The following is a 144,179-nucleotide window of genomic DNA, read 5'->3' on the forward strand; positions in this document are numbered from 1 at the left end:
GCATTTTTTCCTAGAATGCTGCCCAGGTCCTCTGGCAGAGCCCAACTCCAGACCTCAGCTGGTCTGATGGAGAGAATCAGATAATAATGGCATACCTGTGTTCACTCCTCTGGTCCCCCTACGCCCCAAAGAAGCTACTTTCAGGAGAGGAGTTAGCCTGGCATCTGTGTTTTAAATAAGTCTCCAGGGTTCTGGTATGTAGATGAGATGGAGGTCACTTCACAAGGAAACTGAGGAGCTTCTCTCCCTTCTAATTCCTCACTGGAGCTGAAATCAAAGCACTGCCCTGCCGTTAATTCCAGGAGCCCCCCAATTAGAGAGTTTTCAGAGACAGCTAAATAAGGAAATGTAGTCAAGAGGGTTTGAATGTCTAGAAGGCCTCTCTTTAATTTTAAATGAAAGGGGAAAACCCACAAAAATCCACAAATGGTATATCTGGTCAAGCTGTAAGCTGAATGCTGTGTGCACTTGTCCACGAAATAAAATCCTTTTGTCTCCTTCCCCTCCACTTTTTATAGCTGGCTTTTGAGTTACAATGTAGGTGGACTAAATTCTGGGTTATTTGTGAGTTAGCTCTTATTCCCCCTTTAGCTTTAGGGTAAACTCCTTGTTTCTTTTTTTCTTGCACAGTAGAAGATCTACACCAGTTATGTTTAGGCAGGTGGAGACTGGAGGTCGGCTCCAGCCCTGGTTAGGTTTTGTTTCTTGATCAGAGGGTTTTGTTTCTTGATCAGAGTGCTGGTTACAAAGATGTGGTCAGTCAGTGAAAATTCCCCAAGCCCTATATAGGTAATGTCCATGCGTTATAACCCAGTAAAAACTTGAAAGAATGAAAGGAAAAAGATCTGTGTTGGAAATCAACAAAAGAAAACCACAAAATATAAAGAAGTCATCAAAACAAAATGAAAGAGAAGTCATCTATAAGGATGAAATGCTTAAAATAACTCTTTTCTTTTTTATTCAAGCCAGTTTCAGTCACTTGGCTCTGAAAGAAAATAAGAGTGGCGGTGTTGTAGGCGAATACAATCACCACTGCTGCCTTTGTTAGTCCTTCAAGATAGCCCCGTACATACAGACACCCTGCCCCAAGCGCAGCTCACAGACCTTCCTTGTTCCCCAACTGCTTCTGCCTCCCAGTCTCATTTTCATTCTGCTCTGGCTCGGTGCTGCCGACCACTGCCTCTCTGGGCTCTTGCGTGTGTTTGTAGTCCATGGGCCTTGGCTCCCAGGACCCTCTGCTGCCCAGAGGGTCTTACCTCTGCCCCGGGCACCTTACTAACTACAAGATGTGGGTTGCAGTAGTGCTTTCTAAAAGTTCTGCACATGCTTGTCCTCCTCTACCTTTTTTTTCCTTTTTGTAAATTGAATTCTTTAGGGCTATACTAAGTATCTTTGCTACTTCAGGGAACATTTGTGATGAACCTTTTAAAAGTGCAGATCATTTTATCCTACCTTTAGATTTTTCTTAAAACTGAGCTTAGGGGCTATAAACTCCAATACTTTGGCCACCTGATGTGAAAAACTGACTCATTTGAAAAGCCCCCGATGCTTGGAAAGATTGAAGGTGGGAGGAGAAGGGCACAACAGAGGATGAGATGGTTGGATGGCATCACTGACTCGATGGACAGGAGTTTGAGTAAGCTCTGGGAGTTGGTGATGAACAGGGAAGCCTGGCGTGCTGCAGTCCATGGGGTCACAAAGAGTCAAACATGATTGAGCAACTGAACTGAACTCAACTGGGGGTTATGGGGGTCAGGCAATTTATGTACTGTACCGATACTGGAATTTAACATTTCAAAATTTGTTTGCTACCTGAAAGTTCAATCACAGGTAATGATTGTAATTCTGCTGAGGTGCAAACTTGAATCTTGAGCCTTTGACAGTGAAATAGAGGGGGAAATCTTGGATGGAAGCCTGGAGTTCAAGCCTCTAGGGAGGGAACCAAGAGATTAGGATGATTCCCTAATTGAGCTAGCACTGGCTCAGGGCAGGCTGAGGAATCTCAGAAGATGAAACGCCAGGAGTGGGCAGACAAGCCTAGACTCAGAGGTGAAGCAGCAGATTTATGGTTCAGAGAAACTAGTCAGTCAGAGTAGTAAGCTAAAGGGCTGAGATGGGATAGTGAGGGCCTCTGTTCTCTCTATATTCTTCCTTCCTCAAAGTCCTCATTTATCTACAGGGCTTCAATTTGCCCAACTCTACCCTCCCCTCTTGAGCTAATATTTTCAACCATGGGTCATTTCTATTTGGATGTTTCACTATACAGGCTACATATCCAAATTCCAGCTTTTGGCATTTATGAAGAATAAGTCCACTGACTTGAGTAATTCTGAAATACGAGGATAGCATAATATTGTCCCCATAAGATACATAAACAAAAACAGTAGAGAATATCAAGGTCATATTGAACAGAAACTCATAGGGGTTGGCTGGGCTTATATTCAAGCTGGATGACATTCTCTTGCACACTAGCCTCTAAGGTGGGAGTTTTAAAGTTCTGCCTCATCAAAATTAGAAATATGTACATGGATCTTTGCAGCTGCTGATAAAGAGTCAAACCCATCAACCACCTATGCCATCTAGGTACCTAGGATTTTAAACAAGCTACCTTGGAGATTCTCATCTCCAGGATCTTCCTCCTGTAATTCATCCTACGTTTCTTGGACAAACCAATGTCTGTTAAAAAAAATTTTTTTTTTTCCCATCAGTATACTTTCCTGGATTTAGAGAATTATACTTAGCTATAGCAAAACAGAAGCATGGCTATGACATTCCAGAAACTGAACTTGTGTGCAAATGTAAGAATACATTCAGCTAGATCCTTGCTAAAGATTTTCAGGTGCTAACTCCAGACTCTAATGGCGTGATTGTGAGGTGGCAGGAAATGTGTGTGCATGTGTGTGTGTGTTTATGCATGTGCTTATAATACAAGGCATGGAGTATGGATTGTATCTTCCCAGATTCAAAAGGGAGAAACAAATATGGATAATCCTTTAACAGTAAGAACTAACAGAGTAGTAGTTTCAGAAGCAAATTGTATAGGTTACATTGAAAATATAAAAGTTAGCTATTATACTGTAGAGTACATACATATAAGAAATACACTTATAGATAAAGTGAACTGAATTGACCTCAGGAGATAAATAACTGAAGGTTAGTTTCATTTGCTCATTCATTTATTCATTCAACAAATATTTGTGGAAAGTCATTGTGTGACAAACACTGTACCAATCATGTTTATTTACTTTTCCTACTAGTGTATTGCTACAGTATCCCTAATTGCTTTTCCTGCTTCCATGCCTCACCTGCACCCATTCCAGTGTATTATCTACACAATGGCCAGAGTGATGCTTTAAAAACCCTGCTTAAGATCTTGACACACTGAAAACTTTCTAATATATTTTCAAAAATTCAGAGTAAAATCCAAATCCTATAGCCCATAATGTAGCCTCAAAAGCCCTGTTTCCATTCTGTATCTAGCTGCAATGAATGAATAAATATAAATCCTCTATTTCTCTGGGGCATTTATTTTTAAAATGCTGAAATAAAAATATTATTCAACAGTTTCAAAGAAATAGTGTGGTTTTATGTTTTCCATATATTTTTGTACTTTCTTTTTCACCATACCCAAAAGAACATGATGTGCCTGTAGGTGAATAAGGTTAATACAAGCTTTGGGGGAAGATTTCCTAATAGAACAGTGACAGTATAGACCAATAAGCATGGAAATCAAGTCACTGATATGACAATTCTAAGAACCTTGGCAAATAGTGTTGATGGGCTAAATGCCAACAAATACAACTGAAGATAGCTGCCGTACAATCCGAAAGGCTCAAGTTGAATGTAAGCACTGACTTGGGTTTCAACAGAGGAGTTCTTTTGAAATGACCCATCCAGCTGGCTGGGAGAACTTTCAGGCAGCAGCAGGCCTGCATGTAGCAGTCAGGAATTCCTGGGGCATTACTGAGAAACACAGCCTCCAAACCCACAAAATACCTGAGGCCTATGTTGCTTTTGCTCAACAGCTTGGAACTTCTTAATGTCAGTGACAAGTCAGGTGTGAAGTCAGCATATGATCTGAATGGCTTACAAAGAGCTGGGGCAAGAAAATTCTCAGCAGGGGAATGGTGCAGAGACTATGAGGTTTGAATGGAAAGAGGACTGTGCCTGGAACATAGTCAGAAAGGTAGAAAGCAATTTAGGGCAGAGAGAGGGTGAGAAATCTCCCAGTTGATGATGCTGAGAGACTGTAGATAATCAGTCTTTATGTAGTTTGAATTTAAACTACATTTACAAAGACTGTGGACTTTTATATATTTACAAAGACTGTGGCCTTATACATAGATCATCGGGAGATATATCTTTCCAGAAAAAGGAACTGTCTTGTCTTTTGCTCATGATGGACTCTTGGGAAAATGCTCAAGAAGCAGGGCATGATGTTTTTTTTATCAGATCCCAAGTCCACCTCTATGACAAGTGACGACAGTTTCCAGATGGACAAGACCCTGAAATCCTTTTTCCCTTCTGTCTCTTGTGCCCCATTGGTGTCCCTTCTACGAAGGCTTCGGAAGCGGACCTAGTGGTTAATAATTCTCCTGCTAATGCAGGTAGTTGTAAGAAATGTGGGTTCAATCCCTGGGTTGGGAAGATCCCCTGGAGCATGGCATGGCAACCCACTCCAGTATTCTTGCCTGGAGAAACCCATGGGCAGAAGAGCCTGGTGAGCTTCCGTCCTTAGGGTCACAAAGAGTGGGACACTACTGAAGCGACTTAGCACGCTCTACGGAGTTTAGAAGTCAAAAAAACCCCACAAAGTTCTAATAAGATTGGAAGTAAAAAAGTATCTTTATTGCTTTTTTTTTTCTGATTACAAAAGTAATAAATATGTACTATTTTAGGAATTTTGGGGGTTTTCTAAAATGCAGCTGCTGCTGCTACTGCTGCTAAGTCGCTTCAGTCGTGTCCGATTCTGTGCGACCCCATAGGCGGCAGCCCACGAGGCTCCCCCGTCCCTGGGATTCTCCAGGCAAGAACACTGGAGTGGGTTGCCATTTCCTTCTCCAATGCATGAAAATGAAAAATGAAAGTGAAGTCGCTCAGTCGTGTCCGACTCTTAGCGACCCCATGGACTGCAGCCTATCAGGCTCCTCCCTCCATCCATGGTATTTTCCAGGCAAGAGTACTGGAATGGGGTGCCATTGCCTTCTCCGAAAATGCAGCTAATACATATCTAATTCAGGAAATGGAAGAAGGGTATTAATAGAGCATGGGCATCTGATCCCTGCCTTGTCTCTTTCTCATTATATCTTATCCAGAATGATCGCTGAGGGGACCAGATTTGAACTTTGAATTCGACTGGTAGGTAGAGAATGACCTCAATTGTCCTTTGAACAGTTGCAAATCAGATCATGAAGTCCTAGGGGGAAAATCCTGAGAAACAAAAAACACCTCACAGCCCTGCGGCACAGGACTGAAAATTTCGGTTAGACTCAAAAAAAAAAAAAAAAACACCAAAGAACTCAAGTTCCTGGGAAAGAGTACGCTACCAAAAGAACAACAAAGGAAGCTGAATGGGGCTCTTCTTCAGCTCTTTATTGTTCTTTCACGCTGTCGACACTCCCGGTGGCCAAGTGCTCTTATCTAGTTTTCACACGTCCCTCCACTTGAAGAGGCTGTCCACTCGCTCCCTTTCACTACCCACTTCTCCCAATCTTAGCCGCAACCTCTAGATTCAACCGCGCACTTGAAAGGGTGTACACGGATTTGTCTATCCAGCCCGGCCGGGTTTCGGTCTCTGAAATACACAAGTTCAGAGCGACCCCTCTGTGGAGACACCTTGCGTGCGCGCAGGCTGGGCAGGCGTGGGCACCGACTCGAACAGAGTTGGTTTCAAGCTTGTGGTTCGCTCCTCCGCCGGAGGTTCGGAAGGAGCCGCCCACCGCCCCCTCCCTGGGGCTCCGACAGCCCCGCCCCGCAGTTCCCGTCACGTGCCGCCGCGCCGCCCAATCAGCGCCTGCAGCGCGTGGGCTCGGGATTCAAACTGCGGCGCTTGGGACTCGGGGATCGGCGCTGGTCGCCGCCGTGGCGTGCGGGCCCATGGAGCACCGCATCGTGGGGCCCGGGCCATACCGGGCCACCAGGCTGGTGAGTGTGTGTGCGGGGGTCTGGGCGAAGCGAGTCCCCGGCCTGCGGGCCGACCGCTGACTCTTCAGTGCTCGCTTCTCCAGAGCTAGTCCGGCCGAGTTCTGGAGGCGGGGCGTGTTTCAGCCTGTGAGGCCAAATTCTAGATGCTTAAAGGCTAGCCCGGTCGCGGGCCCAGCCTGTCGAGGGTGGGCGCAGCTTGGATCCCGTGACGGTGGCTGGGTTCTCGCCAGTGAACGGCGACTCCGGGTTTAAAGCGCCCGGAAGAGCACGACGGCACCCTCCTCCCCTTTCCTGGTCCTCCGGAACCCTACGTCCCCCGCCGGGAAAGGAAAGACCGTCAGTCCGTCATTTTCGGGCCACCCGCCGCCCGTTACGGGCAGGGCGTGTCATCCTGAGTGTCACTTGTGGTTGACACTTGAGGCTCTTTGCAACGGTACCCTAAACCGAGATGGATCTCTCTGGCCACGTTTCCGGCTCCTGATGTTTCTTTTTCTATCAGCACCCACCTAAATGAAGGGGAAGGGTGGGCCCGGACGGATGATTTGAAAGAGCCTTTACAGTTTCCCTGATGGCTCAGACGGTAAAGCGTCTGCCTGCAATGCGGGAGGCCCAGGTTCGATCCCTGGGTTGGAAAGATCCCCTGGCGAAGGAAATGGCAACCCACTCCAGTACTCTTGCCTGGAACATCCCATGGACAGAGGAGCCTGATGGGCTACAGTCCATGGGGTCTCAAAGAGTCCGACACGACTGAGCGACTTCACTTTCTTTCAGACCCCAGTGGTCCAGGGTGCTGCCTTTTTTTCCTGGGAGAAGAGCGTTGTTAATCAGAGTTCTGAGGCATACTTGATTTCTTTGTGACCTGAAGCAAGTGATTATAGCAATTTCATAATGGAATAAGTGGAGATAATTTGGTCATGTCCAGGGTCGGTTTTAGACGACTTTTTATGAAAGCTTAAAGGTGATTTCGGAGGAAGAGACTGCACTCCTTGGTCTGTCACCACTTCTGGCCACAGCTAACTTGAGAATTAGGCTCATTGTTCCTTGCACCCCTAAGCAATATCCAGGAAAAGATAACAGGATGGAAGATGTTATTGCCCTCATTTATGCAAATAATCCACTTCAGACACCCATAATGATGTTTTAAAAATTTGTTAATTTTTAAATTGATGGATAATTGCTTTACAGGATTTTATTGTTTTCTGTCAAACATCGACATGAATCAGCCATAGGTATACATATGACCCATACTGATTTATTCATTTAAAAAATTCATATAAATTTAGGTTTTCCTTTGGGCTAGTCTCTAAGAGGTATGGATGCTGGTGACAGGGGACAAGTAGTGTTTTTTAAAATAGTGTTTTCTTATCAAGTTCCATTTCACAGTGCCTCTACCACTTGGACGGAGAAGGCAATGGCACCCCACTCCAGTACTCTTGCCTGGAAAATACCATGGACGGAGGACCCTGGTGGGCCGCTGTCCATGGGGTCGCTAAGAATTGGACACGAATGAGTGACTTCACTTTCACTTTTCACTTTCATGCACTGGAGAAGGAAATGGCAACCCACTCCAGTGTTCTTGCCTGGAGAATCCCAGGGACGGGGGAGCCTGGTGGGCTGCCGTCTATGGGGTCGCACAGAGTCGGACTTGACTGAAGCGACTTAGCAGCAGCAGCAGCAGCAGCTACCACTTGGAACCATCTGGGGTCAAGGCTATTGGTCGGTCCATCTTTAGGGATGAGATACAGATTGTGCTTTATCAGGGACATTCAAAAACTTGACTCTCTTTGGGACTGCCCTGGCTGTCCCGTGGTTAAGATGTTTCCGTCCAATGCAGGGGCTGTGGGTTTGATCCCTGGTCAGGGAGCTAAGAGCGCACATGCCTTAGGTGCCCCCCCATCCCCGCCCCCGCAAAAAGGAAAAAGAACAACACCCTACACCCTCCAAACAAAAAAACGTAAAGCAGAATCAACGTTGTGACAAATTCAATAAAGACTTTAAAAATGGCTCACATCAAAAAAGATCTTAAAAAACAAAAAAAGCAAAAAAGCTTACTCTCCTTTGTGGAGGGAAAGTAATATTCTCCTACTGCAGAAAGAGAAGAGGACAACAGTGGATGAGATGGTTGAATGGCATCACGGATTCAATGGACATGAACTTGGGCAAACTCCCAGAGATGGTGAGGGACAGGGAAGCCTGGTGCGCTGCAGTCCATGTGAGTTGGCGACTGAACAACTGCCAATTTATTCACTGCACAGGGGAAACAGACGCTGGATCTTGGGGTGACTTGTTCCCCTTCTTCCAGCTTTAGACTAAAAAAATAAATTACATGATAATTGAAACTTTTAAAATCTCATATTCACAGAATTGTATGAAGTAACTCTGTAGATGGAGCCTGCCTATGTGAAAGACACTCCTGATTCTGAGTCACATTAAAGTATTATCAAAAGAATTTATGAAGAAAAGTACTCTGTTCTTCAGAAGTTTCAGTTCCCAAGAAGCGATTTTCAAGTCACATTTAGCCAAGACTGATCAAGTTAAACAGGAAACTAAATTATGTGAATAATTGATGAAAACACCTCAGTTTCACCAGAATTTGCTAAGTATCAATTAGTTCTCGACTTTATTCTGTTTGAGAATCTTGAACTTAAACTCAGATTTTTGAAAACACAGAAAGTGATAGGCTTTTTTTTTTTAAGTGAGAATTCCTGATTTATTGGTGATCTCTGTAGTCATTACAGGTACCCCCCCCCCCCCCCCCCCGCCATTGTAAAGTCTCTAAGTGTTATCAGCTTTTATCAGTTGAATCAGCTAGCCCCCTTTCTCTGCCTCGGCTCTGCTTACCTCCCTGGTTCCCAGTTTACCATTTCCATCTTCTCCCACCATCACACTCAACCCAATCTTCAGAAAAGCTTGGGAAAAACCTCGTGGTACTCAGTGAGTGGGCCTTTGCTTCCTCCTTTCATGGCTCACTATACTTTCTCAAACCATGTACAGCTCCATTTTCTAAGGTACCAAAGTCTTATCTGAAAATAACATTTTATGGACTAGGTAAATGTCTATGCCCAAAATCAAATGACAGACTCTGTAAGTCAATTCATGGTGAATATGGATGCTAATTAGCAATTTACTCATCTTCACTGAAATAACTTTCATTTTTGTAATCCATGTATTAAATAGTTCTGTAAACCTTAGTTAACAAGAAATGATGAGAAAGAAAATTGATTTTTCTGAAAACAGCATAAATCTACCAATCTACTCTTTGAACTTAATTCTGAGTTGTATCTTCTGATATAACAGGTAAACTTTAAAAGACTTATAGGCGTCATTGACTCTGAGAGTTTGAATGGGCTCTAAAGATCCCAGTTCTCTCATTTTGTTGTTTTTGTTTAGTCGCCAAGTTGTGTCCAGCTCTTTTCGACCCCATAGACTGCAACACACTGGGCTCCCTTGTCCTTCACTGTCTCCTGGAGTTTGATGCAATATTGTTCTTTACAGCGTTGGACTTTACTTTCGCCATCAGACACATCCACAACTGAGCATCATTTCTGCTTTGGCCCAGCACTTTCATTCTTTCTGGAGCTATTAGTAATTGCTCCCTGCTCTTCCCCAGGGGGACACCTTCTGACCTGGGAGAGCTCCTCTTCTGGTGTCATATATTTTGTCTTTTTTTGTATTGTTCATGGGGTTTTTGGGGCAAGAATACTGGAGTGATTTGCCATCCCTTCCTCCAGGGGACCACGTTTTGTCAGAACTCTTCACTTTGACCTGTCTGTCTTGGATGGCCTTGCACAGCATAGCTTGTAGCTTCATTAAGTAATGCAAGCCCCCTCGCCACAACAAGGCTGTGATCTGTGAAGGGGACTCTCATTTTATTTAGGCCTAAAGTGGTGAACTGACATGGTCAAGTTCACACTGCCAGTGTGTGGCAAGTACACCTATATCTAGCACTTGTTTATCTCTGAAGTCCCTGGCCAGTGCTGTATTATAACTCCACTATCATAATATTTTTGATTCTAAGAAGTAAAGAAATGGAATAATGTTCAAGAGAAAAAAATAGGAAGCACATTTCAATATTCAGAAAACTAAGATCATGGCATCCGGTCGCATCACTTCATGGCAAATAGATGGGGAAACAATGAAAACAGTGAGAGACTTTATTTTCTTGGGCTCCAAAATCACTGCAGATGGTGACTGCAGCCATGAAATTAAAAGACGCTTGCTCCTTGGAAGAGAAGCTATGACCAACTTGGACAGCATATTAAAAAGCAGAGACATTACTTTGCCAACAAAGGTCTGTCTAGTCAAAGCTATGGTTTTTCTAGTAGTCATGTATGAATGTGAGAGTTGGATATAAAGAAAGCTGAGCACCGAAGAATTGATGCTTTTGAGCTGTGGTGTTGGAGAAGACTCTTGAGAGTCCCTTGGACTGCAAGGAGATCAAACCAGTCCATCCTAAAGAAAATCAGTCCTGAATATTCATTGGAAGGACTGATACTGAAACTGAAACTCCAATACTTTGACCACCTGATGCAAAGAACTGACTTATTGGAAAAGACCCTGTTGCCGGGAAGGATTGGAGAAGGCAATGGCACCCCACTCCAGTACTCTTGCTTGGAAAATCCCATGGAGGGAGGAGCCTGGTGGGCTGCAGTCCATGGGGTCGCTAAGAGTCGGACACGACTGAGCGACTTCACTTTCACTTTTCACTTTCATGCATTGGAGAAGGAAATGGCAACCCACTTCAGTATTCTTGCCTGGAGAATCCCAGGGACAGCGGTGCCTGGTTGGCTGCCGTCTATGGGGTCGCACAGAGTCAGACACTACTGAAGTGACTTAGCAGCAGCAGCAGCAGCAGCAGCTGGGAAAGATTGAAGGTGGGAGGAGAAGGGGACGACAGAGGATGAGATTGTTGGATGGCATCACTGAATTGATGGACAGGAGTTTGAGTAAGCTCTGGGAGTTGGTGATGGAGAGGGGAGCCTGGCGTGCTGCAGTCCATGGAGTCACAAAGAGCTGGACACGACTGAGTGACTGAACTGATTGACTTCAACACTCAGTGTTGTGTTTTGTAATTTGACTCGTGTTGAGAAGCAAAAAACAGTTATCAATTACATTTTATCTGTGTTATTCATCTATGTTACTGCTTGAAGCAATAGTTTGTTTATTCTCATTACAGTATTCTGTTGCATGAATTTGTTTATTCTTATGTTGATGGACATTTGGGTTTTTAATTAATTAAGTAAGAATGTAATTAAGTAAGAATAGTGCTATTTTGAACAGTGTGGCTTTTGGTTAACATACTTCTGCGGAATATATATACACACTTAAGAATGGAATTTCTGGGTTATACAGTGTGCACATAATTTCTGGTTGCTTCATGTTCTGATTAGCACTTAGTATTGCCCGTCTTTTTCATTTTAGTCATTCTGTAGGCATGTATATTATTGCATTGGGGATTTATTGCATTTCACTGCTAATTCATGAGATTGAACATCTCTGCATATACTATGGTAAATTTGGAGATTCTTTTATGTGAAGTGCCTGTTTAAGTGTTTTTTTCATTTTTCTATTGAATGCCCTTTCTTGAGTTGAATTTTTCATTTTGTCTTAGAAATTCTGGTTATATGTTATCTTACTCTACAGATTGCATTTGTTTTGTGTGTGGTTTTAAGAGTTTAAAAAAGTTTAAATCTGGACCAACTTAATTTGAAGCATGGCTTATAGTGTCAAATGAAGTAGAAAAATTGATATGCAGAGGGCATAAAGATGTTTGAATTTGGCCAGGAGGAAGACATGATTGAGAATCAGAGTAGAATTAAATTGCATGAAGTTAGGAGGTGGTTTAATAAAAATAGGAAAAGGGAAAGACCAGTTAGGCGTTTGCGTGTTGAGTACCTGCCTGTGTCCTGTGCTGCACGTCCAGGGAGCATGCGTGAATAGACCCGACCTGGGCCCTTGACGCACGTGGTGCTGTGTACTCAGGGACGGTTACTGTGCTTGAGAGAGGCTAGCGATCAAAGGGAGAAGAGGAATGGACCACAGGTGCAGAGGTGACTGGGCAGCGGAGAGTATAAAGAGAAACTCGGAAGACGAGGAAAACGAGGTTACGGTGTTGGGCGAAATAAAAAGAATATGTTGAGCTCAGAGCTATCGTTGAAAGAAAAAGGAAGGACTGATTTCAGTAGGAAGGTAGGTAAAAAATAAGATGCAGAGTCTGTAAATTAATAGACTTGAAAGAGGAGCATGAAAGAAGAGAGAATGGTCCTAAGAGTAAGACTGAATTTTCGGAACTTGTAGGACTGGTGGGATGACGGGTCCTAAGGAAATGGAGTAATTATGTAGGAAGAACATCACATGTGAACATTTCATTTAATTTTGGGATGGCTGATAATGGCGTGGATATCTAGATTAAAATTTTTTTTTTTTCTTTTTTAAATTTGGCTGCATCATGTGGCTTGTGGAATCTTAGTTCCCTGACCAGGATCAAACCCTTGGCCCCTGTATGGGAAGCTTGCTTGTATTGGAATAGGAAAGTATTGTGCAGAATTTTTAAACATGCTTTGACACCAGGTACTATATAAAGTTACCTTAACATTTAAAGGTCGTAAATAGAAAAAAAAAAAAAAAAAAACTTCGACTGCTTCTCTTATTAAGGCAGTCTTTTAAATGGAAAAACACCATTTGTTGTCCTAAATATTTGGGATGCAGTAACCTTTTAAAAAATTCACTAAATGCTTTCCTCTGTTTTTGCCCCAAGTGGAATGAAACAGTTGAACTTTTTCGCGCCAAGATGCCATTACGGAAACATCGCTGTCGTTTCAAAAGTTATGAGCATTGCTTCACAGCGACTGAAGCTGTGGATTGGCTACACGAGCTGCTGAGGCGCAGCCAAAACTTTGGCCCCGAAGTGACCCGCAAACAAACGGTCCAACTGCTAAAAAAATTCCTGAAGAACCATGTTATTGAAGACATCAAGGGAAAATGGGGCCAGGAAGACTTTGAGGACAACCGTCACTTGTACAGGTAACGGCATGTCAGCTCTGATGGGGAGGAGCATGGGGAGCACGCATAGATCTGGTCAGTCTGATGAAATTCCTCCTGTGAGAGAACTTGCCTTGTCCCCGGGAGGGATGCTTGTATTTGTGATTTGCAGGGTGGAGAACTGCATCTGTTGCTATGAGAAAACTGACTGTGCTTGTTCTTGGCTTCATAGAGCACCCGTTAAGTAGTCTTTTGTTGCAGTGGCTTTCAGTAATGGAACCTTTTCGTGCCTTCCGTAACCTGGAAGGATGGCTATAGTAGCAGAGTGTCTCTCCTGGGGAATCTGAAAGGGTGAAACAGTAGCTCTGGCTTGCACCTTTCTGAGCAGCGTGAGGGTGTGTGTTCAGGGGGTTAGTGGCAGAGGTGTCTCAGGCTTATCATGAAGAATTGTGCTGGAATTTCCCCATGTCTCAGATTAACTCTGCAGTGCATGGCTGCTCCCCGCCACGTTTCAGTGCTCTTCTGTGATTGCTTACTTACTATGCAATAATCTGAGGGCAAGGATGTCCCTCTGTTGACACTGCCCTTCTCATTGCACGCTAGGCTGGTTTATTCCTGGAGGTGGAAAGGGCCTGCTTGAGACTCAGGAAATGGGGGAATACTTAAAGAAGAATGAAAAGAGGAATCATTGAGTTATCTACAGAGAGGGCTACCAGAACACCAAGAACCTGTGAGGGATTAAAGGAAGAAATGAAGATGACAAGCCCTTAATATTTGCTGTTGTTTATTCCAATAGAAGAATAAGGAATGCTCTTACAGCACTTCAGCGAGGCATTTTGGGGCCACTGGGACACCTGGCCTTGAGCAGAGAAAATGTGACTGTTCCCTACCTAAGTCATGTCTTTGGTTCCTTTGGGACTAGCTGCTGAGGAAGGCTGTGGAGCAAGTGGAGGGTGGTCAGCTGCACTCAGGCTAACACCAGACAGTGGTGTATGTTTAGGATCTAACTTCCTCATGGAGTTTCATCAACAGTCTCCTCCTCTAGGCATCAGGATTGTCAGCTGGGCAATTAGTTGTCTCTCTACTTGGCAGTTATTTCTGGCTTGCTGATCCAACTTTTAATTAGAATCTTGGGTGATATTAGCCTGTTCTGAGACCATAGTGCTTATTAGTATCAGGCAGTGGAGACTCTAGCCCTGGTTCCACATGACACACTTCATTGGGAATGCTTAAGTGGTTGTTTCTCTTGGGAAGCTATAATTGCTTGTACCCCATCAAGAGGTAGCTCACACTTCTAGGAGGTTGTCTGGAGGAGTAACTTAGAGTGTTTTATTGTGACCTTAGATTGGGTACCATCCATTGAGTCCCATGAGGCTTTCAGAGATGCCAGGCGAGTAAAACAGGAGCCTGTTCCAGGAGCCAGCCCCCGAGTAGTGACTGTCAGAGCGTGTCTCACCTCAGTATGAAGACTTAATCGTTTGTCCTTTAAAAAATAAAGTGCACAGATAGATTACATTCACCCATGAAATAATGGGTTTTTTTACCCAGTTTCTCTTATACAATACTTGTGAGTTGTAAAGGGAGTAGTACCTCTTTCATTATCTACCACTTGAAGATGCATAGCTTTCTGTTTTTCTAGTGTTAAGTCCTGTATGTTAACAACTGGTGTTTGATGTTCTCAGATTAATTGGGGATGAAGTCTATTTAGACATTCAACGGTTTGTTAAGGGGCCCGTGCCCTGAGTTGAGAGTCAGCTCACTCAGGAGTGCAGAGGTGCCTGTTGGCATGAGGCAGCTTCCAAGACTGAGCATACAGCTCGGGATGACATACTGGCTCGCCAGCGCCCTGGGGAGGACTGGGGACAGGCTGCCCTCCCTGCTCAGTGCCCACCTGCTCCTTGAGGTCGAATAGTACCACTGCCAAACCACAATGAGTGCCCTTGAGTGACATCAGGAGCTCGAGGCATATTAGATTTGAAAAATAGGTGAAGAATCTATAAGGTAAATGCCTACAATGCTTTGTGGAGGAGGAGCCTCTGTAAATAGTGTCGAAGTCGGAGTGGGCAGCTCAGAGTTCTTACTGGAAAGAAAGGAGCTAGCATTGTGGAGTGCCTGTGACGGACCAGAGCCACTGCATAGTCATCCTTTACCTCAGCACCTGCAGATGTCTCTTATCTAATCTTAAAAAGAAGGAAATTAATGAGACCAAAGGTACCAGCTTGTCCACAGTCACTCAGGTGGTAGGAAAAGAGAATTTGGACTGAGGGCTCTGCGTCTGAGGCCTGTGTTCTTGCGGTGTGCCCGACTGCCTCCATTTCCACAGCATGAGGTTGACTAGCTTGTTAACTAATTTAAGGACTGAATGAGAAAACAGAATAGTAAACAAGAAATAGTCGGTGTAGTCAACATGTGTTCATATAGTCACAGAATTCCAGGAATGTGTTAAGTACTATGTAATACATACTGAATGATCAACTGTCTGCTCAAATAGACGAGGTAGGGTGAACATAATCAGCTGAAATACTTATGTAAATGTAGGGGTGGGTGGTTGCCTGGGCCTCGGTTACAGAAAGGCATAGGCAGACAAAGCAACATGAAATATAAAGACTCTTATTTTTTGAAGACAGAAATTACACACACACACAGAATTTTATAACAAATGATGAGTTATGTTTTTATTTTCTACTGTATTAAATCTTATTTCTAGTTTAAAAAATGTATTTATTGTGTGATTGCATTCACATGTGTTAACTATATTTTATTTTTCAAGAATCTAAGAATAATAGGAAATAGTGAATTAATATGAGAATGTTCCTAACAATCAGAGATATTGCAGAGAAAGGTCCAGAGCTATTTACTGAACCACTTCTTTGCTGTTGGTAACACGGATGACTAGAAAGAGTGGCTAGATTTGCTACCAGTGAAGACAATTACATCATAGTCATCGGGGTCATCATAGGGTCATCATCGTCCAGCCAGACGGATGCTATCATCTGTGTCTAACCAAGTTTGTGGCCCTCAACTTCAGATTAAAAGAACCTGCACTACCTTGTATTTTTACGAGAAATTTCAGTTTATGTAGCAGTTTCTCTTTATGATCTCATTTGATCTTTGTGACAACCCTGTGAAGTAGACAGAGTGGATATTTCATCTTCAGAGAACCAGACACTTGTCTCTCTGAAGCATCTAAATAGAACACCAGGAAATTCCATGCTGATCCCTGAATCACCCATTTATGTATGTGAACAGATAGTCACGTGGGATTATTTGAACCTAATGCCAACAGCAACGCCAAAGCCAACAAAGGTGCGTCTAGTCAAAGCTATGATTTTTCCAGCAGTCATGTATGGATGTGAGAGTTGGACCATAAACAGGGCTGAGCACCGAAGAATTGATGCTTTTGAACTGTGGTGTTGGAGAAGACTCTTGAGAGTCCCTCTGACTGCAGGGAGATCCAAGCTGTCAATCCTAAAGGATATCAGTCCTGAATATTCATCGGAAGGACTGATACTGAAGCTCCAATACTTTGGCCACCTGATGTAAAGAACTGACTCCTTAGAAAAGACCCTGATGCTGGGAAAGATTGAAGGCAGGAGGAGAAGGGGACGACAGAGAATGAGATGATTGGATGGCATCACCGACTCGATGCACGTGAGTTTGAGCAAGCTCCAGGAGATGGTGATGGACAGGGAAGTCTGGCATGCTGTAGTCCATGGGGTCGAAAAGAATCGGACACGACTGAGTGACTGAACTGAATGTAGTGGATTATATAAAAATAGAAGTGTATACTGTTTGGTTGTTTGGACTATTTAATAAGAAGAGCTATTGGTCTATTTGGTTGGTCTATTTCAGATTTTTAGCGGGATAGGTCCTTGATCTGGAGCCTCTACCTGGCCCTTGCCCTGCTCTCGTTACCAGTGCTAGCTCTGGAATGCAGTTGTAACTGGATGCTCATGGTTTACAGAGAGGAATTCACTAGTTCCAGTGTAGTGTGTGCAAGCTAATGTGTTGTTTAGTTGCTAAGTTGTGTCTAACTCTTTGCGACCCCATGGTCTATAGCCCAGCAGGCTTCTCTGTCAATGGGATTTCCCAGGCAGAAATACTGGAGTGGGTTGCCATTTCCTTCAGGGGATCTGCCTGACGCAGGGATTGAACCCTCGTCTCCTGCATTGGCAGGTAGTTCTTTACCACAGAGCCACCAGAGAAGCTCTGATCTAACGTGTAGGGAACCATTTTCTTCTTCTACGTATTCCTGTTCCTTTTTTCTTCGTCCTTCTTCTTCTGTCTCTTTATATGTATCATCTCATGTTCCCAATTCTTTCCCCTTTTCTTTTTCTTCTACTTAGTTTCTCCTTTTCTTTCTGTCTTTTCTCTTATATTAGCTTTTTTATTTTTTCTGGCTTATTTCCAACATGTTTATTTTAATTTGAACCTAAAATTTGTCATGTAGATTTTGTCAGGTTTCTTGAATATAAGTTTCACAGTTCTTAATGTAAAAAACAGGAATCGTGCTCCATAGTTTGAAAACTTACCCTATAAACCCCAGTAATGAAGACTGGTATTGGTGAAGGGGTAGATGGATGCTTGGATCAGTGGAACAGAATCGAGTCCAGAAACACACTTAAGAATATGGCCAATTGACTTTTGATGAAAATATAAAAGCTCCTTTAAAGGAAGAGATCAGTCTTTTTGGCGAATGATATTCGAAGTATTGGAAGGCAACTGTGCTCGCCACTATACCACCGGCAGTCACAACATTGGAACAATTAAACATCTGTTCATCTACATGCAAAAAAATGAAGCTCCACCTAAACCTCATTTTTTTATACAAAAATTTATTCAAAGTGAATTATAGATTTCAGTGTAAAACTATGAAAATTTTAAAAAAACAGGAGAAAATCTTTATACCCAAGAGTCAGACAAGGAGCTTTTAGACATGACATCAAACGTATGATTTATAAAAGCAAAAACATGATAAATTGGACTTCGTCAAAATTAAAAACTTTTGCTGTGTGAAAGGCGCTAGTGAGACGATGAGAAGACTAGCGACTGTTGGGGAGAAAATATTTGTAAACCACAAGTAAGTGGACTAATATCAAGAATATATAAAAAATTTGCAAAACTCAACTGTGAAAAAACAACTCAAAAAATAGATTTGAAAGGACACTTCATCATTAGAGCACTAGGGAAATGCAAATTAAAACCCTGGTGAGATACCTCTATATACCTAGTAGAATGGCTAAAATAAGAATACTGATGATGCCAGAATCTAGTGAGGGTGCAGAGCAATTGGAAATCTCATCCAGTGATGGTGGGAAGTCTAGGTTGGTTAACACTTTGAAAAACAAAGTCACTTTGGAAAACAATTTTTCAGTCTCTTTTCAAATTAAACATGTATTACTTACATATGACTCCATATTCTGCTCCAGAGCATTTACCCTAGAGAAATGAAAACTTATGTTCACACAAAAACTTGCATGTGAATGTTTATAGCTGCTCCACTGACTCAACTGTCCCTCCGTGGGTGAAGGGATAAACACTGAACATCTGTATGGAATGCTGCTGCGTATATGGGGTGCAGTGAGGGGTGTGACTATACAGTCAGAGCAGGAGAGAGGTTTTTGGTGAATAATGGAAATGTTTCCTAATTGGGATGGTGGTTACACAAGTGTCTGTTGATAGAGCAGTATACACATACACACACACAATGGAAAAAGTGATCAATTTTGCTATATGCCAATAACACGTTTAAAATACTGGAGATTTGAAAAGTTTCTATTTGTACCTCTAGTGAAAGAAATCCAAATGCTCCTGTGGTCCTGGAAAAAAGTCTTCATTGTTGCCATATGGACAGAGGAGCCTGGCGGGCTACATTCCTTGGGGTCACTAAAGAGTCCGACTTGACACGACTTAATGACTAAACAACAGCATCTTTTGAAGTGGGGGATAAGAACTTCAAGTTAATGGACTATTGGCTCCCTCTAGTGGACACCTTTTGTTCTTATAGTAAATTTCAAAATTGTGATTGTGGTTTTGTTTTTCTTTTCTTTTTATTCATTTCCTCAAGTCTTGTGTTCTTATCATGTGATGGCTAGATAAATTTTGTACCCTTCTTATGCATCAGTTTTTTCATCTATAAAATGACAGGACTGGGACTAGTTCTTAAAACATTTATTTATTTTGGCTGTACTGGTCGCTGTTGCTGTGCACAGGCTTTCTTTGGTCGCAGTGAGTGGAGGCTACTCCAGTTTTGGTGCGTGGGATTCTCACTGCTGTGGCTTCTCTTGTTGCAGAGTGTGGACTCTCGGGTGCACAGGCTTCAGTAGTTGGCACACGGACTCCGTTGGCACACGGACTCAGTTGCCCCACAGCGTGTGGGATCTTCCCAGTGTGTGTGTGTGTGTGCTCAGTTGTGTCCAACTCTTTGCAGCCCCATGGACTGTAGCATGCCAGGCTCCTCTGTCCATTGGATTTCCCTCAAGAATACTAGAGTGGGTTGCCATTTCTTACTCCAGGGGATCTTCCTGATCCAGGGATTGAACCCGCATCTCCTGCATTGGCAGGCAGATTCTTTATCAACTGTGCCACCAGGGAAGGTGATCTTCCCAGACCAGGGATCAAACTGGTGTTCCTTGCATTGCAAAGCAGATTCTTAATCACGGGATCATCAGGGAAGCCCCTGAACTAGATCTCTAAGGTCTTTTTCCATTCTAAACTTTCATCATTCCAAATATTGAGTACTTATCACAGGGGTTTTCCAAGGCTTAGGTGATGAAGAAGATAAGAAATAAATACAACATTCTTTTCCTCCTCAGTTTTGCAGTCTCTCTTAAGAGAGAGTATACATGTATGAAAAAGATAAGTGTTAGAACCAAGGCAGTATTGAGTTTAACCAAAAAATAAGAGGCACTGCACTTACAGTCCTTGGGTTAACATAGCTATTTTGTTTGACTAGCATTACTCCAGTACTTTTGCCTGGAAAATCCCATGGACAGAGGAGCCTTGTAGGCTGAAGTCCATGGGGTCGCTAGAGTCGGACACAACTGAGCGACTTCACTTTGACTTTTCACTTTCATGCATTGGAGAAGGAAAGGGCAACCCACTCCAGTGTTCTTGCCTGGAGAATCCCAGGGACGGGAGAGCCGGGTGGGCTGCCATCTATGGGGTCACACAGAGTCAGACACGACTGAAGCGACTTAGCAGCAGCAGCAGCAGCATTATGTTTTCAGTCATTGAAAAATTTTTTCTCATTTTTATTTTTCAATTTTGTGAAGGTAATGCATTCCTTTGTATCAAAATTTACAAAGTACAGAAGAGTATATTCGAGGAGGGCATGGTAACCCACTCCAGTATTATTGCCTGGAGAATCCCATGGACAGAATCCCATGGACAGTGGAACCTGGTGGGCTATAGTCCATGGGATCACAGAGAGTCGGATACAACTGAAGTAATTGAACACAGCACAAAGAGTATATTCAATGAAAATCTCCCTTCTACTTTGCTTCCCCAAGGTGGGGTTCAAGTCTTGAACTTGCACTGAATCTTTCTTATTTTTATTATTTATTCTAAAGTTGTGTTGGTTTTTATACTCTAAATTACAGTTTGACCTGGATGTTCAGTTCAGTTGCTCAGTTTTATCGACTCTTTGTGGTCTCATGGACTGCAGTATGCCATGGACAGGCTTCCCTGTCCATCACCAACTCCCAGAGCTTGCTCAAACTCATGTCCATCGAGTCTGTGATGTCATCTAACCATCTCATCCTCTGTCATCTCCTTCTCCTCCTGCCTTCAATCTTTCCCAGCATCAGGGTCTTTTCCAATGAATCATTTCTTTTGCATCAGGTGGCCAAGGTATTGGAGCTTTAATATCAGTCCTTCCAGTGAATATTCAGGACTGATTTCCTTTAGGATTGACTGGTTTGATCTCCTTGCAGTCCAAGGGACTCTCAAGAGTCTTCTCCAACACCACAGTTCAAAAGCATCAGTTCTTCAGCACTCAGCTTTCTTTATAGTCCAACTCTCACATCCATACATGACTGCTGGAAAAACCATAGGTTTGACTAGATGGACCTTTGTTGGCAAAGTAATGTCTCCACTTTTTAATATGCTGTTTAGGTTAGTCATAGCTTTTCTTCCAAGGAGCAAGCGTCTTTTAATTTCATGGCTGTGATTTTGGAGCCCAAGAAAATAAAGTCTGTCACTGTTTCCATTGTTTCTCCATCTTTTGCCATGAAGTGATGGGACCAGAAGCCATGATCTTAATTTTTTGAATGTTGAGTTTTAAGCCAGGTTTTTAACTTTCCTCTTTGACTTTCATCAAGAGGCTCTTTATTTTCTTTTCACTTTCTGCTAAAAGGGTGGTTCATCTGTGTATCTGAGGTTATTGATATTTCTCCTGGCAATCTTGATCCCAGCTTGTGGTTCATCCAGTCCAGCATTTTGCATGTTGTACTCTGCCTATAAGTTAAATAAGCAGGGTGACAATATACAGCCTTGACGTACTCCTTTCCCAATTTGGAACCAGTCCGTTGTTCCATGTCCAGTTCTAACTGTTGCTTCTTGACCTGTATACAGATTTCTCAGGAGGTAGGTAAGGTGGTCTGTTATTCCTATCTCTTAAAGAATTTTCCACACTCTGTTGTGATCAACACAGTCAAAGGCTTCGACGTAATCAATAAAGCAGAAGTAGATGTTTTTCTGGAACTCTCTTGCTTTTTCCATGATCCAGCGGATGTTGGCAATTTAATCTCTGGTTCCTCTGCCTTTTCTAAAACCAGCTTGAACATCTGAAAGTTCACAGTTCACATACTGTTGCAGCCTGGCTTGGAGAATTTTGAGCATAACTTTGCTGGCGTGTGAGATGAGTACAATCGTGTGGTAGTTTGAACATTCTTTGGCATTGCCTTTCTTTGGGGTTGGAATGAAAACTGATATTTTCCAGTCCTGTGTCCACTGCTGAGTTTTTCAGATTTTTTGGTGTATTGAGTGCAGCACTTTCACAGCATCATCTTTTAGGACTTGAAATAACTCAACTGGAATTCTATCACCTCCACTAGCTTTGTTTGTAGTGATGTTTCCTAAAGCGCACTTGACTTCCCATTCCAGGATGTCTGGCTGTAGGTGAGTGATCACACCATCATGGTTATCTGGGTCATGAAGATCTTTTATGTATAGTTCTTTCTGTGTATTGTTGCCACCTTTTTTAAATATCTTCTGCTTCTTTTAGGTCCATACCATTTCTGTCCTTTATTGTGCCCATCTTTGCATGAAATGTTCCTTTGGTGTCTCTAATTTTCTTGAGATCTTTAGTCTTTCTCATTTTGTTGTTTCCATTTCTTTGCACTGATCATTGAGGAAGGCTTTCTTATCTCTCCTTGCTATTCTCTGCAACTCTGCATTCAAATGAGTGTATCTTTCCTTTTCTCCTTTGCCTTTAGCGTCTCTTCTTTTCTTTGTAAAGCCTCCTCAGACAACCATTTTGGCTTTTTGCATTTCTTTTTCTTGGGGATGGTCTTGATCCCTGCCTCCTGTACAGTGTCATAAACCTCTGTCCATAGTTCTTCAGGCACTCTGTATATTAGATCTAATCTCTTGAATCTATTTGTCACTTCCACTGTATAATTGTAAGGGATTTGATTTAGGTCATACGTGAATGGTCTAGTGGTTTTCTCTACTTTCTTCAAGTCTGAATTTGGCATTAAGGAGTTCATGATCTGAGCCACAGTCAGCTCCCAGTCTTGTTTTTGCTGACTGTATAGACGTTCTCCATCTTTGGTTGCAAAGAATGTAATCAACCTGACCATCTGGTGATGTCCATGTGTAGAGTCTTCTCTTGTGTTGTTGGAAGAGGGTGTTTGCTGTGCCCAGCATATTCTCTTGGCAAAAATCCTTTGCCCTGCTTCATTTTGTACTTCAAGGCCAAATTTGCCTGTTACTCCATGTATCTCTTGACTTCCTACTTTTGCATTCCATTCCCCTGTGATGTAAAGGACATCTTTTTTGGGTGTTAGTTCTAGAAGGTCTTGTTGGTCCTCTTAGAACCATTCAGTTTCAGCTTCTTCGGCATTACTGGTCAGGGCATAGACTTGGATTCCCGTGATATTGAAAGATTTGCCTTAGAAACGAACAGAGATCATTTTGTTGTTTTTGATATTGCACCCAAGTACTGTATTTCGGACTCTTTTGTTGACTATGAGGGCTACTCCATTTCTTCTAAGGCATTCTTGCCCACAGTAGTAGATATAATGGTCATCTGAATTAAATTCGCCCATTCCAGTCCAGTTTAGTTCACTGATTCCTAAACTGTCAGTGTTCACTCTTGCCATCTCCTGTTTGACTAGTTCTAATTTACTTTGTTTCATGGACCTAACATTCCAGGCTCCTATGCAGTATTGCTCTTTGCGTTGGACTTTGCCTCCATCACCAGTCACGTCCGCAACTGGGTGTTGTTTTTGCTCTGGCTCTGCCTCTTCATTCCTTCTGGAGTCATTTCTCCACTCTTCTCCAGTAGCATGTTGGGCACCTACCTGTGATCTGTCAGTATCATGTCTTTAGCCTTTTCATACTGTTCATGGGGTTCTCAAGGCAAGAATACTAAAGTGGTTTGCCATTCCCTTCTCCAGTGGACCACATTCTGTCAGATCTCTCCACTATGACCTGTCCGTCTTGGGTCGCCCTACATGGCATGGCTCATAGTTTCATTGAGTTAGACAAGGCATATTCAGTGAAAATCTCCCTTCTACTTTGCATCCCCAAGGTGGGGTTCAAGCCTTGAACTTGCATTGAATCTTTCTTATTTTTATTATTCTGAAGTTGTGTTGGCTTTTTCTACCCTAAATTCCAGTTTGACTTGGATGAGAAGAAGTTAAATAACTTTCAAATGCACAACAGCAGTAGAGGAGGAATAGCAGATTAGAAAATACTTTATTGTTTCTTTTTTCCATATAAAAGCTTTAGCAAAAAAAATATAGAAAAGTCACAATGTTAACAGTAGCTATTTCTGGATAGAGGGTTTAAAGACAGCACAAATTATTTTCTTTCTTCTTTATATTACTCATAGAATGTATATTGCTTTTATTTTCAGTTTTTTAAATCATAGCAGTAAAACAGGGATAAATCCTATTGTGTGAAAGTTTACAATGACAGTTGTTGAGTCGCTAAGTCATGCCAGAGTTTTCAACCCCATGGACCCCAGAATGCCAGGCCTCCCTGTCCTTCATCTCCTGGAGCTTGCTCAATCTCATGTCCATTGAGTTGATGATGTCATTCACCCATCTCTTCCTCTATCACCACCTTCTCCTCCTGCCCTCAGTCTTTCCCAGCATCAGGGACAGAATGAGTTCTTTTAGGCACCCCTGCTCCACACCATTATCCCACTTGCTTCTGTGGACTAAGAAAGCCTCCTGCCATTGTCAGTAAACAGAGGATGTTGCAGCCATTGAGACTCAGGATGAGAAAGCAGAGGATGCTGGTCCCAGGTAGCCGAGGTGCATATCAGAGGAGTGAGTTCCATAAGCCCAGTTCTTGCATCTTCCCGTATACATAAAAGTGCTAAGTTCATTAACTTGAGATATGTGATTCTCTTTAATTAACAGTAATCTTTCATTATTCCCACTATCTGGACTTTGTCACAAAACTCCTATATCTTGGCTCTCCCCTAACCTCTTTGGAGCAGTCTCTCAGAGTAGTCTCTGAGAGTTATGGTTTCAGTTGACAAGAGTAAAAATTCATCCAGAAGAGAAAAGGCACAAAAGTAGGCAAAAAATCTTGGGCGGGACTTTTTGCTTTATCAGAAACTAAAATGCCATGGGGCTAAACAGTGTGATAATAGACCTGGAATAAATAAATATGGAACTGAATAGAGAAAAAGACAAACTCTCCACCCAGTTGCCTTTCCCACAGGCATCTAATATTATTAGCTTCTAACACAGGGTCTTAACATTTGTGATACTGCAAGTCTTTAGAATAGAAAATCCTCCCCCACCCTCCCAGTTGCCACCTTTCCCATCACTTCTCTACATCCTACCAGATTGTATCATGGTTTTGTTGTCTGCCTGGTCAGCGCAGGAAGAGTTTGTGAGCCAGTCAATGTGGATGGAAGTTGTGCAGCCTCCTGGAATAGTAGGTGGAGGACATCTGTCTGGGTCCTGAGAATGGGGTAGGGTCTGGATGATGAGACGGGAAAGGGAGGGGGCGGGAATTACAGGAGACAGGGATGGTAGGACCTCCGCTCTCAGTCAGGTATGCCTAAGGCAGCTTTACTGGGAGAAGAGGGAGGAAGGAGTTTTATTAATAGGAAGTCATAGGGCTAAATTTGGTGATGTTTCTTAAACACCTGGCTGTGGTGTTGATGTTTATGTAAAAGGAAAAAGCAGCCAAGGCCCATGCTTTGAGTAGAAATGAAGTCTGTGTTCTAGAATAGAGTTAATTGAATAGTAGTAATAGAATAGTTAAGGCAGAGAAACTGGTGAGGTTTTCAGGTAACTGCGGTGGGGGAGGGTGTTGCCCAGATGAGAATGTCAGCCATGGGGTTGAAAAGGAAGGACGGACCCTTATTTTATAGCCAAATTCCAAGCGAGCCCCTAACTGTTCTCTAGACCTTCAGGCTTGCTTGAAGTCTGATACTTTTTAAACGTGTTATCCGTTAGTCTGAAATTGTTGTTTTCATTTAGAATTTTTGTGAATACTTAGCATTTTCTTTTACTGATGACTGGAATGTAACAAAAGTCTTTTTCAAGGCAACTGTCAATCCATCATACCTTGTAGTTCCTCAAACACCTACAGTGTTCAGTGAGGGGTCTGAGTCTTTGGAATGGCTTTGTTCCTCTTTCCTGTCTCAAGAGCTCTGGGGCCTCAGGTACTGGATGAGCGTCTCAGGGTGTCTGTCCCCGTGCCTCCCGCATGGGTCAAGAATGAACGTCCAGGTTGTGGTGTCATAGTTGGGGAGTAATGATGGGAAAATATGCAATAGGCATTTGACTTTTTTTTGCTGCCACACATTCTAAACTTTTTTTTTGCAGGAGAACTTGTTTGTGGGAGCTTTGGTGGGAGACAGGCCCCGCCCCTCCTTCCTGACCCTAGTGGAAGCCTAGGTGGGTGAGACGCTCTCTCCCAGCCCCTAAGCGGTTGGCGTGCAGGCATGCCACCTGCCCTTGGCAGTTGGTGTGTTTTTCTTCGGACTTTAGACATCTTAGAATTTCTTGAGATGGCAGTGGTGGCTTGCGGGAGCAAGGACAAGTCACCATGGTGCTAGTGGCGTCTTTCACACTCAACTGTCACTTGTGGTTCCTACTGTGTGTGCTGGGGGACTTCCTTTTCTCTTCCTTGTCCTAGCTTTTTAAATTAAAAAAATTTTCTGATCCCAGTTTTCCAGACTCAGACTGATAAACAAGCAGCACCTATGGAAGTGACAAAACTGGGGCAGCTTTCTGGGCCTAGGAAATAGCTCCATACTTTCTGTGTGCCTCAGAGCCAAGCACTGGATCAGATTGGCCCGAAGCCACCAGAGACTTGGGCACAGAGCTCGGGATCCCTGCAGCACTGTTGCAGAGTCTACTAAGAATAATGGTTACGCGTGGCCCGAGGGCTGAAAGTTCTATATCAGTCAGGCTTAGTCTGAGGTTACATTATCATTGCTATCTTTGGATGTAAAAGATGCCAGTAGAGTGTGTTACGCAGAAGGTTGAACTGGGTTGTCCTAACTCACAAAAGGCAACTCCTGGTAACTGATAAACTTTTGTTTTGTAGTGTCCTTTTTTAGGCTTTTGGTGATTAACTCATGCAAATTTTAAATTTGTGATTTATTTTTCGATCTTGGGCCTTCATTTTTGGTCATAGCTACATGTTCCCTGTCAGGTTACTTTATTATCCCTTCCCTTGATATTTGTTTGTTTTATCTACTTGGTCTTCTTGGATTTGCTCTTGAAATTTTTTCTTTTTAAATCCTTGACCAGATTTCTTTTCTATGAATTTATGATGCCTGGTTATTATCATTAATAGGGAATGATGTGTCATTAGTAGGGAATGGAGCAGTGGAATCTAGAAAAATCAAAGGTGCTCAACTCACCGAATGCTCCCATTTTAGATGGGGAGAAAGCTCTTTTCAGTCAGAGAAGGTAGATTGAATAGTAGATTGAGTAGCAGTTCTCAATACAGTTGACCTTGAGACAAAATAGAGTTGACCCTTGAACAACGTAGGGGTTAGGCGTGCAGACCTCCTGCACAGTCCAAAATCTGAGTCTAACTTTTGATTCCCCCCACCACCCGTTCCCCCCAAATTTAAGTACTGAGAGCCTACTGTTGACTGGAAGCCTTATTGATGATAATTAACTGTCAGTTAACACATATGTTGTATGTTATATATCATACTCTGTATTCTTACAACGAAATAAGTTAAACAAAACAAAATGGTAAGAAAATCTTAAGGAAGAAAAAATGCATTTATAGTATTAAACTATATTTATAGGTTATATTCATTCTTTTTTTTAAAGACTCTACGTGTACATGAAAACAAACAGTATTTGTCTTTCTCTGACTTATTTTGCTAAGCATAATAAATACCCTCCAGATCCAACCATGCTGTTGCAGATGGCAAAATTTAATTTTTAACAACTGGATAATATTCCACTGTGTGTGTGTGTGTGTATACACAACATATCTTTTTTATCCGTTCATCTGTTGATGGACACTTAGGTTGCTTCCATGTCTTGTCTGTTGTAAATGACGCTGCTATGAGATAGATGGTTGGATGGCATCACTGACTCAATGGACATGAGTTTGAGCAAACTCCTGGAAATGGTGAAGGACAGGGAAGCCTGGAGTGCTGCAGTTCATGAGATTGCAAAGCGCTGGACAGGACTGAGCAACATTGTGAACACTGGGGTGCATGTGTCTTCCTTTTTAAAATATTTATTTATTTGGCTGCCTTGGGTCTTAGTTGCTGCATGTGGGGTTTTTGTTGTGTCATGCAGCATCTTCTGTTTGTGGCACATAGGCTTTCTAGTTGTGGTGCTCGGGCTTCATTGCTCCATGGCTTGTGGGATCGTAGTTCTCTGACCAGGGATCAAGCCCATATCCCCTGCACTGCAAAGTGGATTCTTAACCACTAGACCACCAGGGAAGGCCCCATATGTCGTCTTGAATTGGTGTTTTTATTTTCTTCAGAGATATACCCAGGAGTGGAATTACGAGGTCATTTGGTAGTTCTATTTTTAGTTTTTGAGGACATTCCATACTGTTGTCTGTAGTGGCTATACCACTTTACATTCCCACCAGTAGTGGGTAGGGTTCCCTTTTCTCCACATCCTCAGTAACATTTATGTTTATGTTTATAATTTTGTATTGTATTTATAGCACTTATATTTGTTGCCTTCTTGACAGTAGCCACTTTGACAGGTGTGAGATGATAATCTGGCTGTGGTTTTGATTTGCATCACCCTAATGACTGGCAGAGTTGAACATCTTCTCATGTGCCTGTTGTTGATAAAACTCCTAGAAGAAACCACAGACAGTACACTCTTTGACATGTCTTAGCAATAGTTTGTTTTTTTTTTCAATCTGTCTCCTGAGGCAAGGAAAACACAATAAAAAATAAACAAATAAGACCTAATTAAACTTGAAAGCTTTTGTCCAGCAAAGGAAACCATTGATAAAATGAAGACATCCTACTGAATGAGAGAAAATATTTGCAAATAATATGTATGACAAAGGGTTGATACTCCAACTATATAAACAATTCATACAACTCAATATCAAAAAAACAACCTGTTTAAAAAATAGGCAGAAGACCTGACTAGCCATTTTTCCAAAGAAGATATACTTATGGCCTGTATTTATTGATACTGTTAATTGACTCTGTTTATAGGATGAATTGTCTGTCAGCACCGCAATCAATATTGTCTTATATGATAAAAACACTGTAGGTGTTATCTATATCACTAACAATAGACATTAAAAATGAAGAGATAATATGAAAAATAAATTAATATTTATTTACAGGTATAACAGTTCAAACTGACTCATTGTGACCTCATGGACTATAGCCTGCCAGGCTCCTCTGTCCATAGGATTTTCCAGGCAAGAATACTGGAGTGGGTTGCCATTCCCTTTTCCAGGGGATCTTCCCAACCCAGGGAAGATCTGAGCTACAAGTGCTTCACTAAAAAATCCGCCTGCAATGTGGAGACCTGGGTTTGATCCCTAGGTTGGGAAGATCCCCTGGATAAGGGAACAGCTACCCACTCTAGTATTCTTGCCTGCAGAATTCCATGGACAGAGGAGCCTGGCGGGCTACAGTCCATGAACATGACTGAGCGACTTTCACTTCACTATGATGACTCATGCATTGATAACAAAGAAGTAACAGTATGATTGCTCCACAATAGCCTACCCTATACACTAATGAATGAATTCTTACAGAATTTTTATGGTGTATAGTATTAAGGTTATATTCGTAATACAGTATTAGAAACACTTATATTTAAGAAAAAAAAGCTGGTTACCTGTGATGATAGACTGATATTTTCTCCAGATAGAAGAGAGAGAGAGATACTGCATACTACATGATAATATAATTCTTTGAAAGCAAAGTAATGAAATAGTTTATTATTAGTTTTATATTAAATATTTATTTATTTACATTATTAGTTTTATATTAATAATATAAAATAATATAAATATATTGTGTTTATATAATATAAATATAAATGAATATTATATAAATATATATTTATATAATGTAAATATAAATAATATAAAACAATATAATAATATAAAATAGCTATTATTAATATTGATTGTTTACATTATTAGTTATATATTAAATATCACTCATCTTATGCCTGTCTAAGGATAGGCTGTCCACTTCAGTACACGTCTTACACAAGATGTTCACAGTGAATATTTAGGTGACGATGATAATGATGTGTCACTAGATTTTCACATGGAGATAAGCTTATTAGCTGTACAGTATAATGATTATTTACTGTTCATTAAGTAGAAGTAGATCACCATAAAGGCCTTCATCCTGTCTTCACAATGGGTAGGCTGGAGAGGAGGAGGGGGCGGGGGTTGGTCTTGCTGTCTCGGGGTGGCAGAGGTGGGAGAGGAGAGGAGGTGGTGGGAAGGGAGGCAGGAGAGGCAGGTTCACTTGGTGAACTTTACAGAATGTATCATAATTTCTGACTTCTTTTTTTGCCTTTTCATTTGTCTAAAAATGTTTCTGTATCGAATCAATCGTTCTACCATTTGTTTTAGTTTCAGTGCCTGTATCCTAGGTGGATCTATCTGTGTAGTAAAAGAAGTCAGAAGCAGTCTTGAGTAACTGAAATCCTTTGGCACTGCTTCTTCTATATCTTCGTCCTTATCATCTGGCACAGGTTAGGAAGCATCTTTCTCCATCAAGTTGTCTTCTGTTAATTCTTCTAGTGTGACATCTGTTAGCTCTTGAATTTCTCCAAGATCCATGTCTTGAACCCCTCGCCCTCCACCTTTTTTTCATATCCACAATAGCTTTCATGATTTCCTTGATTGGCTCTGTTGTAAATACTGTGAAGTCATGTACAACATTTAGACATATTTTCTCTTTAGCAGGAACTTACTGTTTCAGATTTGAGAGCTTTCAGAGCTTTTACCATAACAACAATGGTATCAGTGGTGTAATCTTTCCAGACTTTCCTGACGTTCTGTCAGGGTTCTTTTCCATAGTGTGACAATCCTTTCTATAGAATATCTTGTGTAAATTAGCCTTAAAGGCCTTATGACCCCCTGATATACAGGCTGAATTAGAGATGTATTTGAGGGTAAGTAGATCACTTTGACATCTTCAGTGTTGAACTCATGGGGTTCTGGGTGGCCAGGAGGCCTTGGCCTTGTCTAGTATCAAAAGAACTTTAAAAGGCAGTCCCTTACTGGCAAAATATTTCCAGGGACAAAGCACCAATGGAACTGGTCCAGAAAAGGGGTTCTTGTTGACCAGGCCTTCTTGTAAAACTAGAAGACTGGCAACTGATGTTTAGTTTTCCCTTCAAGGCTCAGAGGTTAGCAGCTTTATAGTCAAGGGCAATCCCGATTGTAAACTCTACCATGTTTGCACACAACAGCCTAACCAACAGCCTGACTCTCTCTGCCTTAAATCCTGGTGCTCCCGTCTCTTCCTTATTAATAAATGCCCTTTGTAGCATTCCTCACCCCCTCAACCCCAAGTAATATAGACTCTTCCATCTGTATTAAAAACCTGTTAAGGCACATATCTGAGTTTCTCCTCAGTGATCTTCTTAATGGTGTTGGGGAATTCACCTGCTGCTTCTTGCTCAGCAGAAGCTGCTTGTCCTGTTATCTCTGCATTGTTGTTAAGCCAGACTTTTTCCTGAAATTACCAAACCATTCTTTGCTGGCCTTAAATTCTCCGATTTTAGATCCTTCACCTTTCTTTTGCTTTAAGTTGTCCAAACAATGATTTTGCTTTTTCTCAAATCATATTAGAGTCTATACATCTTTCTTATAGCAATCCTGCACCTACATAAAAGCTACATTTTATATATTAAAAAAAAAAAAAGGTATTCCTCAAAAAGTGCAAGGTTTTTGCACCTGCTGGCTTCTTAGTGTCAGCAGCAGCTTCACGAATTTCTCCCCCCACCTCCCCCTTTTTTTTTTCTTAAAGCAATGATCCTTACACTGGATTCATTTGTCTTGAGCAACCACACTTTTAGACCTCAATCTCTGTGGTACATATCAAGTAGTTCAGCTGTTTCTTGTCATACCATGACTTTTCTCTGCTTTTTAGGCAGCACTTCCAGCATCACTGGCGGCATTTTGTATGGGTCCCATGGTGTTACGCAAGGTTTATGGCACCAGGCATGATAAAAAAATACATGAGAACTGTGAAAGATCGCTTTTTACTTTGAAACACAATTTATTGGAGATATGAGCTGCTCATGTGGAGGTGGTGAGTCACAGAGCATTGTAAGCAGATACTGGGAGCATGATCTCCCTGTAATGGCAATAGGATGTGACTGCAGATTGCTACAGTAGTACAGTGTGTACACAGTTTTATGTAGTTTTAATATCGCATTTTTATGTTGGTTAGATTTTTCTCAACTACAAATAGTACCATGTACAGTCTCTGAGTTTGTTTGTAAATTTTGATAAATTTTAGCTTTTTATAGTAGATTTGTGTTTATTTTACAGTGGTAAATGATAAAATAGACTAGTCTCTACATATGGTTTATGCATTTTTCCTCTTAATTTTTTTGATAGTTCTAGGCTATATGGTTCATCTGTGAGTTTTTTCAAATTGTTGCAAATCTCCAAAAAATTCCCACTATGTTTATTGAAAACAGTCTCCTTGCAAGTGGACCCACACACTTGAAACCTGTGTTGTTCAAGTGATAGAGATCATATGGGCATCAATCAGTTCTTAGTTAATCCTAAAACTAGCTTTCTGAGAAGAGTGGGAATTTGCCTCGACGCACAGGTTGTTCATTGTGCGTGTGTACTCAGTAGTGTCTGACTCTGCCACCCCATGCGATGCCTCCAGGCTTCTATGTCCCTGAGATTTTTCAAGCAAGAATATTGGAGTGGGTTGCCATTTCATTCTCCAGGGGATTTTCAGACCCAGGGACCGAACCCAAGTCTTCTGTGTCTCCTGCCTTGGCAGGTAGATTCTTTACCACTGAGTCACCTGGGAAGCCTGTAGGTTATAAGACTAGGTTTACAGAAGTCATGGAAACATGCCTGATACGCAGCACGCGCTTAGATTGTTTGAATTGATTTGAAGGTATCACACAGAAAGGAGTGCACATTAATAGAAGATTCTGTAGGTTCAGGTCCTCCAAGAAGAGAAGGATTCACCGGGAAGGCAGTGGATATGCAGGCATCATAATGCCAGGGTTGGGGGGAAGCACCTGGGAAAGATAAAAGAAAGGAAAGAGGAGTTAAGGAACGAGGGCCAAGCCCACAGGGAACAGTTCTGAAAAGGTCTCAGTCTCGGCCCGGCTGATGTGAAGGGGAAGTCCTTGGGCAAGCGTTACCTGCTGGGGGAGTCTTGTGTCTTCTGGTGGGACTGACCTGGCTCCAGTACCCGCACTGAGCTCACTGATGTGCTAGAAGCATCCTGGGGGAAGCCTGAAAGGTGCAACAGCTAGAGGCTGGAGGCTGTCCTAGAGGCTGCTGCTCTTGAAGAGGGGTGTGAGTCGTGCTTCTCCGAGTCGGGGCACCATCCTTTCTTGTGCCGCACAGATTGGCTCTTGGGCGCCTTTTTTTTTTTTTTTTTGAGGCAAAATCTAGGAGATGGAAATTACATTCTGCTGCTGTAGCTCATGGTCTCAGGGCTGAGACTGGTGCAGATTCTCTCCCTTCTCTACTCTCCATGGTCGATGCCCCCACCCTCAGCTGTCACATTGGCAGACTTGGGTGGCTTACCTAGAAGTGTGACCTGGAAGTTCATTCTGAGAATCTAGACCCTTGGTAACCATTCGCTCCTCAGGCATGATGTTTGTGTAAGTGCCTGTTCACAGTGCAGTGGGGGAGGGGAGCACGAGGTGCCCTGGGGGTATTCATTCCTTCCTGCCCCCAGGGTAAGAGCAGCCCTGCTTCCTTCTGCTGGTCAGGATCAATTACTCCTGCTACGGTAAGGGGTTCCTCTTCTTGCCTGTTGCTCTCTGCCAGATCCTGGCAGGAGAACTTACTTCTCTTTGGAGGATGGGACTTGTAACTGCAGAGCCCAGGGTCCTAGGGATGGGTCATGGGAAAGATGGTATGTAGGGTTGTTCCTGCGTCCACCGCTTGGTCCTGGGCAGGTATTCATGTGTGTATTGGACCCAGCACTGTAGAGCCCTCTGACGTAACTCGTACACATTCTGTATGTCCACCTTGTATCCAGTACCATACTGTCTCCATTAGAGTAGGTTTCTAGTGAATCTTGAATTCAGACAGTGTCCTCTAATTTTTATTTTTTTAAGTTGTTTTGGCTATTCTAATTCTTCTGCCTTTTCATATACATTTTAGAATCAAATTGTTTATTTTTGGAAAAATTTCTTTTTGAGATTTTGGAATGAAATTGTGTGGAATCTGTAGGTCAGTTTGGGGATTTTTGATAACAAAATTGAGTCTTCTAAATTACCATGGTATATCTCTCAGTTTATTTAGGTTTTAAATCTCTCAGCAGTGTTTATAGCTTTAAATATACAGACTTCACAAATTTTGTTAGATTTAGATCTAAGTAGTTCATTTTTTGTGTGTGCTGTTATAAATAGTGGTAGTTTTCCCTGTAGAAAACTTGTGCATTTCTTTATTTTTTATCATCAATATTTAATATATTTTATTCTGTTGTAAATGGAATTTATTTTCTAAATAGTTATTGCTAATCTAAATCAAGAATTTCTTTCAGATCAGATCATGTCTCTCCCCTCCTTAAGAATACTCATTTGGTCATTTACTTATGTTGGAATCTTTATTCATACAGAATGCGGAATAATTTCTGAGCTTATAGTTCAGAATTCCTTAGTGTATCAAATAACTTTTTCCAGCTTCATCTCTCCTGGAATTCTCTCCTGGAATTCTCCAGGCCAAAATACTAGAGTGGGTAGCCTTTCCCTTTTCCAGGGGATCTTCCTAACCCAGGGATTGAATCTAGGTCTCTCACATTGCAAGTGGATTCTGTACCAGCTGAGCCACAAGGGAATCCCAAAAATACTGGAGTGGGTAGCCTATCCCTTCTCCAGCAGATTTTCCTGACCCAGGAATCGAACTCGGTCTCCTGCATTGCAGGCAGATTCTTTACCAACTGAGCTATCAAGGAAGCCTGTATATCTCCTCCTTCCCTCAAATACTTTTAGCTCCTGCTACACATTTAAGCAGAATCGTGGGATGTAATCATTGGTAGTTTTTCAGGATTTAAGTGATACAGGACTATATACTGTTATTGGGCTCAAAAAATATGTTGAATGGGTTTATAGAGCACAGTGAAACCCAGCAAAATACTGTGAATTTGCCTAACCTACGGGTTTCTGGGAAACAGTGGTCTTAGAGAGATCAGCTCCTGTAATAATCACTACTGGGCTGGCTTTTTTATACAAAGGCTTCAGGCTACTAAGGCAAAGAGTAAAAGCTGGGGATGCTGCAGATTTCTGCAGATGCTAAAGGAAAATTTTTAGCATGTATTGTGGAAAGCACTTTAAGTCATTCCATCTCCTGTCATTTATGAATCAGATTTATTAAGATTTATAAATTGTTTTCCTTAGTGTTCAGATGCCCTGGAATGTTGATTGATTGATTAGGTAATAAATTCGATTTTATTTAGAGTACACTTGTCAAAGGATAGTAGTTTGGGTATGGATTATTATTTAATTGCTTTTTTCCAACTAGTATTTGGCAACTGAGGCAGCAGTAGGAGACCTGCGTTGGTTAGTTGAATGATTAACTGTGGTTAGTTCCTTTTCTTGCTTCAGATTTTTCAGTGTACAGATATGGAGTTTGTGCTAGATCATTTCTAAGGGGACTTTATAATTTTGGAATCCATGATTATCTTGGGATTAAATCTGTAGTTTGTATTTTATTGTTTATTTTTTGACCCTACTCTACAGTCTGTGGGATCCCAGCTCCTCAACCAGGGATCAAACCCAGGCCGTTGGCAGTGAAGTCGAGGAATCCCAACCACTGGACTGCCAGAGAATTCCTTATAGTTTTTAAAATAAAGACAAATGTTGCCCATTAGAAAGTGAAGGTGTTAGTTGCTTAGTTGTGTCCAACTCTTTGTGACCCCATGGACTGTAGCCCACTAGGCTCTTCTCTCCATGGAATTCTCCAGGCAAGAGTACTAGAGTGGGTAGCCATGCCCTTCTCCAGGGGATCTTCCCAGGGCACGTAACCCAGGTCTCCTGAATTGTGGGCAGATTCTTTACTGTCTGAGCCACGATGGGAGCCCCTCCACTAGAGAGAGTTCTGCTCTATTTGAATGTCCTCAATTTTGAGAAATACATTTCTCATGCAAGAGTGTATAAACTATATTTTAACAATTTATATAGGAATAATAAAGCAAACACCTATTACCCACAGTTTCTTCTCTGGAGAGGTCCTCAATATCCTGACATCTGCATTAATCATTTGCTTGCTTATTGTTTTAACACTTAGGTTTGTCTCCTTAAATACTATTTTTGTTTCTGAAACACTTTTCTTTGTTTTGGACTTTATATTAAAGATATCAAAGAGTGTATGTTCTCTTACTTGTTCTTTTGTTTTTCATGGTTTTTGAGATTCATCCAATTGGTATACTTAATTGTAGTTCTTAGAATTTCCTCAGCTGTGTTACATGTTCTCTTATATCAGTATAATCTCTATAATCTGTCTTTTTCTCCTGTCAGTGGAGATTTGGGTTATTTTGAGTTTTTTGCTTTTATAAACAATGCTGCCATGAACATTCGTGGATATGCATCCTTGCATATGTGTGAGTGTATCTTTAGGTTACTCAGTTACTGAGGAATGGAATTAGTATACAGGATATGTGTATGTTCATATGTGCAAGTTCAACTTTACTAGGTCGTGCTAATTGTTTTCCATAGTGAATATGCTAATTTTTATTTCAGTGAAAGTCGTTCAGTCATGTCCAACTCTTTGTGACGCCATGATACAGTCCGTGGAATTCTCTAGGCCAGAATACTGGAGTGGGTATCCTTTCCCTTCTCCAGGGGATCTTCCCAACTCAGGGATCAAACCCCGGTCTCCTTCGTTGCAGGAGGATTCTTTACCAGCTGAGCCACGAGGAAAGCCCAAGAATACTGGAGTGGGTAGCTTATGCACTTCTCCAGCAGATTTTCCTGACTCAGGAATTGAGCTGGGGTCTCCTGTATTGCAGGTGGATTCTTTACCAACTGAGCTATCAGGGAAGCCCTTTATTTCAGTAGTAGGAAGTAATTTGTTATTGACTGACTTTAGCTTTTGCAGATCTGTTAAGAGTGAAATGATACTTTATTGTGATATTTTTTTGAATTCCCTTAATTACTAATGAGATTGTGCTTGTGCTTGCACTCAGTCACTTCAGTCCTGTCTAACTCTTTGCGACCCTATGGACCATAGCCCGCCAGGCTCCTCTGTCCGTGGGATTCTCAGTGTCTTTTTTTAATTGAATTATAGTTGATTTATGATCTTGTATTAGTATCAGGTGTACAACAACAAAGTGATTTGGTTTCATATATATATATATATATATATATACACACACACACACACACATATATATTCGGAGAAGGTGATGGCACCCAACTCCAGTACTCTTGCCTGGAAAATCCCATGGATGGAGGAGCCTGGTAGGCTGCAGTCCATGGGGTCGCGAAGAGTCAGGCACAACTGAGCGACTTCCCTTTCACTTTTCACTTTCATGCATTGGAGAAGGCAATGGTAACCCACTCCAGTGTTCTTGCCTGGAGGATCCCAGGGACGGGGAAGCCTGGTGGGCTGCCGTCTATGGGGTTGCACAGAGTCGGACACGACTGAAGTGACTTAGCGGCAGCAGCAGCATATATGTATATATATTAATTCTTTTCTGTTATAGATTATTTCAAGATATTGAATGTAGTTCCTTGTGGTATACAGTAAATCTTGTTATCTATTTTATATATGATAGTATGTATCTGTTAACCCCATACTCCTAATTTATCCCCCATACTCCTAATTTATCCCCCACTCCATGTTTCTTTATCATTCCTGATTCCATACCTGGAAATGCCTGCTTCATGTCTTTTGTCTTCTCAATAGGATTTTGTTTTTTCTCATAAATCCTTAGCAGTTAAAAAAATGTATTCTGGATATTAATCCTTTGTCAGTTATATAGATTATAAAACCTCCCTTTTTTTCACCATATGGTGTCTTGATGAACAGAAAAGTTTTTAATTGTGATATGAATGAATGTATCAGGCTTTTTGTACCCTATGGTTTTTATATCTTGCTTAAAAAGAATTCCTTTATTGCCCAAGGTCAGAGAGAGATTGTCTTATATTGTGTCCTAAGTTTTTTTCTTTTTGGCTGTACTTGGTCTTTGCTGTGGTGTGCAGGCTTTTCCAGTTGTGATGTGAGGGCTTCAGAGTGTGCAGGCTCAGTAGTCTTAGTTCCCCAACCAGGGATCGAACCCACATCCCCTGCACTGGAAGGTGAATTTTTAACCACTGGACTACCAGGGAAGTCCCAGTGCCCTAAATTTTATGGTTTTGCCCATATGATTCTTATTCATAGTGTGAATTTGGGGTTATTCTGGTTTTCTATTGTTGAAAAACAGTTTATCCCAAACTTTAGTGGCTGAAAGCAACCATTTTATTTAGCTCATGATTTTTGTGTCAAGAATTTAGAAAGAGCTCAGCTGGCAGGATGCCCCTTATCCACAAGGCATTAGTTGGGCTAGAAAATTCACTTCCAAGATGGCTTCTTTCTCTGCTCACAAATGTGGTGCCTTCGTGCATCTTTGCTCCTTTCTTTTTCTACATGAGCTTTTATCCTCTAGGACATCTCTGTATGGGTAATGCTTCTTGCAGCATGATGGGCTTTGGGTAGTTGCTATTCTTATGTGGTTGTTGACTTGTAAGAGGTGTATTCCAAGAATGAGCATCCCAAGAGCTAGTATTTCCAATAGGCAAGAAGAGGAAACTGCCAAGCAGCTAAGATCTATGCCTGGAGTTCGCAGTGTCACTTCTGTCTGTTCTATTTGTCAAAAGAATTATGGGGCTCACTCACATTCAAAGAGGTAGAGAAAAATAACCTCCTCCTGTTGATGGAGAGTGTCAAAGCCACACTGTGGAAGAAGCATAAAGAATGGGAGATATTATTGTGGTCATCTTTGAAAAATACAGTCTGACCACAAAAACGTTTATTTTGAAACTACATTCACCCCCTTCGTCAAAACTCTCAAAATTTATTTATATTTATTGACCTATGTCAACAAAGGTCCGTTTAGTCAAAGCTATGGTTTTTTCATTAATCATGTATGGATGTGAGAGTTGGACTATAAAGAAGGCTGGATGCTGAAGAATTGATGCTTTTGAACTGTGGTGTTGGAGAAGACTCTTGAGATAGCAAGGAGATCCAACTAGTCCATTCTAAAGGAAATCAGTCCTGGATATTCATTGGAAGGACTGATGCTGAAGCTGAAACTCCAATACTTTGGCCACCTGATGTGAAGAACTGACTCATTAGAAAAGACCCTGATGCTGGGAAAGATTGAAGGCAGGAGGAGAAAGGGATGACAGAAAATGAGATGGTTGGATGGCATCACCAATTCGATGGACATGAGTTTGAGTAAGCTCCTGGAGTTGGTGATGGACAGGGAAGCCTGGTATGCTACAGTCCATGGGGTCTCAAAGAGTTGGACACGACTGAGCGACTGAACTGAACTCATAGGTAGCACTTGTTATGTACTTGAGACATGACTGCTATTCCTTGATTAGGTCACAGTTCTGCCTCCTGGGTTCTGTGTGGTTCCTGGCTATACCCTTGTACTCTTAGTTCTAAATTCTGAGTCATTTTGGTCCATGATTGCAGTGGAATAGCTTTCTAAGATGCTTCCTGCTTATAAAAGCTTGAGATTCTTAGTTTTTTTTTTTTTTGAAATTGTTTAGTCCAGATGAATGTGCTCCTGGTGAATTTAAGGTTCTTTTCTTTGTCTCAAAAGAATTTGGAGATAAAGCAGGGAGGTTAAGTAAGTAAAGTGAGTTTATTTAAGCAAGGACCTGCTCTCAGAGGGAGAGCAAGCAGACAGGCATGGAGCTGCTGCCCTAGGTTTCTTTGGCAAGTTGTTTATGAGGGCCATACAAATGAAGGGGTGGAATATTCACTGGGGAAGGAGGAGTTTGGGGGTTGTATTCCTTGATTTTCATCCCAGCTCCATCTTCCCAAGGGGAGGAGGGATTTTTGTCCTTATTTAGTTTACCTGGTGGCTCAGAAGGTGTAGAATCTGCCTGCAATGCAGGAGACCTAGGTTTGATCCCTGGGTTGGGAAGATCCCCTAGAGAAGGAAATGGCAACCCACTCCAGTGTTCTTACTTGGAAAATTCCATGGGCAGAAGAGCCTGGTGGGCTGTAGTCCAGAGTCGCAAAGAGTTGGACACAACGGAGGGACTAACACTTTGACTTTTCACTTCAGCTTAGATCAGAGGTGCCATGGTATTGGTGCATAATGGGAACTTCTTATCTGTAAGTCTGCTTTTATTGTAATGGGAACATAATGAGCAACAGGTTATGTTTGGACTCAGGAGATTCCCATCTTTCCACACATTTCTTTGTCTGCTTCCAGGACACTTAATGACCCAAAATATGTGCTTTCCTGTCAGCTTGGAGGTTCCTGCTTTTCTCTGGCTGCCCACGGGCACCTGCTGTTTTTAAGATGTATGGTTTCCTGCCACCTGTCCTCTGTTCCCATTTCTCTGCTCATACCTAGCTACCTGCCTATTGAAACCAATGGTGATTCTGTTAGTACTATTTCTGTGAATCTTATTGTGCTTTAATCCATCAGACAAAAGTCATATTCATAAATCTCTTTGAGATAGGCTCTATTCTGTTATTAAGTCTGCTGTGGTAAAACACTCTAAGATTCCTAAAGTGCTGCTTTATAAGGTACTGCCCTAAATCTTTCTGAGGTTATAGCAAAAGTTTTATAGCCACACACTTGTGATTACTCTGAGACAATAATTTATACTAGAAACAGCTTGAATTTGATATTTGTTATAAGGCCATTTTTACTTTGAGAACCTTTTGCTGGGAGAGATTAGGGGTAGAAACAGCTTTACTTTTGAATCATCAAGTCATGACTCCTTTATAGTTCCTGTAAATTCTGCTTAAAAGCTAAAAAGTTCCTTCTCTAGTTTATCTTTCTCTGTCTAAATCTTGTTATCAAGGCTAAAAGGAATAAGTTGGCACTTTGACCATTCATCCTGGAAGACTCCTTAGCCAGGCCTGCCTTTTGTATTTACCTTGTTACTGAAAGTGTCAGTTGTAACTGAACTTTATGTAACTGTGTAACACGGGCCTTTCTCCATCTTCCAGTAACAACCTCGTCCTCGTTGTTCTTCCAGCCTTCACTAACATGTGTCTCTGAGACCCTTTAGGCCTCCACTCACTGCCTGGCCCTGATGCCACACATTACTGTTCTGGTTATCTGTTGTTGTTTAATAAAGCTATGCCCAAACTTAGTGGCTTAAAACAATCATTGTAATTTTTATGTAATTTTGTGGGTTTTAGGAAGGGGTTAGCTGGACATCAGCTGGTACTGCTGAGGCCCATCCACAAGCCTGGAACTTCTGTGCTCCTTGACCTCAATTTCTTTTCATGCAGACTCTCATCTTCTCAGGCCTCTTTCCTGTCACTTAGGCATCTCACAGGGTAGTGGGCTGGGCTCAGGGTGGTTGCACTTCTTACATGATGAATGGTTTCCAAGAGAGAGTTTTGCAAGAGTGAGTGATGAGCGCAGGTTCCAAGAGACAGGAAGAAAAGTTTCAGGCCGATTAAAGGCTAGTGCCTAGAACTGCCGCTGTCACTTCTGCCGTTTTCTTTTTATCAAAGTAATTAGAGACGGCTCACCCTAACTCAAATCGACTCTACCTCTTGTTAGGGAAGTGGCAGGATCACACTGCAGAAGCGCATGTAGGTGGGAGGTATTGTTGCAAAACATCTTTGGGACTTATGTTGGCCACAGGGGTGCAGCCTCACTGTTCCCAAATGGATACCAATTGCATCAGAGTTCTTTATTGAACAGTCGGTTCTCTTTCATTGATATGTAATGTCTGTTCTGTCATAAATCAGGTTTCTAAACATGTGTGTGTTTGTTTTAGATTGCCTTTTTGCACTCCTGATTTTCAACTGGGGGTTATTCTGCAGGGGACGATACTGTCATACTTGGAAGAAGGAGCTACTAGCATCTAGGGAATAGAGGCCAGGCTTACTGCTGAGGATCGTACAATGTACAGAACTGCCTCCCGCAGCAAAGAATCATCCAGCCCCAAATGTCAGTAATGCTGAAACTGAGAAATCATGGCCCATACCACCAGTTTTGTCCTACCATATTATATTAACTAGCTTAAAGTTGGTAGAGTAAGTCACCTCACTTTGTTTTTCATCTTTAAGAATGAATGTCTTAGTTATGTTTGGCCATTTGTGTTTCCATATAAATTTTAGAATCAGTTTATCATGTGTCATGAAAAACCTTATATTTTGGTTGGAATTTCATTATAACTTTATATCTTCATGAGGAGCATTGATATTTTATGATATTGAATCCTCTTATTCACTAATATGATATTTCTGTCAATTCTTTGATACCTTTTAATAAAACTTTATAATTTTCTTATTAAAAGGTTTGCAAATCTTTTGTGCAAGATTTACTCTCTTGGCCAGTTAGCTGCGAGGCTTGTAATAAGTTGTGTTCCTCTTTTGGGCCTTAATTTCCCTAAGTGAAAAATGTGACATTTGAATAGATCATCTCTAACAGGTTTTCAAGCCCCAGATGACAAGATTAAAATGTTAGAAATTGAAAACTTTGAATACACAAAATACAAGTAGTCCACTAGAGGGAGCTCTTCTGCATTTTGTCTCTTGCCAGATTGCCAGTCAGGTATGACGGTAACTGCATCAGCTACTGATGTTAATAGCTGCGGATGTTGTAGCGCAGACCTCATCTTGTCAGGGCAGGGGAAGAAGGTGACTCCCTGGTATCTTTTTGGTCACAGTTCTCCACATAAGAAAGGTTGCCTTGGTCCAGGGAAGATATTTTTTTTCTGAGTGTGGGAAGACAAGCAACGTATTTTGAACCTAGGGGGAAACGTATGGATCATCCAATTTAATTCCTTTATTTAAAAGTGAAAAAGCTATGATTTAGAGACACCCACTTTCCAAAGGACAAACAGACAGTTTGTGAGAGAGCTAAGGCTGGAACTCAAGTTTATACTTTTCACACTGTAGTGAGGGAATGGAGAAAAGAAGTAAGCAGTGGATTTGAGTGATGGAATGGGAGTAGGGATTATGTTTAATTTTTAAAGGACTGAGAGGTGGGTGGTCTGTGAATTCCCTGGAATTATTACATGTATGTCAGGGCTTCCCAGGTGGCACCAGTGGTAAAGAACCCTCCTGCCAATGCAGGAGACATAAGAGATAGAGTTTCGATCCCTAGGTTGAAAAGATCCCCTTGAGGAGGGCATGGCAACCCACTCCAGTATTTTTGCCTGGAGAATCCCATGGACAGAGGAGCCTGGCAGACTACAGTCCATTGGGTTGCAGAGAGTTGGGACACTACTGAAGTGACTTAGCGTGCGTGCATGCATATGTATATGAATGTGAGAGTTTGTGTGTATTTGTGTGCATGTGTGTGCACACACTTGCTATATTTTGGATGTGATTGTTGGCTTCTAAGAAATAGGATTGGACTGTGGTAAGCCAGCCTTTTGGAGAAGGCGATGGCACCCCGCTCCACTACTCTTGCCTGGAAAACCCCATGGACGGAGGAGCCTGGTAGGCTGCAGTCCATGGGGTCGCGAAGAGTCGGACACGACTGAGCGACTTCCCTTTCACTTTTCACTTTCATGCATTGGAGAAGGCAATGGCAACCCACTCCAGTGTTCTTGCCTGGAGAATCCCAGGGACGGGGGAGCCTGGTGGGCTGCCGTCTATGGGGTCGCACAGAGTCGGACACGACTGATGCGACTTAGCAGCAGCAGCAAGCCAGCCTTTACTTACAAAGCAGAATAACTTTCACCAGTTTTAGAGATTCATTTAATTTATAATTTGTAATTGTTTGGAAATACCTGCCTTGGTAACTTGATTACCAAAAATTTAAGCTGTCTTTCAGTTTATTTATCTTTAGTTTAATAATTTCCAGATCTCATTTTTTTCCTTACTCAAAACTGACTTTTCAAATAAAGTGCGGTTTTTGGGTGTTCTTTTCAAAAGATGGAACTCAACTACTCTCTGTTGCTGCTGCTGCTGCTAAGTCGATACAGTCGTGTCCGACCCTGTGTGACCCCATAGACATTAGCCCACCAGGCTTCCCCGTCCCTGGGATTCTCCAGGCAAGAACACTGGAGTGGGTTGCCATTGCCTTCTCCAATGCATGAAAGTGAAAAGTGAAAGGGAAGTCTCTCAGTCATGTCTGACTCTTCGTGACCCCATGGACTGCAGCCTACCAGGCTCCTCCATCCATGGGATTTTCTAGGCAAAAGTACTGGAGTGGGGTGTTAGTCATCCTTTTTGAAGTCTATTGTGACTGTTTTTGAAATGTTTCTCCATAGTACTCTTATTATTTATAATTCTTCTGGTTCACCTTGATAGAGACTTTCCTTGCAAACCGTAGACATTTAAAATTTCCTTATTTCTGCAGTTGCCTTATGAATAGTATTTTTATGTTTTATTTGGATTTCTTGTTTATGGATATCATGGACAAGATTTTAAGCCTTTAGTTTGGCTTACATAAATAAAAAATAAAAATAGAAGTCTTTATCTATTGATTTCTATGTCAACTTTTAAGAACTAGAGTTCTTATGTTACTTTTTCAACGCAGTACAATATATCCTTCTCTGGCAAGCTAACAGAAAAAGACGCTCGGAGATAAATATATATTTAATTGCCTCTGTTGTTGTTTATGAGGTATGCCCTAGACCAGTTTAAAGAGAGTCAGATTGTATTTAGACTTCTATGTATTTGTCCATGGAGTGATGATACCTAGGGTGGATAAAAGCAGAGAAGGGGTATAAATGGCAGAATAAGGATACTGGGACCTGGAGGAGGGCAAGGCAACACACTCCAGTATTCCTGACTGGAGAATCCCCATGGGCAGAGGAGCCTGGCAGGCTGCAGTCTGAGGGGTCTCAGAAGGTTGGACTGAGAGACTAAGCGCAGCACAGGATCCTGGGAAGCTTTCTGTCTCCTCCAAGATGAAATTTGAGACTGTAGCTTCAATCTCAGTGTGAAGTGTTAGATATTCAAGGAAAGGAGGGTTAATCTTTATTAGAAATAGTTACGAAAATAAATATTAGGCCAGATGATTTTTGTTCTAATGTTCATCTCGTCAGCAAGTATTACTTAAGTTTTATCTATCAGTAATTTCAGCGTGCACGTGTGCTTCGTCGCTCAGTTGTGTCTGACTCTTTGTGACCCCGTGGACTTGTAGCTTTTAGGCTCCTCTGTCCATGGAGATTCTCCAGGCAAGAATACTGGAGTGGGTTGCCATGCCCTCCTCTCGGGGATCTTTCCAGCCCAGGGACTGAACCCACGTCTCCCACACTGCAGGCAGATTCTTTACCATCTGAGCTACCAGGGAAACTTACTTGCATACTTATCAGCTAAAAATTTCAGCTGGAGTTAGATGGCAGTAAGGGTTTTGAGCTGGGTGAAAGAAATGACTTTCTAGGGTTAGGGTTCCATTAAAAGCATCTTTAATCATGAAAATCAAGTGACAGACCAAGGTTTATTTATTTAAAATGTGTCACATGTTTGGCTTCTGTTTTTTCTTCATAAAGGTTATTTGATGGATGTAATGGATGGATATTTCTTAAAAATCATATGTTGTTGGGTAATTAGATGTGTGTAATGATGTAAGTATGAATTGATTATCCAGAGTTTGGAATTATATAAATTCTCAAGGGTACAAGAAGTGGGGATTACTGTTAAATATCTATGTTTCCCACTGACTGCAATAATAGAAATTTTCTTCTTGGTTTTTAGATTTCCTCCTTCTTCACCCCTGAAACCTTATCCAAAGAGGCCCCCGTATCAAAAGGATGTTATTGAATTTCCAAAATGGGATGATCCCCCACCAGGCACTTCACAAGAGAACATCCCAGTGAGGCCACTTGTGATGGTAAGTGCCATTATAGAAGCCGGTGGACTAGCAGCGGGAGAGTTAGAAAAAGTCTGTGAACTATTAGGCTTAGTCCAGTTTTTTGTTGGTTAGGGAGACTGGTAGCACAAGAAGATTGGCTTTTGCGTTTTTTCACTCTTACCCATTGACACTTTGACCGAATAGGTGGTAGCCGTTTTCATACATTTAGACTGAGCAGGTTTCTCATAAAACTCCCTTATAATTTCCTTTTCTTTTCTATTCTGTAATTTCCTCAATTCCTTTTTTGTCTCCTCTTCCTGAACTTTGTTATAATTATTACCCGTTGAAAGTGTGAAGGTTGGGACATGGAGAATTGTGGACCGAGCTCTGATAATATGAACAAAGGTATAGTTTGGAGAACCTAAGCACATTGTAGAATAAACTGCCTTTTTGGGGGCGTACTTTTCTCTTGAAATATCCCCAATAGAAAACTACTAAGATTGAGATAATGCTAAAAAATAAAATATAGACAAAAACTTCTATAGGCAATTTTTTTTTTAAGAATTGTACTAACAACCATGTTTTAAGTTAATTTAGTCTTATAGGACTAGATGTCCAGTTCCTACATTTGCAGAGGTGTGTTGTAAACATTTTTAGGCAATGAGATTGAATGTGGTTATACTGTATCTCAGTTTGGAGAGAATAATTAAGCAGCTTAGCCTTTATCAGAAATAATTCAGGAGTGAGACCAGTGACAGAAATGGGGACTCCCTGTGGACTTGCAGATTTGTCAGGGACAGTGATGAATGTAGTTTTAATTATGCTTGATGATAAAGATAGGTGATATTATATGGAAATGTCTAACAGGCAGAGGGAGGTAATGGCCCTGGAAGTTAGATGAGAGGTCATATTTTAAAGTCATTAGTTTGTTCATTCAGTGAACATTTATTGTTTGCTGTGTGCCATGCACTGTGCCAGGTTCTGCAGATGCAGTTGAATGTGATATAGTTTTTCCTCCAGAAGAGCTCATGCAGTGATAGGTGATTAGGAGGGACTACTCTGAAAGAGTGAGCACAAAGGGTATTTGAGGATCATTTAATTCATTACTAATGAGGAGAAGTTAATTAAGCTCTAGCTGATAGTTTCTGTGCTCGAGAAAATTAAAATATAAGCTCCATGAAATCAGGTTTGTTTTTTTAAAAAACATTTGTATTTAAACACCTAATATGACCCCAATCAGTAGAGTGGTTATTCAGCAGATGTTTTTTCATTGTAAGATTATCTAGTGGTGTTTATACAAAACAGGTAGAACCCCATATTAAACTAATGTGTATGTATGTCATCAATATAATAACTTCCCTTTTCTGCTCTTGTGGTTCTGTGAACCTCTAGGAAGACTAGCTGCACATTAGTCATTTTCATGCACCAATGAAGAAGACAGTGTCTTCTCTCGTCCATTTTCAGTGTCTCATTTTCAGCAACCCTGAAGTCATCTGCCAGTGACTCTGATTCCTCACCCATCCCCCCATAGCTTGTCATGTCCCTGATTATCTGTATATTTCTGATAACCTTGCTCTTGTCTTTTCTTGCCTTAACCTTAAATTAAGTGGTGGAGGTTTGAGCTCCTCGCTTGTTCCGGCTCCTCTAATGCTTGGGCTCTGCTTCTTGTGAAGTGTCCAGAGGAAAAATGGCAGAGCAGGATCTGTTTCCTTGGTTGGGCCTCAATGCAGTCGTTAGATTGATGATGTTAGTGGTCAACAGAGAAACAGTCCATCTTTCTTAAAGGACTTGAGTTCGTCTTCCCTTTTTTTTTTTTTTTTATCTTACTTTCCCTCTTTCTATCTCTGCCTCCACTTTGCCTGTTGGTTTGTTTTTGTTCTGTCCTGTCCTCTCTCTTGCCCAGCCATTATATAAAATAAAATGAGGTGCAGCAAATAAAACAGTTTCTTGTGTTTACTGACAGGCAGCAGGTAGAGAGAGAGCTCTGGAAGCAGACTACTGGGTTTGAATCTTGGTTTTTCGTTTATTAGCTATGCAAGCTTGTTTCTCTGTTTCATTTGCTGTGTCTGTGTCTAAGTTTTCTTTTTGGTAAAAGTGGGATGATGACACCCCTAGGGGTAAGATGGTTATAAGACTCAAGTGACGTCATATCTATAGTGTGTTTACAAGAGTGCCTGGCACACAGACTTTGGAAAACTGTTAATTGTTATTGCTGTTATTAATAGAGTTGTTCATAGATAGAGACAGAAGAAAAAAATTACTCATAATGTCATCCAGAGAGAATTAATATTAACTCTTTTATTTTTTCCCTATGCATTTTTTTTAAAGGTTGTCATATTTGCAATATGGCCCCAGGTCCAGCCCCTCACGGGGCCTGCTAGAAGGGCAGGTTGGCCATGCCACCCGGTGCTGGGATGTAGCCCATCTGGTTGTCCAGAGACACACTGCGCTGCCGCAGGTGGTGGGAAATCATGAGGTTTTGCTGGGGTGGGAGGCCCAGGAGGGAGCCCTGTGGGGAGCGCATGTCGGGGGGCTGGCTGTAGACCTTACCCCCCGTGGCCTGCTGCTTCATCAGCATGAAATTCTGCTTGGTTATGAGGCTTTGTGGGGGTGGGGGGGGACATGACACCCTGGTGCAGGCTGTGGGGCTCCATGCCCTGCTGCGGGGGCACACCTGTCCTGCCCAGCAAGGATATCTATCTGTCTGGAGTGGCACATAGACATGTTGAGCTCCCACTACTATGCATGTTTTAACACTGTAATGAGATCATGCTGTGCTGTTTTGGTTGCCTATATTCTTCACTTAGAACAGTGTGTTCTGTCAATTTTTTAATGTTATTAGACATTCAGTATAATTTTTAATATCTGCATCTTGTCTGTAAAGTACTATATTTATCCAGTCCTTCATGGTTAGATATGTATTATAACATGTTTTCAACTTTTTTGTTCTATGTGTAAACAATTTAATTAGCAGTATCTTTACAGATAAATAATTGAATATTTGTTTAAGATAACTGGAAGTGAATTTGCTAGGCAAATGCAACAACTGACACTCCTGCCTTCAAAAGAGAACACCTAATTTAGATAGTTTTAAAAAAAGTACAAATCCACATGATCTTCAAGTTTCTTTTGCAATTCAGTACTTCTCAAAAACAAACCCCAAAACCATATCAAAGAACAACTTTCCAACCTTTTATTAAAAAAAGCACTTTGTAGATGACTTCTTACATGTTTTGCCTTTAAAAGTTCAAAAGTTCCTCTCTGTGATTACCAAAAGGGAGTTTTAAGACTTCTGTTTAGTAGCCTAAATGTGAGAAGGGAGATGCTAAGAATATTGAAGTGTTAAAGCAGTGTGAGTTTGAGCAAATTACTTAACCTCTTTGGACTTTAGTTTTTCTTCCTGGTCATACCCAGATGTCCTTGTAGAGCTCTTGTTTTTCCTGCCTTCTTCAGATGTCTAAGATCTCAGGACTGCTATCTAACATTGTATTTACTTGACCTTTTCTTTTTTTTTTAAAGAGTTCTTGAAAGTAATAGACTTTAATGTTATTGTAAGCAGTCACTTAATTTGAATAGTGTGTGAATTTGGATTGATATTCCTCAAGTTAATTTTGAATTAATGAAATTTTATCACTGCTACTTCACTGGTTAGTTGGCACTCCCACAGGAGAAAATAGCTAATGTCATTCTTATTGCTATAGTTCTTTGGCTGCTGCTGCTGCTAAGTCGATTCAGTCCTGTCCGACTCTGTGTGACCCCATAGACAGCAGCCCACTAGGCTCCTCTGTCCCAGGGATTCTCCAGGCAAGAACACTTGAGTGGGTTGCCATTTCCTTCTCCAATGCAGGAAAGTGAAAAGGGAAAGTGAAGTCGCTCAGTCATATCCGACTCTTAGCGACCCCATGGACTGCAGCCCACCAGGCTCCTCCGTCCATGGGATTTTCCAGGCAAGAATACTGGAGTGGGGTGCCATTGCCTTTGGCAATTCTTTACTATTCATTTATGATCTGATCTGATCTTTACGAGTTATGCTTTATTACTCTGTAGTCCATGCAAAGAAAGTTAGTTTATAATTAAAATGATTATTTAAATCAAGTTTAAAAAGAACCAAATCAAAGACGTTTTTATAAAATGATACCACTGTCTACTGAAATGTTTGTTCTCTCTTTCTGTCTTTCTCGGCTCCCTCACCCCCAATTAGAATCCTGAGATGTGGTACAAGCGTCACAGTATTGCTATTGGAGAGGTGCCGGCTTGCCGTCTTGTCCACCGCAGACAGGTGACAGAGGCCAATGTAGAAGAGATCTGGAAGTCGATGACGTTATCATAGTACGTGCGTGTGATATTAATGAGAGCTTTAATATTGTTTTTTTCTGTTTTGCTTCTCTGCTACTCTCTGCATACTTAATTTTCTGAAACTGTGTATAAAAATCTCAACTTTTGAGTGCGTTATTTGCACCTATCCTGCTTAGCAAGCAGACCTTAACTGAATTCAGGGAATTTTCTATTATCATTTATATACTAATTAAGAATAGAACTTTAAAAGTTCTTTTTTTTTCTTTTGCCCACAGGACCAAAAATATCTACTGGTTAAATATTTTTATTTTTAAAAATTTAACTGTAGTTGATTTATAATATTGTGTTAGTTTCAGGTGTACAACTTCAGATTCTTTTCCATTATAGGTTAGTACAAGATATTGAATATAGTTCAATATACTGTGTTTTATGGTAAATCCTTGTTGTTTATCTATATTGTATATAGTGGTATATGTCTGTTAATCCCATACTCCTAATTTATCCCTCCTCCTGGTGTTTATCCTTTCAGTGCAGTTCAGTCGCTCAGTTGTGTCCGACTCTTTGTGACCCCATGAATCGCAGCACACCAGGCCTCCCTGTCCATCATCAACTGCCAGAGTCTTCCCAAACCCATGTTCTCTGAGTCGGTGATGCCATCCAACCATCTCATCCTCTGTCGTCCCCTTCTCCTCCTGCCCTCAATCTTTCCCAGCACCAGGGTCTTTTCCAATGAGTCAACTCTTTGCATGAGGTGGCCAAAGTATTGCAGTTTCAGCTTAAGCATCAGTCCTTCCAATGAATACCCAAGACTGATCTCCTTTAGGATGGACTGGTTTGATCTTCTTGTAGTCCAAGGGACTCTCAAGAGTCTTCTCCAATACTACAGTTCAAAAGCATCAATTCTTTGGCGCTCAACTTTCTTCATAGTCCAACTTTCACATCCATACATGACTATTGGAAAAATCATAGCTTTGCTAGACGGACCTTTGTTGACAAGGTTTTGCTTTTGAATATGCTATCTAGGTTGGTCATAACTTTCCTTCCAAGGAGTAAGCGTCTTTTAATTTCATGGCTGCAATCACCATCTGCAGTGATTTTGGAGCCCAGAAAAATAAAGTCAGCCACTGTTTCCACTATTTCCCCATCTATCTGCCATGAAGTGATGGGACCGGATGCCATGATCTTCGTTTTCTGAATATTGAGCTTTAAGCCAACCTTTTCACTCTCCGCTTTCACTTTCATTAAGAGGCTCTTTAGTTCTTCACTTTCTGCCATGAGGGTGGTGTCACCTGCATATCTGAGGTTATTGATATTTCTTCCGACAATCTTGATTCTAGCTTGTGTTTCCTCCAGCCCAGGGTTTCTCATGATGTACTCTGCATATAAGTTAAATAAGCAGGGTGACAATATACAGCCTTGACGTACTCCTATTTGGAACTAGTCTGTTGTTCCATATCTAGTTCTAACTGTTGCTTCCTGACCTGCATATAGGTTTCTCAAGAGGCAGGTCAGGTGGTCTGGTATTCCCATCTCCTTCAGAATTTTCCATAGTTTATTGTGATCCACACAGTCAAAGGCTTTGGCATAGTCAATAAAGCAGAAATAGATGTTTTTTGGAACTGTCTTGCTTTTTTGATGATCCAGCAGATGTTGGCAATTTGATCTCTGGTTCCTCTGCTTTTTCTAAAACCAGCTTGAACATCTGGAAGTTCACAGTTCACATATTGCTGAAGCCTGGCTTGGAGAATTTTAAGCATTACTAGCATGTGAGATGAGTGCAGTTGTGCAGTAGATTCAGCATTCTTTGGCATTGCCTTTCTTTGGGATTAGAATGAAAACTGACCTTTTCCAGTCCTGTGGCCAGGACTGGAGTTTTCCAAATTGGCTGCTGAGTTTTCCAAATTGGCTGACATATTGAATGCAGCACTTTCACAGCATCATATTTTAGGATTTGAAATAGCTCAACCAGAATTCCATCACCTCCACTAGCTTTGTTCGTAGTGATGCTTTCTAAGGCCCACTCGACTTTACATTCCAGGATGTCTGGCTCTAGGTGAGTGATCACACCATCGTGATTATCTAGGTTGTGAAGATCTTTTTTGTACTGTTCTTCTGTGTGTTCTTGCCACCTCTTCTTAATATCTTCAGCTACTGTTAGGTCCATACCATTTCTGTCCTTTATTATTGAGCCCATCTTTGCATGAAATATTCCCTCGGTATCTCTAACTTTCTGGAAGTTACCTTTATCCTTTGGTAACCTTTGGTGTGAGTCTATTTTTGTTTTGTAAATAAGTTGATTTGTATTATTTTTTTAGATTCCACATGTAAGGGATATCATGTAATTGTTTTTCTCTGTCTCACTTCTGTTAGTGTGGTAGTCTATAGGTCTATCCATGTTGCTGCAAATGTCTATATTTTATTCTTTCTTATGGCTGAGTAATATTCCCTTGTGTATATGTACCACATCTTTATCCATTCATATGTCGATGGACACTTAGGTTACTTCCATGTCTTGGCTGTTGTAAATATTGCTGCAGTGAACCTTGGGGTGCATATATCTTTTTGAACTAGAGTTTTCATCTATTCTGGATATAAGCCCAGGAGTGGGATTGCTGGATCATATGGTAACTCTATTTTCAGTTTTTTAAGGAACTTCCACCCTGTTTCCATAGTGACTGCACCAATTTACATTCCCATTTACAGTAGAGGAAGGTTTCCCTTTTTCCACACCCTCCATAGCATTTATTATTTGTAGACTTTTTGATGATGGTCATTCTGACTAGTGTGTGAGGTGGTGACTTGTTTTGATTTGCATTTATCTAATAATTAGTGTTGTAAAGTTTTTAAACTTTCTAGTTACACTGAAATCTTAAGCTTAATGAAATATATAATGGAAAACTTGGTCTTCTAGATATATGATATACAGTAGGTAACTAAAGTTAACAATATGATAGCAGGTTTTTTAAAAGAAATTTTATAAAGATATACTCGTAGCAGTTTCTTATCATTGGTTAAGCTAGTTTTTGTTATTATAATATTTAAGTTAAAAAATAATTTTCTTGACATTCAGTGTGTTATGCTTTTAAATTAGTGAAGTAGTACATTAATGACAAAAGGGTCTCTTTTAAGTTTGTTTTATATACTCAATGTCTGGCCTTTTTGCCCCATAAAAATCAGGTGAAACACATGAAAACAGCACAGTTTAAAGATCTTCTATAGTGCTGGGTCTTGGGCAGATGATTTTTAAAAAGTAATTAATATAATCATTGTTTGTCTTTTTAGTTTACAGAAAATCCTTGGCCTGGATTCCTTAGAAGAGGTTTTAGACATTAAACTTGTCAACTCCAAGTTCATCATCCATAATGTATACAGTGTGAGCAAGCAAGGAGTTGTTATCCTTGATGACAAGTCAAGTAAGTGCATAAAAGCCATTTTGTTCTCAGTTGACCTAGTATATCGGCTGTACAGGTCCATCTGCTTCTATTTGACCTTTCTGTAAACTCTACATAAGTTTACCTGCTTATTATGTATAGCTTTAGTTTACTTCCAAAGACCTTTATACTAATTGTTTGTATTCAGAAAATGTCGTAGGAAGGTGAATAGCCAGGAGTGAAGGTCTAAGCCATATCCATCTAGAGGCTAGTTCAGTGGTAGCCACATGGTAGTATAAAGTGGTTCTTTATCATCCCCAGAAAATCCCTGAGAAGTGGGTAAGTTTAATGCCTAATAGATTCTTTGAGTCACCTTTTAGGTGGTCCTGGGGCCTGACTGATTTTCAGAGCTCTCATTGACCTTTTCATTATGGTGTCTTTGTGTCAGATTTTCTGAGATAGTCTTGGTTTATATCATTCCCCCCCTTTTTCTTTTAACAAAGGTAGCTTTTTAGATGTTGAAGGTGCTTTAATTTTTTTATACCTTTTTACTCCAAGCCAGTTTACAAATTGGGGAAAATAAACATTTAGCAACTCCCTGTCCTGGTTTTTGATTAAGAAAAATAAAGTGCTTGTAACTGTAGTGAGCCAGAGTCCCCAGACTGATTTAAAAATTCCTTCCCCTGAATAAGAGATGGATCCACATTGGATGCTGTGAAAGTGCTGCACTCAATATGCCAGCAAATTTGGAAGACTCACCAGTGGCCACAGGACTGGAAAAGGTCCGTTTTCATTCCAATCCCAAAGAAAGGCAATGCCAAAGAATGCTCAAACTACCACACAATTGCACTCATCTCACATGCTAGTAAAGTAATGGCTTAAAATTCTCCAAGCCAGGCTTCAGCAATACGTGAACCGTGAACTTCCTGATGTTCAAGCTGGTTTTAGAAAAGGCAGAGGAACCAGAGATCAAATTGCCAACATCTGCTGGATCATCGAAAAAGCAAGACAGTTCCAGAAAAACATCTATTTCTGCTTTATTGACTATGCCAAAGCCTTTGACTGTGTGGATCACAATAAACTGGAAAATTCTGAAGGAGATGGGAATACCAGACCACCTGACCTGCCTCTTGAGAAACCTATATGCAGGTCAGGAAGCAACAGTTAGAACTGGACATGGAACAGCACACTAGTTCCAAATAGGAGAAGGAGTACGTCAAGGCTGTATATTGTCACCCTGCTTATTTAACTTATATGCAGAGTACACCATGAGAAACGCTGGGCTGGAGGAAACACAAGCTGGAATCAAGATTGCTGGGAGAAATATCAATAACCTATGCAATAAAGATATGCAGATGACACCACCCTTATGGCAGAAAGTGAAGAAGAACTAAAGAGCCTCTTGATGAAAATGAAAGAGGAGAGTGAAACAGTTGGCTTAAAGCTCAACATTCAGAAAACTAAGATCATGGCATCTGGTCCCATCACTTCATGGCAAATAGATGGGGAAATAGTGGAAACAGTGGCTGACTTTATTTTTCTGGGTTCCAAAATCACTGCAGATAGTGATTGCAGCCATGAAATTAAAAGACGCTCCTTGGAAGGAAAGTTATGGCCAAACTAGACAGCATATTAAAAAGCAGAGATGTCACTTTGTCAACAAAGGTCTGTCTAGTCAAGGCTATGGTTTTTCCAGTAGTCATGTATGGATGTGAGAGTTGGACTATAAAGAAAGCTGAGTGCCAAAGATTTGATGGTTTTGAACTGTGGGTTTGGAGAAGACTCTTGAGAGTCCCTTGGACTGCGAGGAGATCCAACCAGTCCGTCCTAAAGGAGATCGGTCCTGGGTGTTCATTGGAAGGACTGATGTTGAAGCTGAAACTGCAATACTTTAGCCACCTGATGCGAAGAGCTGACTCATTGGAAAAGACCCTGATGCTGGGAAAGATTGAGGGCAGGAGGAGAAGGGGACGACAGAGGATGAGATGGTTGGATTGCATCACCGACTCAATGGACGTGGGTTTGGGTGGACTCTGGGAGTTGCTGATGGACAGGGAGGCCTGGCGTGCTGCGTTTCATGGGGTTGCAAAGAGTCGGACATGACTGAGTGACTGAACTGAATTGAACTTGCTTCAAACTCTTGATCCTAGCAATTAGCTGGAGCTAGAATGACCTTTGATTGTGGGAAGATGGTATAATACTTTCAGGTTTTTATAAATTAATATTAAATGAAGCACTGGAGGCTCCTGGGCAGCAAGCAGAGCTGGCCTAGAAGGAGTATGAGCAGTAAGAAGGGAAGAGGTTTTTCTAGGTCATGTTTCTTGACAGGAGCTGAATGTGTCTTTGAAACCTGAAACAGTTTTCCTTTAAAGCCCATGTATCAGGAATGGAGAATGTTAGGAAACAGAAATAAACAGCTTTGCGACTTCTTGAATTGTCAGGTTAATCAATGTATAAAATTAAGTTACATGGAATCAGAGGGCTATAGCCTTTGAAATACTTCTAAAATCCTTCTGCAGTCTCCTGAGTACAGCAGACATGAATACTTCCAGCCACAGCTGGATGATCAGTTTTGTTTTATTAAGTACATACTTGAGAAAGAAGAGAGCACTTCATAGGCCTCAGGTTCATTAGCTCTAACACAAGTCAACCAGGGTCTTTGCAGTTTCACAGACAGTGGAGAAGGTGTCCAGTAGAAGCATGCGTGCTGGTCCATCAGATGTCTGTGGCAGGGCCAGGGGAAGAGACTCTGCACCAAAAAGTTCAGCTGGGGTTTTTGTAGCAATGCTAACCATTATTTTGAGTGAGTGAGTAAAGTCGCTCAGTCGTGTCCGACTCTTTGTGACCCCATGGACTGTAGGAGCCTACCGTGCTCCTCTCTATGGGATTTTCTAGGCAAGAGTACTGGAGTGGGTTGCCATTTCCTTCTCCAGAGGATCTTCCCAACTCAGGGTTTGAACCTGGGTCTCCCGCATTGTAGGCAGATGCTCCACTGTCTGAGCCACCAGGGAAGTCATTATTATTTTAAGGCTGTCCTAATCCTGATAGCCTATACTGATATGTCAGTGGCACTTTCTTGCCTTAAGACATTTTGAAAATTGAAACTTGTAAAGTGATTGAACATTGGACATAACAGAATTCACCTTTTTGTTTTTTGAAAGGTATTTGGTGAACTTGTTTCATAAATGCATTTGATGACTCATACTTCTGCTTTTTCTGTGTTTTTCTTCTTTCTGTATAATTCTTAGGATAATTGATTTGTTTCTTTGGAACAAACTATCAAATTTCTTTTCCCTAAAGCTGTACAAGTACATCTTGTCTTTAGAGAAATTTACAGGTATGGTTTAAATAAGAATGAGTTGTAACATTGCTGCTAAGGAAAAATTTTTATCTTCTCAGTGTTCTGATACATAAGTAAGTGATTTGTGATTAGCCAATATGTTTCATATTACTTGAGACAAATATCATTCTTATGATACCAAGTGTGTATATAATACTTTGAGTTATATGTAATTGAATAAAACATCTTTTTATTTTCCTTTTTCTGCAGAAGAACTTCCTCATTGGGTACTGTCAGCTATGAAGTGTTTGGCAAATTGTGAGTACTGCTGCTGCTGCTGCTAAGTCTCATCAGTCATGTCCGACTTCTGCCATTTTTATGAAATTGACAGAAATTAGTGCCCTGAATTACAGAATATTTTTGCTCAATGGCATGAGCATTTGACACCTGTGAGACTGGCAGTTAACTGGGGATTCCTGTGCTTTCAGTGATAAATTTGTGACTTAGTGGAAGGGCTGAGTTATAGAGCATTTTAAAAGGGATTTTTGTACTTCTGTTTTCTTGTGCGTAAAATCACACTGCAAATAGCATCCACACTGCTTGTTTTGAATGCTTCATCACAAAAAGAATAATTAGTAATACTGAAAGCAATATTGTAATAGATAAATGCTTGTCAGCAGTGTATTCCTAAAGCATGTGTTCCTAAGTATGCCTTATATTTACATCATTAATTTACTCAGCAGATTCTGTTTCCCACTGGCTTTTTTAGGGCAGTGGTTTAAGTTGGAGAGAAATGTTTTCGAAGACAAATCTAATTAGTGTGCAGCAGAGTTTGGAAGGAGAAGAACCTATATATAGAGAAATAAGAGACTGTTTAAGTAATTTGGCTATCAGATGAGGGGCCTGGACAAGATGATCCTGCTGAAGTTTTTCATAGGCATATGAAGTCTTCTTCGTAGGATATCATGGGCACTGTGAAGAAATGAGTTATTAGAGTATTTCACTAACACTACTGTTGCTCTGGAATTTTTAGAAGTCTTAACTCAAAGAAGGGATTCTAATGGTTAATGGCTTAAGCCAAACAAGTGATTGTAATAAGAATTCTAGTTATTTTAGCCGACTGGTAATTGTGATATTTGGTCTATAGAGTCTTTAGAGTCTTAAAGATCACCTCAGAGAGTTACTTTCTTTCCTCCCTTTTGAGTAAGACTAGCATGTATAGAGATTGCTGTATAAATTATTAAATTAGTAGGCTCTGAATTATTAATTTCACTGATTAGTTTTGTTTGATTATAGAATGAAACTAAAATAACTGTTAACTCACTGTGGGTGATCTTAGTGATGATATAAAAATGATATACTATCATCCTGAAAATGAATAGCAATGTTAGTGTGTGTGAAGATCAAAGTTCTCTGAGTTTATTAAGATTTTCATTGGGTTTTGGTTCATGTTTTAGAACATCTGAGATGTAGAGTCCTGTGGTTTTAGTCTGGAGGAATGCTTTTTATTCTTGCTTAATCATTTTAAAGAAACTAATCTAAATTATATGTTTGGCCAGAGTTGGCAAAGACAAAATAGAAGCTATGAATGGGTTCAATGACCCGTGTATGACTTTTGGGAAAACCAAGGATCTTGAAAGTTGGTCAACTGGGAGTGAACAGAGGAAGCCAGTATAACAAATCTAAGCTATAATATGTTGTAAAGTATATATTAAGGTGTAGTTATGATGTTGAATTCTCAGTGGTGATCAAAATGTAATGAAGAATGTAATAAACCCCCAAGAGAGATGTATATATAATCCGTGAAACTTCTGCAGAAAGGTCAGACTAACTGAGATTACCAGTGGAGAGAAAAGATATGAGGATTGACTTAGTCCTGTTCTCCACATGTGTGAGGTAGTGTTAGGTTAGGTGGAAATTCTTGGGAATGGGGACCTGTCTTCCATGTATCAAGTGTAGTACTTTAGAAATGGTTGGCACATCCATAAAGATGCTTGCTTATGTGTCAAAGAAAAAAGGGTGGCCAAAGGGCGAGGTCAGCCTTTTGAATAATTTTATAAAATTATTGATTTTTCCAAATTTGCATTCCCCATCTCCTGAATTTACTATGACTCTGTCAGAGTCATAGCCTGTTATGACTTAAGTCATAGCCTTATCCTTACTGAATCTGGGTTTCCATTATTGTCCAATAGGAAACAGAAAAGATATGAGACTTTTGGAGGCCTCGTGCTTCTTACTCTGTAGGTTTATTGCTCATCTCTTCCTTGGGGGCGATCTGTTGCAGACCTGGGTGCTTTCACGGTTGGCCATTAGGTGAGGGACTGATGTTAATAAATAATACAAAACCAGGTTAGCTGTTTTTCTTCCTTGTGCACGTAGATTGCAAGAATTCAATAAAAGTAGATGTAAACAGTTCTTGTCCAAAGTCTTTCAGGAATAACATTTATAAAAACTGGACTTAAAAATGTATTCTGAAATTCAACATGATAGAAAAACAAAAGATCTTCGAACTTAGGCTTCTCTCATGGGCTTGCCATGCACTGGCATTTGAAAGAAAACTTTTTCTTGGCTTATTTTTGCGTATTTTTGTCAAGAATGATTAAGTGTTCTGTAAGAGATACAACTGCTTAGAATGAACTGCATACTTATCCTTAGAGGGAATAAATAGTTCAAGGTGACGTGTATTGCTTGCTAAGACATGTCACACAATTTCAACTGACTAAGCTTGGGATATTTCAGAAGAGGAAGCAAGTAAAAATGGCTATGTTTGTCACTAGGTTAATGAGGTACCACACATCTAATAATTTTCATTATCTTAGTCCAAATATTTTATAAGCAGCATATAGAACATTAAAAGGTAAGAGACTTTTTAAGGAGACTGACAAAAAGCGGTTTTCACAATGTTTCAATGGCCCAGAATCCTTAACTGTTCTTTTCTGTTTGATCCTTTCTCATTAGTTACAGTGATTCCGTAGGAAGAATTTCCTTTCAGTTTTTACTGGCTTCTTCTGCTGTCCTGAGGGTAGAAATCTGTTCGGGTACAGTTCTTTAGTCTTGTGTTCTGCTGGCCCAGAACTGACCAGTGCAGTCAACATCACTTTCTTCCATGCTGTGATGGAAATAGACAGTGTTGGCCAGCCACAGTGGCAGTGGGCCACTTGCCGTTTCGCTCAGGCATGGGCAGATCCAGTTAGTTGCCCTCTCTACTTGGAGATGTAAATCCTTCCATCTGTATATGGATTGTTGTGTGTCTTTGCTGCCAGCTCAGTAGAGAGCTTGGGGCTTCTCTGATGGCTCAGATGGTAAAAATCCGCCTGCAGTGCAGGAGACCTGGGTTCGATCCCTGGGTAAAGAAGATCCCCTGGAGAAAGGAATGGCAACCCACTCCAGTATTCTTGCCTGGAGAATTCCATGGACAGAGGAGCCTGGCAGAGTATGGTCCATGGGGTCACGAAGAGTCAGACCCGACTGAGTGACTAACAATTTCACTTTCACCGTAGAGAGCTAAGCATTTCGTGTTCCTCTTTGGTCCCTATACAAGGGGATCTTTGCTTCACTTATCCCAAGCTTCTTGGTTTTTTGGTTGTTCCAAGTTTCTTAGAGTTACTTTGTAATACGGTTCTGCTTGATAAATTATCTTTTATTTTTAAACTTCTTTTTAACAGAAAACATCAGTTTGATTCTGCTTTGGTATTATTTTCTATTATAATTTTGTTTAATAAAAATTCATTAAATACCACTATTCACTTAAAAGCATTGGGTAAATAAAACCTAGATTCTTAGATCAAAAAATTGAATAGGAACTTAGAGGCCACTTTATCTAGTCTTCTATGGTCTCTGTTTGAGCAGCTTTAACATTAAAAAAAATTTTTTTTTAATACACATTATCTTTTGATGGTGATCAAATGGAGAATTTTATAATCAGAATGAATTTAAGACACAATGTAAGATCTCCTTTTCAGAATATCTTCAGGAAAAAGAGTATACATTCTTATGAGTCAAATTATTTAGAGGCAGAAATTGTTTATTTCACTCAACTCTGATTCTAGAACTTTATAATATAGCAATGCTAAAATAATTAAAAGCTTTAAAAATTGCTTTATAGATTATCTGTTACATATGTGAGGTAGTTACCATATTAGACTAGGCAAATATTCTATATTTCAAAGAAAATTATCACTGTCTGCATTTAATAAAAATACCTTTCAGAAGGTCACAAAAGAGTTGGGGTTTTTTTGACAATGGAAGTGAGCCAGTGTTTTCCTCATTGTTTTATAATAGATTTTAATTTAGACATAAAGCATATTTATATAAGTAAAATGTATGATATCGATTTTACCCTTGAAAACTTTTCTGATTTTGCATATCTGTGTATACCACATATCTGCACAGAGACTAATAGCAATACTTGCAGGTGATTGCCTTACTAATGTTTTTCTTTCTTTTCTTTAACAGGGCCTAATTGTTCAGATTTGAAGCAGCCTATGTATTTAGGATTTGAAAAAGATGTCTTTAAAACTATAGCTGATTACTATGGTCACTTGAAAGAGCCTCTACTTACGTTTCACCTTTTTGATGCCTTTGTCAGTGTATTAGGTAAGTTGGAATATAGTGAACGTATATCTTCATCATCGATATGCGAACATTTCATTTTTCTTTATCTTGAGACTTCCTTTTCCCCAATTTCCATAGTATTTTTGAAATAAAAACAAATAAGCTGCTTGCCTAGTTGGAGTCTTGCTCTATGCAGGAAGAAAAGAAAATAGTTAAGCTCTATTAATAAACCTAAACATGGACCAGTAGTTTTTATTTCTCAGGAAAGAATAATATGTTCATGTCATTTTTACACCAAAAAAAAAATACATATATTGATAGAGAAGAATGTAAATTTGACATTTACTGTTCATGACTACTCTGGATATGACTTCATGAATAGTCAACCATGAGAGAGAATCATTTAGAAATCTTCTTTTTATAGAAGTAACAGAGTTTTGTAGGATTATTTATTTGTGACATGTAAAATAAATATAGTAACTCTTATTCTCTAAAACTTATTGCGATTTCTTACATATATTGATATTTCAGAATGTTGTACACTGTCAAAGAAACATGGTAAAAGAGGGAAAAATCAATATTATTGGTGTAGGTCTTTCTGATATTGTTCCTTTCTCCTTGGAAATCAGTTTTTTCTGTTCCTGTCGTGATTGTTGAATAAGTATTATTGTTTTCTTGTAAACAAATGTTTGCTTTAATGACCAAATCACTGTGTGGGTATCATATTCTTTTATGTAAATTTGTAGAAATTAATGTCCTTTTGGTTTTGAGTGTCGTGGAGTTTAGCAGTCTTCACCTTCCCATTCTTGATCTCATTCTTGCTTCCCCTTCTCTTCCCTTTCTCCTGTCCTATTTTCTTCTTAGAAAGTATGTATGCTGCCATAGTATCCTAACAAAGTATCAGCAATATGTGAATAATATACCTAGTCTCTTAGCACAATACTTTAAATTTTAAGATTTCATAGGATTTCTGATAATAAACAACATGAAACAATTTTAAATCATGTATCTAAGAGGGAGTTTGTTTCAGAGAGATCAATGTTAAGAACTGGAAGTCCCAATATTAAGAACAGATGAAGGGTTTAGGCCTGTTACTGTGTTTTGAGACCACTGGGTCTTCTTGATATTTTGTTTTCCACTAGGGAGTATTGGAGGCTTGTGTACTTGTGAATATCATGCCTAATGATGAGTACTAGCTGTTGTTTAATATGCATAAGGACTAATTGAGTAGATTCTCTTCATGGCAACTTAGTGCCTTTATGCCACTGGTAAAATAATTCCAAAGACAAGATTAAAAACCAATTCTTAGATTTTCTTGTCATTTTCCATTTTCATAATTTTTTATGGTAAAATGATCTGATTTTGAAACAGAAGAACTTGGAATTTTAAAAAAAATTATATTTAAAAAATTTATTTTATGTTGGAGTATATTTGATTAACAATGTTGTTAGTTTCAGATGTATGGCAAAGTAATTCAGCTATGCATAGACATAACTGTATCCATTGTTTTTTTACCCATTTAGGCTATTCCAGAGTATTGAGCAGAGTTCCCTGTGCTGTACAGTAGGTCCCTGTTGGTTATGTATTTAAATATAGGAGTTTGTACATATTAGTTCCAGATTCACAGTCTTCCCCTCCCTCCTGCCCATCCTCTGGTAACCATAGTTTGTTCTCTTAAGTCTGTGAATCTGTTTCTGCTTTGTAAATAAGTTCGTTTGTATCATTTTTTTAAGATTTCAAATATAAGCGATAGCATGTTATCTCCCTTTCTCCGTCTTACTTCACTCAGTATGGTAATCTCTATGTCCATCCATGTTGCTGCAAATGACATTCCATTCCTTTTGATGACCGAGTAGGTCCATTTATATATGTACCACAGCTTCTTTTCCCATTCATCTATCGATGGACATTTAGGTTGCTTTCATGTCTTGGCTATTGTAAACAGTGCTACAGTGAACACTGGGGTGCATTTATCCTTTCAAACCATGTTTTTCTCTGGATATATGCCCAGAAGTGGGATACTTGTCTCCATAGTGGATGTATCAATTTACATTCCCACCAACAGTGTAGGAGGGTTCTGTTTTCTCCAGGCCCTCTCCAATATTTATTGTTGGTACATTTTTTTTGATAATGGCCATTCTGACTGGTGTGAGGTGATATCTCATTGTAGTTTTGATCTGCATTTCTTTAATAATTATTGATGTTGATTATCTTTTCATATGCCTCTTGGCCATCTGTATTCTTGGAGAAATGTCAAGACTTCTGCCCATTTTTTGATTGTTTGTTTTTTTGATATTTAGCCACACGAACTGTTCATAAATTTTGGAGATTAATCCCTTTGGTCACAGCGTTTGCAGATATTTTCTCCCATCTGTGGGCTTTTTGTTTTCTTTAAGGTTTCCTTCGTTGTGCGTGTGTGCTAAGTTACTTCAGTCGTGTCCAACTCTTTGCGACCCTGTGGACCATAGCCTGCCAGGCTCCTCTGTCCATGAGATTCTCCAGCCAAGAATACCGGAGTGGGTTGCCATGCCCTCCTGCAGTGGATCTTCCTAACTCAGGAATCGAACCTGCATCTCTTACATCTCCTGCATTGGGAGGGGACTTCTTTACCACTAGTGCCACCTGGGAAGCCCCCATTCTTTTTTTTAAATTTATTTTTAATTGAAGGAATTGCTTTACAGAATTTTGTTTTCTGTCAGACGTCAACATGAATCAGCCATAGGTGTACATATGTCCCTTCCCTTGCCCCTGTTCTTTTGCTTTACAAAAGCTTTTGAGTTTAATCACATCCCATTTGTTTGTTTTTATTGCCATTACTCTAGGAGATGGCTTGAAAAAGATATTGTTCAATTTATGTCAGAGTGTTTTGCCTATATTTTCCTCTAAGAGTTTCATAGTATCTTTACTTACATTTAGGTCTTTAATTCATTTTGAGTTTATTTTTGTGCGTGGTGTCAAACAATGTTCTAATTTTGTTTTTTTACATGTGGCTGTTGAATTTTCTCAGCACCATTTATTGAAGGGACTGTCATTTCTCCACTGCATGGCTTTCCCTTTTTTTGTTGTAGATTAATTGACCATAGGTGTGTAGTTTATTTCTGGGCTTTCTTTCCTGTTCTATTGATTTATTTCTGTTTTTGTGCCAGTTCTCTACTGTTTTGATGATAGTAGCTTTGTAGTATAAGCAGAATTCAGGGAACCTGATTCCTGCAGCTCCATTCTTTTTTCTCAAAATTGCTTTGGCTATTTGTGTTTCCATACAGATTTAAAGTTTTTTCTAGTTTTGTGAAAAATGCCATTTTATAGAAATTGCACTGAATCTGTATATTGCCTTGGGTAGTATAGTCATTTTGACAGTATTGATTCTTCTAATCCATGAACAAGGTATATCTTTCTATTTTTTGTTATCTTCAATTTCTTTATGAGCACCTTACCATTTTTAGAGTACAGGTCTTTTGCCTCCTTAGATAGGTTTATTCCTAGGTATTTTCTTCTTTTCGTTGCAGTGGTAACTGGGATTGTCTGTTTCTCTTTTTGATCGTTCATTGTTAGCATATGGAAATACAACAGATTTTTATGTATTAATTTTGTATCCTGCAACTTGACCGAGTTCATTGATGAGCACTAGTAGTTTTCTAGTAGCATCTTTAGGATTTTCTACGTATAGTATCATGTCATCTGGAAACACTGACAGCTTTATTTCTTTCCTAATTTGGATTTCTTTTATTTCTTCTCTGATTGCTGTTGCTAGGACTTCTAAAACTGTGTTGAAAACAGTGGCAAGGGTGGACATCCTTGTCTTATACCTGATCTTAGAGGAAATGCTTTCAGCTTTCACTGTTGAGTATGATGTTTGTCATATATGGCTTTTAATATGTTGAGGTATGTTCCCTCTATGGGAACAGTCCATAGGGGTCGCAAAGAGTCAGACTTGACTGGGTGACTGAAAACAACAATGTTCCCTCTGTGCCCACTTTCTGGAGAGGTTTTTGTTGTTGTTGTTGTTGTTATCGTAAATGGATGTTGAATTTTGTCAAAAGCTTTTTCCACATCTACTGAGATGATATGGTTTTTATTCTTCAATTTGTTGATATGGTGTACAGCACTGATTTGCGAATATGGAAAAATCCTCGTATCACTGGGATAAATCCCACTTGATTATGGTATTTGATCCTTTTAGTGCATTGTTCCTTTCAGTCTGCTAGGATTTTGTTGAGGATTTTTGCATCTGTATTCAGCAGTGATATTGGCCTGTAATTTTCTTTTTTTGTGACATCTTTGTCTGGTTTTGGTATCAGGGTGCTGGTGGCCTCATAGAATGATTTTGGGGGTGTTCCCTCCTCAGCACTGTTTTGGAATAGTTTCAGAAGGATAGATCTTAACTCGTCTTTAAATGTCTGATAGAATTGTTTGTTGGGAGTCTTCAAATCAGTTTCAGTTTCAGTACTTGTGATTGGTCAGTTCATATTTTCTAACTGGTTCAACCTTTGGAAATTGTATCTTTCCAAAAATTTGTCCATTTCTCTAGATTTTCCACTTTATTGGCATATAGTTGCTTGTGGTGCTTATTTCTGTGGTGTTCATTGTAACTTCTTCTTTTTCATTTCTAGTTTTATTGATTTGAGCCTTTTCTTTTTCTTGATGAATCTGTCTAAAGGTTTTTTTTTTTTTTTTTAATCTTTTCAAAGAACTAGCTTTTAGTTTCATTGATCTTTTCTGTTGTCTGTATTTCTCTCATTTTTGTTCTAATATTTATGATTTCTTACCTTCTACTAACTTTGGGTGTTTGTTCTTCTTTCTCTTCTTGCTTGAGGTTTAAGGTTAGATTGTTTATTTGAGATTTTTCTTGTTTCCTGAGGTAAAATTGTATTGCTATACCCTTAGATCTTAGAGGGGCTTCCCAGGTGGTGCTAGTGGTAAAGAACCTGCCTGCCACTGCAGGAGATGTAAGAGATGCGAATTTGATCCCTGGATTGAGAAGATCCCCTAAAGGAAGAAAAGGCAACACACCCCAGTGTTCTTCCCTGGAAAATCCTATGGACAGAGGAACTTGGGAGGCTGCAGTCCATAGGGTCGCACAGATTAGAACTGCTTTTGCTGTGTTCCATGGATTTTGGATTGTTGTGTTTTGTTTTCATTTGTCTCTAGGTAATTTTTCAATTTCCTCTTTGATTTCTTCAGTGACTCATTGGTTTTTAAGTAGCATATTGTTTAGCCTCCATTTGTTTGTGTGTGTGTGTGTGTGTGTGTGTGTTTTTTTTTTTACAGTTTTTTAATTTGTAGTGGATTTCTGGTTTCATAGCACTGTGGTCAGAAAAGATGCTTGATATAATTTCACTTTTCTTAAATTTACTGAGGCTTGCTTTGTGGCCAGCATGTGGTCCACCCTGGAGAATGTTCTGTGTGCACATGAGAAGAATGTGTGTTCTGCTGCTTTTGAATGGAATGCTCTATAAATAGCAATTAAATCATCTTGTCTAATGTGTCACGTAAGGCCTGTATTTCCTTATTGATTTTCTATCTGGATTATCTGTCCATTGATCCAAGAATGGTGTTAAAGTCCTGCACTATTATTGTGTTACTGTCGTTTCTCCTTATATGGCTGTTAAATTTGCTTCATATATTGAGATGCTCCTATTGGAGCTGGGTACATATATATATATATTTACAATTGTTATATCATCTTCTTGTATCAGTGCGTCCATTCTTTTTCTGAGCTCTTCGATCATCTTTACCGTCAGTACTCTGAGTTCTTTTTTTAGGTAGATTGCCTAGCTCCACTTCATGTAGTTGTTCTTGTGGGTTTTTATCTTGTTCCTTCATCTAGGACATATTTTCTGCTGTCTTATTTTGTCTAACTTTCTGTGGTTATGGTTTCTATTCCACAAGCTGCAAAGTTGTAGATTTTCTTGCTTCTGCTATCTGCTGCCTAGTGGATGAGGCTGTCTGAGAGGCTTGTTTAGGCTTCCTGGTGGGAGGGAGTGGTTTTGCCTACTGGTGGGTGAGTCTTGTCCCTCTTGGGGTCAGAGCCGTGTCAGAGGGTGTGTTTATCTGGAAGTTGTGTGTTCAGGAAGACTAAATAGCCTATCTGCTGAGGAGTGTGGCTGTATTTCCACCTTGGTGGTTTGGCCTGAAGTGTGCCAGCTTTGGAGCCTGGGTGCAGTTGAGTGGGATGAAGTCCTGGTGAGAAAATGGTGGCCTCCAAGAGGGCTTAGACCAATGAGTACTCCCTAGAACTACCACCACCAGTGTCCTTGTCCGTACAGTGAGCTGCAGCTGCCCCCTGCCTCCACAGGAGACCTTCAGTTCTAGCAGGTAAGTCTGGCCCAGGCTCTTATGATGTCACTGCTTTTTTCCCCCCGGGTCCTGATGAGCAGGAGACCCTGCGTGCACCCTCAAAGAGTAGAGTTTCTGTCTCCCCAGTCCTGTGAATTTCGATGATCAAACCCCACTGGCCTTCAAAGCCAGATTCTTAGAAATTCTTCAGTTGCCAGATCCCCAGACTGGGAAGCTTTACATGGACCTCACAGTTTTCACTCCTGTCAGGGAGCTTCTGTGGTATAGTATTTTTCAGTTTGTGGGTCGCTTACCCAGGATGTATGGGATTTGATTTTCTTGTGTCCCTGCTGCCATCTTGTTGTGGCTTTGTCTTTCGATGTAGGGTATCTTTTTGGGTAGGTGCCAGCATTTATTGTTGATGTGTGTTCAGCAGTTAGTTGTGATTTTGGTGTTTCCATAAGAAGAGATGGGCTCATGTCCTTCCACTCCGCCATTTTGTCTCTTCTCCCCATATGGAAAATTTGAACTTGTTGTAGGTAATATTGAACCACTATTCTCTGTAACCTAACAACACAGCTAACATCCTTTCAAATTTATTTTTATTTTGAGTTCTGTCTCTTCTGGAGATGACTATGATGGTTGAGGACATCAAATCTGGTTGAGCAGACACACGAGGGTCACCACTGGATATGCTCTGTGTGTAGTCTAAATGACAGGAGGCTTGCACTGCAGCTTGGACTTGCAATATAACTTCTTTGGTTTTTGACACCCGTGAAATTGGCAGGGTCAGTTGGAAGCTTGGTGGAAGCTGACTGAAAAAATTCTCATTTGAGCAACTGGCTTCTAGAAAATCAAATGGAAGGTGTTTAAAAGTGTATGAAGTCCAATTTGAATCAGTTATATTTGTGATGTCACTTGTCTATCCCTAACCCCAGTTGCTCATTTTGATCTCATCTAGGAATTGAAGCTGGTTGTTTCTAAATTGATGGCAGAGTCAGCCACCATCTGAAATATTATCTATAGACAGTTTGAGGTGGAGAAGGATGGTTAGAATGGAGAATTTATTGTACTTAGGTGTCAGCAATAATGGACTAATGTGTATGAATGGTAATATATTAACTGTCCCTGATTAATCATTCTCAAGTGAATATGTTTCAGATACCCTGCATTGAAAACTGTATTTTTTAGATCTTTACATAGTGAAAATGTACGATGTAGTTATGGAAGACCATAATTTGTTTATATGGATAACAGATTATCTAATATAGCAAGCCTGTTAGAATCTGGGAAAGCCTATCATATCTAAGTACATGCAAACTAGTTGTGTAGGTTGAATCCCAGAAGGACTGACTCATTCCTTAAACTTTTTTTCTTACTTTGATTGAAATAGGATACCCTTAGACAAAATACTTTAAAGTAGGTAATCAGTCTGCTTTGTGTAGAAGCTAATTCTATAGCAGTTTCAATGGAAATGGATTTTTTTTTTGAGGGTCATTCCTTTGCTTCTTGCATGAAATAATACTAGCTTGTTGCCAGAAATGTGACCCTGAGAACAGTCAGTGATAGGTGGAATAGGATATTGAAGAGTTCTTAAAGAAAAAAATGAAAAAAAAGAAAAAAAAAAAAACATTTTTGAGGTTTAAGACTTCCTGTTATAATTAAGAAAATGATTTACTTTGGCTCAGCAGTCTGCCCTAACAACATAACTGAATAATAATCTTCTTTTCCAAAATGGCAGTTTCTTGTATCAACATCAGAGTTTGGCTGACTCTTGAATAGGGTGAATGAGACAGCATAGCAGCCTTTACTCACACTTAACATGCACTCACTCTTCACGTGCTCCCTGGAATCCATTGAGTTGTGTAGCTTGCAATAAGTTGGCATACAGAGGAAGAAACAAGACATAAAGGAAGCACAGAAGAGCATGGGGGCAAGAGTGTTTTGGAAAATTGACTGGCTGGTTGTGTATAGTATTAAAATCTGAGATCTTAGACTATGGGCCAAATGTGTCTCATAAATACATCTGGTTTAACCTGTGTGTTTTAAAAAGAAAATTTAATATAATGAATTGTAAAACTTTAAGAAATGGGAAATTTATGTAAGAATTTATGATTTGGTTTCTTTAAAAAATTAAAATTTTTTAATTTTAAAAATCTGGCAGTTTTGGATCTTGAATTTTCAGTGGTATAAGCTGCTATAGCTGTGTAATGAGTGCCTCCGCTAGAGGGAGCCAGTGTTTCAGGGACATGAATTCCAATTTACCAAGGCCCCAGGATTCGCTGCTGTTCTCAGATGGTGAAGTCAGGTTCGCTTGACCCCTTTTGCTGCTCATTTATTCCGTTTGTCTGCTCCTACAGGCAGGTGGGCTTACGGCTCCCAGTTTATGTGCTAATAGTCTGGAAGGCTGAACACCCCTTTGCTGTTCCTTTTCTCGTAGAGGTGAAATTTAGAAAGTGCCATTGGAATTCACTAGACTGGTTATCTAACTCTTGGTGGCTCAGTTGGTAAAGAGTCTGCCTGCAATGCAGGAGACCCAAGTTTGATCTCTGGTTTGGGAAGATCCCCTGGAGAAAGAAATGGCAACCTGCTTCAGTGTTCTTGCCTGGAGAATTCCATGGACGGAGGAGCCTGGGTGGGCTACAGTCCATGGGGTCACAAAGAGTCTGACACTACAGAGTAACTAAATTTCACTTTCAGACTAGATGTGATCATCTAGCTCAAAGACTGAGATCTCCGCCTGTGTTGTTTAATCTAGAAATATCCGTGAAGTTAGGTTTTCTGCTTTTTGGTTCTTGTGTATAGTGACTTGTAGAGATCCCCTGGAGCTGTGTGCCATCTCTCTGTCCTTATGCTTCAGATGGTCTCAGGGGCCTTATCCCATGGTAATCCTTAGGGAAAAACAGTTCTTTTTTTCAGAGAGTGCCTATTTGGTGCACTTGACCAAAGAGAAGGGCTCTTGCCCATGTTAGTCCAGAGTTCTCTCTGGTCAGGTCTCTGCTGTCAGGTCCCAGGGCTTATGGCCTGAGCTTTTGAAGTTGCCAATGGGCCAAGTAAGCATATTGAATCACCTCCAAATGTAATGACTACTGTTATGTCAGGACTATTAGAATAAAGTGAGTTAGGTAGTTCTTAAAGATAGAAATTTAGGCAATGCCTAGACATTCGCTGGCTATAACTAAACACATACATTATTTATAAGTATACTAGTAATCATAAGAATAATTGACAAAACTTGGGAAAAAATTAAGACCTTTTTTAGACTATTCAGCAGGATTAATTCCAGCTGGATTAGAGAATTAAATTTTTAAAATGCAAATCTAAAATAGTTGATATTTATCTGATGTTGGGTTGGGTGAAAGACTTTCTAATCATAAAAGCTAAAGAACTCATAAAAGTGTTATAGCAGTTTGGGACACTTTTGTCGGAAAGGGGACGTCATCTTGTTTGTGCATGACTCTGTATCTGCCTTTAAGCCAGTTCACAAAGGCAACTTGCTTGGTTTTCCTTAAAAGTGTCCGGAGAAATAGTCTCATTTACTGTGTCTCTTTTTGGGCAGAGAGTTCTTTTCTTTTTTTTTTAACTTTTTATTTTATATTGGAGTATAGCTGATTAACAATGTTGTGATAGTCTCAGGCTGACAGCAAAGGGACTCAGTCATACATATACATGTATCCACTCTCCCCAAACTCCCCTTCCCATCCAACTTGCTACATAACATTTGTAGGCAGGGAATTCTTACCAATTGATATGTAGTTTGAATTCTTACAGCTTAGAATAAACCATTTCCTTTTTATACCTCTTCTCAGTGGAAATGAAACTGTGACTTAACTTTTATATTCTTTTGGTTGTTCGAAAACTACAGTGAACCCTTCTCAAGTCTCTTATATTCTCTGGCTGAACAGATATGATCCACTGACTTTTTGGAAACTCCAGCCCTTCTCAAAAGTATATAAATTTCACTTCCATTTTGACACTCCCGTAAGGAATAGCTTACTGTATATGTTAATGGAATGATCAGGTCTACTTTGCAAAAATGAAAATTTGTGTTCCTAATGATTTGAAAATAGAAATCTAATATCATATTTGGAGAGTGGGAAAGAGGGTGACAAAGATAGGTGTCACATAAAACACTGGAGAATTCTGAACCTGTCACTTGGTCATTATGGCCAAAAATGTCACCTAACTTCTAAAACATAGAACATTACAAATTCCCATTGATTTTTATTTTATTACTTTCATAAGGAGCAGTTGGGTTTCTTTGAGATTTAATTATTTATTCACTTATCCTTAGTTCAGCTAAATAACAGAGTGTTTCTCTGATTGAAAAAAGTCTCAGATGAATTGCTTAAGTAATTTGGTGACTAGTTTATTTTTTCATTATTTTATTCATATTTCACCAATGAAAACATGAAGCCCAGGTAACTTATTGGTTTGTTGACCTAGTTGTACCCACTCTGGTAAATTGCTTTTCTTTTCTGGGCCTGTTTTCTCATTGTGATAAATAGCAATAATGCCTATCATACTTATGGGTAGGAAAATATGGAACTTAAAGTGATGGGTAACACATTCTCTATTAGATATTTTTTGTTTGTTTCATTTTGAAAACTACAAAGTATTGGAACAATGCATAAGTTGAGATAGGATAATCATATGTTGCTATCTAGCCATGCCTTCTCTCAAATGATAGGAAGATTTTTTTTATGTAAAAGTATTTGTGATAGAGCTTCATAGTCTATAATTAGGATAAGCACTATTGTATCATTCTGAAGTGGCAGTAACAAGTTACCTCTGCGGCTCTAGAAGGCCCTTGTTATTTTCTCAAGAGAAGGAGGATTCATTGATTTTGTGATGATGAGATTTTAGAAATAATGAAAGATGAAAAAATCACTCTTTTAGTTTTTATTTAGCAAAATGAGATGAGTCCAAAGAATAAAATAGCTAAAGCATTGAAACTCTGTGAACCTTAAACAAAAATCAAGAAGCTCTTTGAAATCAGTGAGTACTTCAAGTACTTGTTGAAGATGTTTCAAGTTCAACTGTAGACTGTCATGGATATTTGAAAGCTAAATTCTCTTGCAGTCATTTTTTCCTGAATCTTGTAGTGTGCTTTCGTCAAGGGAGAAAAAAAAAAAGACTAGGTAATGGTTAGTAATGAGAAAGAAGTTAGGAAATAGAAACAGACAGCTCAAATTAAAGTTTTTGGAAATTTAAGTATTCCTACATGTATTTGAACTAAGGAAAGCAATACAGAGCACTCCAAGATTCAAAGGCAGAGCTAAAAATGTTGACATTTGAACAGATTGAAAAATAATATCCTTGGGACAGGATGCCCAGAAGGAGTTAAGTATTATAGAAATATCAAATCTTCTCTTTGATCACATCTATAGCACTTCATGGATCACCTCTACCCAGGAGGATTTTCAGTTCTTATCTTCAACTCAGATCTACCTCCTAAATTCAAGGCTAGAATATCTGTTTGACTTCTGACTGTGTATTCCTGGATATTTGTTATATGAAGTCCTCAGTTCAAATTTAGTAGTTCATAGGCCATTGTTTCATAAACTATCATGTTGGATGTGAATTCTATATAGTAGAACAGCATTAAAAAAAAACAAACAGATAAACCCATAGAATAGTGTATAAAATGTCAGAGTACATTGTATATAATACGAGTAGGCATATTTATAAACTTTTTTGTTTTAAATATCTATGTATTTGTATATATATTATTGTGATAGAAGATATATTTCTTAATTTTAGTTGTAGTAAAACATTTTTGGAAAACAATACTCTACCTACCTACATAGTAAGATGATTGTGGGGACTTACGTGAGGTTCCCACAATCTTATGTGATTGTCCCCACAGTGAAGACTTCTCAGAAAATATTGTTCAGATATGACTGGTATTAATAGATAACTGAAAAATGCTTGCCTTTCACACATGGTTCATCCTTTACACATGATTGAAAAAATCACATGACTTGTCCTTTACATTCAGATAAAAATACCTTTTACCTATGGCTCATGTTTTATAGGGCTATTCAGTTTTTCATCCCTAATCTTCAGGGATAAACTCCATTCTGTTTTTACTTTGTGGGAGGGGAACTGGCAATCATTTTTATTTTAAAACCAGCTTTCATTTTGAAGTCTCAAGAAAATGGTTTTCTGGACTCTCTTGTAAAAGAGCTAGTTTCAAATATAGCTTCATTGAGAAATTCTCCATTCTTTTCATTCTCTAATCCTTGCCTCAAGTTAATGCCATTTTATTTGTCTATCTGTTTATTGAATATTTGTGCATATTCTTTGAACCAACATTTCTGTTCCTATGAATTTATCCTCAGGAAGTAATTGGCTGGTATTTAGGGCAGACTGTTTGGACTCAAATTCTTCTCTATTATTGACTAACTGTGTGATTTGGGCAAATGATATACTCTTTTAAGCCTCATTTTCCTTTATATGTAAATAAAAATTATAATAGTATCTACCTCACAGAGATTATTGTAAAGATTAAATGAGATACTGTTAGAGTTTAGAATAGTATTAGATTCATAATAAGATGCTTAATAAATGTTAGCTATTTTCATCATCTTTATAAATTAGGTTTATCATTATGAATGTTAGTTGTTCTTAGTTTTAATTTCAATTAAAAATTTTTTTAATTCGAATATAATTACAACATGACTCAGTTGTATGTATACATATATCCCCTCCCTCTTGAACTTCCCTCCCAGCCCCACAACCCACCCCGCTAGGTCATCATGGAGCACCTTGCTGGGCTCCCTTTCCTTCTTTAGCAGCTTCCCATTAGCTGCTCTGTACATGGCAGTGTATGCATGGCAGTGCTCCTCTCCTAATTCATTCTGCCTTCTTCCCCGCTGTGTTCACAGGTCCATTCTCCATTCCGTTTGCATCTCTATTCCTGCCGTATGTTAATATGTATGTAGAGTATGGTATGGAGAAGGCAATGGCACCCCACTCCAGTACTCTTGCCTGGAAAATCCCATGGATGGAGGAGCCTAGGAAGCTGCAGTCCATGGGGTCGCTAAGAGTCAGACACGACTGAGCGACTTAACTTTCACTTTTCACTTTCATGCATTGGAGAAGGAAATGGCAACTCACTCCAGTGTTCTTGCCTGGAGAATCCCAGGGACGGGGGAGCCTGGTGGGCTGCCATCTATGGGGTCACACAGAGTTGGACACGACTGAAGTGACTTAGCAGCAGAGTATGGTATTAAGTAGAGAGTTTTAATTGATAATTAATAATTGCTGACCATTCACTTTTAATACCAAATTAAAACCAAATTGGACTCATTGAGAGGAAGTTGTTAATTATATATTTAAGGGATTCACAGGTTTGAATCTTAGCTATGAGAAAAGTCTAAAGGTCTTAACTGCTTTGGGCTTTGGTTTTGTTTGCAAAATGGGGCAATATTTCCTACGTTACAGGATAGTCAAAATGATTAAACGTGAACAGATAAAATTGCTTAATATATAGTAACTGGGGCCTAGAAGGCATTCAGTAATGTTCAGTCTTCCAAGATAGGGGAGCAGAATTTTCAAAATCTCATTTGATTGTTAAACAGACAAAATAGTGGTATAACTGATCTCCCAAGTATTTTCAGTCACTTAATATACTAAATTTAGCACCTATAGTGTTCTCGACATCAGAGCAGAAAATAAACATTATATACTTGCCAGACAAACTGTGGAAAAGTCTTCAAGAGATGGGAATACCAGACCACCTTACCTGCCTTCTGAGAAACCTGTATGAAGGTCAGGAAGCAACAGTTAGAACTGGACGTGGAACAACAGACTGGTTTAAAATTAGGAAAGGAGTACATCAAGGCTGTATATTGTCGCTGTGCTTATTTAACTTATATGCAGAGTACATCATGCGAAATGCCAGGCTGGATGAAGCACAAGCCAGAATCAAGATTGCCGGGAGAAATCAATAACCTCAGATATGCAGATGACACCACCCTTAAGGCAGAAAGTAAAGAGGAACTAAAGAGCCTATTGATGAAAGTGAAAGAAAACACAAATAGATGGGGAAACAGTGGCTGACTTTTATTTTCTTGGCCTCCAAAGTCACTGCAGATGGTGACTGCAGCCATGAAATTAAAAGACACTTGCTCCTTAGAAGAAAAGCTATGACCAACCTAGACAACATATTAAAAAACAGAGATATTAGTTTGCTCACAAAAGTCCATCTAGTCAAAGCTATGGTTTTTCCAGTAGTCATGTATGGATGTGAGAGTTGGATCATAAAGAAGGCTGAGTGCCGAAGAATTGATGCTTTTGAACTGTGGTGTTGGAGAAGACTCTTGAGAGTCCTTTGGACTGCAAGGAGATAAAACAAGTTAATCCTTGAGGAAATCAACCTGAATATTCATTGGAAGGACTGATGCTGAAGCTGAAACTGCAATATTTTGGCTACCTGGTGTGAAGAACTGACTCATTTGAAAAGACCGTGATGCTGGGAAAGATTGAAGGCAGTGAGAAGGGGACAACAGAGGACACAATGGTTGGATGGCATCACTGACTCAATAGACATGAATTTAAACAAGCTCTAGGAGTTGGTGAAGGACAGGGAATCCTGGCATGCTGCAGTCCACGGGGTTGTGAAGAGCTGGACACCACTGAGTGACTGAACTGAACTGATACTTATAGAATCAAGCCTTGACATGTATAAAGTCTTCCTGAATTCTGTATTTAATTTTAATAAACATACAGGTATTCTCTTGTACATTGTGAATAAAAAGAGTATTGTTCAAAATTTTGGACACACTTTTATAGTACTGTTTTTGTAACCTTCACAATACCCCTGTGAGATTGGTATTAGTATTATTGCCATTTCCAGATGAGGAAAATCTCAGTGGAGATTAAAGGAGTTGAGTAGTTTTTCCAAAGTCATTTGGTTCTAATTCATTTACCATTGTCCTTGCATCTCCACTTTCCTAATATTGAGTATATAAATGACATGACTTTTGGCCACCTGATGCGAAGAGCTGACTCATTTGAAAAGACCCTGATGTTGGGAAAGATTGGGGGCAGGAGAAGAAGGGGGCAACAGAGGATGAGATGGTTGGATGGCATCACCATCTCAATGGACATGGGTTTGGGTGGACTCTGGGAGTTGGTGATGGACAGGGAGGCCTGGAGTGCTGTAGTTCATGGGGTCGCAAAGAGTCAGACACGACTGAGTGACTGAACTGAACTGAACTGAATGTTTTGAATAATTTGCAGAAATTATTTGTTAATTATTTGTTAAATTATTATTATTTGTTCAAGCTCCAGCTTCTCCACTTAAAAGCTGTGTGACTTGGCCTTAGTCTAATATGATTGGTATCCTGATAAGAAGAGGAGATTAATTTTGGACAAATTGAGGGATGACATGGAGCTCAGAACAAGAAGGCAGCCATCTGTAAGCCATAGAGAGAGGCCTGAGGAGAAACCATACCTACTGAAACCTTGATCATAGTTTCTAGCCTCCAAAACTGTGAGAGAAAAATTTCTATTGTTTAAGCCACCTGATCTGTGATATATGGTTATGGCAGCACTAGCAAACTAATATAAAGCAATTATATATAGGAAAAGCTCCATGACTCTGCATGGGAATCTCCTTGAATCTGTGGCTGAATACACACTAAGCTGTGCATCTCTAGGGTGATAGTCCTCAAAATAGGGCAAATCATAACCACAATGAGATACCACTTAACACCCACTAGGATGGCTATATATAAAAGATGGTTAACAACCTAGATAGCATATTCAAAAGCAGAGACATTACTTTGCCAACAAAGGTCCGTCTAGTCAAGGCTATGGTTTTTCCTGTGGTCATGTATGGATGTGAGAGTTGGACTGTGAAGAAGGCTGAGCGCTGAAGAATTGATGCTTTTGAACTGTGGTGTTGGAGAAGACTCTTGAGAGTCACTTGGACTGCAAGGAGATCCAACCAGTCCATTCTGAAGTCCATTCTGAAATCAGCCCTAGGATTTCTTTGGAAGGAATGATGCTAAAGCTGAAACTCCAGCACTTTGGCCACCTCATGCGAAGAGTTGACTCATTGGAGAAGACTGATGCTGGGAGGGATTGGGGGCAGGAGGAGAAGGGGACGACAGAGGATGAGATGGCTGGATGGCATCACTGACTCGATGGACGTGAGTTTGAGTGAACTCCAGGAGTTGGTGATGGACAGGGAGGCCTGGCATGCTGTGATTCATGGGGTCGCAAAGAGTCGGACACGACTGAACGACTGAACTGAACTGAACAAGTATTAATGAGAATGTAGAGAAATTGGAACCATCATATATTACAGGTGGGAATATAAAATGGCAGAGCCATTTTGTAAAACAGTTCTGTAGCTCCTTAAAAAGGTAATCATAGAGTTACCATGTGATTCAACAGTTTCACCCTTAGGCACATACCCAAGGCGCAATTGAAAGTACATGTCACTACAACCGGTACATGAATGTTCATAGCAGCATTACTCAGAATAGTTAAAAAAAAAAACAAAAAACAAGTCCATCAAATGAGAAATGCAAAAAAAGCAGTATATTTATACAATGGCATATTGTTGAGCCATCAAAAGGAATGAAGTACTGTTAACATGCTACAATGTGGGTGAATCTTGAAAACATTCTCAGTGAAAAAAGCCAGACCCAAAAAAATCACATATTGTATGATTCCATTTATATGAAATATTCAGAACAGGCAAATCTATAGAGATAGAGATTAGTGACTTCCAGGAACTGAGGGGAGGAGAAAACGAGGAGTGACTGCTAATAGGTATGGAGATTTCTTTTTGCAGTGACAAAAACATTCTAGAATTAAGATGGTAGTAATGGGCATAATTTAGTGGATATACCAAAACCAATTGTATATGTGTTTTTTTAAAAAAAGATAATCTCATAAAAAAAGAACAAAGAAGAAAGAACCAAATTGGACTTTAGGAGTTAAAAAGACTAGGGGTAGAGGGAATTGAATACAGCCCCATGACATATAGGATAATATCAAGTAGTCTAATTACAGGACTTCCCTGGTGTCTTAGACAGTAAAGAATCTGCCTGCAATCCATGAGACCCAGTAGACTTGGGTTTGATCCTTGGGTCGGGAAGATCCCCTGGAAGAGGGCATGGCAATCCAATCGAGTATTCTTGCCTGGAGAATCCCATGGATGGAGGAGCCTGGCGGGCTACAATCATAGGGTTGCACAGAGTTGGACATGACTGAAGTGACTTGGCACAGTTCAGTTCAGTCGCTCAGTCGTGTCTGACTCTTTGCGACCCCATGAATCACAGCACGCCAGGCCTCCCTGTCCATCACCAACTCCCGGAGTTCACCCAGACTCACGTCCATTGAGTCAGTGATGCCATCCAACCATCTCATCCTCTGTCGTCCCCTTCTCCTCCTGCCCCCAATCCCTCCCATCATCAGAGTCTTTTCCGATGAGTCAACTCTTCTCATGAGGTGGCCAAAGTACTGGAGTTTCAGCTTTAACATCATTCTTCCAAAGAAATCCCAGGGCTGATCTTCAGAAAGGACTGGTTGGATCTCCTTGCAGTCCAAGGGACTCTCAAGAGTCTTCTCCAACACCACAGTTCAAAAGCATCAGTTCTTCAGCACAGTCTAATACACATGTATTTGGAATCCCGGGGGAGGGGTTCCTTCAGAATGGCTCATGTAGCCTTTTGCCGTGTTCCGAGCATTCTTGAAGCACTTTATTTTTACCACCAGGCTCAAGTTTTACTTTCTGTTACCAACCCTGGAATCAGCCATTTTTTTAAGAATTCTTGGTTTCTTTTTGTAGAGAATGATACTTATAAGCCAAGATCTAGTGCCAAATGTACTCATTGTTGTTGGTGGTATTGTTCATAGAAAGAAAACATTCTCAAATAGCACTTTAAAAAGTAACCCTGCCGGACTTCCATGGTGGTCCATTGAAGTCCAGTGAAGAATCTGCCTACCAATGCAGAGGACTCGGGTTCAGTCACTGCTCTGGGAGGAGACCACATGCTGCGGGGCAACAAAGCCTATAAGCTGCAGCTACTGAAGTGTGCCGTAGAGCCCAAGCTCTGCAGCAAGAGAAGTGACTGCAACGAGAAACCCGTGCACCACAACGAAGACCCAGCACAGCAAAAAGAAAGTAACCCTGCAATTTAATTTCTAAATTTTCACCAAAAGTACTGTTTGGAAGGAGGGTGGTATAATAGACATCCATGTGCCCGCCATCCTGACCCAGTACATTTTGCAAGGTTGCAAAGATATCCATGCATTTCTGTGTATGTTGAAGCAGAATCACTAAGTTGTTTGATATTCATGTCTTTACTGGTTCTAGCAAATTGCTTTCCAGAGTTGTCCTGGCAATTTACACATCCATTCGTGATATATTCCTATTTGATTGTTTCCTTGCCAGTCCTTTAATTTTATTAATCTGATGGGTATGAAAAGGAATCTTCTTACTGTTTATTAGTCATGTGGGTTTCTTCTTGAGTAAATTTTTTTTCTATCTTTTACTCAATTTTTTTCTTTTGGTTCTTTTTTGTCATTCTAAAAAATACATTCTAGGTACTAATCCTTAAGTCTGGGAAATATAATTTCATAGTCTTTGACTTGTCTTTTGATTGTAATCACAAGGTAAAAAGCTTTTATGCTTTACTTTGGTCAGATTAATTTGTATCAAGAAATCTTATATAATAAGGAATAGACAAGATCATGGGGTGAATGAAATGAACCACCACCTACCACACCAGGGGCCTTCTTGCCTTCTGAAGATCATGTTGTATATATGGTGGGATTGGAAGGGAATCCTTTATTATGAGCTTCTTCCAGAAAACCAGTCAATTAATTCCAACAAGTACAGCTCTGAATTAGACTGACTGAAAGCAGCACTTGACAAAAAGTGTCCAGAATTAGTCAAAAGAAAATGCATTATCTTCCATCAGGAAAACACAAGACTTCCTGTTTCTTTGATGACCAGGCAAAAACTGTTACAGTTGGCTGGCAAGTTCTGATTCATCCATCATATTCACCAGATATTGCATCTTTGGATTTCCATTTCTTTTGGTCTTTACAAAATTCTCTTAATGGCAAAAATTTCAATTCCCTGGTAGACTGTAAAAGGCATCTGGAACAGTTTTTTGCTCAAAAAGATAAAAAGTTTTGGGAAGATGGGATTATGATGTTGCCTGAAAAAATGGCAGAAGGTAGTGGAACAAAATGGCGAATACATTGTTCAGTAAAGTTCTTGGTGAAAATGAGAAGTGTGTCTTTTATTTTTACTTAAAAGCCAAAGGAACATTTTGGCTAACCCAATATCTATATTTGTATCTACATACACTCATACCTTCTTTATCCATTCATCCATTGATGGGCACTTCAATTGACATTGGAATGGAACAGGGGAGCATGCATCTTTTATAAATTAGTGTTTTTGTTTTATTCAGATAAATACCCTAGAGTGGAATTGTAAGATCATATGATAGTTCTGTTTTTTAATTTTTGAGAGTATCTTCTCCCATTCCATAATTGGAGTTTTCATTTTGTTGATAGTTTTCTTCACTGCACAAAGGCCTTTTAATTTGAGGTAGTCCCATTTGTCTAATTTGCTTTTGTTTTTTGGAGACGTATCTCTTCAAATATAGTAAAGACTAATGTCAAAGAGCATACTGCTTATTTTCTTCTAGAATTTTATGGTTTCAGGTCTCACATTTTAGTCTTTAGTTGATTTTGAATTTATTTTTATGCATAGTACAAGAGTAGTCCAGTTTGATTCTTTTGCATGAAGTTGTCCAGTTTTCCCAGAAACAATTATTGAAGTGGCTGTCTTTTCCCCATTGTGTGTTCATGCCTCCTATATTGTAGATTAATTGCCCATATAAGTATGGTTCATTTCTAGGCTCTCTGTTCTGTCCCATTGATCTGTGTGTCTGTTTTTGTGCTAGTACCATACTGTTTTGATGACTGAAGCTTTGTAGTATTGTTTGAAATCAGGGTATACGATACCTCCAGCTTTGTTCTTCCTTCTCAAGATTGTTTGAGGCATTCAGAGTCTTTTTTGTTTCCATAAAAATTTCCTCTCTAATTTCCTCGTTTCTGACTTGAATATTCTTTGCACTCTGCTCTGTCTTCACACTACTCTCATTGCTGTTCAAACATTCCAAACATATTCCCTTGTCATAATCTTTGTAATTGCTATTTCCTTCACCTTGAAAATTTGTCTCTGTGATATTTACCAGGCTTACTCTCATTTTCTTTGGATCTCTGCTCAAATGTCCTTACAGAGTTACCACCAAAACTCTTGGAGTATTTTCCCATCACTCCCCAGCTCCTTTTCCTTTTAAACTTTTCTTCACACAGTCCTTAGTCTAGCATTCAAGACCTTCCAAGATCTCATCTCTACCGACCTTTTTAGCTTATTTTCTACTGGGCTCTCACAGCCTATGCTACTGTCCTGCTGAGTGACTTAGAGTTTCCCTGATATGCCCTTTGCAGATGTTTCTTGCAGCGCCCCTCACATTTTGCTACTTCATGGGCCTCTTCTCACAGTGCACAAGCTCTTCAAAGAGAGCTAGCATTGTTCCTGACATGTTGTATGTGGCCAGTAAATATCTGCTGAATGTAAAAGGTGATTTGGTCTCTTAAGTCAGAGACTAGTGGGAACTTGAAAATGTTGGATATGGACCAATACATTGGTGAAAGCAGTTTCATCTCTTTAGAAGGCTTGAAGATGGACAAATACGGTTGAAGAGAACACAGTATTAGAATACCCTAAATTTTAGCAAAATCATACTGGCTGAGGAGGGTTGACATGTAACACAATTGAATCAGCACACTTAGCTAGAAAAAATAGCTTAATTGGGAGGAACGATTATTTGACAGATGTTATTTAGAAGTAGAGTCTTTGGCAGTGAGTAGAATGATTCCAAGAGCATTAGTCCTGTTATTTAGTCCATGAGAGTCAGGAAATATGGTGACCCTGCTCATCATAAGGAAATAGTACAAAAGGGGAGACTTCAGGACAGGGATGGCACATTCATGTTCTTGCCCATGCTATCTTGGGTCTCTTACACTATCTGAGTATTGAGTGTGTTACCTTAGGCTTAACCTGACTGCTCTTGATTCAATGGGAAAGAATGCTATGAAAATTTAGTTTTAACTGTCAAGTTGTGGGAGGGAAAAATGGCTGTGTTTGTTTTATATATTTGCCATGCCTAGTTGATGGTTTGTATTTTCTATGCTCGTTGTGACAGTGGATCTGTAGCAATTAGCCCAGTATAATTGAACATGTGAACGTGCTTTATATAATTTTAGTAATACATATTTTATAAAAATGTGACCATAATAGAGTCAGGTAGGCTATAGGTTTTTAAAGGAGTAAAACCTTTTATTTTTCCTCCCCTAAATCAGGTTTGTTACAGAAAGAGAAAATGGCCATCGAAGCCTTTCAAATTTGCTGCCTCCTCCTGCCCCCTGAAAATAGGAGAAAGTTACAGCTGTTGATGAGGATGATGGCAAGGATCTGCTTAAATAAGGAGATGCCACCACTGTGTGACGGCTTTGGCACCCGAACACTGGTAGGTTGATTTCTGACATCTAAGAGGATTGGGGTTTTGGGGATAAAATTCACTCGAGTCAAGTTTACTAATTTGGCAACCAGAGGAAGGTACAAGGCAGGCTGGCTTAAGGAGCCATGGCTTGAAATACACTCAGGCTGGTATTATTCTTTTGGTCTTAGTGACTAAAGAACATTTTTTGTTGTTCAGTCCCTTCGTCATGTCCGACTCTTTGTAACCCCATGGACGGAAGCATGCCAGGCTTCCCCTGTCCTTCACTATGTCCTGGAGTTTGCTCAAATTCATGTCCATTGAGTTGGCAATGCTGTCTAGCCATCTTATCTTCTGACGTCCACTTCTCTTTTGCCTTCAATCTTTTCCAGCATCAGGGTCTTTTCCAGTGAGTCAGCTCTTCACATCAGGTGGCCAAAGTATTAAAGAACGTAATGAAAAGTAAAGAATGAGTAGGGGTAGACTCTGAGTGTAGAGATAGCTGCTGCATCCTGCCTGCCGTCAGCACAAAGAGAAGAAAGTGTGGTCAGGAAAGATCACTGGCCTCTCAAGAAACACATTCTCTCCTTCATGACAAAAAGGGCTGCAAAGTCTTTGTTACTATAACTAGTAGGATAGATGCACCATACATCATAGATTAAAAAACGAAGAAATGAAATAGAGTTGGACCAGACAACTTGGAAAGAGAGAGAAAATGTGTATCTTTCAGGCTATGATCCAAGCGTCCATGAGTGAGGATATTTCTTAATATATTCTCAATTTTCCTTAAAAAAGTAGGCTGATTTTTATTTCTCCTTTATTATGTCAGCGTGTGTTTTAAATTTTTTAATTTTCCTCAGAAAATACAAAGCAAAATTGTCTCATTGGTATGTACATCCTTTCCATATGCTGTTGGACCACTGTGTATGCCTGAGGGTTCACTGGCCCACTTTTGGAGGTGTGGCACAAGGTCAGAGGACCAGTCAGTGCCCAGGAGAGTGATTCTTAACTCTTATGGTAGGTGGATATTTAGGTGGGCTAATGGACCTTTCTGAAATGCTAAAGGAGTCTTTGCATCTATTTCCCAGAAGAATGTATATGTAAAATTTGCATACAATTTCAAGGGATTCCCAAATCCCTGGGGGCTAGAGTCCCCGGACAAAGAGTGTCTGTGTGTGTCTCTTCCTCTGTGCATGTACGTGAGTGAAGATAAAGTATCCCCTGTAGTAGGTGGATGAAATGAAGTCTTATTAAACAGAATTACATTATGTCATGTGTATTGGTGTTTTTAAAATTGAAGTATAGTTGATGTACAATTTAAGTTGCAGGTGTACAATATAGTGATTTACAATTTGTAAAGGTTATAGTCCTTTTATAGTTATAAAATATTGGTGATATTTCTTCTTCAATATATATATTACAATATATACTTGTAGCTTATTTTATACATAATAGTTTGTAATCCTTAATCCCTTACCCCTGCATTGCCCTTCTCTCCTTCCCTCTCCACACTGGTAGCCTTACATTTTTTCCTCCGTGTCTATGAATCTGTTTCTTTTTTGTTGTATTTGTTAGTTGTATGTTTTGGATTCCACATATAACTGATATCATACAGTATTTGTCTTTCTCTGCCTGACTTATTTACATGCTTATTGGTTTTGAGATAAGATTGTCAGCAATAAAATTTGTAGGAAAAGGGGAAAAAAATCCATCATCCTAAAGGAGACCAGTTCTGGGTGTTCATTGGAAGGACTGATTTTGAAGCTGAAACTCCAGTACTTTGGCCACCTCATGCGAAGAGCTGACTCATTGGAAAAGACCCTGATGCTGGGAAAGATTGAGGGTAGGAGGAAAAGGGGACGACAGAGGATGAGATGGTTGGATGGCATCACTGACTCAATGGACGTGGGTTTGGGTGGACTCCGGGAGTTGGTGATGGACAGGGAGACCTGGTGTGCCGCAGTTCATGGGGTCGCAAAGAGTTGGACATGACTGAGCGACTGAACTGAACTGAACTGAACTGAAAGGATTGTATTAAGAATGGAGTAGTTAAAATGAATTCTATGGAAGCAACTGCTATATTTTTTATATTTCATTACTTAATGCACTTCTGATGGTTTTGATCAAAGATGATTATCAATGCACTTACAAAATCCTGGAGAAAATAACAGTTAACTAGGAAAAACTATGATGTTTGAAGCACAGATTGTGATAGCTGATTTTTTTTTAAGTAAAATAATAATGAAATTAGGATATTATTAGGCTAAATGGTTATAAAGTACTTTGAACTTGAGTGCTACATGGATTCAAGTCATGATGGTGATAATAATTTTCAGAACTTGTTTAATATATATTTAAAACATCTATAAAAGGAGATGTCTTTAAAAACTGCTCAAACAAGCATCTCTGCTAAGTCCCTGTGAGATATGAGGCACATTCTGTTCTTGCTGGTTGATGAGAAGATTACCCCATCTGAGATGACCAGGTGTGTCCAGGTGACAGGTAAGATGGGCACTCTGTCCTGTGGGTCATTTCTCACTGACTAGTCAGTTTCTTTTTTGAAAAATAGTTCAGAGCAGGTAAGAAACCAAACCAAAACAAAATCCTCATCTTGTGTTTATTTAAAAATTCACTCCCTTAACCTCATTTTTTTTTTTTTTTTTTTAAGATGGTTCAGACATTTTCCCATTGTATCTTGTGTTCCAAAGATGAAGTGGACTTGGATGACTTACTAGCTGCTAGGTTGGTGACATTTCTGATGGACAATTACCAAGAGATTCTGAAAGTCCCCTTGGCCTTGCAGACCTCCATAGAGGAGCGTGTGGCCCATCTACGAAGAGTCCAGGTAAAGGAAGGGATGTTACCAGCCCTATAAAATTGCCTGCCAAAAGTCATGTACATTTGCTAGGCTTCTTGGCGTTTTTGTTAATGAAGATTCAGTTAATTTGTACAAAGTGCTTACAACTGGACTTGGTACATTGTAGGCACCGCATGTGTTTGTTCTTGTCTTTGAAAAATGTCTGGAATACCCACTAGGTTTTGTGGTGCCAATCAATGCTGCATACTTTTGTTTGCAAATTCCTTAAATGGGTTGGTTCAGACTCTGCGTATACTTCCTGATGAAAGTGATTTATGTGGAATAATGCCTTGATTCACAGTAGCCTTGCCACCTAGACACTATTTTTTGAATGAGAAAGCTGAGGGACAGAGAACGTAGGTAATATGTCCAAGGTTACAGAGCTAGGATTCACATTGATGAACTCATTCTGCAGAATCAGTGCTCTGAACTACCCTGCCATACTGCCTCGCCATAAGCCATAGAGTGGTAGAAGGACTCACCTGGCTTCAGAGCCATAGGACCTGGGCCAGACCCCTGGCTCCCTACTTTCCTGATTGTTTGGTTCTGAGCAAGTTTCTTAACCCCTCTGGATTTCAGTTTCTGCAAGTGTTAAAATAGTCCATACCTACTCTATGAAGTTGTTGTAAAGAGTAGATGCTGCATTATAAAATCCTTGGCACAGATGTCTGTCATATGGCAGATACTTTTTCAAAGGTAGCTATTTTTATAGTTTTTATTGTCATTGTGGTTACTATATTAAAATGATGCAAAAGAACTATAATGTATTACTATCATGTGGGCCCCACAGTAGAGTTTGTATGTCAGCCTGTGGGAGCAGGAACTCTGGGTAAAGGCAAGCAGAAGGTCTGCTTGGCTCCTTCTGAATGACTGGATCTCTTTCTCATTAAGCATTTTTTGAGGCTCCACAAATAAAGACCAGTGAACTGCTATCCCCCAAAGTATCATTAAATACTTACCTGTTTTTTAATGTGCAATTTAAGAATTAAAATCAAAGTTTTTTTTTTTTTTCTAGTTTTTGGTAATTACCAACCTAATATGTTGAAAGAATTTGGAAAATATAGAAAATACACCCAAAATATCAGAGTAACTCTAAATGTTAAGTCAGTGTTAGAGTCTTTTTAGATGTTTTTCTGTTTCCCCTTCTCCCTCCTTTCCTTCCATCTCTCCCTCTTTTATTCCTCTTTTATAACTTAGTTTATAAGAAAGTTATCTACTTTCTCTTAACAATACAGCAAGAAAAGTTTCCACATCGTTAAATATTCTTGATTGTCCCAAAATGGCCAGGAGCACAGACTCAAGCTAAATGGTATTTGAATTTCTGATGTGCCCTTTATTAGCTGTGTGACTATGGCATGTTTTATAATGTCTCTTGGGGCTTCCCTGGTAGCTTAGCTGGTAAAGAACCCGCCTGCAATGCAGGAGACCCCAGTTCGATTCCTGGGTCGGAAAGATGCCCTGGAGAAGGGATAGGCTACCCACTCCCATTCGTGGGCTTCCCTGGTGGCTCAGACAGTAAAGAATTCACCTGCAATGTGGGAGACCTAGGTTCGATCCCTGGGTTGGGAAGATACCCTGGAGGAGGACATGGCAACCCATTCCAGTATTCTTGCCTGGAGACTCCCCATGGACAGAGGAGCCTGGTGGGCTGCACTCCATAGGGTCACAAAGAGTCAGACACGACTGAGCAACTAAGGAGACACACACACACACACACACACACACACACACACACACAACGTCTCTCAGCTTTAGCATCTGTCTGAACATATCTTTTCTCATCCATAAAATGGGATAACAATAGTTAATACCTACCTCTAGGGCTATCTTGAGGATTGAATGGTTTAACACATATGAAGTGCTTAGAATAATGTTTATCACACAGTAAGCCCTCATTTGGTACTGCTGTTGTTATTATTAACATTATTGTTAGATTATTCCATAGAATCATTATAATTAATATTCTATAATATCATTATAATTAGTAATATAATATTCTATAATAGAGATATGCCATATTTTATTTAAATGTTTTTCTTTGGTTTAGTATTTAGATGGTTTTCATTTTTTTTCTCTTGTGCAAGCATTATAACAGTAACTTTTTTATAGCTAAGTTTTTTTCTTGTTTAGCTCCTCTGATTATTTTCTAAGAATAAATTCCTAGGCGTGGCATTGCATGGTCAAAGATCATGAATGTGTGTTAAACATTGATTGCATACTGTCAAATTTCTGTTTTGAGTGATTGTTTCAGTTTGCATTCCCATCATTGGTAAGAAAGTATTCATTTCTTTACACCCCTGCCTACTTTGGGTATTATTTATTAACATACATACCTTTGCCATTTGAATGAGTGAAAATATAATCTTACTGTTGTTTTAGTTTAATCTCCCACCTCCCCTTGATATTTTATGAGCCAAACTTTAAAATAAAAATAAAAAGGAAAACACAATAACTTTCACTGCATTTCTGCAAGCAACACTGCAGGCAGTGACTCTGTTGCTCTGTGTCTTGGACTTGTGTGTTCACACCGCACAGCCCTGTGAGCTCTTCTCTGTCAGCTGAAGAGCAGAAGGCTGAGAGGTGATGAACTTAACTGCAGAGCAGTGTGATCCTGTGAAGGGGCACAGCAATGGCCCTGAATAAAATCAATAACTATCTGGTTGTCCAGTTACATTTTCTCTCTTAGAAGTACACACTCAAATAGCCAAAAAGTTGTTTGTTTTTGCCCTCAGAATCTATAGATTTCTCTTCTCTCACATAGACCTCTCTGTCATATAATATTTGGGGTCATGCCTTTCTGAAAATGAAGTGTTACCTGGAATGTTCTGGTGTTTCATGGTTGACCCTGGGATAGATAAGCAGTGAGATCTGCATTGTTTTTGACACCTACCTTCTGTTGGCCTCGTCTGTAACTCTTTTCCTCTTGCATAGGTATCTGTTATTTTTCTCATTTCCTAGGCTTCAGCCTGGTACATTTTACTTGGGCCTCACCGTTTATTCTGGCTCTTCTGGTGCTTTTTCCAGACTTCTGGTTCAAATAAAAATTAAGTGTTGAGTGTGTGCCCCTTTTCCTTATGGGTCTGTTCTCTCTCTCTCTCTTTCTCTATCGGGTTGTCTAAATGACCTGGTAAACTGGTGCCAAGGCATGGAATGTACTTGATGAAATACCCCTTCTTGGCAACACATTTATTTTTAACTGTAGCTTCTGGAAAAAAAACCTTAAACCAAAGATGTGAATGTAATGGTAGGAATCTTATCCACCACAGAAGAACAGTAGGTGAGATATATATATATATGCACTATACATAGCTCGTCTTGTGTGTTTGGAATCATTTTAGTCAACATGTTTGTTAGTTTATGTGTAAGTTTCAGATCTTATTAGTAGAGGGCACAAGGTTTATTTGCTTATGAAAATGGCTTTTAGGTTTAAAGAGGCAAAAACTCTTGTTTAAAACTGTGGCTTATATGAATTTTTTTTGTCATTATGGAAGGACTTTTTTTATAAATTCATTTTATTTTTTAATTTTTAAAATTTATTTATTTTTAATTGAAAGATAATTGCTTTACAGCATTTCATTGGTTTCCATCAAACATCAACATGAATCAGCCATAGGTTTACCTCCATATGTCCCCTCCTACCTGAGCATCCCTCCCACCTCCCTCCCCATCCCACCTCTCTAGGTTGTTTCCGAGCCTGTTTGAGTTCCCTAAGTCATAGAGCAAATTCCCGCTGGCTATCTATTTTACATGTTACTCTCTCCATACCCCCCACCCTCTCCTTCTCCTCCTCCCGACAAGCTGTGACCATAATCTGTTCTCAATGTCTGTGTCTCCATTGCTGCTCTGCAAATAGATTGATCAGTACTGTCTTTCTAGATTTCATATATATGTGTTAGTATATGGTAATTGTTTTTCTCTTTCTGACTTACTTCATTGTGTATAATAGGCTCTGGGTTCATCCACCTCATTAGGACTGACTCAAATGCATTCATTTTAATGGCTGAGTAATATTCCATCACATATATATGTATTACAGCCTTTTTATTCATTCATCTGTTGATGAACACCTAGGTTGCTTCCATGTCCCAGCTATTGTAAATAGAGCTGCAGTGAACAGTGGGTTACATGTGTCTTTTTGAACTTTGGTTTCCTCAGCATATATACCCAGTAGTGAGATTGCTGGGTCATATGGTGGTTTTATTCCTAGTTTTTTAAGGAAACTCCGTACTGTTCTCCATAGTGGCTGTATCAATTTGCATTCCCACCAACCGTGCAAGAGAGTTCCGTTTTCTTCACACCCCCTCCAGCATTTATTGTTTGTAGATTTTTTGATGATGGCCATTCTGCCTAGTGTGAGGTGATATCTCATTGTAGTTTTGGTTTGCATTTCTCTAATAATGAGCAATGTTGAGCATCTTTTCATATGTTTACTAGCCATCTGTATGTCTTCTTTGGAGAAATGTCTGTTTAGGTCTTTTGCCCATTTTTTGTTTGGATTGCTTGTTTTTCTGGTATTGACTTGTATGAGTTGACTGTATACTTCTGAAATTAATTCTTTGTCAGTTGTTTCATTTGCTATTATTTTTTCTCATTCTGAGGGTTGTCTTTTCACCTTGTTTATAGTTTGCTGTGAAAGCTTTTAAGTTTAATTAGGTCCCACTTGTTTATTTTTTGGTTTATTTTCATTACTCTAGGAGGTGGGTCATAGAGTATCTTGCTGTGATTTATGTCATAGAGTATTCTGCCTATGTTTTCCTCTAGGAATTTTACAGTTTCTGGTCTTACATTTAGGTCTTTAATCCATTTTGAGTTTATCTTTGTGTATGGTGTTAGGAAGTGTTCTAATTTTGTTTTTTACATGTAGCTGTCCAGTTTTCCCAGCACCACTTACTGAAGAGACTATCTTTGCCCCATTGTATATTTTTGCCTCCTTTGTCAAAAATAAGGTAACCGTAGGTGCATGGGTTTATCTCTGAGCTTTCTATCTTGTACCACTGGTCTATATTTGGTTTTGTGCCAGTACCATACTGTTTTGATGACTATAGCTTTGTAGTATAGTCTGAAGTCAGGAAGGTTGATTTCTCCAGCTCCATTCTTCTTTCTCAAGATTGCTTTGGCTATTAGGGGTCTTCTGTGTTTCCATATGAACTGTGAGATTTTTTTGTTCTAGTTCTGTGAAAACTGTCATTGGTAATTTGATAGGCATTGCATTGAATCTGTATATTACATTTGGTAGTATTGTTATTTTCACAACACTTTTACTTTTCATTATAGAGTTTTCCCCATGAATGTCATAGCATTCCTTCTAGGAGATACGCTGTACTATCTGAATTAATTTTTGTAATTTATTTGAAAATGTACTTCACTAATAATCCATTTGCCTCAGATAAAATACCCAGGAGCTGACATGGGTATTACTTTATCTGCTCCATCATTTTGCCGTCAAATCAGCCCAGAGGAATTTGAATACCAAAGAGCATATGGCTCCCAGGAACCTCTGGCAGCCTTGTTGGAGGAAGTCATCACAGATGCCAAACTCTCCAGCAAAGAAAAGAAGAAAAAATTGAAGCAGGTAAAAGGGGTATTCTTCCTAAGTCATTTCTTCTCCCTACCGTTCTTATGTTGTTTTTTCCTTTTTATTCTCTGTTTTAAGAGATTTCACATGAATCTTATCTTCTGAGACAGAGCAGTTTTGAAAGTATTATTATTCATTTTATGTATTACTTTACACAACTGTGGTCAGTTTTCCAGATCTTTAGTCTCCACTGTAGATCTTTTACCATTATTGAGATCCTCATTTATGAGGCTATTCTCTAATATTTGTCCTTGGGTTTGATATGTGGTTTGATGTGAATTTATTGTAAGCCCACTTGGAGGAGGTCACCATTAACCCCACCATAGAGCTGCCAGAACTTACACAGGACTGGGAAATAGACTCTTGGAGGGCACGAACAGAACATTGTACACCAGGACCCAGGAGAAAGGAGCAGTGAGCCCACAAGAGACGGGCCCAGACTTGCCTATGAGTGTCCAGGAGTCTTCAGCGGAGGTGTGGGTCAGTGGTGGCCTGCTGCAGGGTTGGGAGCACTGAGTGTAGCAGTACATGCATGAGATCTTTTGAAGGAGGTCACCATTATCTTCATTACCTCCCCCAGGTAGATAGCAGGGAGGGAACACAGTTCCACCCATCAACAGAAAATTGGATTAAAGATATACTGAGCATGGCCCCGCCCATCAGAACAAGACCCAGTTTCCCCTTCAGTCAGTCTCTCCCATCAGGAAGCTTCCATAAGCCTTTTATCCTTCTCCATCAGAGGGCAGAGAGACTGAAAACCACAATCACAGAAAACTAACCAATCTAAACACATGGACCACAGCCTTGTCTAACTCAGTGAAACTATGAGCCATGCTGTGTAGGGCCACCCAAGATGGATGGGTCATGGTGAAGAGTTCTGACAAAATGTGGTTCACTGGAGATGGGAACGGCAAACCACTTCAGTATTCTTGTCTTGAGAATCCCATAAACAGTATGAAAAGGCAAAAAGATAGGACACTGAAAGATGAACTCCCCAGGTCAGTAGGTGCCCAGTATGCTACTGGAGATCAGTGGAGAAATAACTCCAGAAAGAATGAAGAGATGGGGCCAAAGCAAAAACACTCAGTTGTGGATGTGACTGGTGATGGAAGCAAGGTCTGATGCTGTAAAGAGCAATATTTCATAGAAACCTGGAATGTTAGGTCCATGAGTCAAGGCAAATTGGAAGTGGTCAAACAGGAGATGGCAAGAGTGAACATTGACATTTTAGGAATCAGAGAACTAAAATGGACTAGAATGGGTGAATTTAACTCAGATGACCATTATATCTATTACTGTGGACAAGAGTCCCACATGGTCAACATAGTCATCATAGTCAACAAAAGAGTCCGAAATGCAGTACTTAGATGCAATCTCAAAAATGACAGAATGATCTCTGTTCATTTCCAAGACAAACCATTCAATATCATGGTAATCCAAGTCTATGCCCCAACCAGTAATGGTGAAAAAGCTGAAGCTGAACGGTTCTGTGAAGACCTACAAGACCTTTTAGAACTAACACCCAAAAAAGATGTCCTTTTCATTGTAGGGGACTGGAATGCAAAAGTAGGAAGTTAAGAAACACATGGAGTAGCAGGCAAATTTGGCCTTGGAGTACAGAATGAAGCAGGGCAAAGGCTAATAATATTGAGTTTTGCCAAGAGAACACACTACTCATAGGAAATACCCTCTTCCAACAACATAAGAGAAGACTCTATACATGGACATCACCAGATGGTCAACACCGAAATCAGATTAGTTATATTCTTTGCAGCCAAAGATGGAGAAGCTCTATACAGTCAGCAAAAACAAGACTGTGAGCTGACTGTGGCTCAGATCATGAACTCCTTATTACCAAATTTCAGACTAAAATTGAAGAAAGTAGGGAAAATCACTAGACCATTCAGGTATGACCTAAATCAAATTCACTATGATTCTACAGTGGAAGTGAGAAATAGATTTAAGGGACTAGATCTGATAGAGTGTTTGATGAACTATGGGGGGAGGTTCGTGACATTGTACAGGAGATAGGGATTAAGACCATTCCCAAGAAAAACAAATGCAAAAAAGCAAAGTGGCTGTCTGAGGAGGCCTTACAAATAGCTGTGAAAAGAAGAGAAGCGAAAGCAAAGGAGAAAAGGAAAGATATACCCATTTGAATGCAGAGTTCCAAAGAACAGCAAGGAGAGAGAAAAAGACCTTCCTCAGTGATTAGTGCAAAGAAATAGAGGAAAACAATAGAATGGGAAAGACTAGAGATCTCTTTAAGAAAATTAGAGATACCAAGGGAACATTTCATGCAAAGATGGGCTCGATAAAGGACAGAAATGTATGGAACTAAGAGAAGCAGAAGATATTAAGAAGAGGTGGCAAGAATACACAGAAGAACTATACAAAAAATATCTTCATGATCCAGATAATCACGATGGTGTGATCACTCACCTAGAGCCAGATATCCTGGAATGTGAAGTCAAGTGGGCCTTAGGAAGTATCACTACAAACAAAGCTAGTGAAGGTGATGGAATTCCAGTTGAGCTATTTCAAATCCTGAAAGATGATGCTGTGAAAGTGCTGCATTCAATATGCCAGCAAATCTGGAAAACTCAGCAGTGGCCACAGGACTGCAAAAGGTCAGTTTTCATTCCAATCCCAAAGAAAGGCAATGCCAAAAATGCCCAAACTATCTGCTGAATTGTGCTCATCTCACATGCTAGTAAAGTAATGCTCAAAATTTTCCAAGCCAGGCTTTAACAATACATGAACCATGAACTTCCAGATGTTCAAGCTGGTTTTGGAAAAGGCAGAGGAACCAGAGATCAAATTGCCAACATCCGCTGGATCATCGAAAAAGCAAGGGAGTTCCAGAAAAACATCTATTTCTGCTTTATTGACCATGCCAAAGCCTTTGACTGTGTGGATCACACAAACTGTGGAAAATTCTTAAAGAGATGGGAATACCAGACCACCTGATCTGCCTCTTGAGAAACCTATATGCAGGTCAGGAAGCAACAGGTAGAACTGGACATGGAACAACAGACTGGTTCCAAATAGGAAAAGGAGTACGTCAAGGCTGTATATTGTCACCCTGTCTATTTAACTTCTATGCAGAGTACATCATGAGAAATGCTGGGCTGGAAGAAGCACAAGCTGGAATCAAGATTGCCGGGAGAAATATCAATAACCTCAGATATGCAGATGACACCATCCTTATGGCAGAAAGTGAAGAAGTAAAGAGCCTTTTGATGAAAGTGAAAGAGGAGAATGAAAAAGTTGACTTAAAACTCAACATTCAGAAAGCTAAGATCATGGCATCTGGTCCCATCACTTCGTAGCAGATAGATGGGGAAACAGTGGGAGACTTTATTTTGGGGGGCTATAAAATCACTGCAGATGGTGACTGCAGCCATGAAATTAAAAGATGCTTACTCCTTGGAAGGAAAGTTATGACCAATCTAGATAGCATATTGAAAAGCAGAGACATTAGTTTGCCAACAAAGGTCCGTTTAGTCAAGGCTATGGTTTTTCCAGTAGTCATATATGGATGTGAGAGTTGGACTATAAAGAAAGCTGAGCATCAAAGAATTGATGCTTTTGAACTGTGGTGTTGGAGAAGACTCTTGAGAGTCCCTTGGACTGCAAGGAGATCAAACCAGTCCATCCTAAAGGAAATCAGTCCTGAATATTTATTGGAAGAACTGATGTTGAAGCTGAAACTGCAATACTTTGGCCACCTTATGCTAAGAGCTGACTATTTGAAAAGACCCTGATGCTGGGAAAGATTAAAGGCAGGTGGAGAAGGGGATGACACAGGATGAGATGGTTGGATGGCATCACCGACTCAAAGGGCATGAGTTTGAGTAAACTCCGGGAGTTGTGATGGACAGGGTGTAGTCCTGGGGTCAGAAAGCTTTGGACACGACTGAGCGACTGAACTGAACTGAACTGATGATGTGAATTAGTGGAGCAGTTGCTTTGAATTCAGAGAAGCTATAAATGGGGACAGTTTCTTTCTTTCTTTCTTTTTTTTTTTTTTTTTTTTTTAAGGCAAATCAGACTGAGTTCACAAGTGTAAAATGTCCAGAATTTTGAAAGTCTTCTGTTTTAGATAAGCCAGTATCAAATTGGTTTCTTTCCTCTGGCATCATTAAAAGTTTAGTTCCTATTAAAGAACAAGGTTTTCAACAGTTTGACTAGTTTTCAACTGAGAATACCTTTAACTTGATCTTTTTAAAAAAATTGAAGTGTAGCTGATTTACAGTGTTGTGTTAGTTCAGAATCTATCTTCATCATTTTTAAAGTATTGATTCAAGAGCAAGTCAATGGTATTTATTTTTAGAGACTGAATCCTGCATAGCTTAATTTCTGATCACACCATATACGTACACATATGTATACATAGGGCATGAGAGTTACATAGGGCATGTATGTATACATATATATACATAGGGCATGTATACACACATAGGGCATGAGGTTTCTAGACTCCCATTGTATTTTTCTCAGAGCAGTTTTGGAGAAGAGTTCAGGGGTGAGGATCAAAGGAAATACATACTCCTTATTCATAAAATTTTTGTAAAATAGTGTATACCAGTATGCTTTTTCTTCCATTTGGGCAGAAGCTGGTGGGGCTGAGTTGGAGAAGCAGGGAGATAGGGAAATTTTTTTTTAACATTTTCTTTAACCATGTAGAGCATCAGTCAGAGTTACTTGTAACTGTTTTAGAAGGGAGGTCTATTTATAGTTAGCAGGGGAGAAATTTTAAGAGGTATGACTAAGTGAGACATTTATTTGACCATTAGATCAAATTAAAGATGAATCAGATCTATAGAAAGTGGAATTCAGTGATTTATTTAACAAAAAGAGATGGATTTGTGTTGATGAGAACTTGTGATCTGTTTTCTTCTTATTCTCTCTTCTGATGGAAAGCAGTAAATATTAAAACCAAACAAAAATAGGAAAGTATTAGATCAGAAACTTATTTTAAAATTATTAAAGTTATTTTAAAATTACAGTGCCCAATTTTATTGATTTTTATCTTTTTTTTCTTTTTGACTCTTCTTGGATCTTTTTTGTTTTTTAGTTTCAAAAATCATATCCTGAAGTCTATCAAGAACGATTTCCTACACCAGAAAGTGAAGCTCTTCTGTTTCCTGAAAAACCTAAAGCAAAACCACAGCTGCTGATGTGGGCACTAAAAAACCCCTTCCAACCATTTCAAAGAACTAGAAGTTTTCGGATGTAATACTTGGATAGAGACCTGTTGTTGCTGTTGTTTTGAGTAAATGATTGGCTATAGGATTCTGGTGATGGAAGAACGAGGCACATAAACCACAGACTACTGAATTATAAATACAAAAATTTCCTGACTCCAAGAAACATTGAGCCATTATCAGTATTTTTATAAAACTCAGTGCTATTTTTAAAGGGTACCAATCTATTAAAAATAATGAGACAACTATATATAGTGGTAATGTTAACATGTTTGTAATTGTTAAAAATTTAAGGTGTCTTCATTTTTTTATTTGTTGTTTTCTATTGTGTTTGTAAAATATTTGTGTGTACCTCCTAGTTACTGATGTCTGTGATGATCATGACTGAAGAGTCTCGTATATACTTGAATGAGAAAGACACTGGGTACTGTTACTGTGATGCTATTGACCTAATAGCCAGTTGTGGTTTCTGGTATATAAATTGTTTTTCACTGTTGCACCAAGATTCTTCATGTTCTTTATTACAGTAGCTGTGTCTTTTATTGCAGATTTGTTGGATGTTGTGACAGATTTTATGAAAGCTCGTTCTTCTGTGATGTACATATTAGTTGGTGTTTATTTGTATGTGAAGTAGATTTTCTTGTGCCTACAGTGGTATAATTTCAGTCTTGGCTAAAGATGGAAAATTAAACTGGATAAATTCTTTCAGTTTCATTAGCCCTGTGATTCTAAGTCAAATCTTTGTTGTTTCATGAAAAACAAATGGGTTAAGTAAAATGAGACTACTTCCTTTATAAGTATATTTTCCCCAACGTCCTTAACATTTTAAAGTAAATGGAATGTAAATAAAAGCCATTCTTTTTAATACTCTACTTGGCGTTTCTTTTTTGACATTTATTTAGGTCAGTCAGTGAGCATCTTCAAATGCTAAGTATCATTGCCTTAGCCAGTGTTTTCATATCAATCATTTATTTCTATGATAAAGTAAGAAGTGAGTTTGGGCTTTTGTACTAGACTTACAATAGGAGATGATTTGTCTGTTTCTTTTGCTTTGCTTTGCCCTCTTGCAAATAGTGGTACACTTAAATTATAGAGCATCTGAAGGCTTTTTCTAAAGAGTGATTACCCAAAAAGCTAAAAGAGCAACACTCAGTAGTTGGCTTGCTCTGCTGTTTGGACTAATTTTTCCTTGCACTTGAGATCTGCCCCTGTTCTTTTGTAGCAAAATGCCTCTTGCAATTGACTCTGATATTGCCCCCTCAGAGATGAAAAGAAGTGTTCCTTTTGGTTTGAGTACTCTTTATTTTGCCAATAAGGAAAGTACTGGGAAATTGTTAGTGTTTCGGCATTTATTCTTCGACCTTGGAATTGTGTTTAGAGTAAAGAGTAAGGACTTTTTGCTTTATTTATTTTTTATTTATTCCCCAAGGTAGAATTGACTTCAACGTCTCCTCTTCTATTGCTTATCTTTGGAAATATATGTTACTGTTTTCTGTTTTCTTTATTTTTTTCCCTTAAAATTACTCTTTTTGTTGTTATGTATAACATACTTATGGAGAGATCATAAAACATAACCATACCTACATGTGAAATTGAGGAGTGGATAAAACCAGTTTTTCAAAGTTGTTGTGCCCCAGTTAATCATCAGCAGTGTACCATCCTCACCAAAACTTGCTGTGGTCAGAGTGTGAATTGTCGGTGTGGTAGATGTGTAATGGTATCTCATTGTGGTTTTACATTGCACTATTAATACGGCTTTTTCATCAGTTCATGGGTTTTGGACTTCTTTCACCTTTGTTCAGATTTTAATAGCTTAGCAAGCTACACACACATGCACACACAGGGTTGAGATTTTAATCATATTGAACGTATAAATCTACTTGGAAAGAATTGCTAACTTTGCAATATTAAGTTTTCTAGTCCATGAACTTGGTTTATCCCTCCATTTTAGAATAAGTGAGAAATTTAAATATCTCTGTAAAGGTTTGCAATTTTTTAATTAGATTTCTTGGCAGATATTTGATACTTTAAAAAAAAAGTTTGTATCAAAATTCCCTAGCATCAACAGTTATTATTTACCTTAAAAATACCTTAATGCTCGATCCTATTGTAAATGGGATTATTTTAAAATTTCCATTTTCTTTTTGTGGCTTATATATTGTAAATATAAACTAATCTTTGTGTACAGATGTTTGTTGTCAGCAGCCTTACTACACTTTCCTATTAGCTCTGAATGTCTAGTGCGATCCTTCTGGACTTTCTGCATTTCCCACTTAATAAGCAATGGTGCCACTTTTCTTTTTCATTTCTGTACTTGACAGCGTCTGAAATGTCGCCAGTGATCCCTGCGTCTTAGTGTTTATGCTCTCGTGAAATCTCTCCTTGATTGTGCTTTGGATCTCATGAAGCTTTTAACAAATAGAATATGGCAAATGGGATTGGGCTATCATCTTTGAGATTAGATTACAGAGATCCTGGCTTCCATCTTGCTTGCCCTCTCTTTTATTCTCTCCCTGGCTTGCTCTGATGGAAGCCAACTGTTCTCTCATGAACTGTCCTATGGAAAGGCCCCTCAGGCAAGGAACTGATGTCTCTACGGAATAGCTGTGAGGATAGGAGGCCCGCCAACAGCTGTGTGAGTGATCTTGGAAGTGGATCTTCTGATGCCTGCCAGCAGCCATGTGGGTGATGGAAGCGAATTCTCTGTTGGTTGAACCTTGTGATGAAGACAGCCTTCACTGACACCTTGATTGTAGTCTGTGAGAGACTGGGCTAAGCTATGCTTGGATCTGGAACCACAGAAAATATGAGATAATGTTTGCTGTTATGAGCCATTTAATCCTAGGGTGATTTGTTATGAAGCAACAGATACAATACACTTTGTACTTCTTTCTTTCCTACCTCCCTGCATCCTTCCCTCCTTCACTTTTTTAAAAAAACCATTGTGAAATGTCACTGTCTCTAGTGATGCATTTGTTTGCTCTGTTTCTGCATTCTTACAATTTAGTTATTTTCCTTATACACAACATATAATTGGAATATGTTTTTAAATAAGAAGCCAACTTGATAGTCTTTATTTTTAATTGTAAGATTTAGACAAATTATACTTCATATAATTACTTTATGTTTTGGTATAAAACTTTATTGATATTTTGTAACACTTTGTCTCTACTGTCGTGCCTTTGTTTGAAGTTAAAAAGTAATTTCATGTTTTCTTCTATTAACTTGGAACGTAAGCATCTCACTTCTAATCTTATTGGATCCCCTAGAAACTACATCTTGCATATTAATTTATCAAAGTTTAAAGTTAGTCATTACCTTTTAACCCTCCTCAGACTCTTCAGGAACTTGAAAGCACTAAAAACACTCTCCCAAATTAGGTATTATTGTTGTAATATATTTTAATTTTATTGTGTTTAAAGATCATAAAACTTTATTACATATAGTCTTTATTAGGCTTACTTACATATTTTACCACTTTTTTTCTTCTGAAAGTACATTCTTTAGAATTTATGTTTAGTAAGTTGTTGGTTTTGTTTCTCTGAAAATGTTTTACTCTGCTATTATTCTTTTATAAAACAGCTTTGTTGTGATACAATTCACATACCATACAATTAACACCTTTAGTGGTTAGCACCATAATTAAATGGTTTTTGGTATTTGACATTTAACATTTTTTAAAGTTGTGGTAAAATATAGGTAAGATAAAATCAGCCATTTTAACCATTTTAAAGTGTATACTTGCTCTAAGGGATGCCCTCATTTTTTATTTCTGCTGCATGTAGAATTCCAGGTTGATAGTTATTTTGTTTCAGGATATTCACTTCAGTTCAGTTCAGTCACTCAGTCGTGTCCGACTCTTTGCGACCCCATGAATCACAGTACACCAGGCCTGCCTGTCCATCACCAACTCCCGGAGTTCACTCAGACTCATGTCCATTGAGTCAGTGATGCCATCCAGCCATCTCATCCTCTGTCGTCCCCTTCTCCTCCTGCCCCCAACCCATCCCAGCATCAGAGTCTTTTCCAATGAGTCAACTCTTAGCATGAGGTGGCCAAAGTATTGGAGTTTCAGCTTTAGCATCAGTCCTTCCAGTGAACACCCAGGACTGATCTCCTTTAGGATGGACTGGTTGGATCTCCTTGCAGTCCATGGGACTCTCAAGAGTCTTCTCCAACACCACAGTTCAAAAGCATCAATTCTTCAACGCTCAGCTTTCTTCACAGTCCAACTCTCACATCCATACATGACCACTGGAAAAACCATCGCCTTGACTAGACGCACCTTTGTTGGCAAAGTAATGTCTCTGCTTTTCAATATGCTATCTAGGTTGGTCATAGGTTTCCTTCCAGGGAGTAAGCGTCTTTTAATTTCATGGCTGCAGTCACCATCTGCAGTGATTTTGGAGCCCCCCAAAATTAAGTCTGACACTGTTTCCACTTTTTCTCCATCTATTTCCCATGAAGTGATGGAACCAGATGCCATAATCTTCTTTTTCTGAATATTGAGCTTTAAGCCAACTTTTTCACTCTCCTCTTTCACCTTCATCAAGAGGCTTTTTAGTTCCTCTTCACTTTCTGCCATAAGGGTGGTGTCATCTGCATATCTGAGGTTATTGATATTTCTCCCGGCAATCTTGATTCCAGCTTGTGCTTCTTCCAGCCCAGCATTTCTCATGATGTACTCTGCATATAAGTTAAATCAGCAGGGTGACAATATATTACAGTTATCATTTCTTTGTTAGCCGGCTTGTGTTATGGTGAGAAGTAAACTGCCACGCTGTCGTTCCTCTGTAGGTAATGTATCTTTTCTGTGCAAACTGCTTTTTTTCAGATTTTCTCATTGTCTTTGGTGATCTGCATTTTTTGATGCTATATCTAACATACATGATGAGGTTTTTAAGTAACTATTCTACTTGAGATTTATAGGACCTTTTAAGAAGATTGAAATCTTCTGTCACTTTAAACACTGCCTTTGTCACAATCTCAACTCTGGTTTTGAATCTCTTTTAAACATATTTTAGATCTTTTCTATCCTCTATCTTTCTCCAGCTTCCATAATTTTGTCTTTCTGTGCTGCATTCTGGGTAATTTCTTCAGTCTTTCTTCCATTTCAACACTTTTCCCTTTAGGTGTGTCTAGTTTACTATTAAATACCTATATGAAATTTACATTCATTTTATAGGTCAGGAAACAGACTCAGTAAGACTGGGTAACTTCCCCAAGACTACCCATCTTGTAAGTAACATAATAAGCAGTCACAACCAACTCTGTCTGACTGCACAGCCCAGGCTCCTTACTAAGGTGTCTTATTATCTCCCAAGGAGACAGTGTGCTTTATATTTTTATGAGCATTTTTAAGATCTTATGTATAAGCTCACATGTTATTTTTCAGCCTAACTTTCTATCTTCCTATCTAATTAATATCTCAAATTGCCTTTTGATTTGCAGTGTTTTCACTATCTTCAAGTCAAGTGAAGTCACTCAGTCGTGTCCGACTCTTTGTGACCCCATGGACCGTAGCCCACCAGGCTCCTCTGTCCATGAGATTCTCCAGGCAAGAATACTGGAGTGGGTTGCCATTTCCTTCTCCAGGGGATCTTCCCAACCCAGGGATTGAACTTGGGTTTTCACTGTCTTACCTAGCATTTTGCCAAATTTACTTGCAGTTTCTTCTGGTCACTTCCAACAGATATCTGCTGATGGTTTTCCATTGTATTTTCCACAAATTCCCACAAAAAATACTTCAACAATGATGAAAACAAGCTGTTTCTGAAGCTGTACGGATGCAATTATGTGTTTACTTACAGATATGGTTTTTAAGGTATTTTTAATATTTATGTATAATTGCTTTTATCTTTAGGTATAATCAGTAAAAAATATTCAAGATATTATCATTGCTCTGAGAGACTGTGGTAAGGAATTTATCAAATGAGTGTTCTGTATAGAAAATCTGAGAGTACCACAGCAATTTTTTTCAGGTTGAATATACCACGTGTATGAGCTTAGTGATGAATTCAATCATTCATCATTCTAATTTCTCCCAGCACTTCGTGTTCCTGCATCTTCCTTCAGGGAAGTCATATCTGGGGTCTAGCAAATGTAACAGACATAAGGGTCATGACTTAGCATTTGTGGTGTCCAGGAGCTTGATTCTGCTTCCCACCTCTAGAAGAGAGTTTCTGTACTTTCTTATAGAAAATGTAACTTAAAAAGAGCTGGTATTTGTGAACCGTTAATGTACAAGATCAGATCAGATCAGTCGCTCAGTCGTGTCTGACTCTTTGCGACCCCATCAATCGCGGCAGGAATCCCTCAGAAGAAATGGAGTAGCCATCATGGTCAACAAAAGAGTCCGAAATGCAGTACTTGGATGCAATCTCAAAAACGACAGAATGACCTCTGTTCGTTTCCAAGGCAAACCATTCAATATCACAGTAATCCAAGTCTATGCCCCAATCAGGAACACTGAAGAAGCTGAAGTTGAACGGTTCTATGAAGACCTACAAGACCTTTTAGAACTAACACCCAAAAAAGATGTCCTTTTCATTATAGGGGACTGGAATGCAAAAGTAGGAAGTCAAGAAACACCTGGAGTAACAGGCAAATTTGGCCTTGGAATACGGAATGAAGCAGGGCAAAGACTAATATTAGAGTTTTGCCAAGAAAATGCACTGGTCATAACAAACACCCTGTTCTAACAACACAAGAGAAGACTCTATACATGGACATCACCTGATGGTCAACACCGAAATCAGGTCGATTATATTCTTTGCAGCCAAAGATGGAGAAGCTCTATACAGTCAGCAAAAACAAGACCAGGAGCTGACTGTAGCTCAGACCATGAACTCCTTATTGCCAAATTCAGATTTAAATTGAAGAAAGTAGGGAAAACCACTAGACCATTCAGGTATGACCTAAATCAAATCCCTTATGATTATACAGTGGAAGTGAGAAATAGATTTAAGGGCCTAGATCTGAGCTATGGAATGAGGTTTGTGACATTGTACAGGAGACAGGGATCAAGACCATCCCCATGGAAAAGAAATGCAAAAAAGCAAAATGGCTGTCTGAGGAGGCCTTACAAATAGCTGTGAAAAGAAGACAAGTGAAAAGCAAAGGAGAAAAGGAAAGATATACACATCTGAATGTACAAGAAGAGGAAACTAAATATTCCTATCTTGCAGTGTCACAAAAATCTTTCATCATGATTAAAAGAGGAATCAGTTAAAGAGACATTTTCCTATATGTGCTTAGCTGTATCACATTATATCTTTATTTTTACCCTCAAGAGTAAAAGCCTATAAACATTAAAGTCTTGGAGTAAAGTAAGAGTGTTATTACCTACTAAAGTCAGAGACAATTTAGCCGTGTGTCTATCCATCATCATAGTATTTGCATGTTTGAAGTATTCACTTCACAATGACACGTTGTTGTTGTTCAGTTGTTAAGTCATATCTGACTCTTTTTGACTTCATGGACTGCAGCACACCAGGCTCCTCTGTCCTTCACTATCTCCTGGAGTTTGCTCAGATTCATGTCCATTGAGTAGGTGATGCTATCTAACCATCTCATCCTCTGCTGTCCCCTTCTCTTGCCTTCAGTCTTTCCCAGGGTCTTTTCTATCGAGTTGGCTCTTTGCATCAGGCCGCCAAAGTATTGAAGCTTCAGCATCAGTCCTTCCAATGAATATTCAGGGTTGATTTCTTTGGATTTTCTAATTTTATGGCATTTGGAATCATTCTTGCATTTCCTTGTTTAAAGCCATATAACCTGCAAAAAAGTATAATACCTTTATATCATTGCATATTGAATCTTCCATACAAACAAATTACTGTAAAATGTAAACTGTGATTATCAAGCCTTAGAGAAAGTATTTACCTTGAAATCCCTAGGCTCAGTGGTAAAGAATGCCTGCCAATTCAGGATTGCAAGAAACTCAGGTTTGATCCCTGGGTTGGGAAGATCCCCTGGAGGAGGAAATGGCAGCCCACACTAGTATTTTACCAGGGAAATCCCATGGACAGAAGAGCCTGTCCATGTCCATGGGGTCATAAAGAGTCAGACATGACTTAGTGATGAAACAACAACATAAACTGATTATCAAGCCTTAGAGAAATTACATGCTCCTGGGTATTCAAGTGATTTGAAATTTGGGACCACATTCATTAACAGAGAATTTGCTTATTTGTGTCAACTTGAAAATGCATTTATTATTGAATCTTATATAAAAAATACACCACCTGGAATAAGTGGAAGATGTATTCAGTAATTTAATAGTATAATGAGTAACTTCTGATGGAATTTTTGTGTTTCAGTGTCTACTTAAGATTAACGTTCAAACTTTTTTAATTTGAAGAAATAAAATGGGAAGAATAATGGAACTAAAGGCTACCAGCCCAATAAAAAAATGTCACTTTCAGTTGTTTAGGGCATATTTGTGTTGCTACATAAGTATCATCATTTCTAGTGCATCTAAGATTTAGTTAAAAATCTGTTTACAGTTTTGGCAAATTCTATCTTGGAGAATTGTTATGTGAATTGTTTGCTTCAAGAATCTAAAATGTATTTTTTATAAACTGTGCCTATTTCAAAATAGAAAAGAATATATGTATTTGTCTACGTCCTGTCAGTTTATCATACCTCTTTTGGGGCTCCTTGCCAAGATTGAGGACACTTACAGTACTCAGAGCCTTTTGTAGCGAATGTAACAAGTTATTCTCTTCTCTTCCATCCCCCACAGATTCTGCACATTGCTGCCAGCATCTCTCTGATAGTAATAACATGGTAGTCTTCTTAAGTAGTCTAGTAAAACAAAGTCTTATTTTTTTTTAAAGGACTAAAGATTAGTTTTATAGGTAGAGTATGTTTGATTTTTTAAATTGAAGTACTTTTATTTTGATCAGTTAGTAAGGCTAATCCAACATGGGAGTAAAGAAGCCTTTTGCTCACTGTTTCCGCTAAGAACTTGTGACCTTTTGACGGATCTTAGCAACAGTGGTAACTTAACCATGATAGCAGAACAGTGTGCTGCTAAAAATAGTTTTACTGGGATAAAATGCAATCTCTGATTTTATGAGAGCCCATGAGTTCTGACTTTCTGAGAGCCCACGAGTCCAGTTTATCTCTAATTACTGATACCTTTATTTATGTACCTAAGTTTTAAAAGCAAGAGAGTTCCAGAAAAGCATCTATTTCTGCTTTATTGACTATGCCAAAGCCTTTGACTGTGTGGATCACAATAAACTCTGGAAAATTCTGAAAGAGATGGCAATACCAGACCACCTGATCTGCCTCTTGAGAAATGTGTATGCAGGTCAGGAAGCAACAGTTAGAACTGGACATGGAACAACAGACTGGTTCCAAATAGGAAAAGGAGTACGTCAAGGCTGTATATTGTCACCCTGCTTATTTAACTTACATGCAGAGTACATCATGAGAAATGCTGGGCTGGAAGAAGCACAAGCTGGAATCAAGATTGCTGGGAGAAATATCAATAACCTCAGGTATGCAGATGACACCACCCTTATGGCAGAAAGTGAAGAGGAACTAAAAAGCCTCTTGATGAAGGTGAAAGAGGAGAGTGAAAAAATTGGCTTAAAGCTCAACATTCAGAAAACGAAGATCATGGCATCAGGTCCCATCATTTCATGGGAAATAGATGGGGAAACAGCGTCAGACTTTATTTTTTGGGGCTCCAAAATCACTGCAGCCATGAAATTAAAAGACGCTTACTCCTTGGAAGGAAAGTTATGACCAACCTAGATAGCATATTGAAAAGCAGAGACATCATTTTGCCAACAAAGGTCCGTCTAGTCAAGGCTATGGTTTTTCCAGTAGTCATGTATGGATGTGAGAGTTGGACTGTGAAGAAGGCTGAGCGTTGAAGAACTGATGCTTTTGAACTGTGGTGTTGGAGAAGAGTCTTGAGAGTCCCTTGGACTGCAAGGAGATCCAACCAGTCCATTCTGAAGGAGATCAGCCCTGGGATTTCTTTGGAAGGAATGATGCTAAAGCTGAAACTCCAGTACTTTGGCCACCTCACGTGAAGAATTGACTCATTGGAAAAGATTCTGATGCTGGGAGGGATTGGGGGCAGGAGGAGAAGGGGATGACAGAGGATGAGATGGCTGGATGGCATCACTGACTCGATGGACGTGAGTCTGGGTGAACTCCGGGAGATGGTGATGGACAGGGAGGCCTGGTGTGCTGCGATTCATGGGGTCACAGAGTTGGACACGACTGAGTGACTGAACTGAACTGAACTGAACTGACTGAAGTTTTAAAATCAGGTGTGTTTTAGAATCATTATTAAAAAAAAAAACTAAGGCACCATGGAAAACTCTTTTGAAGATTAGAGTCATGTGGTGGAAAAATTACTTCACATAAGATCTGAACACGGAAAACAAAAAAATGGTATCAGCCTTCTTGCTTACTGATTCTGCATAATTTATTCAATGTGGATTTTGTCCATATGCAAATTTGGTCTAAAAGACTCCAATCCTTTAAAAGCTTTTTGATACTAGAAAGGATTTTAAGACTTTTCTAAATAGAATGTACAGGGTGTTCAAATCTGATTGGGTAATATTGCTTCAGTGTTTGATCTGAAACAATAATGAACATTTACTGACAAATTAACATTTAATTAACATTTACTAATAAAAACATATACTGATATCATTTGTAAATTTCTTAAAACTTCCTACTTGTTGGAGAAGGAAATGGCAACCCACTCCGGTACTCTTACCTGGAAAATCCCATGGACAGAGGAGCCTTGTAGGCTATAGTCCATGGGGTCGCAAAGAGTCAGACACGACTGAGCGACTTCACTTTCACTTTCCTACTTATTAAACTACTAAGTATAATTAGATACAATTTAAGATTATGGTTTTGATTTCAAAAGTTTCTTTTGCCTTTTCACAGAGAATTGAATTAAGTCATCTCTTAAGGCCCTAGGAGGTTTAGGCTATTTCACTTTTCCCAAGTCATGATCCATATAACAAGAACAGATATTCCCAGTAGGGGTCAGTCTTGTGTTGGTAATTATTGTACCAAAAGAAAAACTAAGGATTTTACTTAAAAGGGAAGTATATTTGAGTAGTTACTAAGCCATTAATTGTGGAAAGAAGAAACTTAAAAATAATCATCCCTATTGCAACAAAAGTAACTGTGGGTAATATTTTGGCTCCTCTATTATCATATTTTCCCCCAAAGCTTCAGAGGGCTTGCTAATTACTATCCCAAAGTGAGCTATAAATGGTAAAAAGGAGCAGTTATCTAAATGCAGCAGCAGATAATTTGGGATAAATATCAGATTATTAGCCTTTAAAGTAGAAAAATCTGCCTGCAGGATTGAGGTTAGGGAGAAATCCCACAGAGGTGGGATGATTTTGAGCAAGTCAGTTGCTTGCCTTAGTTGCCTTCTACAATGTGGGAATAACTGCCTGTCCTCTTTCCTTAACATAAATCTTGTTTTACTCTCATCCCTGAGACTAAGTTAATCTTTTGATCTCTAAACCAAGCACTTTATAATAGATGCAGAGATGGAAATCTGGGATAAAATGTGTGTTTTCAGATAATGCCTTTGGTGGTTCTGATGTCAACATACTATAAGCAGCCAGAGAAGCATTGCCCAGAAAACATCTTAGAGGTTCCTGAGATAATCAGTGTGTTGGCAACAGCAGTGATAGCACAGGGTAGCTCGGGGAGGCTTTCATCTGCCATACCTGAAACAAACATGATAAAGCAAATAAAACCTCAAGGCAAGATGCTTAGTCCTTTCTTTGCAGTTAAATTATCGCCCCAGGGTCCTTCCCACTGGCATTTGTAGTGCCAGTATTGTTAGAAATGAGAGTATTTGGATTTTAATTTCTGGCATTACTAGTAAACAGTGGGGCAAGTGGACCTGAGCAAGTCACAGACTCAACAGCAGCAGAAAAGTATTGAATGCCTCCTGTTGGTCAAACTAATCCTAAGTGTTGACGTGACGATCTTGGCTTAGGTGATTTTGTAATAGGGAAGAACCGTTGTTTTCTATTACAAGTTAATCACTAAAAGGGCATTGTCTATACGGTTAAATTATATATACTGGCCCATTTCTGGAAACCCTGCCTCCCAAGTAATAAAGCATTAACCTAAAGTACCTTTGTTTGGTTCACAGAGAACACCAGGTCCAGCTGTGAACGACTGAAGGGAGAAAGAAATTAACACATCTCCTTCAGAGGCTGGCCTGAACCAGGAAATGTTTCACTTGATCCCCTCCTCTTTCAGTATAAAAGAAGCCTGAATTCTAACTCAGGCAAGCTGTTTTTCTGGGACACAAGTTCACTATCTTCTGTCTGCTGGCTTTCCAAATAAAGTTGCTGTTCCTTGCCCCAACAACTTGTCCCTTGGTTTGTGGCAAGCCGTATGAGCTTGGACTCAGTAACAATTTGTAAGGTCGCTTCCAGTTCTAGTGTTTTGTGATTTTTTTTTTAAACCGTTTCCCACACTTAGCTCTTCATTGCCTTGTGCTTATTTTTCTATCTACATCCTTTTTTCTTCTGAGTAGAACAGCTTCTCATGTCAGCAAGCTTAGTTCTGCATCAAATAGAATAAAAGCTGATCAGGGTGGTTTTAAAGTCAATGCTAATGCTTCATGAAATGCTTTTTTTCTGAGAAATGTTATCCTCATCCTTAGCTTGTCATAATATACCTAACTTCTCTGCCCCTGTTTATGTTATTGTGCCACTTGGTTTAATCCACAGTAGCTAATGAGTGTTTTCCATCATTAGGGTCAATATTTGTGTGTTATATATCTGTACCTATTTCATCAAAGTTGTTGATAAAATACTCAGGAAATTTTAGTAGGCTTTGTGCCAACTGGATTGGTGGAGCTAACCTTCAGTCTCTTTACAGATGTTTTATTTTCACTAGCAGGTTGCTTTTCACCTACATTGTCTCCAGCAAGACCAAAACAAATATACTGTTCATTCCATGAGCACTTTTTACAGTGATTTCACTGGTATTTTCTGACTTAATCCTTGCAAATACCAGACAGATGCAGATGAGGAAACTGGGGTTCAGAGTGGTACCCAATTATAAATGCAAAACTCTGGTCTTCTCTTTGATGATCTGGTACTTTTCCACTTCACCAACACTATCCCTGTGGAATCCTGTCACTGTCAGGCAAGGTATGTAGCCTTGATCCAAACAAATCTATGAAAGCGGCCGGGTGGCGGGGGGGCGTTTATTTTTGGTTCCCCATATCCTCCACCTGTGCCTCTTCTTTCTTATTGGAGTCCTTTTCTCTTCATCCCCTCACCTCCATGGCTGTGCTCATATGCATGTTGAACATCGGTTTTGTATGAAATACCTTTTAGGAGCTGGTGAAACAGCTTACTGCCCGCATGGTACTGCCCTCTCACTTCAGGGTCATCACTATGATGCTGACCTTTGCACTCAGTATAAGTTATCCGGGCTGCACTACATTTCTTTACAAAGATTGGCTAGCTATCCAAGTAGTTAGAGATCTTCGACTCAGTCATGTTTTTTGTTGTTGTCTGGTTTTTTAAAGAGTATTAATATGCCACATCGAAAGAAGATGGCTATAACTCTGAAGGAACCTTGGCCTACTGAGGAAGATGAACTTGTTTACATGTAACTCTAGATGATGACCTCAGTGCCACAGAGCCTGGTAGGGTGCAGGAGTCACAGAGGAGAGAAAGGCAGTTTTTCCAAGGCAGTTGGAGGAATATGGAAAATGTCATTCGGCAGCTGATACTTAAGCTGAGTCCTGAAGAATGTGTCCATCAGTGAGGAAGGCAAGGCAGAAGGCATTCCCTCAATGGGACCAGCATGAAATAAGGCTCTAGTGGCAGCTAGAAATAATTCCACGTGGTCCCTATAATAATAATATTTTAATAGAGCATCTTAAATGACTTTATCTAAAGGCACAAGTAATGAGATTTCATGAATGTGACAGAGTAAGCAGGGGAATTATTGTAAGTGAGGAGTTTCATGGCATCTCTCCAGTAACTTTTCCAAGGTGACTTCCTCTTCTTATTCCAGGCCAGTCGATCCAGATTCCAGTGCTCCTTGGAATTAACTTTTGGATCTTTTTTATGTTGCTACTACACCGTGGATTCTCTTTCTCAGTTTTCACAGGGCATGCCAGTGTTCATTTGTACCAATGCTTTTCCAAAAGTTGCAAAAAATTGTTGCTTTTGATGAATCTTCTTGTGATTTACTTATAAGAGTGATCCTTTTTATTTGCCCATTTCTATTTTTCCATTAACAGCCTGATATTCCATGCCTCTGGGTCTGTACTGTTCCATTTCATAATTGTTTAATGAATGTTAGAACTGGCTCTGCAAATGCATTGCCTTAATCTTGTTGCCTGCAGTGAGACGCTTTTAATATTTTCTCCACATGTGAACTCAATGTTTTCCTTTAGCTTTTCTTTAATTTCCATGTAGTTAATCCCCTTCTACTGCAGGGACCCTGGATATTTATAGATTTCTCCCTTTCACTCTGTCTTCAATAATTTGCTTTTTGCATTCAGTGAACACATCCATCACAATAAATGCTCCTTTCCCTATTTGTATTGACTGGCACTTATATAAACCAGGCTTCATTTTCACACCATTATTAATATTCATGGTAATTTTCAGTAGTTTGGGAAGGTGGTATTAGAGCTGCCATAGGGCTTCACGTTGTCCTATTAGATCAAGTGACTCATGCCATGACGCCTGGTTTCAAATTTTATCATTAAGTCAAAACTGAGGTTATTTGTTTTTTTTTCCTTAGTTGACAATATAAAATGAGATTATTAAATAAGTATCTCTAAATTATTCCTCATTTCATTAAAATGTTTTTGATTAGCCTTGTATGAACCAGAAGATGCAGAATATTCCCATTATCAATGTGAAATATTTTCAAAATCAAAAGCCCAACTGTATAAATGTTTGTTAAATCCTCCAGTACTCTTGCCTGGAAAATCCCATGGATGGAGGAGCCTGGAAGGCTGCAGTCCATGGGGTCGCTGAGGGTCGGACATGACTGAGCGACTTTACTTTCACTTTTCACTTTCATGCATTGGAGAAGGAAATGGCAACCCACTCCAGTGTTCTTGCCTGGAGAATCCTAGGGATGGGGGAGCCAGGTGGGCTGCAGTCTATGGGGTCACACAGAGTCGGACACGACTGAAGTGACTTAGCAATAGCAATAGTAGATATAAATAGGGGATTATAAGCAGCTAACATTTTTCATACTTAGATGCTATGGCTTTCTGATTGTTCAATTTGTTTTGACAGAGTCTAGAATGATGAAGTCTTAAAAATTTTTATATTCTTTTTATGTTTTATTTGTATTATTTTAATGAAAGGTAATTTTTTCTATCATTTATGCATGTCATGGGTATGCAGATGGTAAGAAAGGGTAATTGGCAGGGATTAGATTGCTATTCTTTAAGCAGAACCAAACTGGGTATAGTGATCATCAAATTTTCTATAGCTTGGGCACATTTCCCAGAAAATATCTTCAAAGTAGCTCTGTATTGCTGAGAATTTCTTAGGTCAGTCATTCTGCTGTAAGACAGGCCTATACTTTCCTATTAACTAGGCACTTTGATTGTTCAGCACCCTCTTCAGGTATCAGCAGAATTTCCATGATTCAGTTTCTCTGAAACTAGGATACATTTTTCAATTGATTCTGTGTCACAGTTTAATTGGTAGCATTAAACATTTTTTTTTTTTTAGTGCACAAAAATGAAAGGTATCCTAGATTTTATAAAGTGTGGCATTTTATTTTTCTCTTTCCTTTAAATTACTTTGTTGAGTTATGATTGACATAAAAAAGCTATACAATTTCAATGTATACAACTTTATGGTTTAGGAGATAAGTGTACATTCACAGATAAGTGCCACATCTGTGCCATAAACTTCTATCACCTCTGAAAGTTTCCTCCTGCCCTCTTTATTTAATATTATTTTTGTGTGTGTGATAAGAATATTTAACATAAGATCTACCCTCTTAGCAAATATTTAAGTACAGAATATGGTATTGTTACCTACTGGCACTACATTACATAGTAGCTCTCTAGGATTTGCCCATCTTGCATAACTGAAACTTTGTACCCTTTGACTAATGCCTCTCTGTTTTGCCTCCCCTAATCCCCTGGTAATCACCATTATACTCCCTCCTTTGAGTTTGACCTTTGTAAATTTCTCATATAAGTGGTATCATGTAGTAAATATTTATCCTTCTGTGTCTGGCTTATTTCGTATCATGTCCTCCAGGTTTATCCATGTCACAAGTGGCAAGATTTTCTTTTTAAGGCTAAATACTATTCCATTGTATGCATATACCACAGTTTCTTCATCCACTTGTCCATCGGTGGGTACTTGGGTGGCTCCCATATCTTGGACTGTGACTAATGTTTCAGTGAACACGGGAGTGCAAATATCTCTTCAAGATCCTGATGTCAAATTCCTTTGGATATATTTTTATATATCCAAATATTTTATATGTTTATAAAATATATATTTTATATATCCAGATATTCATGATCTCAGTGACTTCGTGTATTGAGTAAACATTCTTGAATGTTCTCTGAGCTTTTCTGTTTCAATCTTTCTTCACAAGATAAACTTCCAACTTGTTCATTTATTCTCTTCAGTTAATGAAAGTTAACAAGAGATAAAGTTTTTTGAAATATACTTTGTACTCTCCTCTCTTGAATGTCTATGTATATGACCTTATTCCTAGTCAGGTGGAGACATCTTTCTGTAACTATGGGTGGGAAAATGGGAAATTCTAGAACTAAGAGTGAGTTCAGTTCAGTCGCTCAGTCGTGTCCAACTCTTTTCGACCCCATGAATCGCAGCATGCCAGGCCTCCCTGTCCATCACCAACTCCCGGAGTTCACTCAAACTCATGTCTGTCGAGTTGGTGATGCCATCCAGCCGTCTCATCCTCTGTCATCCCCTTCTCCTCCTGCCCCCAATCCCTCCCAGCATCAGAGTCTTTTCCAATGAGTCAACTCTTCGCATGAGGTGGCCAAAGTATTGGAGTTTCAGCTTTAGCATCAGTCCTTCCAAAGAACACCCAGGACTGATCTCCTTTAGAATGGACTGGTTGGATCTCCTTGCAGTCCAAGGGACTCTCAAGAGTCTTCTCCAACACCGCAGTTCAAAAGAATGCAAAGAAAAAAGTCAAAGATCAGCCTTTAGTTACAATAGGATGTTTTTCAATAGCACTGGCAGCATGAAAGTATTGATTTTGTCAAGAAAAAAAGAATTTCCCAAATTTCTTTAAAGCCTCGGAACATATTAAAAGAAAAATTTGATAGGGCTAGATCATAGACTTCCCAGGGGGCACTAGTGGTAAAGAACCCACTTGCCAATGCAGGAGATGTAAGTGACTTGAGTTTGATCCCTGGGTGGGGAAGATCTCCTGGAGGAGGGCATGGCAACCCACTCTAGTATTCTTGCCTGGAGAATCCCATGGACAGAGGCTCATGGGGTCCATGGGGTCACAAAGAGTTGGACATGACTGAAGCGACTTAGCTCACTTAGCTCAGAGCATAGACTGTCCTCTCTGAGTCCAGAGGGTTTGATTTCTCTAGGAAGAAGGATTTGGATTAGAGCAAGCAGAGGCTTTACCCTTTTGGTTTCATAAGATAATGGTTCCTGTTTTTTCTTTAAGGTCTTTGATTTCTCCATCTTAGAACTGTGAGTCAAATGGAGAGAGTATAGAAATGTCAGAAAGGCATGGAGCGGTCTGAGAATGTTTGATCTAGTGCTCTGCTCCCTGTCAAAGCATGAGGTAGGGCAAGGACTCTGGTTCTTAGTCAACACAAGCCTGTCACTCTGGGCCGTGACCAGTGCAGTGCGAGAGCACCATCATGGAGTTACTTTGGAGGAACCTGGAAGAAGAAGACAGGCTGTGTGCCTGGCTCCCCAGGGCCTGTGCTTGGTGTACAGGGGATCATGTCTAAAGTTTTCCACATCCTCAGAGGTGCTGTAAGGGCCAGGGGACCTCAGTGGGCTAGCTCAGAGTGAAGAGACTGTAGTGTGAGGAGCCTGTAAGAGCAGAGACCCACTACCACATAGAATCCTGGCAGAGCATTAAAAAGAATACATTTGAATCAGTTCTAATGAGGTGGATGAAACTGGAGCCTATTATACAGAGTGAAGTAAGCCAGAAGGAAAAACACCAATACAGTATACTAACGCATATATATGGAATTTAGAAAGATGATAACAATAACCCTGTGTACGAGACAGCAAAAGTGACGCTGATGTATGGAACAGTCTTATGGACTCTGTGGGAGAGGGAGAGGGTGGGAAGATTTGGGAGAATGGCATTGAAACATGTAAAATATCATGTATGAAACGAGATGCCAGTCTAGGTTCAATGCACGATACTGGATGCTTGGGGCTAGTGCACTGGGACGACCCAGAGGGATGGTATGGGGAAGGAGGAGGGAGGAGGGTTCAGGATGGGGAGCACATGTATACCTGTGATGGATTCATTTTGATATTTGGCAAAACTAATACAATTATGTAAAGTTTAAAAATAAAATAAAATTAAAAAAAAAAAAAAAAAAGAATCCTGGCAGAGAAGCTGCCTGCTTACAGGCAGAAGTGAGGAATCGCAGCAGTGATCAAATGACCCACAAGGCCAAAAGTATTTACAGTCTGGTCTTTCCCAGAAAAATTTTGCCAGTTCCTGCTGTAGGAAATTTTGAATTTTACGACTATAATCATAAATATAGTAATTGATCTGAGACAATTGAAGGTACTGATAACTTCATAGGAAGGCATAAAAGAATGGATTATTTAATTTGCTGCTTTATTGGAAAAGAAAATTATGAACTGTCTTAATTTGGCTGCGGTAACAAATTACCATAGACTCAGGTGGCTTAAAGAGCAAACATTTATTTTTCATAGTTCTGGAGGCTGGGAAGTCCAAGGTCAAGGTGCTGGCAGCTTTGCTGTCTGGTGAGGTCCCACTTTCACGCTTGCAGACTGCCAGCTGCTTGCTGTGTCCTTACATGGCAAAAAGAAAGTAGCTTGTTGCCTCTCCTTATAAGGGCACTGATGCCATTCATGAGGGTGGAGACTTCCCAAGTTAATTCCTTCCCAAAGGCCCATCTCCTGATACAATCACATTGAAATTAGGGTTTCAACATATATATTTTGTTGGGGGACACAAACATTCAGATCATAGTGACATGAATAATGAAGAAATCATGTATTCTCTGAATTAAGCTAATCTGTTTGGGAAAAAAGAAGCAAAGAGAATCAAATTCAGAACTAACAGTAGCCAATGATGCCCTACATTTCACTATTAATATTAAGTGTCAGACAGAATCAATATTGTAATGAAAAAGTGGAAGGACTATGTGATAAAAAAGCATATATCATCTTGACAGGCTAAAGGGACTCATTTTATTAAATATATATGGTTTAAATGGAAATAATTATGATAGCTATTTGTTAAATATTTCATGATTCCTCACTTGACTTTTAAATCAAATATCAGTCTTGATTATGTCAGATAAGAAGGCATCTGATATATTTAAATTTTATATTTGTCCAGGATTACTGGGCAAATCCTGACTTTCTTAGTGCCCATAGGGTAGAGCCTTATAGTAAGATTGGACCAGCTACCATAAATAAATTCCTTTCCTTTCCTTTCCCTCTCACCTCCTGCCATTTCTGTGGAGGGTGGATGAATTTGCTACCCCAAAGCTTCATGCTTTGGGTGTATCAGGCAAAATAATCACAGTATGGATTTGTACATAATTTGAGAAGGAGTTCCTCTTCTGTCCCTCTTCTTTTGGCTGATGCCTCTTAAATCACAGCTGTGTTGGGTGAACAACTGGAAATATATTAAAAACCATTGAATTTTACCCTTCAATGGGTGAACTGTATGGTATGTGAAACATATCTCAATAAAATCAGAAAACTCACAGGAGAAAATAAAAACTCAGTGTCCAGTTCATGGCATAGAACTAAAAAGACAAATACGGCTCAGCACCTCCTACTAGAAACAGATAGATAAGAGTATCAAAAGTGCACAGTAATTTAAAACAAGAGAACTCAAACATTTGCTTCTATTGAAGATCATCATAAAAATGCTATTCTAAATAGTGTATTTAGGTAGGTAAACAAACCATCAGGACAAAGCTAATTTGCTTTATTACAGTGTAAGGAGTATAATACTAGGCAGAATAGAGCAGAATTGTTATTTTCTAGGTTTAAGGTAATTAAATTATGTATCTGGAAGCCTAGCTTTGTCATATCAATTATGTAGTATTTCTAGGGTCTATGTGAGGTCCTGTTGTGTCTGGGTGGAGATGAGTAGCACACTAAGTAGGCAGTAATTAGATGATTTTAATTTACAAATACAAGAATAAACATTCAAATTAGTTCCATCTTTTAAAGAGTGATATTAAGAAGTGTTAAAATGCACTCATTTTAACAATGTTTCCGTTGCTCAAAACATTTTTGGCATCATTTTCTTTGTCTTTTTCAGGCAGGAAAATGTCAAAACTTTATAATCATATCTCATTTGTGTGTATGAATGTGTTTGTCCATATATAGTATGAATTAGTATCATCGCTTGTTTCCAAATGTCTTCTGGCTGTTTCAAAAGTCAAATCTACCCTTAAAGAGAAAACGTTTGCACTATTGAGAATATTCCAAAGTATGGGCTGAAAGGCGCTCACACAACTGGTTGGAAGATTAAGACTGAAGCACGAGGCTTGGGAATTTGGCAGGGCCTTGGTACAGGAGGTCACAGTAGAGGTCACACTACTAAGTAACGTGGCTTCGCGTGTTCCTACTAGCAAATTCACTGCTCAGATTTTCACCTCCACTGCTGCCAACTGGCCATGGACTCTTGTATCACTTCCTTTAGATGTAATAGTCCCAGTAGGGGTGTTGGTACAGCCTGAGCATGGGAGGATAGGAGGGTGGGGAGGTGGGGAGATGGGATGTGTAAATCCTTTGTCTTGCTCTTTGAATCTGATCCCACCTAAATTCACACAACAGAAGATTTCCCCACAAATGTTCATTACAGATTTATTTAAACATTACTGATATTATAGGTGCATCTTTGGATTCTTTTGTTAAAATGACCATTCATCAAATGTTTATAGTTTAATAAGTAGAAGAAACAACTGTAAAAAGAGATGTTTTTCTAGAAAAGGCAGAGTTCGCACCTGTGCCTTGATATTGGGGAGACAGGAGAGAAGGCTGCTATACCCCCAGCTCAATGCTCTTCTGTCCCCCCAAGGGTAGCCAGAGCCTTGACCTATAGCAAACTCTACTTGGTGGTGCTATCACCTGGACACAGTGTGAGAAATCAGGTAAAAAGGAGAGAGAAGTGTAAAGTGTGCTCACGTTTCTTTATCCTCTCCCTTACCAATGATCATTGCAGTTTCACTCAGAACTTCAGTTTAATCTCTTGTCTGCTTTGGAAGGAAGAAAGTATGTTAAAAAAAATAAAAAGGAACAACAAGAAAACATAGCTGGAAAGGCAAGGGTTCTGTTCCTTGTTAAGAGATTAATGTTCCTAAACTCCCAGGAGACTCTCCTGGCTACTGTGACCACTTTTTTTTTTTTTTTAAGTTGAAAAAGTGTGATCTTGGGGAAACTCAGGGGAAACATTTTTCTTCATTTTCTTCTCAAAATAGAGGCAGGAATAAGGCAGGGGAAAGTGTAGATGAGTAAATACAGCCACTGTCACCTTAGCATAATTGGTGATAAAGTGCTGGTGCTTCTTATTTTTATTCTATTGAGTCATTTTTAATTGGCTGTCCTTGAAATCGTGGTTGTTTTTTTTTTTTAGCTGACTTCTTCACTTCTGTTTTTCTGGTAATGACCTTTTTTCAGGGGTGGGACAACTATACTCTGGTGCATGATCAAATAGTCAGGCAAGTATTTCTTGGTGTTATAAACTCATTAAATCTGTCATTTCTTGCAGTATGCTGGGAAGTGCTGTTTACAGCTGCTTTTCGCAGTGTAGAACCTGTCTTCTTTTGAGAGCTACGGAAGCTCCTCCTCTGATAATCCATCTCCTGCTTTATCAGAGCCAAACTCTGCAAAAACTTCCAACACCTGTGGATGTGCTGAACCCTATGAGTTGCCTAAAGCTAGTACTGCAGGTGACATTTTGAGATGCTTCTGGAAGACTTTCTCAACTCAGAGCAGTCGTTCTCAAACACTAGCATGCATTAGAATCACCTGGAGGGCTTGTTAAGCCCCATTGCAGGGCTCCATCTGGAGAGACTGACTCAGTAGGTGTGGGAGGCAGCCTGAGAATTTTCATATTTAACAAATCCAGGTGCCCCCCGCGCTGCTGCTGGTCTTGATACCATACTCCAAGATCCACAGAGATTTATGGCTCAAATGGGTGTGTAAACACCCTAGGTAAAATGGAGAAACCAGGGCAGTAAATCTTTGAATTAATGTTTGTGAAATATCACAGAGTGCAGAGTATTAACAGGAGGAGTTTGGGGAGTGTTTCAGGTAAGTGTATACAATTCCTGCCACCTAGGATCTTCACAGTAACTTTAAGACTTTTCCAAGTAACTCTATTAATCTCATGGAGAATGTTATTTAACAAAATTCTTCTACTTTTAGTATAAAATAGTAATCAGATAGTTTCTTGTTCAGTGTAAAATGAAATATTATTTCACATAAGCAGCAATTTACTATTTTTTCAGTATTTTCCCTATAAAATAATAACTTGAGAGTTACTCTAACATAGAAAAGATGTGGACGTCAAAAACTTAGCCAATATGTTGCAACAAGAATGATTTCACTGTTGAGTGCATTTATAAAAGCCGATTTCACTTATATTTCTGGCTCCATCGTCTATAAACAAAGTTGCTTTTATTAAGATCATGTGCTTCAAGGGCTTCAGGACCAGATGGTGGCTATGGGTTGCTCTTTAGACCACAGCCTGAAAGCTTTGCTTAGGGAGCCAAGGAGCTTTGGGCTGGTATCTCCCTCTGTTATTTAGGCAAATTATGTATCCCCTTGTAAAGAAACAGTCCTAGGCTTTGCTGACTTCTCTATTGTGTGTGTGTTTCTTTACCTTGTGTTTGCATCTTTATTTCTTTTACTCTGTTTCTTTGCTTTAATTTACTGTTCTTTCAACTTTGTGAAATTAATGCTTTAGATCATTGATTATCAGATTTTTGTATTTTCTTCTGTGTGCATAAAAAGCTATAAATTATCCTTTAAGCACAGCTTTAGTACCTCCTGTGAATTTTGATGTTTATTTTTATTATGTCAGTTTAAGATGTATTCTAATTTCTATCATTTCTTGGGTCTATGAGTTATATAGAAGTTTATTTTTAAACATATGGGGGTTATTTAATGTCTTTGAGCATAAAAGTTCTTTATCTTTAAAACACAATAATTGTTAGGAGGAGTAAATGAGCTAATGTAATCAAAATGCTTGGAACAGTGTCTGGCAAAGAGAATTTTCAACAAAGAGTTCAGTTCAGTTGCTCAGTTGTGTCCGACTCTTTGTGACCCCAGGGACTGCAGCATGCCAGGCCTCCCTGTCCATCACCAACTCCTGGAATTTACTCAGACTCATGGTCATTGAGCTGGTGATACCATCCAACCATCTCATCCTCTGTCGTCCCCTTCTCCTCCCGCCTTCAATCTTTCCTAGCATCAGAGTTTTTTCAGATGAGTCAGTTCTTCACCTCAGGTGGCCAAAGTATTGCAGTTTCAGCTTCAGCATCAGATCTTCCAATGAATATTCAGGACTGATTTCCTTTAGGATGGACTGGTTTGATCTTGCAGTCTGAGGGACTCTCAAGAGTCTTCTCCAACACCACAGCTCAAAAGCGTTAATTCTTTGGTGCTCAGCTTTCTTTATAGTCCAACTCTCACATCTATACATGACCACTGGAAAAACCATAGCTTTGACTAGACAGACCTTTGTTGGCAAAGTATTGTCTCTGCTTTTTAATAAAGATTAGCTATTGCTATTATTATTATTGTTTTAAAATATGCTCCAAGTGTTCAAGATAGAAAACATAGATAGCTTACTTTCCTATAAATAGTTTGGGTTGGGGAAAAAAATTTCCACAATATATATGAAACACAATATTTGTTGTACTCTACAGATTTACTCTATGGACATTTACTGATTAATGGATTTAGCCATTCTTTTCAAGGGTTCACTTTTCTGTTGACTTTATTATATAGTAAAGGCCCTGAAAAAGTGTGATTCTTGTCTTTATTTAAGTGACTTTATATCCTAAAGTCTAAAATACATGATTTTATTTTTTAAAAAGTAAGATGCATCTAAATTCTTGAGTATATTTAATGTATTATTAGTTTAACTCACAAAACTTGAAGTTAACATTTGTTGATATCTTTTATTTTAAAAAATACAATTTGTTGTTGTTGGTTTTGACTCACAAAATTGACTTTATGACTCACAAGTGTATCATATTCCATAGCTTAGAAAGTGCTGACTTACATATTTCATAATTTATTTCCTGTGGCTGGCAGATTGCTATATAGGGTTACTGAGCCAGAAAAGTGGACAAATGGTTATTGGGCATATATTCAACAATATCCTACTACAAGAGTCCCAGTGTGGTAACATGGCTGTCTTTGACCTCTCTGCTTTCCTTTTGGTAAGTGCCTCCTACCACCTGTTTCCATCTCATGGCCCCTATTATTGTAAGATCTCCAACAGGGATGTTTTAATTCAGTTTTAATTCAGCAACTGTCATTTTAATTCAAATGGCTTGCTGACAAGTATGGGCAATTCAAATGATTCTTAGTCATTTCACTTTTCTTCAGGACTGTCTCATGTCTAGTCTTCCCAGGGCTGGAGAAGATATTACATATGGGTTAGGGCAGGACTCCGTCTCAGGACTACCAGCTATCACGGCTTTGTCTGGCTGGTGCAACTCCACTCAAACATTTTAGGGGAGATGTTTGGTGGAGTCACCTTTTTTTTTTTCCAGGTGTTTTTTTTTTTTTTTTTTTTAATCTCTTTCAGTCAAGTTTTCCTTTGACATTTAGTTGCCAGTGGAAAAAACTTACCCAGGTGATTCCAATGTGCAGCCAGGATCAAAAGCCACTGAGAAGCTGATCTAGGATGTTTCATTTTCTCTTCTTTGGCTTTCTTAGCCAGTCTCCCCTCAAAATAACTCTACATGACCATGTTAAGAAAATGGCTTTTTATTCTTCACTTAGTGACAAAGTTTAAATTGCAAAAACCCCTGGGAGTTCCTCAAAATTAAACTTAAAATTATTATTGAACCAGCAATTCTACCGAATGAATTGAACACAGGTGTTCAAACAAAAACTTCTACTTGAGTGTGATATTGTGATTTATAATAAGAAATATATATTTGGTTTTCACCCCATTTGTGGATCACAGCTCCTAAAACCTTTGGAATTTCTTACATGAGGAGTCTTAAAGTGACTTTTGGAAATCTCCTGATGACCAGGGCATGTTGGCAGGAAAACAGATCATCTGTTAAGAGGGTTGGAACCTTCAGGCCCACCCCCTGACCAACTGGTGGAGGAGAGGGGCTGGAAGTTGAGTCAATAAGTGGCCAGTGACAGTCATGTCTATGTAATGTGTGCATGCATGTGTGCTAGTTGTGTCTGACTCTTTGTGACCTCGTGAACTCTAACCCACCAGGTCCTCTGTCCATGGGATTTTCCAGGCAATACAGGGGTGGGTTGGTATTTCCTGCTTCAGGGGATCTTCTCAACCCAGGGATCGAACAGGAGTTTCCTACATTGGCTGGCAGATTCTTTATCAACTGCACCATCTGGGAAGGCACCTATGTAATGAAGTCACCATAAAAACCCAAAATGAGGCATTTTGGAGAACTTCCAGGTTGGTGAGCGCATCGAGATTTGGGGAGCCTCTGCCCCTTCCCAGCACTTGTCCTTCATGTCTCTCCCATCCTACTGTTCCTGAGCTATGTACTTTTAAAACTTTACTTATTCAATTAGCTGCACTGGGTCTTATTGAGGCATGCAGGATCTTTAGTTGTGGTATGTGAACTCTTCATTGTGGCATGTGATATCTAGTTCCGTGACCAGGAATCAAACCTGGGCCTCCGACTTTGGGAGCAAAAAGTCTTAGCCATTGGATCACCAGGGAAGTCCCCTGAGCTATATTCTTTTGTGATAAGCTGGTCAAGGCAAGTAAACTGCTTCTTTGAGTTCTGTGAACCACTCTAGCAAATTAATTGAACTAAGGAGAGATTGTTGGATGCTTTTATCTGTAGTCAGAAGCACAGGTTGCAACCTGGGCTTGAAACTGGCATCTGAAGTTGTGGGGCAATCTTGTAGGACTGAACCCTTAAGTTGTGGAATCTAATGATATCTCTGGGTAGAGAGGGTCAGAATTCAATTATAAGATAAATCAATCAGTCCAACTGGTGTAGAATTACGCAATGGTATAGGGAAAACACATACAGGACGGTATTAGGTGCAGAATGCTTACAAATGTTCGTAACAGCATTATTCATAGTAGCTAAAAAGTGGAAATGATTCAAGTGTCTGATGAATGGATAAACACATGTATTCTATTCATGCAATGAAAAGTTATTCAGCCATAAAAAAGATGGAAGTGATACAAGATAAACAGTCAGTCTCTCCCATCAGGAAGCTTCAAGAAGCATCTTAACCTTAACCATCAGAGGGCAGAAAGAATGAAAACCACAATCACAGAAAACTAACCAAACTGATCACATGAACCACAGCCTTGTCTAACTCAATTAAACTATGAGCCATGCCGTGTAGGGCCAGCCAAGATGGATGAGTCATAGTGGAGAGTTCTGACAAAACATGGTCCACTGGAGAAGAGAATGGCAAACCACTTCAGTATTCTTGCCTTTAGAACCCCATGAACAGTATGAAAAGGCAAAAGATATGACACTGAAAGATGAACTCACCAGGTCAGTAGGTACCCAATACACCACTGGAGAATAGTGGAGAAATAACTCCAGAAAGAATGAAGAGATGGAGCCAAAGTGAAAATAACGCCCAGTTGTGGATGTGACTGGTGATGGAAGTAAAGTCCAGTGCTGTAAAGAACAATATTGCATAGGAACCTGGAATATTAGGTCCATGAATCAAGGTAAATTGGAAGTGGTCAAACAGGAGATGGCAAGAGTGAACATCGATATGTTAGAAATCAATGAACTAAAATGGACCAGAATGGGTGAATTTAATTCAGATGACCATTATATCATCTACTACTGTGGGGAAGAATCCCTTAGATGAAATGGAGTAGCCATCATAGTCAATAAAAGTCTGAAATGCAGTACTTGGAAGCAATTTCAAAAATGGCAGAATGATCTCTGTTCGTCTCCAAGGCAAACCATACAGTATCACAAATCCAAGTCTATGCCCCAACGTCTAATGCTGAAGAAGCTGAAGTTGAATGGTTCTATGAAGACCTATAAGACATTCTAGAACTAACACCAAAAAAGATGTCCTTTTCATCATAGGAGACTGGAATGCCAAAGTAGGAAGTCAAGAGATACCTGGAGTAACAGGCAAGTTTGACCTTGGAGTACAAAATGAAGTAAGGCAAAGGCTAACAGAGTTTTACCAAGAGAACATGCTGGTCATAGCAAACACCCTCTTCCAACAACACAAGAGAAGACTCTACACATGGACATCACCAGATGGTCAATACTCAGATTGATTATATTCTTTGCAGCTGAAGATGGAGAAGCTCTATGCTATGCTATGCTATGCTAAGTCACTTCAGTCATGTCCGACTCTGTGTGACCCCAGAGATGGCAGCACACCAGGCTCCCCATCCCTGGGATTCTCCAGGCAAGAACACTGAAGTGGGTTGCCATTTCCTTCTCCAATGCATGAAAGTGAAAAGAGAAAGTGAAGTTGCTCAGTCGTGTCCAACTCCTAGCGACCCCATGGACTGCAGCCCACCAGGCTCCTCCATCAATGGGATTTTCCAGGCAAGTGTACTGGAGTGGGGTGCCATTGCATTCTCCAGGAGAAGCTCTATACAATCAGCAAAAACAAGACCAGGAGCTGACTGTGGTTCAGATTATCAACTCCTTATTACCAAATTCAGACTTAAATTGAAGAAAGTAGGGAAAACCACTAGACCATTCAGGTATGATCTAAATCAAATCCCTTACGATTATACAAATGGCAAACAGATTCCAGGGATTAGATCTGATAGAGTGCCTGAAAACCTGTGGACGGGGGTTCATGACATTGTACAGGAAGCGGAGATCAAGACCATCCCCAAGAAAAAGAAATGCAAAAAGGCAAAATGGTTGTCTGAGGAGGCCTTACAAATAGCTGAGAAAAGAAGAGAAGCTGAAGGCAAAGGAGAAAGGAAAAATATATCCATCTGAATGCAGAGTTCCAAAGAATAACAAGGAGAGGTAAGAAAGCCTTCCTCAGTGATCATTGCAGAGAAATAGAGGAAAACAATAGAATGGAAAAGAGGAGATCTCTTCAAGAAAATTAGAGATACCAAGGGAACATTTCATGCAAAGATGGGCACAATAAAGGACAGAAATGGTATGGACCTAACAGAAGCAGAAGACATTAAGAAGAGGTGTCAAGAAAACACAGAACTATACAGAAAAGATCTTAATGACCCAGATAACCATGATGGTGTGATCACTCACCTAGAGCCAGACATTCTAGAGTGCGAAGTCAATTGGGACTTAGGAAGAATCACTACAAACAAAGCTAGTGGAAGTGATGGAATTCCAGTTGAGTCATTTCGAATCCTAAAAGATGATGCTCTGAAAGTGCTGCACTCAATATGCCAATAAATTTGGAAAACTCAGCAGTGGCCACAGGACTGGAAAAGGTCAGTTTTCATTCCAATCCCAAAGAAAGGCAATTCCAAATATTTCAAACTCCTGCACAAATGCATTCATCTCACATGCTAGAAAAGTAATACTGAAAATTCTCCAAGCCAGGCTTCAACAGTATGTGAATTGAGAACTTCCAGATTTTCAAGATGGATTTAGAAAAGGCAGAGGAACCAGGGGTCAAACTGCCAACGTCTGTTGGATCATTGAAAAAGCAAGAGAGTTCCAGAAAAACATCTATTTCTGCTTTATTGACTATGTCAAAGCCTTTGTGTGGATCACAAAAAACTGGAAAATTCTTCAAGAGACGGGAATACCAGGCCACCTTACCTTCTCCTGAGATATCTGTATGCAGTCAAGAGGCAACAGTTAGAACCAGAAATGGAACAGACTGGTTCCAAATTGGGAAAGGAGTACATCAAGGCTGTATATTGTCACCCTACTTACTTAACTTCTATGCAGAGTATATCATGCAAAATGCCAGGCTGGATGAAACACAAGCTGGAATCAAGATTGCTGGGAGAAATATCAGTAACCTCAGATATGCAGATGATACCACCCTTATGGAAGAAAGTGAAGAGAAAATAAAGAGCCTCTTGATGCAGGTGAAAGAGGAGAGTGAAAAAGCTGGCTTAAAACCCAACATTCAAAAACTAAGATCAGGGAATGTGGTTCCATCATTCATGGCAAATAGAAGGGGAAAAAAAATGGAAACAGTGACAGACTTTATTTGCCTGGCCTCCAATATCACTGCATATCGTGACTGCAGCCATGAAATTAAAAGATGCTTGTTCCTTGGAAGAAAAGCTATGACTAACCTAGACAGCATATTAAAAAGTGGAGACATTACTTTGCCAACAAAGGTCCATCTAGTCAAAGCTATGGTTTTACCAGTAGTCATGTATGGATGTGAGAGATGGACAATAAAGAAAGCTGAGTGCCGAAGAATTGATGCTTTTGAACTATTGTGTTGGCGAAGACTCTTGAGAGTTCCTTGGACTGCAAGGAGATCAAACCAGTCAATCCTAAAGGAAATCAATATTCATTGGAAGTTCTGATGCTGAAGCTGAGGCTCCAATACTTTGGCCACCTGATGCAAAGAACTGACTCATTGGAAAAGACCCTGATGCTAGGTAAGACTGAAGGCAGGAGGAAAAGGGGATGACAGAGGATGAGATGGTTGGATGACATCACTAACTCAATGGACATGAGTTTGAGCAAGCTCTGGGAGTTGGTGATGTACAGGGAAGAAGCCTGTCGTGCTGCAGTCCATGGGGTAGCAAACTGTCAGACATGACTGAGCAACTGAACTGAACTGATACATGAGACAGCATGATGAACCTTGAAAACTTTATGCTAAGTGAAAGAACTCAAACACAAAATGTCACATGGTATATGATTCCATTTATATAGAATATCCGAATAGGTAAATCCACAGAGGTGGAAAACAGGTTAGTGGTTTCCAGTGGAAGATGGAAAATGACTTCTTAAAGAAGTCATTTTCTTTTGAGGTGATGAAAATATTTTGAAACTAGAGAGGTGATGTTTGGGCTTCCCAGGTAGAGCTAGTGGTAATGAATTCGCCTGCCAATGCAGGAGACATAAGAGATGTGGGTTTGATTCCTGGGTCAGGAAGATCCCCTGGAGGGCATGGCCATCTACTCCAGTATTCTTGCTTGGAGAATCTCAGGACAGAGGAGCCTGGCAGGCTACAGTCCATGGGATCACAAAGAGTCGGACATGACTGAAGGAACTAAACATGTGTGCAGAAGTGACGTTTACATAGCGCTGTGAGTGGACTGAAATGTACTGAACTGTAGGTTATGTGAATTTTACCTCAATTTTAAAAAATGAACAAACCAAAACAAGATAGTACTAGAAAATCTGCATAGAGATACCTTTGACTACAAATATAGTCTCTCTTATTTACTACCAAGAACACAAAAACACAATGCTGGGAGAGGTAAATAGTATTAGAGAAGGATTTACCTGCAGCTGCTGCAGCTTTAGTCAGAGGGTCCCTCATGTGCATGCTCCTATTTTAAGTTCCTGTTTGGGGCACTTGTACTGTCTTTGAAACTAAAGTACTTCATCTATAAAACCTAAGAGTTGTGATGATTGAGTTGATATAAAGTCCTAGATTTTATAAAAATCACAAAAATAATATATTCTAACTTCAATTAATTGAGACTGCTCTTTCTGCTCTAAATTTTGGGTCATGTTTCCTTTCAGATTATGATGGTTAAGTGGCCATGGACACTTGGAATTAAGCTGATGGGAGTTTGAATTGGATATTCACCTAGTTTGGGTTATGTGTGATTCATACAGGTTACATGTATAAAACTTAGATAGTGTGGTGGGCTGTACAGTGGCCCCCAGAGATGCCTAGGTCCTATCTCCTGGAGCCTGTGAATGTTACCTTATATGACAAAGAAGACTGCAGATATGATGAAGAATTTTGAGGCAGGGAGACTGTATGAGAAGGTCCTAAAAGCAATCACAAGTGAACCTATAAAAAGGAGGCAGAGGAGATTTGACACAAAAAGAAGGCAAAATGGTCACGGAAGCAAGAGGCTACACTGCTGGTTTTGAAGATGGAGAAAAGGTTTCACAAGCCAAGGGATGCTGGAAAAGCAAGGAAATGAATTCTCCCCTACAGCCTCTTGAGGGAGGGTGGCCTGCTTGATCTTGACCCATGAAACTGATTTCACATTTCTGACCTCTGGAACCATAAGGGAATATGTGTGTGTTCTCAGCCACCACGCGTGTGGTAACTTGTTACAGCAGTCATAGGAAGGTAATATACAGGGAGAGCTAAGTTGCTGCTAGCTACACTGGTGTGGTAATGGCTTCTATAAACTGTGTGTGACATGTTTTTTTGCTTGCCAGGTTATTGGATTATTTTAGCATTTCAGATGCATGTTGTCCTGATAAAATCCTGTGGTTCCGGATGACATGGCACACCCCAAATGGCAGGTGTGATTAAAAAAAAAACCTGAAGAGGGAAGTATTCAAGTGGCCAAACCCCTAACATTCAGTAATAAGTCAATGTGTACAGTATTAACTATAAGAGTAAGTATACCAGCTTCCCTGGTGGCTTAGACAGTAAAGAATCCTCCTGCAATGTGGGAGACCTGGGTTTGATCCCTGGCTTGGGAAGATCCCCTAGAGGAGGGTGTGACAACCCACTCCAGTATCCTTGACTGGAGAATTCCCACGGACAGAGGGGCCTGGCAGGCTACATGGGGTCACAAAGAGTCAGATATGACTGAGCGACTAAGCACAACCAAGAATATAGTTCATAAAAGTGGAGACAGAAGACATAAAGATGTTGATAAGGACTAGGACCTTCTCAAGCGAGAAGTGAAAAAGCAGCAGGAAGATGAAAAGGACAGAAAAGAAAATGTCAGTTGTACAGTCAACAGAAGGACATGAAGATCAGCCATAGCTGGTCGTTGATTTTGATACGTACTCTTGGTTTCCCTGCTGGCTCAGACAGTAAAGGATCCATCTGCAATGCAAGAGACCTGGGTTTGATCCCTGGGTTGGGAAGATGCCCGGGAGAAGGGAGTGCAACCCACTCCAGTATTCTCGCCTGGTGAATACCATGAACAGAGGAGCCTACAGTCTATGGGGTCTCAAAGAATGGGAAACAACTGAGCAGCTAACACTGCCACTCATCTCCCATTATGACTTATGATAAGCACTACTCCATTCAACGATGGCTAATGACTTTTTTCAGAAAAATCATGATCCCATAATATTCGTGAAATATCAAACAGGACATAAATGGACAAAAATGTTTCTTAATTAGATATTTTGGAAAAAGAAAATCATTGCTATAAGATGGGGCAAGCTAAAGCTGTAGGAGTACAAGTATTATATTAATGGAAATGTATCAGGCAGTTAATTAATACAAGTATTATACACTTCTGGATTTTGTAATATGCTCTTTACCACTTTTTAGAAGTTTCTACTTTAACAATTTCTTTTTTAATTTTAAATAAATATTCACTTGAATTTAATATTTTATAATCTGTCTAATGCAGCTCATATTCTGTCCCTGTGTCAAATAGTCTACATGTACTTATATATTCATTTTATTAAAATATCTATTTATATTTTATGGTTTTATTCACTTTATATTCATTTATACTTTATGTTACTCAGATAAAGGGTAAATGTCTAGTTTCCTTTTTTATTCTGTGGGTAGAAGATTTTCATCCACTGAACAGCTGACCAATTTACAAGAAATGAGGTGAAATTTGAGGGAATAAACTTGAATTTTAAAAAATTCCTTCAGCAATGTCTAGCTTACAATTCATTCAAGTAAACATAATGCTTAAGCAATTTTCCAAGTCTTGATAAGATGCCGTCAACATGATTTAAACGTGAGATTAGCTAATGTAAGTGGCAATTAGATTTAGCTTATACATTTGGAGCTATGATGGAAAGCTCCTGTGGGTACTCTTTTATTGCACACAGAAAGATGAGAAAAAAAGAGTTGTGTTCCCCTGTATTTTTCCTAAGGTGCATTGCTTTGCAAGATCCTCAGAGAGCAAAAGGATAGATGAGTTATATGAAAGAAACCTATATAGAGGATTTAATTATTTCTAAATTGCCCATTTTTTTTCCACCAGCAATAACTACAGAAGCCTTCATTTAAAAAAGTCAATTTTCCTAGGGAAAACAGCAAATAAATACAGCATCTAACTATAATAAGTAATTTTGTACCCTCCTTCAAAGGTTTTCATTCTGAAGAGTCAGGTTAGTTTTAATTCCCATCTAGCCTCTAGTGTGCTTTGACTGATTCCCTAAAGAATAGTAGCATTGATGACCTTGGAGAGACTGTGCTCCCAGGCATATCTGATGGTCATTTAGGCCATTACATTTCAGCGTTCAACATCAAAAATTTACTTCCAGTGCCAAATTTGCTTAGATTTCACCCAGATTTGCCTTTGCCTCCCATCCTTGATATATGAGTATTAATTAACAACTACATGATCATCTCATACATCCAGAATGTCAGAGACACGAAGACCCTCAGAGACCATCTCTTTCAACACTCGTGTTTTTATAACAGATAAGGGAGGCCCAGGGTGGTGGAGGTGCCTTCTGACACACTGGCCTTTATTTGTAGACGTAGAGCCAGAAGGACACCCTGTGGCATTTCCCATCACATTTCCTGCTTGTTACCTTTCATGAGCTGGGCTGTGACATGGATTCAGAGTTATTACGCATGAAATCACAGTCATAAAGCATACCCTTCAGGCCCTCTGATGAAACAGTTAGCCTATTATAAAACAGCTGAAAAAAAGTCATCCATTGTTCTCTCAGATGTTTCTCAAAACAATTTTTATTAAAAGCAAATAAAATGAAACATAAGTATCCAGATATGCCCTTTAAAATAGAGATTTTTGTGATTGTGTTAATTCATTCAGTGTCAGTTGCACTTTGATACATTTCATGAAGTAGAGCTGCAGAATGAAAGCCACTTAAAAGGCAAATTTTCAAAAGAGATTCATGAAATAATTCACATGCATTTAAATTTATTTAAATCTTACAGTTCACCTTTTTAAGCATATTCACAGAATTGAACAAATAGCACCACAATATAATTTTAGAACATTTTCATCACCCCCTCCCACCAAAGTAATCCCATATCCATTAGCAATCACTCTCCATTCCTGCCATCCACTCCCCCAACCTGAGGCAAGAGCTAATGAACTTTCTGTCTGTATGGATTTGTCTGTTCTAGACATTTCACATGAATGAAATCGTACAAAATGTGGTATTTTATGACTGGCTCTGGTTTCTCTCACTTAGCATAACATTGTCAAGTTTTAGTCATGTTATGACTTACGTAAATACGTTGTTGCCTTCTATGTCTAAATAATGTTCTGTTGTATGCATAAACCATGTTTTATTTACACATTCATCAATTGATGACTATCTGGATGGTTTCTACTTTTTTTGGCTAGTATGAATAATATTGCTATGAACATTTGTAGATAAGTTTTTGGGTGGCATATGTTTTCATTTCTCTTGGGAATATACCTAAAAGTGGAATTTCTGGATCACACGGTAACTGTATGTTTAACATTTTGAGAAACTGCCAGACTGTTTTCCAAAGTGACTGTGCTATTTTATAATCTCACCAGCAGTATATGAAGCTTCCAATTTCTCCCCATCTTGGAAAAGGCAAATTTTACAATTTTAACTGGCAAATATTCAATTATTGAGTATCTCCTAGGTGAAAGATCCTAGGTGCTGTAATTTTGGAAATCAATCCTGAATATTCACTGGAAGGACTGATCCTGAAACTGAAGCTCCAATACTTTGGCCACCTGCTACGAAGAGCCAACTCATTAGAAAAGACCTTGATGCTGGGAAAGATTGAAGTCAGGAGGAGAAGGAGATGATTGAGGATGAGATGGTTGGATGGCATCACCGACTCAGTGGACGTGAGTTTGAGTAAGCTCTGGAAAATGGTAAAGGATAGGAAGGCCTGGTGTGCTACAATCCATGGGGTCACAAAGAGTTGGACATGACTGAGAGACTGAACACCAAGAATTTTGGAAATACTTTGAATTCATTTGTGGGAAAACTTAGAACTTTTCTAAAGTGGATTCCTTCCTGAAGGAAATTATGTCAGTGTCTAATGAAGAGATAGAAATTACACTGGTAATATGAATAGGGAAAATTTCATATTAAATAATTATTAAGTAGTAAAAGATAATTAACTACAAAAGTGAAAGTTGCTCAGTTGTGTCCGACTTTTTGCGACCCCATGGACTGTATAGTCCACGGAATTCTCCAGGACAGAATACTGGAGTGGGTAACTGTTCCCTTCTCCAGGGGATTTTCCCAACCTAGGAATCAAACCCAGGTCTCCCACATTGCAGGCGGATTCTGTCCCAGGGAAGTGCAAAGGGGTAAGTTAAATGCTAAAGAACACAGGAATAGAAAGCATAGGGAGCAGCTATGCCTTCTAGGGCTGAGCAAGAATACTCAAGGGAGGAATAAACTTGGGAAAGGGTTACCCTCCTCTGAGGGCTGAGATCTAGACCTTGTTGGAGAGAGAGAGACTGGTCCACTGGATGGTGAAGTTTTATGAGCTGCCATTCGCCAGGGCTGCCAAGCAGTGAGCCAGGAAAGCCCTACTAGGATCTGGCAAGACCTATGGGAAGGTGGGCGCCACTGAGTCTTCCACATACTGTTGGCAAGCAAGCTGCCTATTTACCGGGAAACTCAGTGGGAAGCTCCCACTGGACAGTGATGCCACTGTGGGGGATCATCCACTCGCCACAGATGGCAAGCCACAGGAGCAAGAAGGACAAGGAGGAATGAAGAAGGAATGTGCTTTCCTCTGCTATACCTTGCAGTAGCCCTCCTACACTCTACCAACAAAACATAACATAGCACCAGATGGCAAGAGAGATGTGTTTACACAGTCCACATTAGGGCAAAAAGTGAAAGAAAGTGAAAGTTGCTCAGTTGTGTCCAACTTTTTGTGAATTATCCATGGAATTCTCCAGGGAAGGATACCGGAGTGGGTAGGCATTCTCTTCTCCAGGGGATCTTCCCAGCCCAGGGATTGAACCCAGGTCTCCCGCGTTGCAGATGGATTCTTTGCCATCTGAGCCACCAGGGAAGCCCAGATTAGGGCAGCACAGGTGGAGTTAGAGTTGAGAGGCTATGAGCCAATAACCAGCAGTCTCCTCCTTTGGCTACTGACTTCCACACGCATCCTTTTAGGCGTATTTGAACTTTGTCAACACAAAGCTTCATAGAACTCTGTTCTTCTTCATAGAAGTGCAGAATTTCTCACTTCTGCCTCCAGTGAGGAGATAGTTTCAACAGTCATTTATATCCTCCACTGGTGATGTTACTTACTCTTCAAATTTACTCACAGTTCCCTTGAGCATTCTCTTACCTAAAAGCTAAATTGCGGCGTTTACATTCAACAATTTATATGTAAAATAATGAAGGGAAGAAAGAAAAAAAGAAAATGGTTAAATATACAAATGGTAACATACAAATACACTCATACACATAAAGTACAAAAAACCTGTAAAACTACTGCAGTTCTCATTTCTGTAATTGATAAAGAGGCCAGAGTTAAAGTGTATGGATTTCTCCTTTTTCTACTGTTTATTCTACATACCCATGGCCCTTAGATGGTCAGGGTTCTATACCTGGTGGAGTGATCCAAACCTTCATTTCTAAGAATCTGAGTTCTCAATAATCCTCACTTTAAAAGTTTTGATTCCTGTAGTTTCCTCAGTAACCTTTACTGTTGGTGCCCCCAGAAGATCCCCTGCATTCCACAGTCCTCGCCTCCGTTGTGAAGTAGCACCCTAAATTCACCCTGGTAACCAATCACACCAGCCAACAGAATTACCCCCTTTTCTGAGTTTTGATTCAGTGGCATAAGGAGTACAAAATGCCCTGATGACATTCTCATCCTATGACTTAATTGAACCATTTTATATCCTTTGGTGGATATTCTACATATAATATATATTCTTTTTCAGATTCTTTTCCATGAAAGATTACAAGATGTTGTATATAGTTCCCTGTACTACACAGTAGGATTTTGTTTATCCATTTTGCAAATAGTAACATGTATCTGTTAATCCCAGATTCCTAATTTATCCCTCCCCTCATCTTCCCCCTCTGGCAAACATAAATTTATTTTCTATGTCTGTGAGTCCATTTCTGTTTTGTAAAATAAGTTCCATTGTGTTTTTGTTTTCAGGTTCCATCTATAAGGGATATCATATGTCTTTCTGTCTGACTTACTTCACTTAGTATGATAATCTCTAGGTCCATCCATATTGCAGCAAATAGCATTATTTATTTATTCATGACTGAGTAGTACTCTAGTGTATGTAAATGCCACTTCTTCTTCATCCATTCATCTGTTGATGGGCATTTAGATTGTTACCATGTCTTAGCTATTGTGAACAGTGCTGCTAGGAACATTGGGTGCATGTATCTTTTAGAATTTAGAGTTTTCATCTTTTCTGGATATATTCCCGGGAGTGGGATTTCTGGATCATAACTCTATTTTTTGTTTTTTGTTTTTTTTAATATATTTTATTGAAGTATAATTGATTTATAATGTTGTGTTAATTTATGCTATACAGCAAGGTGATTCAGATATGCATATATGTATACATATTCTTTTTCATTATGCTTTATTACAGGATATTGAATGTGGTTCCTTGTGCTATACAGTAGAGCCTTGTTGCTTATCCATTCTATATATAATAGTTTGCATCTATATACAGAGCTTCTCAAGGATACAGGTGCTCCACCTAATTATATATTTATCAGTGACTTAATGAAGGGAGTATATCCAGGGTCTTCTTGGGGAATATAACTGGGAGGTAGGGGTACAGGTCATACATAGTAAATCTCTAATACTAATGTTTCCCTTAGCTTTTGTAGACCACTCTTGCGAGCCGGTTTCAGGCAACCAGCACACCAATTGTTAGAGCTACTTCTAGCTGCACAAGCTAACATATGAAATCCAAAATTGCTATTAAATATACCCATATCAAGGAATTTGGCTCAATCTAATTATATTCCATCTTCTTTGTTCTAACACCCTTATAATCTATTTCCGCATGTATTCTCTAGGTTTATGTCCATACATTTAGCAAAGTCTTGCAATTCTTATGGAGAGGAGCTATTTTCTTCAGTGTTACAGTGTGTGCCCAGCTCCCTGGAGCACGCTGAGAATTAGCCCTGGTTATGGATCTAGTGGCCACAAGAGGTAGTTGTAATTGTGGTAGGTCTTGAAGAGAGGGATCATTCTATTTCAAGTCATCTTCTCCAGATGATGTTACCACAGGCTTCAATCAAAGAAAGGCTAGTGTCCTCAAACAAAAGAAGGCAAGCTACTTCCACTGGTAAGAAAGACTCTGGTCGACTTGGGATTTGAGGATTGTCAATTTCATTTCAATACAACCAGATGTCCTCAGTCCACATTTTAGGTCTTCATTCTTTCCAAGTTAGTGCCCTCACTTTTACATCAGAAACGTAATGAGACTGTGAGTTCAACTGATGTAGAAAATTCAACAACCCATTTTTTGCTGAATTTTTGTAAATTTTTTTTAGCAATGTCAGCTGATTGTCTACAACAAATTAGAGACAGCAAGTGTCTCTGGATTTTCTGCTGCTGAATAGTTAAATAATACTTATCTTGGCCATTTTGATGTCTTATCTTATGGTATTGTGGTTAGATTGCTTTCTGAGGACCACAGGATTCATTAAAAAATAGAACTACATTCAGTTCTGTCATCACTAACCTGCTCTTTTTTGATTTTGATACCTCAGTGTTATTAAATGCACTTTGTAGATAGACTTTTCCTCCTGACCTCCAAAGAGAGACACTGTGACTGTGTAAACATTCATAGGTTTTAGGCATCCTCACAAGGTACTGGTTTCATAATGCAATAAAATAGATAGGCTCAATGCAGTGAAGAACATAAATATCTGTCTGATTAGTTGAAGCTTCATGTTGAAGGTGGCTCTTCTGCTCCCGCGCGGTTGTTTCTGAGTGACTGTGCTCCCAGGCGGTCCTGGGTCCCTGGGCCTCCTGGGTTGCTGTTGAAGCATTCCTGGTCCCTGTCTGCGGGGCATGCTTACTTTCGGTGGGTCATCCCACTGTGTTCGTGTTGTACATGAACTTGGGGGACTGTGTCATTATAGTTTCTCCTCTGATGTGAGGGGGGTGGGCTGGGGTGGGGGGAATCCAGAAACACTGCAGGACGCTGGAAGCACCTCCTCTTTCTCTGGAGACTTATCATCCAGAACCCTCTTTTTTAGGACAGCCCTTGCTCCAGTTTCTGTTCCCCTCTAATCTGGGGGAATATTTTTTCTTCTAGGGCTATGGAGGCTAAGTAAGAAATTATTGTCCTTTTTCCTTTTTCTCAGACACTTGAATGGCCTTGGTTCATTTTCTTAGCTTTAAGGGCTTAGTTCTTACACTCCCTCCCACGGCCCACCTCAGAAATCACTTCCAGGAAATCTCATAGGCCTTGTCTGCTTTCTGCCTCAACTTACCTCTAATGAACAAAGAGCTAACATTACGCTTGTGAAGGGGGAATATAGTAAAAAATGAACATAATGTAATACCCCACAACTCTTTTCTCAGCTTTTAAATAACTATTGGGAAATTTTAAAAATAGTGGACTAGTTGAAAGTTCACCAAGTAATTAAATTCTAGCGATTAATACATTGTTTATTTATTAAATAATGTGTATGTTTTAAATGTCATTATCTGTGGTATAAATATACATTGTAACCACTTTCTTTTAAGCATTTTCTCTGGAACTTTAACATTTGAATTGGATTCAGAGCACAGAACAAGCACATTTCTTAAAAGTGTCAGATTTGCTTGATTTTTTTTGGCTCTGTGAAAAAGTAAATACAATATAAAACACCCATTTAATTATAGAGGTTAAGAATGTGCGTTAGGTAATTTATGCTTAAAAAATTCCCAAGTTATATAAACTTGTAGATTAAAAATGAGCTATGGTCATTTGGAGATGGCAGCAGAGCAATTGGTGGATTAAAGGATTTACATGCAAAGGTGAAGACTTCTTGAAACAACCAGAGTTTCCTTGCAAGTCTAACTCCCAGAGTAATTTGTTTCTAAAATATTGAAATGTCATGCAGGAAGATGTTCAAGGATAGGTAAAATTATCCAATCTGCTTTGATTATGCTGAATTGGAGGACAGGTCAAGAGTGTAACAAAAGCTAAAACAGGAGGAAATGAAATGAGCTTATTGTGAACATGGCCTTTTCCTGTTTTAAAAAAGAGGATAGTTTATGTTATTTTGAGAATTGTGAAGTGGGAGAAGCAGATCAGCCTTTCATGTTTCTGAAATAGAATTTTCCTGGCCCCACATCTCTCTCATTACTTGCCCCTGTTCTTGAAAAAAAAAAAAAAAACAAACACCTTCCTACATTTCTTCTGGAATAATTTCATAGTTGCATTTGCCAGATATTTAAGCATGAATGTGATAAGCAGTGCAAAGACCTTACTCTGTGGTGGTATGAAATGACCGAGAAAATACCGTTTTGGTAATGTTTGTCTTCTGTCCTTATTCTCCATCCCTACTAGTTGAGCGTAGCTGGAGGGAGGGCTCTGTGTGGACGTCTGAGTTCCCCTTTCTCCAGGAGAGAGTTCAGAGGCTTTTGCTGCACTGACCTCTTTTCCTGGGCCTGGTGCACTGGACTGTCGATGAGGCAACACTGGGAAGCTGAAGGGGGAGGTTGAACCACAGAGGATGTTGGAATGCTGAGACCCCTGGTGGTCATGAGAGACACTGTCTTTCAAAGTCAGGGCAAAGACCTATGGGGTGGATCCTGTGAATAACAGTCACCCATCACGAAATGAGCCAGTTGTGTGAGACAGTAGACTTCAAGATTCTGCAACCAAGATAGACAGAGGACCAGACCAGAGACTCTTCCAAAAATGGGTTTCAAAAGCCCCAGTGTTCTTACGTTGATGGGTGGGGTACATGCTGTTCTGAAAATGATTGAGATTGGATTTCACAAACCTCATGGGAAAGGGCTCATCCAGTGAGAATTTGGAAAAGTACAGAAGTGTGACATTTCATGGACCTGGGGGTTGTAGAACAAAACCTATACCCATCACATTTGTTTCAAAAGCATAAGCAGTAAGTAGGTCCTGCCTTCTCCCTCGATCTGCTCCTCACATATAGCCAAGGCAAGACCATTTCAGGTTCCCTCTTGGGCCAGATTACATTCTGTAAAGTGTTGAGGAATGTCAACAATTTAAAACTAGAGTTTACCGACTAACTACTTTGTTAGCCTGGTAGGTATTACCTTCTAGGTACTACACATATGAAGAGAAATGTGTGATATCTTGAGGAAGCAGAGCTTATACAGTAAATCTATAAAGTATTGACGACATCAGTAAAAGGTCTGTATAATGGATGTGGCCAGGGCTGGGGCTGGGAGGCCCAGCCCAGAAAGTAGTGCAAAATAATGTCTTCAGTCATGTTTGATGGAGAAGGCAGCACATGTTTAGGCCCAAGGAAACAGAAGGGAATGTACAGAAATCTTATTTCTGTTCTGCAATGTCAGTTTCCCTGTTATAAAAACCTAAAGTCATATAAAATGCAGTCTTTAGTACATGAGGCATCAGCGAGGTTGTTTATTATGAAAATCTGGAGACTTAGGTACGGATGAGGTTGATATTCTGAAGCTCATAGAATTTGCTAACATATTATTACTTAGGAAAAAAAGAGAAGATTGTAACTTGAAGAAAAAATGTAAATTATCCTAGGAAGAAAAGGAAATCAGAAATCTTGAAGGCTCCCTTGGAGAAAATCAGATCTGTAGTTCTAACCCTGAATCAAATGATATTGGTTGAGAGTTAATGTGCTCTGTGCTAGAGAAACAAATGAATGCCAGTCTTTCCAAGGGAGATGGTAGGCAATAATCCTCTAATTATCTTCAACTAGAAAAAATAAATTCAATAACCCACACTATTCAGCAACCCCCACTATTCTTCAAGCCACTATCTTGAATCTTTTCCTCCCTCCTTTAGATTAAACTTCTAAAAATGGCAAAGATATATTTCTCTGAAAGGTTTGTTAATGAACAGATTCCTTTTGATAGAAGTCTAGGCAGGAATAGAGCTAATGAGAGAAATGTAATGGGCCATATGCAAAACAGAGACTACAGTGTTCAAGAATTATCTAGAAATAGTGTCTTGGTGTCAGTCCTAACAGCAAGAGACCAAGAGAAGTATAGCAGGGGGCCTCGTGCAATGCATTCCTCAGCAAAAAGTAGAACCTTATCAACCTAGAGATGAAGGCAGAAAGAACCTCTGGTCCTTGGGCATCCTTGGGCAAATCATTTACTTTTCTGGGCCTTCACTCCCTCATTGAGAACTTGAGGTCCTTGTTCAAGTCCCCAAATTTTCAAGACTCAGGAGCATGTTAATATGCTCATATTAATATCACATATTATTATGACACCAAGTAGCCTTAGTCCTACACTGAGCTGCAGGTACAATTGATGTATGTTTGTCTCCAGTCCATAGGTTTGCATATTCACTAAGGATGAATCAGTCAAGGGCCAAAAATGGGAGTTTGAACAGCTGTAGAATGTATTCTTTGTTACAAGGCAACTTTTCACCAGAAGACAGAGAAGCTTATCTAAAAACTGCCATCTGGTGTTTGCATGGGTGTGGAGTGCTGGAGAGGGGAGGATGCTCCAGGAGATCAGGGAGGGGGTTGCTACAATATCTGAACCAATCAAAGAGCCTTGGAGGCTTGAATGATGACTCTCTTCACGTGGCCACAATTTTCTCTTGTTCTTCAGAAGTCATGAGTTAGGTAATTTTTTTTTCCTGTGAAAAAATAAAAGTGAAAATGCTCCATAGAATATAATAGCAACACACATCTCAGGATTAATTACTGCTTTTAAAAAACAAAGGGAAAGAGACCTTGCCTGTATAAAAGGCTGCGTCCGTGTGTGTGTGTGTGTGTGTGTGTGTGTGTGTACTTAGTTGCTCGGTCATGTCGGACTCTTCACGACTGCATGGACTGTAGCCTGCCAGGCTCCTCTGTCCATGATATTCTCCAGGCAAGAATACTGGAGTGGGTTGCCATGTCCTCCTCCAGGGGATCTTCCCAACCCAGGGATTGAACCTGTGTCTCCTAACTTGCAGGCAGATTCTTTAACGTCTGACACACCAGGGAAGCCCATTAAGGGCTGAAGAGCCACAAAGAATTTTGGGAGAAAAGTGGCTGTTATTCTGTCATAGCCACATATACAGCTTTTCTATAAAGATAACAAAAAATTCAAGCCTTTTAAGAATAGAATGCACAGGCATTGGCTATGAGATCACACATAAGCAAAATCTGAGTTTCTGTTCAGATAAATTGCCCGAACTTAGAGGGAATGGTAGGCTGAATGCCAAATGATGAAAGGTGAAGATTTTCAAGAAGGGAGGGATCAGTTGTGTCACATTCTGTTGACACGGCTGGGGAGTGACCACGGGATTGAGCAACACGAGGGACACTGTAACCTTGATGCAAAGTTTTTCTCTAGTTACAGTAGGTTTAAAAGAGAACCCAGGGCGAGAACTAGAGACACCAAATGAAGAAAACTCTTTGATTTGTTGACCATTTGTTATTATACCAAGTGAGTTGCAAAGGATATAACCAGAGAGAAGCCTTCTTTGAGCTCTGGGTATAACTGCTTTTTAAAGCCATGGAGAGTCAAGGTCACTTGTGATTATAATCTTTCAGGAAAGTGGCTTCTTAGAAAGTTTATAGTCTCATTCGAATGTTTCTCCTTTTTGACAAATGCTTTATGGACTACAGCACAAGGCAACCTAATGAAAACTCCTCCCACTGTGAACTGGAGCTTTGCATATATTGAATATAATTACAAGTGCTGGTTGGCTTGATTGGTGCTAAGCGGGATCCCACAAACAGAGCAGTTCAGACTTATAACCTTTTCTCCCTTGACTTTCTACCATAAATTTTTTGAGAGTTTCACGGAGTGTCTGGTAACAGCTCTGGCTCCTTCCCTTGCCATGTGGTGACCCTCCTTTTGGAAGAAAATTGGCTCACTGGGTAGGGGTGATGGGCAGGAGGGATGAAATCATTGTTTTGCTTCAGTGTCCGCTCTGCTTGAGAGAACTTTCACCGCCAGGGAGTCTATATTTTTAGAATTAGCATGTTCCTTTTCAATGTTGTGAACATTCATTTTAAAACCTACTATATTTAGTGAAGGTTTAATCATCCAAGTAGGGAAACTAGTTGAAAGCCATCACCTTTCACTCCTTGCTTGTCGAAACAGCCCCATGAAGCTGAGGATGGTAATTTCAGCAACACCTGGTGAGGGCAGTCGACAAGAAAAATTCCGTTTCTGGAGTTCAATGTGAGGAGCAGCAAAAGTCAGTCAGGGTCTTCCCACTCCTGTTCTAGCCCCCTGCCCCCTCCCTCACTGGGACTTGCCTCCTGCAAAACCCTCCCTGGACAGGAGTTGGTGGTGCTGGGTGTCTGCATAAGAGATACCTTCCCTTCCTACATAGGGATTAAGACTGAATTTTGCAAAATAACATGCAGGTAATAGGATCTGTTCATACCATTTACACATACATAAGATGTTAGGAGGCTTCCCAGGTTGCGCTAGTCTTAAAGAACCCACCTGCCAATGCAGGAGACATAAGAGACATGGGTTTGGTCCCTGGGTTAGGAAGATCCCACGGAGGAGGGTAAAGCAACCCACTTGAGTATTCTTGCCTGGAGAATCCCTTGGACAGAGGAGCCTGGCGGGCCACAGTTCACGGGGTCTAAGTGTTGGACATGACTGAGTGACTGAGCATGCGTCCAAGATGTTAGGGATGTTGGGCTTCCCAGGTGGTACTATGGTAAAGAATCTGCCTGCTAATGCAGGAGACGTAGGAGGTGGGGTCAAGCCCCTGGTTGGGAAGATCCCTGGAGCAGGAAATGGCAACCCATTCCAGTAATTCTGCCTGGAAAATTTCATGGACAGAGGAGCTTGGTGGCTACAGTCCATAGGGTTGAAAAGAGTCAGACATGACTGAGCACACACACAGCAAGATGTTAGGAAACTGTGCTCTGAATGATGAAATTCTTGGATTTTTCAGGGATGCCATTTATTCCTTCACTTCCTCATTCACTTTTTCTGGCAGGGTCTTCCCCAAACCCATGCCTGGGATTGAAGGTGGGCCAGTCAGAGGAGTGGGTTAAGGAGTTCTGGGCTGAGTCAGGCATGAATAGATGCAGCAAGGCTGCTGGTGGGAGAAGGTACCCACGGGCATTAAAACATGCTCTGAGACACAAATGTATTTTGCACGTTCATTTACTCATTCAGCAAATATTTATTGTATTGTTGTGGGAGATTCGTGGAGCCTGGCACTTCTGGGGAAGCACAGATGAACAGAAAAAATTATCCCAACAAATGTATAATTACGGAGTGAGAGCTCAGAAGAAAAGGAATTGTTCATGAATGTGTAGGAGAGGAACCTGAGGTGATTGGGTCAGTGGAGCAAAGTGATGCTTTTGCTGAGATCTACAGTGCTGCTTCCCAAATTTCGGTGTCTGTGAATCACCTGAGGATCTTTTTCAGATGCAGAGTCCTGGTTTGGATCTGGGGTCTGAAGTAGGGCCTGCAATTCTGCATCTCTAACCCACTCCCCCGTGAGGCTGCTGCTGCTGGTCCATGGACCACATTTTGTGCGCAAAGGATTTTAGAGGGTGAGGGAAAGCAGTGGGGTCTGGGGAGAAATAAGTTTCCCAGGGAGGGCCCAGCGTATGCACAGTGTGCTTGTTGGTCTCTCATCTCTTACTGAGGCACAAGGTGCTGGTAAAGAGACTGTTCCACTTTCTTCCATGACCAGTGCTCAGACACTGGTCATCTATTCCCCTGCCAGGACATTTTTCCCCTTTAAGGCTGCTCTTTATGTTTACTTTGAACTTTATTTTAGCTTTTGTAAATATTAGGGCTTCTGCTTAAAAGGACAAGAAGCTAAAGATATTTTTTTTCACACTTCTCCTCAGAATTTGCTAGCAAAAAAGAGGATAGAAACATGAATTTACCTTTAAAACTTGAAGACTTAAAGAGTAAACCCCAAAACATAAAATGTGAGAAGTGCTGCCAATGCAGTAAAAATCAAACATGGATGCAGAAAGACTCCCAGAGTGGGTGTTTGCGGATATAGATCTTAGACTAAGCTGGCAGGAAACTATTTTCTTAAGTAGATGGCACTCTGAAGGGCAGAACCAGTTATCCTTTCTTTGGAATCACAGGAAGAGCATCTACATATGAGGTGGGGTGGAGGCTGGATCTCTAGATCTTATTTCATCCCACAGAGCAATGGAGGAAGCAGAGCTGAATAAAAATAAAAAACATGTAGAAAATGCCATCTTCAGTCTGTCTCCTGACAATACAGGTTAGAGGAGAGCCTGAACTGTGTTCTTCTGTCTAGCTCCCAATATCTGTAGTCTGGAGAGAGGTAAAGGCTAAAAGAAGTCACACATACATCCTTGTCATAATGAGTTTCTCCCTAAACCACTGAAAATTCCTGCTAGCCTGGAATAGGTCATCTTCTCCCCAACAGGTATCATCTTTAAAGTCTGAGAAGAATGCACTTAATTTAGAGATGAGCAATAAAAAGTAACAAAAGCAGGCTCCATACAAGACAGTACAAGACAATAGAGGGAGGGGAAGGAGGATATATATGGCAGAAAAAAAAAATCCTCACAATAACAAGTGACCACCAAAATGTTGGAAATTAGGACTAAATAAATGGCTAGAAACTAATAGAACTTAATGAATAACAAAGAGGCTCTAAGCAGAGCAATTGGGAGTTCAGGGGGAAAATACAGAGGTGCCACAGAAGGAGATGAAACAAG

The 144,179-nt window shown here is 39.7% G+C and overlaps 1 protein-coding gene across 1 annotated transcript; it reads left to right on the forward strand.

Moving 5' to 3' along the window:
• The first annotated feature begins 6,042 nt into the window (after positions 1-6,042).
• Positions 6,043-97,746, forward strand: DEPDC1B (DEP domain containing 1B). The gene is made up of 11 exons (XM_027520380.1): positions 6,043-6,144; positions 12,902-13,167; positions 45,811-45,946; positions 50,109-50,236; positions 53,486-53,616; positions 57,125-57,172; positions 61,310-61,450; positions 83,096-83,262; positions 85,901-86,077; positions 91,476-91,661; positions 96,745-97,746. Exons 1-11 carry the CDS (start codon positions 6,097-6,099, stop codon positions 96,904-96,906), a joined length of 1,590 nt encoding a protein of 529 aa, XP_027376181.1. The 5' UTR covers positions 6,043-6,096; the 3' UTR covers positions 96,907-97,746.
• Positions 97,747-144,179: the final 46,433 nt, after the last annotated feature.

Source organism: Bos indicus x Bos taurus, chromosome 20 (genome assembly GCF_003369695.1).
Source record: "Bos indicus x Bos taurus breed Angus x Brahman F1 hybrid chromosome 20, Bos_hybrid_MaternalHap_v2.0, whole genome shotgun sequence".
In the NCBI taxonomy this organism is placed as follows: domain Eukaryota; kingdom Metazoa; phylum Chordata; class Mammalia; order Artiodactyla; family Bovidae; genus Bos; species Bos indicus x Bos taurus.

Bases quoted from the DNA above. Each gene is read 5' to 3' on its own strand.
- DEPDC1B (XM_027520380.1), top strand. From the start codon at position 6,097: ATGGAGCACCGCATCGTGGGGCCCGGGCCATACCGGGCCACCAGGCTG. The intron at 57,173-61,309 runs GTGAGTACTGCT...TTTCTTTAACAG, and splicing joins TATGAAGTGTTTGGCAAATT to GGCCTAATTGTTCAGATTTG. The intron at 61,451-83,095 runs GTAAGTTGGAAT...CCCCTAAATCAG, and splicing joins TGCCTTTGTCAGTGTATTAG to GTTTGTTACAGAAAGAGAAA.